The sequence below is a fragment of the Ovis canadensis genome, chromosome 2, assembly GCF_042477335.2.
Source record: "Ovis canadensis isolate MfBH-ARS-UI-01 breed Bighorn chromosome 2, ARS-UI_OviCan_v2, whole genome shotgun sequence".
Classification (NCBI taxonomy): Eukaryota; Metazoa; Chordata; class Mammalia; order Artiodactyla; family Bovidae; genus Ovis; species Ovis canadensis.
Genome location: NC_091246.1, coordinates 96089385 through 96233563, shown reverse-complemented (window position 1 = coordinate 96233563; position 144179 = coordinate 96089385). Strand labels below are relative to the sequence as shown.

At 37.5% G+C, this 144179-nt stretch overlaps 2 protein-coding genes across 5 annotated transcripts in view; both read left to right on the top strand.

The window, feature by feature from the left end:
* PLAA (phospholipase A2 activating protein) overlaps positions 1–31633 on the top strand; it is a 37989-nt gene extending 6356 nt beyond the window's left edge. Inside the window, exons 2-14 of one of the 4 annotated variants that reach the window (XM_069574148.1) lie at positions 1196–1389; positions 8812–8912; positions 9000–9120; positions 11051–11218; positions 11691–11826; positions 13933–14102; positions 17775–17932; positions 18621–18840; positions 20655–20726; positions 23861–23929; positions 26708–26809; positions 29126–29290; positions 30892–31633. In XM_069574148.1, the coding sequence (XP_069430249.1) occupies positions 1196–1389; positions 8812–8912; positions 9000–9120; positions 11051–11218; positions 11691–11826; positions 13933–14102; positions 17775–17932; positions 18621–18840; positions 20655–20726; positions 23861–23929; positions 26708–26809; positions 29126–29290; positions 30892–31457 (2242 nt within the window). In that variant the 3' untranslated portion in view covers positions 31458–31633. Of the gene's footprint in view, positions 1–1195; positions 1390–8811; positions 8913–8999; positions 9121–11050; positions 11219–11690; positions 11827–13932; positions 14103–17774; positions 17933–18620; positions 18841–20654; positions 20727–23860; positions 23930–26704; positions 26810–29125; positions 29291–30891 lie in introns of all 4 variants that reach the window. The other 3 variants (XM_069574147.1, XM_069574150.1, XM_069574149.1) reach the window with 3 other exon arrangements.
* Positions 31634–42933: 11300 nt separating this feature from the next.
* Positions 42934–119983, top strand: CAAP1 (caspase activity and apoptosis inhibitor 1). The gene is made up of 6 exons (XM_069574154.1): positions 42934–43348; positions 46856–47056; positions 48461–48545; positions 49712–49787; positions 70141–70214; positions 118557–119983. Exons 1-6 carry the CDS (start codon positions 43043–43045, stop codon positions 118901–118903), a joined length of 1089 nt encoding a protein of 362 aa, XP_069430255.1. The 5' UTR covers positions 42934–43042; the 3' UTR covers positions 118904–119983.
* The last annotated feature ends 24196 nt before the right edge of the window (positions 119984–144179 follow it).

The following is a 144179-nucleotide window of genomic DNA, read 5'->3' as shown; positions in this document are numbered from 1 at the left end:
CATAATATAGACTTTTAAAGATGGCTTATCTTTTACATTTCTTTGGACTTATTGATAAAATGGTTTCTGAAACCACATTTTAAAAAAACCGTACCAAAATAGACAAGTTAAAAATAGCTCCTACTACATGTATGGCCAATTCATGTTGATGTATGGCAGAAAAATCACAATATCATCATAAGGTAATTATCCTCTAATTTAAAATAAAATTTTTTTAAAAGAAAAGATTTGGAGGAAAAAAAAAGCTACTACCAAATACCTTCCTTTGAAGATTTTTTGAAATGATTCCACTTTTGACTCTGAAGACTTTCAACCAGCTTTCCTATTTCTAGTTCCTACCTTTTTTTGTTCCCATTTCCTAGAGATACGTAGTGGTGCTCATTCTTGAGCCTTTTGGGGGTTCATTGGTAAATTGGGCCTCTTACTTTCCCTGTTTCTGCTTAGAACTCATTTTATTCACGTATCCTAAGGCTGTTACTACGTTTCTGTCAGTTTTCAGTATTCAGTGTTATAATTGTTCTTTTTTTTTCCTTATTCTCTCTGACCTTGTGGGTTTAATGCCTTTCTTAAAATAAACATAGGTAGAAACAAAATACGCATTATACAAAACAATATGTATTGTTATAATGGTGTTTGGAAGAGGAGTGAATATAGATGAGGGTGTGTGCAATATTTATCTGGGACTCTTCCCTCTTTATGTATACTCGTGTCATCTCCTTTAGCTGGACCACAAACTCCTTTATTTAGCTTGAGTCAAAAATATAATTCTTTAGTTCCCCTCAGCAGCTAATTTATTGCCTTCCACGTGGTTTGTCTTGTTATGTAAGGCAGTGATGCCAAGTGAATGATATGTATAACAATTTGGTAATTATTCTAATCCCCAGGCAGTTATTAATATCCTGTGTCCCTAGAGCAGTCATTTATATGTCCCTGTATTGGTCCCTTTAGTTCACATATTGAGTGTGATTGATAGTCTAGCTACTTACATACACACACTATACTAATGGATACTAAGTAAATGTTTCATAGTATGTAAAGGTCCTCAGGGGTTTTAGGCTTATAGATAGTAAATTCCATTATCCCAATTGCATGAATGTTTCACTTCACTAGAGGTTTCTTAGGGTAACAACGGCTGATAAGTAGAAATAAAGTAAGGGGACCAATGTATATCTTATTAACTGTCATGTCTTTCCAGTCCTAACAGGGGCTTTACAGAAATGCACTGTATGAGTGGCCACTCCAATTTTGTCTCTTGTGTATGCATCATACCTTCAAGTGATGTGTACCCTCATGGACTAATCGCCACTGGAGGAAATGACCACAATATTTGCATTTTTTCACTTGAGAGTCCAGCACCACTTTATGTACTAAAAGGTCACAAAAACACTGGTGAGTGTAACACTTTGGCATGTTTCTGTTTGAATAAGTGTCATCTTTTTGAAGATAAAATTCTTATATCTGCTTTCCCTGGTTTTATTATTATCATTATTATTTTTACCTGTCACTGGCTTGATACAGAAAACCTTTTGAATCATCATTGTTCTATAAATTCTCTGTTATAGACTTACTGTCATCAGTAAGGGCTGACATACCTATATATGTAAAAAGCAAATATTTCATTTATAAAGGGAAGAGATTATAGTTTTATAAGCTTTGTAATTTTGGTTTTTCAACCAAAATTTTGCAAGGAATTCATTTACTCAGGAAAACTGAGAGCACTTCCTTTATCTTTGGACTGTTATTTCTGTATTTATGTAGCAAATCAAGTCCCAGAAGGAATGTATGTAGGGGGTCTGGTATCATTATTTGAGAGTATTTAATACTTTTGAATGATGTTTTCTGTGATTTGCGTATATTTCTGATTCTGTTATATTCCTGGACTTGTGTTTGCTTAACAGCTCTTTGTTATAAAATGATGCAGTTAATCAATGCAGTATGTGTACTTTTTGTTGTTGCTCTTGTTGTTTCTGGAATAGTTTGGGAAATCTGTAAGCAAATAGTATGGCCCATAAGCATTCTACACTTAATACTTTTAAGGAGTTTGCAAAATGCTTTGTGTGTAGGTATGGGAAATCTTCAATACAGAGTGATATAGATTTTTTTAAAACTTTTTAAAGGATATCTTCAAATGTATATAAAAGTAGAGACAACGTATTTTAAGAGAAATACTATAATGCTCTCTTCCACCCATGTATTTGCATAGCTTTAAGGATGATCAGCACATGGCCTATTTGGTTTCATCTTCTGCCCCTTCCACAACATTATTTTAAAGGAAATTTACAATATACTGTTTCATTTGTAAACAGTTCAATGTTTAGCGCTATAATAGGGTTTGGCAAACTTTGTCTGTACAGGGCAAGATAGTAAATATTTTAGGATTTACAGGCTATGCAGTCACTTCCGTAACTGCTCACCTGTGCTGGTGCGTGGAGAAGCAGCCATTGACAGTGAACACGTCTGTGTTTCACTAAACTTTTATTTATGGACACTGAAATATGAATGTCATATAATTTTCATATGTCAAGAAGTGCCTTTTTTCCCTCTCACCAACTTAAAAATATAAAAACTATTCTTAGTTTGTGCACCGTACAAAAACAGGTAGCCCACAGGCCGTAGCTTGATGACCCCTCAGAAAAAATAATTTACTCTAATTTTGCTATTATTTCTGGATTTAATACCTAGCATGTTTTGTTAAGAACCTACCACATCAACTATTTGGTTACCCTGTGGCACACTTACCCAGAAAAGACAGGGTAAATGCTTGCCTTCTGCCCTCTCCCACCTCTTCTGATGGTTTCAGAATGAGTTGATTCCCTAACATCTTGTTTTCTTTTTTGATTCTCAAACTGTCCCAATTGAAAGCTTCTTTAAACAATTGGTTCCTATGGCTTCTTCTTTTTTTTTTTAATTTATTTTTTAATTGAAGGATAATTGTTTAAAAGAATTTGTTGTTTTCTGTCAAACCTCAGCATGAATCAACTATAGGTAAACATATATCCCCTCCCTTTTGAACCTTCCTCCCATCTCTCTCCCCATCCCACCCCTCTAGGTTGATACAGAGCCCCTGTTTGAGTTACCTGAGCCATACAGCAAATTCCCATTGGCTATCTATTTTACATATGGTGCTGTAAGTTTCCATGTTACTCTTTCCATACGTCTCACCCTCTCCTCCCCTCTCCCCATGTCGATAAGTCTGTTCTCTATGTCTGTTTCTCCATTGTTGCCCTGTAAGCAAATTCTTCAGTACCATTTTTCTAGATTCCATATATGTGTGTCAGAATACAATATTTATCTTTCTGACTCACTTGACTCTGTATAATAGGTTCTAGGTTCATCCACTGCATCAGAACTGACTCAAATGCATTCCTTTTTATGGCTGAGTAACATTCCATTGTGTATATGTACCACAACTTCTTTATCCATTCATCTGTCGGTGGACATCTAGGTTCCTTCCATGTTCTAGCTATTATAAATAGTGCTGCAATGAACAATGGGATACATGTGTCTTTTTCAGGGTATCTGCCTAGGAGTGGGATTACTGGGTCATATGGTGGTTTTATTCCTAGTTTTTTAAGGAATCTCCATACTATTTTCCATAGTGGCTGTATCAATTTACATTTCCACCAACAGTGTAAGAACGTTCCCTTTTCTCCACACCTCTGTGGCTTCTTGATAAGGCCTTACTTTTGGTACTATAGAATGTTCTAGACCTGAAGTCAACGATTTTGCCAAGAACCTTATGTTTTTCTTTTAGTGGGAAATAGTATTTAGAAACCTCAATTTGAGTTGTGTTCCAGGATTTTTTTTTAATTAATTTTGTTTTGTAATTATGTAAAACATAGTTTACAAAGAAAAATCTGTTTAACACGATGAGTACAGAGAAGTCTGTGTTGCTTTCTCACACCATCCTTTTCTTATAAGTAATTTTTTGTATTACTCTATTTTCATGTGATATTTTAATTTATTTTTTAATTGGAGGAAAATTGCTTTACAGTGTTGTATCAGTTTCTACCATACAGCAATGTGAATCAGTCATAATTTTATATATATATGTATCCCCTCCCTGTAAGTGACTAGTTTTTTTTAATAGCTCTGTTCTTTCTGAAAAAAAAAAAAAAAAATAGCATATCGATGTTACCCCTTTCTTAGATAGAAGGTAACATACTGTATTTAGTTTTCTACCCTGGCTATTTTTACTTGATAGTACTGTCCTGGAATACTTCATTGCTGTATATAGAAATCTTTGTTCATTTTTACAGTGGCATTATGTTTCATTGTGTAGCTATACTAAAGCTATTTTGCTTATTTAGCTGGTCTCCTATTGATGGATATCTAAGTTTCCAATCTTTTGCGCATACAGTTGTCTTTTGATTGGGTTTTTGTGTGTGTGTGAGTGTAATTTAGGTATGATATCCAGTTCTGGATCAAAGGGTAAATGCATATGTAATTTTATTAGTTATTGCCAAACCCCCTCATTTGGTGTCATAACCTTTATTGCATTTCCAGCAGCAATATTTGAGTCCCTTCTTCCCTTACCAGTCAAATATGTTGTCAGATTTTTAGATTGTTGCCAAAATGATGTGAAAAATGACATTTTAGTATGGGGTAATTTGCATCTCTCATTATGGAGGGAGGCATTTTTTAAAATATGGAAGGCTCATTGGCATTTTATCCCCCTGAGAGCTATATTCTTGCCCATATAATATAGGGTTATTGACTATTTAAAAGTCCTTTATAAATTAGTTATTAACCCTTTGATACAAATTGCAAATATTTTTTCATATCATTATCTTCCTTTGCTTTATATATGTTCTTGTTTTCCTGTTTTTTAATGCAAAGGTTTATTTTATGTAATCATATGAGTCTTGATTTTGTAAAGGTGTTTCTCATAGAAATCTGTACAGTAAAAATATTGCTTCATATTTTAAGGGTATTTTTTCTGCTTGGTTTATTTCTACTTTATCATAGGTTATCTTTTATTATTTTGTTAAGTTGCTTGATGATTTGGGGCCAGTGTCATTTCTTTCTTTTTAACTTTCTCTTTTTTAATTTGAAAAATACCACATCAGTGAGTTGAAGATGAAGAAATTAATGATTGACATCCTTATGTCATGTTGTTTTTTTGTCAGCTTTCTAGCCCAAATTTTATGTTCTAAATGGTAGAGTGGTACTGTTTTTTAGTCAACATATGTGTAACACTTTCCAGTTACATTCAGTTCAGTTCAGTTCAGTTCAGTCGCCTAGTCGTGTCCGACTCTTTGTGACCCCATGAATCGCAGCACGCCAGGCCTCCCTGTCCATCACCAACTCCTGAAGTCCACCCAATCGAGTCGGTGATGCCATCCAGCCATCTCATCCTCTGTTGTCCCCTTCTCCTCCTGCCCCAATCCCTCCCAGCATCAGGGTCTTTTCCAATAAGTCAGTTCTTTGCATGAGGTGGCCAAAGTACTGGAGTTTCAGCTTTAGCATCATTCCTTCCAAAGAACACCCAGGACTGATCTCCTTTAGAATCGACTGATTAGATCTCCTTGCAATCCAAGGGACTCTCAAGAGTCCTCTAACACCACAATTCAAAAGCATCAATTCTTCGGCGCTCAGCCTTCTTCACAGTCCAACTCTCACGTCCATACATGACCACTGGAAAAACTATAGCCTTGACTAGATGGACCTTTGTTGGCAAAGTAATATCTCTGCTTTTTAATATGCTTTGTAGGTTGGTCATCACTTTCCTTCCAAGGACATGAGTTAACTGGAAAAGCTGAGCCTTTAGGTTCTTTTCCCTGAGCTATTTTCCCAGTTGAAAGCGTTTATTTTCATGGCAACAACCTTAATTTTCTTTGTTTTGAACATACTTTAAATCCATTTGGAAGTTTTGGCACTGTGCAGGACAGATGGCCATGTTTCTGAGTTGTACCTGTTATGTAGCTGGATGTCACTTGTCCTTTGGTACAGAAAGGACTTCTAGGGTTATTTTTCACCTGGGCTTGAGAAGCAATTGGCTCTTCCAGCTCTGCAAATCCCCAGGTTTGGACTCTTCATTCCTGCTTGGAGCCAACCAGTTCTTGATCTCATTCCTTTCTTTTACTACCTAGCCAGATGTGTCCAACAGTAAATGACACCTAACGCAGGAGTCCCATTTTCCAGCCTTTCTTTAGATAACAAGTTTATTGTGTCCTGAGTTAATGTCAGTGGTACCTTTACCAAATGTTCCTTACTACGTAATAAGGACCATTGGTCTTCTCTTCTGTGTTAGCAATCTCCTCATCACCTGTCTGTTATACTAGTCCCATATATTTCAGGTACTTACTTTAGTGGTGCCTCACTTTTGCTGCTAATTCTGACTCAGTGAAGTAGGCTAGGTGACGTTGTAGTAACAGACAGCTCTAGTGTCACAGTGGCTTAATGCAGTCAGCTTGCTTTGCTTCTTGTAGCTCCAGTGCAGCAGGTATCCAGATGACAGGCTCCAGTGCGGCATGTGCTTTCACAGATGCTGGAGCAGTGGGGAGGAGCGTGGCCTAATTGAGCTCCTGTTCTTAAAGCTTCCACCTGGAAGTAACATGATTTCTGCTCAATTTCTCAGTGCCAGAACAAGTCATGTAACATGCCTAAAGCCAAAGGAACTGAAGTTCAGTCTTATAATTTGCTTAGAAGGTAAAGAGCAGAAAATATTTTATGAATATCACTAATGGCTACCATGCACATTAAAATCTTTACATGTTCCATGTGCTTCCTGGAAACCTCCCTCTTGGTTCCTTTTAGCCACCTGTTGCATTCATACTCCCTGGGTTAATGTCATCTCCAGATTTCCGTATTTCCTAGATCCCTTGTTTTCATCATTCTTAGCTTACTCTTTAGTATAATACAGCTGTTGCAGCTTCCTAAGAAAACTGTAACATGGGGGTTAAATATATTTTGTATTTGCATATCGGAAAATAGCTTTATTCTAGACTTATATTTGACTGTTAATTTGGCTAGATGTAGAATCCTATGTTAAATCCATTTAACTTCAGAATTTTGAAGGCATTGCTCTATTGTCTTTTAGTGTATGGTGTTATTTAGAAGTTTGATGCCATTTCTCCTGTCTTTTCTATGGGACACTTCTGGTCCCTTCCCAAACTTTTGGGATCGTCTCTATTTCTAATGTTACGAAATATCACAGTGCATCTCTGTCTCTGTTTCTTAAAGTGCCTTTCACTGGACACTTTTGTAGGTTCATTCAGTCTGGATATCTTGACCTTCATTTTGAGGGAATCTTTCTTATACTGTTTCTTTGTTTTCTGCCCCAATTTCTCCTCCTTCCCCAGTTACTTCTTTTCGGAATCTCTGTTACTTAGATGTTTGACATTCTAAAATTATTTTCTGACTTTCTTAACTATCCTTTCCTGTTTTCTATATCTTTGCCTTTTGGGTCCAATTCTCAGACTCCCCCCCCCCACCCCCCCCGGATTTTTAGTTTGGTTCTTCTATTTTTAGCATTTATTTTTCTTGGTCTCTCATTAGTTCTTTTTTTATATAGTACCTGTTTGCAAATAATACCAGATTGAAGATTTTTCTTCCACTTTCAGAAATTGGATTTGTTTCTTATGGATCGCTCAAGCCCTTTACCCCTTATTTTTCTGTTTCTTTGTTTTGGTTTTTCTTTTTCATGTGGCTGGAGCTTGGTGATTGGTGGTCTTTGTTAGAGAGGTTGAGCTGATGGCCTAACATTTTAGATGGAAATCCTCTCAAATGTCTGCTGCATCTGGAGTTCTTTAACATTATTCAGTCCTCTAAGAATGCTCCTGCCTCTTGCCTAGGTGAATGGAGATCGCTATATGCCTGACTCCTGGTTTTGTGGGAGCAGGTATAGATACCACATTTTAGGATGGAGACTTTCTGCTCATTCCCCTGTGTTTTTTGGGGCTCCTTATTCCAGCCATTTATTACTCCTGGTGACCTGAGTCTAGAAACTCAGCTGCATTTCCTCCAGAGGATAACCTCCAATCTCCTTCCTGCAGTGGGTGAGGATGTACTTTCCTGACACTGTAGGCTGAGAGGAGAGTTCTAGTGTTTCACTGCATTGTGTGCAGGCTTTGAATCACTGTTCTCATTTCTTAGATTCTCTGCTTAGCCCCATCCTCTGTGGAACCTAGTGGATACTAAGTCTCATAGTTTTGTGGGGCCAGTTACTCTGCTTCTAATCTCTTTCTGTGTAACCTCTTCCTTTTTGCTAAGTCAGTTATATTATTTTGTCTTCTTTGTTCTTGTAAATTAAGACCATTTATAGCATTACTGTGGACAATCTGCCATTTAAAATCAGAACTCTTGACTTTTTTGTTTCCATGTTTTTAGATAATTTTTCATATTTATAATTTTTAGCTTATACAGTTTTACATCAAGATAAAGCATTTAATTAGCCATCTCATTACTGTTGAATACTTGGCTTGACTCTTTTTTGTCGTGTTGACTAGCGTGACCCTAAATAACTGTATAGTGTTCCAAAATCTTTTGCATTATTTTTCTGTATAGTTTCTTAGAACTGGAAGGGATTGTGCAACCCACTTAATCCTGCTCCCTCCTTTTACAGATGAGGAATCTGATGTTAAGTAATATCCCTGTGGTCAGATAGCTCCTAAATGGCATGGTTAGGACTTGGATCCAGGGAGCCCGGCCCCAGAGTCTGTGCTTTTCTGTAGTTCCATTGAGTTAAGCCTTAATTAGCTAAATACCCTTACTTCATAAAGTGTATTTAAAGTTGTAGTGTTTTAGTAACTGGCAAGATTGAGCATTTTTCTCTGTGAAAATATGTTAATTAACCTTTTTCTCCTTTAGTTTGTAGTCTTTCTTCTGGCAAGTTTGGGACATTACTTAGTGGCTCGTGGGACACAACAGCTAAAGTCTGGCTGAATGACAAATGCATGATGACCTTACAGGTACAGTAGTTCTGTGCGAGTATTTGATAAGATAATTAAATATGATGATTCTGTGGCAACTTACCTTAATACCCATTTTCCTCACAGGGTCATACAGCTGCAGTTTGGGCAGTAAAGATATTACCTGAACAGGGCTTAATGTTAACTGGATCAGCAGACAAGACTATTAAACTGTGGAAAGCTGGAAGATGCGAGAGGACTTTTTCTGGTAAGATCACAGTAGACAGCTTTTGTAATCTGATTGCTTCATATTTGCACAGATGATTTTTTTTTAAATTTAGACGTTTTAAAGTGATACTTTGAAAAACATCAGTGTATTTCAGCCATTTAATTTGGGTGAGTATAAATTTTCTGACAGTTAATATGTCATATCTTTTTAAAAGCTGTGCTGAGATCTGTCATAAGACAACCAGATATGGGCTAATACATAGCTACTTCATAAGCTATAATATGGCTCTGTGCTTCTATGTATGTTATTTACATAATTTTTGGTACTCAGTTATATTTTGGTTGTCATTTGAACAATTTAGCCTGAAACTTCCAAGCATAAGTCTTACTAAGTGTGGGTCAATTGAGTTACCTTCATATGTGAGGACAACCTCACTCATGCTTTTATTAATATTGAAATACAGTGTTTAATAATAATAATTTTCAGGCTTTGTTTATGTTGTACTTTCAGGTGGGTAGTCTTATAAAACCTCAGCTATTAAATAACTCCTAAAATGAGGAATTGGCTGTCTAATATTAGTACTGATGATTTATTTGTGTGGCACTTAAATTTTTGATGTGATTTTTGTTTGTTTTTCCTTGCTTCTATTTATTCCTTAAAGTTGATCAACATCCTGAATAATACTGCAAGATGTCCCTTGTGCAGATAAAACTATCTGTAGGTGGAAAATGGACAATGAGTTATAACAGAACATCCCTCTGTTTCTGCTTCCATACATACACTATATGTGTCAAGTTTTATTAATCTGTTATAGGTCATCTAAATCAGCAAATACTGAGCATGGGAAAGGTTTAGATGCCTGATCTCCTTTATAGATTACAAACGTCTGAAAATGTTTTGTCCTTTTAAAAAACATTGTAACGACATCTACAGTGCCTCAATTAATATTGAAAAAATTGAATCTTTTTACGTTTTTAAAAACATTTAATGTCCTTTGAAAGAAAGAAATACACGTATATATAGTTATACAATAACACAAGTTTTAATTCAATAAATTCTTGCCCTTTAAAAAAAATCAACTCCTTAATTTTTATTTTATCATTTTAATGCCTTCATTTATATAAATTAAGAAATATTTCCCTTGGTAAAGCAGCAGTGTTTGGCTTTATATGTTTTGGTTGAATCAAAAGAGTAAGAGAAGTTGTTATTTGAATCGAAAGTGGTAGGAAATAAGAGGCAGGAAACTTGAATTCTTACTTTAGCTCTGCCTTTGTGTGGTTTTAGATAAATTAATCTCTCTCAACCTATTTCACATTTGAATAAAGTTTATCCTATGATAGATTTTATTTCAAACTCTTAAATAATTGAAATCTTTTTTGTAATCCTGGTTTTTCTTTTCTTGGTACTTTATAAATACTAATCTTAGTATTATGTAGTGAGAAATTGTGGGGCTGTTTACTTTGTTATTCATCTGTTATATTTGAGTATTGTGTATGTTATGAATAATAACTTGTTACTGGGAAAGAAAAGTTGAATTCTCAAATAAAAATCATGGGGGAACTTCCCTGTCAGTCCAGCGGTTAAGACTTCATGCTTACACCGCAGGTGATCAAGTCTGATCCCTGGTTGGGAACTAAGGCCCTGCATGCCGCACAGCCAACAAATAAATAAAGGACTTTCTTTAAAAAAAAAAAAAATTCTGTGGATCAAAATCCCATTCTGGAGGGTTTTAAGAAATAATGAGAGAAGATATGATAAGACTGGTGATTAAAAAATACTGCCAAAACTACACTACCAGTTTTGGCTACCAGGCTTTTCTAAGGGGAAAAAAATGTATTTCTCTAACTTGAAAGTCAGTTTTTAATATTCACTGGTATGTTTAATAGTGTTAGTAAATTAAAAGACATAGAGCCATCAACCAAATGATCCATTTTTATTGATTTATATTTATATATATATTTTAATACAGGGCATGAAGACTGTGTAAGAGGCTTGGCAATTTTGAGTGAAACAGAATTTCTCTCCTGTGCAAATGATGCTAGTATTAGAAGGTGGCAAATCACTGGCGAATGTCTTGAAGTATTTTATGGTCATACAAATTATATTTATAGCATATCTGTCTTTCCAAATTGTAAAGGTAAGATTGTCTTATACTACATATTTAAAATTCTGTGTTGAGTGTGGTTCTGTCCTGTCTTCAGGTTGGGGAGGTGGTGCAGAGTGCTAATTGTTTAAATCAGTTTTCAGTTTACTAACTGTAACTTGAATAATTTAGTAACTTTATTTTGTAAATATATTTTTCCTAAGGAGAAAACTGTATGATCATCTTTATATTCATTCAGACTTGATGGTTGTGTTGTGTTTCTTGGGCATCTGAAGAAAGATTTCATATAATTTACTGGTGTAAAGTATAGTAAGATGCAAATATACAAAAATGTAATTTTTTGAAGTTGTATATGGTACAAGTGACATATACATAAAATTTAGAACTATAATTTATAAGTACTTCGGGGTTTAAAAATCAGTATGCCTATTTAGAAAGATAGTATATATAAATGTACTGAATTTTATTTATTCAGGCTAATTTTTCCCGTATTCATTAATTTTAGATTTTGTGACAACAGCAGAAGACAGATCTCTGAGAATCTGGAAACATGGGGAATGTGCTCAAACAATCCGACTTCCAGCTCAGTCTATATGGTGCTGCTGTGTGCTGGACAATGGTGACATTGTGGTTGGTGCGAGGTATTCACGTTCTAGTCAATCAATCAATAATATGTGTCTAGACCTTAGGTAAGGTGCACAGAGATAAGCCATAGAATTTCAGGTGAACTGGGGAGATCACAGGCACATTTGTGTTACTAAACAAAACAGTAGTAGGTATAACAGCTTTTGTATTAGTGATACATGATATATTACATTAATATTGTATTACAGGTTGTACAGTTGAAACTTGAAATGAGAGAAATTACAAATTGGTGTGGGCAAACCATTTGGAGAAGAAATTTGAATTGGGTTTTGAAAGATAATGAATAAAAACAGCAAAGAAAGTTTCTATCAAAAATAGAAGTACAAGTAAAGTGTGGCATGGGACCTGGAGTGATGTGTGTGGGAGATGAAGGAAAATGGTGGAGGACCAGTTCTAGGGAGCAGTGGATGATAGTGGTAAGATGGTAGGGTGGGGCTTAATCATGAAGAACCTGGAATGCCCAGCATTTGTTAGATTCAGTGCTTGGGGTTAAAGGGTTATAGCTCTTGAGTAAGAAGTGGTGAACAAAACTTAGGAATTATTAAATATGTAGGTTAGATTTAACTAGTAGTGACAATGGACAGGAAACCAAATTAAAAAGCAACGGTAGGAGTGGGATGTAAAGTTATGAAATATTGTTACCCCCACAGTATTAATAGATAAAAGACAAAAAAGTGGGAAAATGATCAGAAAGGGGATGAAAGAAAAGGATAAAGTTTCAAAGTTTGAATGAGTAGAAGTCCACGTTAATAAAAATGGAGAAGTGCCAGAACGTCTAGTGAGAAAGGTGATAACCTCCTGGGATCTGTGCTGTGTAGTCACACTCAGGCAGTTGGACTGGATCCCAGTGTAACAGCTGGGACTGCAGATCAAGATTGGCATCAGACTTCCAGAGACCAGGGATAGGGCATCTGAGAGAAGAAACAGAAGGGAAGGAGCAGTACTAAAGGCTGAATTTGTGATACACTGTGGATAGAGAAAGAAAAGCCAGTAGCCGAAAACAGAAAAAACAATCCAGATGTTGAAATTCAGACTTGGAGAAAAGAGATTTTGGAGGCCAAGTGTGATCAGTGTCAGTGAGTACATGAGGGGTTAAGGAATGAAAAGTTAGAAAAGCTTTTGGATTTGCTTTGAAAGATGTTAGTAGTGACTTCTTTGACGTCACATTTTGATAGAAAAAGGTAGTAAGAGGAGACAGACTTTTTTGAAGAAATGGATAAAGGAAAGGATCACAGGCTACGCTGGCATTGAAGGCAAGAAGAAAAAGAGAGTGACAGCCGTTAAGAGGATGGGGTCTACTAAAGCACATGTGTTTCACTCCTTGGCTGGGTCAGGGTCGATATGTTGGTTTAGTTATTTTCACCCTAAACTTATTTAAAATTGAAGAAAAATAAATAAAGTGATAACATTTGCTGTTAGTAGAAGGTTAAGTAAGAAAGTTCACTATAGAGCTGAGTGAGATTAATACAGTTGAAAGTGGGTAACTTGCCTCCCTCACCACAAAATTTTGAAAAGAGAAATTATGGAAACTAAGTCATTTTCCCAAGAACAGAAATTGGGCCTGCCATCTAGTTCAGAGGTAAAGCTGTTTTTGTTTTTGTTTTTTTTTCTTTTTTGGGGATAACATTGCTAATTAATGGAAAAGCAAGGATAGGCCCCATGTGTTTCTAATGAATGGATGTCGAGCATCTAGTATTTTCTAAGCCTTATGTTGGGCATTTGAGCCCTTTGTAAGTGAAACAGTTCACCACTCTTCTGTATACCGTAATACCTGTGTAATACTGACTTTGAAAGTGTATGCTATATCTGTAGATTTTTGTGATGGTAAATATTTAATTTGGAATTGAAAATTGTCTTAAATATATATCTCTTTGTTCCTTGTGAGTAACTTTTTTCTTAAAAAGTCTTTTTCCATCCTTTCTGTTGCTTTAGAAAGTAGAGAGTAGTGTGCTGAAATCAGCATAGTTCTATATTCAGCAATAAATATGTAGTAACATTTTTCATATTCATATATTCAGATTATTTTTGCTTTGGATCTTTTAAGTGTGATAATGTTAATACATTGTGGTAATGACTTAAAATCAGTTTCTGTTTCATTACAGTGATGGTATTATTAGAGTGTTTACAGAATCAGAGGATCGGACAGCAAGTGCTGAGGAAATCAAGGCTTTTGAAAGAGAACTCTCTCAAGCAACCATTGATTCCAAAACTGGTGACTTAGGGGACATTAATGCTGAGCAACTTCCTGGGAGGGAACATCTGAATGAACCTGGTAAATATTTCAGTGTATCTAAAGGAGAAGGCAATGGCACCCCACTCCAGTACTCTTGCCTAGAAAATCCCATGGACGGAGGAGCCTGATGAGCTGCAGTCCATGGGGTCGTGAAAAGTCGGACACGACTGAGCGACTTCACTTTCACTTTTTACTTTCATGCATTGGAGAAGGAAATGACAACCCACTCCAGTGTTCTTGCCTGGAGAATCCCAGGGACAGCGGAGCTTGGTGGGCTGCCGTCTATGGGGTCGCACAGAGTCAGACATGACTGAAGCGACTTAGCAGCAGCAGTAGTAAAAAACGTTACCATGTTTGACTTTTGGAATAATGAGTGACAGGAAAAAGAGATTGTTTTAAGTCATTCAGTATTATTTTCATTGCCAGGCACCAATTTCTGAGAATTTTTATTATGCATAATCACAATGAGAAACCATATTCTTTTTGCCTCTGCCTCATCGTTTTAAAGACTTTGAGCTAAGTTCCCCATAAACAGGAATCTTTTCTTTTTTTCAATACTTAGTTCATATATATGGTAGGTGTTCAGAAGTCACTCATTTAATAACTTTTGGTTGACTTGATTCTCTGAGAGGCTCTATAGACTAAAAATGAGTTTAAATAATGGAATATCTGCTTAATGAGTTGGGCATCATTTGAGCTTAAAATTAGGACAGTGATTGTCTCAAATGAAACTTTGTGTTGGATGGATCCATGATCCCTTGATCCATGGATCCCTGGGGGTTCTGAGATCCTTTCAGGATATCCATATGGTCATAACTAGTTTTGTAATACAAAAATGTTATTTGACTTTTAACACTGTGTTAACATCTGCATTTATGGGGTAGAACTGCTGGCTCCTTAGTACACAGATCAAGGCAGTGGCACCAAACTGTTCAGGTAGTCATGGTGTTCTTCACTGGCATGCAGTTGTTGTTTTTAAGAAAAATGCATCTGCTCTTAAGAATGTTCCTGAAAAAGCATTAAAAAATGCATTTTGGCCCTTTAGTACACATCTTTAACGTTCTGGATGACAAGATGTAAAGTACACCTACAGTATACCAGAGCACCACATGCCTCTGGGATAAGTACTTCTGCAGTCATTGGAGTCGCAGGCTGAACTTTCCCTTTTTTCATGGAATGCCACTTTCATTTCAAAGAACAGCTGTAGTTATTCAGACTTAGGTATTTGGCAGGCCTTTTTTGGAAAATGAATGGAATGAGCATGTCACTTTAAGGAAAACAATTGATAGTATTTGTTGCCAAAGATAAAATTCAAACTTCCAACTGAAAATTGGAATTTTGAAAGACTTGTAGCATCAGTAGTAATATTAACAAATGCGACTTTTCAATATTGAATAATAAAATGTGTAGTCATGTGGAAGATCTGCATAGATCAGTGATCTAATCAGTGTTTTCCAGATGGCCAGTTTGTGGTCTAGCAGAATCATAAGTGAGTAAAAGAACTGTTCAGAGTTTGCTGGACCAATGGGTTTTAGTATAATAAAGCATGACAAGTTCACTGATATGATTTTAGATTCCAAAGTTGTAACCTTTTAGGATCTGCCCGTGTAGAATATCCACATTATTCTAAAACGGCTATTAGACGAGTCCTCTCTTTTCAACTGCATTATCCTTGTGAGGTGGGATTTTCTTGATATACTTCAACCAAACAACAAATTACAAAGGTTAAATGCAGGGGCAGATATGATAACTTATTCAATATGTAATGGATCTATTGGGCTTCCCTGGTGGCTCAGTGGTATAGAATCTGCCTGCCAATGCAGGAGACGCAGGTTCAATCTCTAGGTCCAGAAGATCCCCTAGGGAAGGAAATGGCAATCTACTCCAGTACGTTTGCCTGGGAAATCCTATGGACAGAGGAGCCTGGTGGGCTATTGTCCATGGGGTCGCAAAAGACTCAGACACGGCTTAATGACTAAACAACAATAACAAAGAGATCACTTACTGTTTTCCATGAAGTAAATATATTTTTTATTCTTCTCATTTTTAATTTCAAATTCAGTAAATCAACTGATACAACCCACATAAAAAAATTTCTTTGGGTTTCTGAAACCAGAGTTTGAATACGTTCATATCATTTCATGTTTTTAATATTCTTATAGTTCTTTGCAAAAATGTAATCTTTTTGTCCATACATATACACACATTCAGTAAATATTTACTAGGTACTTACTGTGTGCCTGGCATTGTTCTAAACTCTGCAGAATACAGATTCTTTTCTCACAAATTTATACTCTACAAGAGGAGGCAGATAATTAAAAAGTAAGTAGATATACAAGTATGTCAGATAATGATAACTTCTATGGGAAAAGTAAAGCAGGAGTTGAGTTTTAATAAATAACAAAACAGGAGTTATAAATTCAGTGGTCAGGAAATGTACTTAGGATAGCACTAGTTGCTATAACAGATAAATCCTAAAATCTCAGTGGCTTAACACAAGAGAAGGTTTATTTGTTGTACATTTAGAGTTCAGTTGATGACAGGTTGTCCTGGAGTGTATACTCCTCTGAGTTATTCAGGTGCCCGAGCTGAAATCACCATCTTCAGCAGTTGCTTGCAGGGTCTCCTTGGTTACAGACATTCAGTCACTAGATAGTATAAGAGGGGAGGGTAGAAAATGATGGACTAGGTTTGGAACCAGCATATATCATACCCTGAAGCTAAAGCTGAAACTCCAATACTTTGGCCACCTGATGCGAAGAACTGACCCATTGGGAAAGACCCTGATGCTAGGAAAGATTGAAGGCAGGAAGAGAAGGGGAGGACAGAGGATGAGATGGCTGGATGGCATCACCAACTCGATGGACATGAGTTTGAGTAGGCTTGAAGAGTTGGTGATGGAAAAGGGAAGCCTGGCTTGCTGTAGTCCATGGGGTCGCAAAGAGTCCAACACAACTAAGCGACTGAACTGAACTGATACCACACCCACCTGGATTCCACTGACCATTACTCAGTATGTAATCTTGGGACTCCATTGGAATAGGAGCAGGAATTTCTAGAGGACAGCTAGGTGCCTCTGCCACTGAAGGCCTTGTGAGAATGTGACTTTCAGGTAAAGTTCCTAAGGAGGCTCGGAAGCAAATCTTGCCAACATCTGTGTGGAGGATATATTAAGCACAATAAACAGCCAGTGTAATAAGACTCTAGAGGGCTCCAGGGCCTATAGTAGGAGGCCATTGAATCAGTCCAACTAAGAAATACTGGTGGCTTGTAGCAATAGGTAGCATTGGAGATGGTGAGAAGAGTTAGTTGTTCTAGCTATATTTTAATGATAGAGCTGATGGAATTTGCTGTAGGATTAGAGTTGAGATAAAGGAATCACTCTTCTACTCTTTTTGGCCTGATCAGCTAGAAGAATGGAGAATCATTTATTGAAATGAAGTATAGTCAGAAGACATTTATTAATAAAACTCATTTTATTTTTGATTAGCCAGCCACTTTTTTAGTAGACTCACATCTTTTTAACCATCCTTTATTTAATAGAGTTTCCTTTGAAGCATTATTTTCTTTTTGACCATTTTCTGCTAGAATTATGCTTTAAAATATTTTGTTTAATATTTTAGATATAAACTGTAACATTAAAAATTTTCGGTCTGAATGTTTGTAAATTTTACTCTGCCATTCTCTGACTTACACAATTTTTATTTTAAGGTACTAGAGAAGGACAGACTCGTCTAATCAGAGATGGAGAGAAAGTCGAAGCCTACCAGTGGAGTGTTAATGAAAGGAGGTGGATAAAAATTGGTGATGTTGTTGGCTCCTCTGGTGCTAGTCAGCAAACGTCTGGAAAAGTTTTATATGAAGGGAAAGTATGTCAAGTTCTGCTTTCTAATTACCATTGTCTTAAAGCATTTGACAAATTAATGGTTTTGTTTCCCTTTCCCCATGCTAATAAAATTGTCTTTTGACAATTTTGACATTTAAAAATACATTTCAATGGGGAGATTCTCTGTCAGTCTTTCAGCAGTTTTTTTTGTTTGTTTTTTTAAGTATCTTTGCATGCAGAGAGAACTCCTTTTGTGATAGATGCCTTGGCCATGATTTGCCTTTTGGTAGTTAGATGCATAAGCTATTCCCGACCATTGGGTTTGGCACTTCTGTGCCACCTTTCATCTCATGCTCCATGCCTAGCTATATTTAACTTGACAGGCCATGAGGGACCCTGCAGGGCTGTGCTTATAATGCTGGCATGTGTTTTATGAACATGTTTTCAACAGCTAATACTTTTGGCCTTGAGATCAGCTAATTGCCAACCAGTCTTTGGTTTTACAGTTCATGTGTTGTCATAACCCATGTCCTAAGTCTACTCCAGAGAACTACCATTCTTACAGCACATGCAAATGGTTGCTATTATCATTATCTGTCCAGTAGAAGCTTTAGCATTGTGCTTTGGAGAAAGTTTAACACTATCATTATTAAAATAACTGTGTTATATATGTCTTTAATATATATGAACAGACAGTAATCATTTATCTCCTTATTATATTCCCGTTTAAGGAATTTGATTATGTTTTCTCAATTGATGTCAATGAAGGTGGACCATCATATAAATTGCCATATAATATCACTGATGATCCCTGGTTAGCTGCATACAACTTCTTACAGAAGAATGATTTGAATCCTATGTTTTTGGATCAGGTGGCTAAGTTTATTATTGATAACACAAAAGGTCAAATGTTGGGACTCGGGAACACCAGTTTTTCAGATCCTTTTACAGGTAAGTTAGGGTTTGTATTAAGTCTTATATATTAATACTCCCAGCAGTGTTGATTATCTTTTGTGTATGTGTGTGTGTATTTAAACACCTATTATGATTAACTATTTAAATAAAAAAATAAAAAATAAGATCTACAGCAGATTTATATTTTTGAGCTTCAAATTATATAGTAATTTTGTATTTATAGAAATAATTATTAATTGTTCTCTTTCAACCATACAGCCACACTGTAAACTAAATAAAATTAAGAAACTAATTGAGCCATTTGAAATGAAAAGAAACTTGTAAGTTCCTTGTTACTGCTTCATGTTATTTTGGTGAAATTTATTGAATAGAAATTCTGTTTTTACATGGGGCTAAACTGGTTAGTTGTGCATCAAGTCTAGAACTGAACTGTGGGTAATTTTAGTTTATGTGTTATTTGTATTTATCATGTTCATTTTAAGTCACTTGTTTATTACATAGTATACAGTGCATTTAAAGGGTTATAAATGGGATTAGGTTTTCACGCCAGGAGTATCATAACTCCAGTAGTATTAGTCTTGAGTCCTCGAGCAGAGTTTAATTCTAGAAGTGTTATCCTGAGTTCTAGGCCCCAGAAACCGAGGCTGTGGTATGGGAGGGAATACAATTCTCCCTCCTGTCTTAAATATAGGGCCAGCCCTAAATAATTTTGAAATTGACGCTTTATTATTAAATGGGTTCCTGTCATTTCTGACCCCATCTTTCATGTGCTGATGCTCTTCCTTTTTGCAAGGGTTGCACGTTCTGTTCTTGTCTCAGATCTTTTTTTTTCCTTCTTCCCTCACAGACGCTTCATGCTCCTAAATCATCTTCTCTCCTTCTAGTTCAAAATTCTATTGTTTATTCACATCATAGAGCTAATCTCAGCTGCATGTTGATTTAAACAGAGGTATCGGACTGAATCACTACAGAACTATAAATAATGGAACCCTCCCAGATGGACTTGACAGAAAAAGGGAAAACAAAGCTTATATCTGTATATTTCTGGTTGGAATATCAGCCTACAGTACAAAAGAGTACTGTATTATATAAGCTGTCTTGTGGGATAGATAGAGGACAGATGTTAAAGCAGCTGTCTATATCTGGAAATCTAACAGTCTCCCCTTTTTTGCTCTTCTGAAACTCTTACCAGCATCTTCAGATATATCTTTGGTAGATGCCTCCAATTATTTCCTTAGAGATACTAACAAAACCTACTCACACACACCACACATTTGTAAAGAAATAAATGGGAAATCTGTTTCCTTTGTAACACTCATCCCCTTTGTAATTTTCTTCTCCAGTAGGTTGTAAGCTTCAGTGGATACAAGCAATCTTGTTCCCTGCTGGATCTCCACACTGAATGTACTATTTGACGCATGAATTAATGAACCTGGAGGGTCTCTAAAAGATTAACATTTGCTGCCTGTGGTTTTGATAGCAACAACAGCAGGAATTCTAGTGAATTTGTATAGGAATAGAAACCGATTGTATGGTATATTATTTAGGTCAGAGACCAACTGCAATTTTTCTTTTTATATTTGAATTCCTAGTCATTTTACTATTTAAGTGCAGAAACTAAGATATAATAAAAATTATTAAAGTTAACAAAAACAAAACTTAGAGAATTGCTGAAATTTCAGTTTTTTACTAACCAATTGTAAGACTTCTGATGATAACTCCTCTTATTCTGTCTTTTGTTGCCTTGCTCTTTTTTCTCCACACTTAGAGTCTTCTGATGTAAGCAGTGTGCTATTTATGAAAGTCAGAATTTTGACATGCTTCAGATTTTCCTTTGTTTACATGCACAGGTGGAGGTCGGTACGTTCCAGGCTCTTCGTCAGGATCTTCTAACACCCTTCCTGCAGCGGATCCTTTTACAGGTGGGAAGCGGTTTTGAGCAATATGTCTTTCTTCCTAAAATGTGTAATATTTTGCATTCTGTAGCTTAACATTTTGAAGATATTATCCAATAACTGGTAATTCCCTTATCGATATTTCCAATTTTTATGAATCTCCTTTTTAACTTCCTTTTTTTCTTTTTCCTTGAGTACTTTTCTAGCTTTCCCTCCTGACTTTTAAAAACATATTATTAAAACTCATCGTTTACTCCAGTGGTCCTTCCTAAAAGGAGAGCAGTGTCATTAAAAGCCTAGATTTTAGAGTCAGACAGACCTTGGTTCAAAATCTGGCTCTACCACTTATGAGAAGTTGGCAAGTTACTTAACCTATCTGAGCCTATTTTTTTTATCTGTGAAATTAGATAATAGGGGAATCCACCACCCAAGACACAGCATGAGTGCTGTCACTGGCGAGATGCTACTGATCATGAGCAGAGAAGGAGCCATGTGAGTCCTGGATGTTGGATGGAGCAGTGCAGTCAAGAAGTTTGGCCAGGCACATTTTGCCTTTAGCATGGAAGGAGACAGTCCACCCTGCTACCCAGGATTAGTCTTCCTAATCTAAGTTATTAATGGCCTTCATGAAGCCCTGGAAGTGTTGGTGTAGCTCTTCAAAGTGACTTTATTTACCAAAGGTATGCATGCCTCAGCATCAACACTACTGGAAAAAAATTGGACTTTAATGCAACTGAAGAAATCTCTGTTTTCAGAATAGCATTTGATGTATTTTATGATGCTATTGTTGGATCTTCAGCCAGAGTTCCTGGACAATGTACCAAATTTGGGAAGAGATTCATAGCATTTATGGTATCTATTGGTCCTGCAGACTTAGTACTGTGAGCTCTAAAAGTGATACAGTATGGTCCTATCTAAACCATAGAAGGGACCAACATGCAACCTTGGGTCATATCCTGAAGCTGTGAACTGCTCTCAGTAGGCTTCCCCTCTCCAGAGAATGCATTGGTGGCCCAGATGCAAATAGCTCTACCCTGTACAGTGTACCAGTGTACTGCAGAAACCAACTATCAAGCTAAATGTTGTGATAGCATGATGGCTATTAAGGAAGTCTTTGGTGACCCTGAAAAGGTAGTAAAGATCTGAAGAGTAGATCAGATGATTACTTTCTCTGTCGGCATACTCGGGCACAGTGATGCCCTGAAACTTAGAACAACAGAGTTCCTGAATCTCATTAGCACCTCTTTTTGGAACAGAAAGAATATTATACCAAGCTTCAAACAGTACCAACAAAGTCAAGAGACCAACTGGGGCCATCGTAACCGGAGCATGTCTCACTGTTGCACAATATCAATAACTCAGAAGATTCACTGATTATGGAGATATGCAAGATAGCATACTAAAAGTCCAGGAAAATTCTGAAGTAATAGGTTAACTGAACCACAGTTATCAAAAGATAGATAACAACATTTCCATATTGAGATGTTATAAAAAATCCTGTAGTTCATACAAAGTGTTTAGCAAAATGCCTGGAATATATTAATATTTAAGCCCTCAATATATGTTAGCTCTTATTATTGTTGATGTTGTCCCTCCAGTTTTACCAATAGCCCTGGGGCCAGGAGATTTCTGCATCTTACTTACAACTTAAGGTCAATCTTAATTCTTTTTTTTTCCCCTTATTTATAGGATGCTTGTTTAAGTTAGTTATTGCAAGGTTCCACCCACAAAAATTCTGATACACTACATGAGTGAGGAGGTTAAAAATACTTACAGTCTGACCCCTTAGCCAGGAATTCTGATTAAGGGGTCTTTTGTTTTCGACTGTGCTGGGTCTTCATTACGGTCCATCAGCTTTTTCTGATGGCAGGGCTCTGGGGGCTCCTCTCCAGCTGCTGTGCGTAGGCCTCTCCTCGCAGTGGCTTCTGTGGCAGATCACGCTGGGCTCTGGGGTGTGCGGCCCAGTGAGTGTGGCACATGGGCTCGTGGTTGCAGCAGCTCCCAGGCTCTCGAAGACAGACCCCATAGTTGTGGCACATGGGCTTAGTTGCTCCAAGGCATCTTCCTGGACCAGGGATCAAATCGATACCCCTCCGTTGCAGGACCACCAGGGAAGACCCTGATTAAGTGGTCTTGGATGTGGTTTGCTCTTTAGGTAGTTTTAAAAGCTCCCTCCCTATTGGTTTCTAAAATGAAGCTAATTTGGAGTCCCGCTAAGCATTTATGGGCAGGCCCTGGGAATCTGCATACTGATCCAGTGACTCTCATTCAAATTGGTCTGAAAACCACATTTGGCACACTGTAGGACTACATTCTGCCTTGTAATGGCTTGGGCAAATTATTCAGCCTTCCTTTTCTAAATTTTTATGAATGACAGTGATACCTAATTAATATTTAAATGAATTCCTGCATATGAGATACTTAGCTTGCTAGCCAGCATATCGTGAAAACTCAGCAAATCCACTTACTCTGTTTCTTCATTATTTTAATGAATCCCATTCACCTTTGTAGTTTTGTTTGCTTTTTCTGTATCTGTTGCACTGGTTATACCAACTCCTGAATGTTAAAATCAGAGGGGCTAGAATAATAAATAGCTCATCTTTCTTCTTCCCACAAAAGCTAATCCAGGACTCTGAACATCTCCAAATTCCGCTGATTCTCTATTCTTGTTTTTCCTGTTTCTTTCCATTGTCAGTAAAAGCAGCTACAAGTATTCTCCTCTGTGAGACTGGGCTGTTATCATAGTATCTCTGACTCTTACCTAGTTTCTTTTCCATTTGTCTTATATGCCAGCTAATCCTGTGTCTGTATTTCAATAGAATAGTGTCCACATTTCATAATGGAAACTTGTCACTTTCTCTCCAGTCTAATAGCCTTTCTAACTCATTAAACTTCTATAATTACAGTACCTAAGGCATGTAATTACTTGAGGACAACTTCCCTGGCTAGTTTTATTGGAATCTAGCTACATGCCTGACACTATTCTAAGCATTTTGCTGTATTAAATTTACTACCCATTTATTAAGCCCGTTTATTAAGATGTCATTCTGAAAGTGTAACTAATAATGAGAATAAGTCATTCTGTGTAAAGAAGGAGCAGTTTGAACTTTAGTGTAATTTGCCATTACCCTGTGCTTACTATGAGTATTATTGCACTTTAGGTGGTGGTCGGTATGTACCAGGCTCTGCAAGTATGGGAACTACCATGGCTGGAGTTGATCCATTTACAGGTACACACTTTTCACTTCCTTTTCTTGTTTTTAGATTTTTAAAATTCATTAGAACTTTTATGTAATAAAAGTTCAAGAAAATTGGCATCTTTTTCTTGCTGGAAAACATTTTATACAGTGAATCAAGACCAAACTTTTGACCTGACTTTTTTAGTGTTCTTAGAATTGTGTCATTACTGCATGCTGGAATCATCTGGGTAGCTTAGAAAAAGTCCTTCAGCCTCATCCTCAGTGATGCTCACTTGATCTAACATTGCCCTGGGTTGAGGTCTTAGCAAGGGTAGTTTTATAATTTTCTCATATGCAACCAGGATGGAAAAGTGCTGTTCTGTGTTAAGGCTAGTTTCCTCACTATCCTTATCAAAGTCTTAGTTTGTTCCCATCTCTTCCCCTTCATTCTTACATAATGTGTTTAGAATGTTATTTACTGTATTACACATTGAGAGGACTCAGAAAAGAATTTGCATTTACCATTTAGGCCTGGAATATTTGGCTTTCCCCGGAGCAATTTTTTTTTTATTCTTAGTATCTAGCATAGACCCCAACACATCTTACTTGTTCATCATTGTTGAATATATGCAGGCATGCTTTTTCCCTCTGTATTGGCTGCCAGTAAAATCCAGAACTGAGTTTGTGGTTCACCTCTTGAAAGTTTGAGAGATCTCTTGGCATATATGTTTCCCTATTTATTATTTTTTAAAATTTATTTTATTGAAGTATAGTTGATATACAGTGTTGTATGACTTCTGCTGTATAGCAAAGTGATCCAGTTATATATCAATTTATGTTCTTTTTCATATTCTTTTCCATTATGGTTTATCACCCTAGTGGAATTATTGAATATAATTCTTTTGTATTGAATATGGTTCCCTGTGCTCTTCATTCAGTAGGACCTTGTTATTTATCCATTCTGTATAATTCTCTACCTGTTTATTATTTTATATGAGAAATATAGAGAATATATGTGATATGTTATTAAGCATAATAAAAAAATTCATAAACCCACCACTCTACTCGAGAACTAAGTTGGAATATGATTTTGTAAGCTGTTTTTTCATTGCAAAAGTAACATTGGCTGGCAGTATTGAAGTTTGACTTAGTGATTAATTAAGATTAAGGACTCTGGAGTAAGAATGCTTTGACTGAAGTCTCAGTTCCACTACTTTTTATGCGTTTTATCTTGAGCACATCATTTTGTTTCTGTGCCTGTCTTTTCTCATTTGTAAAATTATATCTACTTTCTAGACTGAAGAGTTTAAAATTATAAAATATATATATAAATAATTTTCTATGGAATAAATGCTTAGTAATGTTAGTTGTACCTGTTACACTATAAAAGAGTCTTAAAGTTTACAATATTTCCTCCCATTTTTCAGAAAATAAAGTCTTTTAACAGTTTTTATATGCTGAACCTTTATCTAAGCCATTGTCATCTCTTACCTAGACTACTGAAACCCTGGCCTCTGAATTGGTCTCACGGTGGTCCTCTGTTTATGCCCCTCCCATGATTCAAGCGCTGTAGTAGCTCCCCACTGACTGTTTTCTCTTGCCTTGAGTCGTATTCCTTTGCCTCTTTTCTGCCATGCTGACCTGCTTCACTGTCTTGAGCATGGCATGCTGTTTCTACCTCAAGAGTTTGGTACATGTTGTTCTCCTTTGGAATATTTGCACCTTTTGCATTGCTATTTAGACCACTAATTGTTGTTTGGCATTTCCCCTCCTTTTTCTTTTTTATTTAATTTTGCTATATAGTATTTCCTAAATAGTATTTCCTGCATGACCTTAGTGAAACTTCCTGGGCACACATATATGCCTCTTGCTAGATTCTCTGCTCTGTCATAAGTTCTCAATGCATGCTGTACTTTTCCTCCAGAGACTTTTCATTGTACTTAATTGTTTGGATGATATTTGATTTCCAATTTCCTTACCACATCTAGACTCTTAACAATCAGGAGTACAGGCAGTGTCTTTGATCATGTCAGTAAATATTTTATCTTTGGAAGCAATTAGAATTAATTTTGTGCACTTAACTCATTCTTCATTTATCTACCTTCCCCCTTTCTACTTAATTCTAATATACTCAGAAGATCAAAATGTTTTATTCACATTTTTGCACAATACCTTAATTTTACATCAGAACAAAAACATTGTATAAATTATGATTTGAAATGAAAGTAAGACATAAATTAGATTTAAATTGTATTTTAGTTGAATTAGCTTCATTTAACTTTACTTACTGAGTTTTCATCTGATGGCTATGTTTTGTTCATCATCAGTTACAGAGTTAGTGTTACTATAATGGAGATTTAGGAAGTAAATACATATTCCCTTCAGGAACTTACAACTTGGGGGGGATTCATGAAAATGATTAGAGAAAATGACAGTGCCTACTACATCATTTGGAATGAGAAGAGAGAGATCAGTATGCCTAGAGAAGGAGGAACTGGACAGTTTCATAATTATTCTGTATTCTTTGATCTTTAAAAAATTTTTAATTTAGATTGAATCTTAAAAATATGAGAGAAATAGAAAATATGAAATGGAAAGGCTTTGTTTTGCATTTAAGCTCCCTTTCCCAAAACTAAAGTTTATTATATGAACAAATATATGTAATGTATAAAATCTTATAGATTTGTTTTCTTTCTGTTTTTTTTTCCTGAAGTTGTTATTTTATTGCATGCACTAAATAGTTATATATCTCTAATTTTGATGACAAAAGTCAGAAAAATCTTGCTTTTGGCCACTCTGAATGATTTTCACCTTCTATTCTGTAAGCAGGAAACAGTGCCTACCAATCAGCTGCATCTAAGACAGTGAATATTTATTTTCCTAAAAAAGAAGCTGTCACTTTTGACCAAGCAAACCCTACACAAATATTAGGTAAGTTTATTTTTTAAATTTATTTATTTTTTAGGTGGAAGATAACTGCTTTACAATGTTGTGTTGGTTTCTGCCATACATCCACATGAATCAGCCATAGGCATACATATGACCTCTCCCTCTTGAACCTCCTTCCCACCTCCCTCCCCACCTCACCCCTCTAGGTTGTCACAGAGCACCAGGTTTGAGCTCACTGCATCATACAGCAAATTCCCACCAGCCATCTATTTTCCGTATCATAATGCATATGATTCAGTGCTACTCTCTCTGTTCATCCTACCCTCTTCTTCTCCCACTGTGTCTCCATTGCTGCCCCACAAGTAGGTTCATTAGTACCATCTTTTTAGATTCCATATATATGCGTTAATATACCCTGATAGCTCAGTTGGCAAAGAATCTGCCTGCAATGCGGGAAACCCCGGTTCAATTCCTGGGTTGGAAAGATCCTTTGGGGAAGGGATAGGCTACCCACTCCAGTAATCTTGGGCTTCCCTGGTGGTTCAGCTGGTAAAGAATTCTCCCACAATGCGGGAGACCTGGATTCGATCCCTGGGTTGGGAAAATCCCCTGGAGAAGGGAAAGGCTACCCATTCCAGTATTCTGACCTGGAGAATTCCATGGACTGTATAGTTCATGGGGTTGCAAAGAGTCGGACACGACTGAGTGACTTTCACTTTCATACAACATTTAGGAAAGTGTATTTTAATTAAATACTTTTCTCACATATCCACAGATTCTGAGATGCTCTCTCAAGGCTGTTTCTCTCCTAAGTATATGCTGGGAACCAGGTGCTTACATGATAGAGATTTGTATTTTGGTATTATACAACTGAGTCAACTGAAAATATACAACCTGATAATGGACATTAATACTTTATAAGAAACCTTACACAAATCTAAGTAAATACTTTTTGATGACTTTACTGAGAAAAAATATTAAAGGGGAAAAATATCAGTCCTATCCCCTAAATTCTGTTTTCAGAAAAAAAATAATGAAAATGAATCAGCAAAGCATTTAAAAAGCAAAGATCTTGTCTATAAATCTGAAACTGCTCAGTTGGCTTTGATTAGTTTTTCTGTTAATTTATTTTCCTCCAAACAAAATTACTAGGTTTTTCTTTTTCTTTGCTTTTGACTAAGAGTATCACTAACTCTGTTTGCCGCAAAGATTATGGTGAACGTCTGTTGAGATAACATACATATCTGAATATATGACAGTGGTGTTACTGTTTGGGGGGGGGGGTGTTTGTTTTGCTTTGTTTTATTTTTTGTCATTATTTTTCATAACATCTTTATAAAAATCATAGGTCTTAATTGCTTTCTTTTTAACAATAAGGAAGTATATACACACTTTTAGGCAACTTGTCATTTTTAAACTCTTGCAGAGATCTAAAAGATCTCTTACTTTTTGCATTCCCTAAATAAGATTTGTTTTAATACTCTGTTAAACAGCTTTTAATGCCAAAGAATAATGAAACAGATCCAAGTTTCCAGTTACAAATGGTAAAAATTTTGAAATTTTAACTTCTTTATTCTTCGAGATAAAGATTTTTGACGAAATAATGTTACATGACTCAAAGTAACATTAATGATGACAAGGATGCTGATATTGAAGTTGCATGTGAAGAGTTTGAAAGAGATTGTTTCATGAAATGTGAATATGGTGGGAAAGGCAATATTTCCATTAAACATGCTTAAATAATTTGATGTCAAATGTACAGATGGAACTAAGTCAGTGACTTAAATATAAATACACATTTAGCTTTTTGACAGGGCTTCCCAGGTGGTGCCAGTGGTAAAGAACTCGCCTGCCAATGCAGGAGATGCAGGAGACACAGGTTCAGTTCCTGGGTTGGGAACATCTCCTGGAGGAGGGCATGGCAACCCACTCCAGTATTCTTGCCTGGAGAATCCCATGGACAGAGGAGTCTAGCAGGCTACTATCTATAGTGTCGCAAAGAGTCAGACACAACTGAAGCGACTGACATGCATGCACGCAGCTTTTTGACTATATCATTGGCAGTCATAGAAGTTGATGTGAGTTGGCTTAAAGTTATAAATTTTCTCAGTGAGAAAGTAGGGGATTGACTTATATGTGCTATCTAATACTGCTTTGAAAAGCATTTAAAATTATAGTATAATTAAAATACAGTATACTTAAAAACTTACTCAAAACAAAAAGCTTAGATAATTGCTGTGAAAAATCTTATCTCCTCATGGTGTGTAGTAGCATATTCTTATTGAAAACGTTGGCATTTATGTATTATGTGTGGCTAATTACAGTTAGAGAATACTGATGGTTTGGATTTGGTTCTAGGTAAACTAAAGGAACTTAATGGAACTGCATCTGAAGAGAAGAAGTTAACTGAGGATGACTTGGTACTTCTTGAAAAGATACTGTCTCTAATATGTAATAATTCTTCAGAAAAACCCACAGCCCAGCAACTTCAGATTTTATGGAAAGCTGTTAACTGGCCTGAAGGTACAGAAATTACTTTTAAAAATGTAACCAGGAAGCAGAGAATGTATCTTTTTATTCCTATCCATACTACTGGTGTTTTTAGATTAAATAAAAGTTAAGGTGGTAGTTGAAATTTGCATTGAGAAACACTTCACAGGATTCACTGTACCACTCTAGTCCATAATCTTCTCTGGTCATATACCATATGAGAATCTGAAGGTAGTGTGATGATCCCCATACATGGACCATTTTGTACACTCTTCCAGAGCATTTGTGAATCCCCTGCAGGTCATCCATGAAACTCTTTGTGACCTATTTAACCATAGGCTAGAAACATTTGCTACAAGTATGTTTTCTCTTATTTGATTTCTTAATTCTTTTTTATTCCAAAAGCACCCTCTTTCCTGTTGTTTTTTCATATGATTGATTTATTGGAGGAAGAAAGTCATTTTTCTTGCAGAATGGCCCATGTTTTGAATTGGACTGATCACTAGTGTGTCCGTCTGCCTCTTGTTTTTCATGTTAGACACAGTTAGATTCTGGTTCAGTAGTTTTTTTCAGGTGAATGTCCTTTATAAATGACGTTGCATACTACCTTTATATCACAGGGCCCATAATTTCTGCTGTCCTCACTTTCAGTGATAGTAAGATTATTTGGAGCATCGGTTGCTCAGTTGTGTCTGATTCTGCAACCCCATCGACTGCAGCATGCTAGGTTTCCCTCTCCTTCACCATCTCCCAGAGTTCACTCAAACTCATGTCCTTTGAGTCAGTGGTGCCGTTCGGCCATCTCATCCTCTGTCGTCCCTTTCTCCTCCTGCCTTCAATATTTCCCAGCATCAGGGTCTTCTCCAATGAGTCAGCTCTTCACATCAGGTGGCCAAAGTTTTGGAGCTTCAACTTCAGCATCAACACCTTCCAATGGTGGCTCAGCTGTTAAAAGAATCTGCCTGCAATGTGGGAGACCTGGGTTCGATCCATGAGTTGGGAAGATCCCCTGGAGAAGGGAATGAAGAGAATACTCCAGTATTCTGGCCTGGAGAATTCCATGGACTGTATAGTCCATGAGGTCGCAAAGAGTCAGACACAACTGAGTGACTTTCACTTTCCTTTAGAATTGACTGATTTGATCTCCTTACGGTCCAAAGGACTCTCAAAAATCTTCTCCAACACCATAGTTTTAAAGCATCAATTCTTCAACGCTCAGTATGCTCTCAACAGTATGAAAAGAGCATTCATTCACTTGGTGTCTATCCAGTTCCGTAACTGTATCTCTTCACCAACATATATAAGCATCCTATTAGCATTTGTCAACTAGAATTCTTTTATAAAGAACTTTACCTCCTCAACTCTTTGGTCTTGTTTTAGGATTTTTTTTTAAAGTGAGTTCCCAATCCTATTTTTTTCCACAAGGATTTATTGAATAGTCACTGTATGCCAAGCTATCTTAATAATCCAGGAGAGTTACCAGATTTTAAAACACATGTGATCTTACAGCTGTAATTACATCCTCTTATAAAAAATCAGTTAACACAAAATTTAGAAATATATGCAATTTGTAAAGCAGGCATATGATTTTTAACATGTTTAATTTTTTAACAATAAGTTTTTCTTTTTCACAGATATTGTTTTTCCTGCCCTTGACATTCTTCGGTTGTCAATTAAACATCCCAGTGTGAATGAGAACTTCTGCAATGAAAAAGAAGGGGCTCGATTCAGCAGCCATCTCGTCAGTCTTCTGAACCCCAGAGGAAAGCCAGCAAACCAGCTGCTTGCTCTGAGGACTTTTTGCAATTGTTTTGTTGGCCAGGCAGGACAAAAGCTCATGATGTCCCAGAGGGAATCACTATTGTCCCATGCAATAGAACTGAAATCAGGGAGCAATAAGAACATTCACATTGCTCTGGCTACATTGACCCTGAACTATTCTGTGTGTTTTCATAAAGACCATAACATTGAAGGGAAAGCTCAGTGCTTGTCAGTAATTAGCACAGTCTTAGAAGTTGTACAAGACCTTGAAGCCACTTTTAGACTTCTTGTGGCTCTTGGGACACTTATCAGTGATGATTCCAACGCTGTACAATTAGCCAAGTCTTTAGGTGTTGATTCTCAAATAAAAAAGTATGCCTCAGTATCAGAGCCAGCTAAAGTAAGTGAATGCTGTAGACTTATCCTAAATTTACTGTAACAATGGGTTAGGGGACTGAGATTTTAAATTGACGACTGTTTTTTCTTTCACATTTCACATGGCTGATTACAGATGATGAAAGAAATGCTGTGGATTAAGTAAAATTTCAGATCCTGTAAAGTGGGTTAGTGGGGAGAGGGGAAACAAAGGAGAAATAAAATTTTTGCACTGATGAACTGTGAAATTTTCCTGTGTAATGTGGGCAGGTTTTTAAGAGCTTTAGAGATAAATTAAGAATGGGCTGTGACCACCACCAATACAACTACAGTGGCAGAATTCCCTTACATTAGCCACCTAGAAGAAAAGGGCTTTTATTTATGTAATCTGCTTTTGCTGATACACTTGTATACCCCAGATTGTTATTTGTTGGTGGTTGTCTTTTATTTAATTTCCACTCTACTCATTTTCATGGCTTGATTCAACAGCACTGAATGATTTCAAAGTCTTGTTTTAGAACAAATGCTTTAGAATTAAAATTAAATTTGTTACAAATTATTCCATATATTGAGAAGATGTAAAATAATTTCTTCATTTAAGTCCTTTGTAAATAGAAAGTTTGTTTAATGGCTTATTTTTAGATGAAGTGAGAGCAAGTTACTAATTTGTTAGGTATTTGAAAGCAAATTTGTTAGGTATCAGTTCAGTCAGATGAAGCCCCAAATTGACTACAAGTTCATGATCCAGTTTCTTTTCCCCTTCACTATTTGGGATAACTTCAGTATTCCAGTTTCAAAAGTAATCTGATTGTTTATTTTTGGTTATTTCTATATGTCAGAGGGAGTTTGGAATGTGTTAAATATCATCAGGCAGTTGTGCAAGCAAGAGTACATCAAACTGTTATTTGCAAGTCCAGAGACTGTCATGGGAAATTAGTATTTTTGAGCCTTTAAACATGGTCCCAGTACTGTGTTGAACACTTCGATATTTAATCCCCAAATCTCCTTAAGTGTAGGATGATGTTACCTTTGTTTTCAGAAGTAAAGATGGTGGGATGAATCATAATGGAAAAAAGGAAAAGTACATACCATTCTATACTTCCTAGAGAATGAGTAGGGGAGGGGAGCATATCACAAGTTTGTCTATGAACATCCTTGCAACTAACACCAAGGAGGAACCAATCCATTAATTACTAATTTATTGTTTAAGAGGACCTCAATTTCTTGAGACAAGTTTGACTATTCCTAATCTAAAATAATGAGCATTATTGTCAACATTTATGGTAAATAGAACCATGAATTTCCTGGCTTAATGCCAAATTATAGTCTAAAGAAAACAATTTTTCCTCAAGGAAGGAAACCATTTTGATTATCTAGATTAATTCAAGGAAAAACTTCTGGAATATCAAAGCAGAATGGGTAAAATGTAAATTGAGGGGCATATATTTTGCTAAGTATTAAATTGCCATTTTCTGGTGTGTACCCAGAGTTTAAATATTGTTTGCTGGTTCCGTTAGTAACCCATGCTTTGCTTTTTGCTTAATTGTGATTTAAGGGGTTAAGTCCAGGTTAAATGACTACATTAAGAGTATAACCTGGGTCAGCCTGGTTCATTTACAATACAGTGCTTTAACATACCTTGTTTAGCATGCAGTTTTAAGTACTGCTGCTGCTGCTGCTAAGTTGTGTCCGACTGTGCGACCCCATAGACAGCAGCCCACCAGGCTCCCCCGTCCCTGGGATTCTCCAGGCAAGAACACTGGAGTGGGTTGCCATTTCCTTCTCCAATGCATGAAAGTGAAAAGTGAAAGTGAAGTCGCTCAGTCGTGTCTGACTCTAGCGACCCCATGGACTGCAGCCCACCAGGCTCCTCCGTCCATGGGATTTTCCAGGCAAAAGTACTGGAGTGAGGTGCCATTGCCAGTTTATCTGCAATATTTTGAAATACTAGGCACCTTTGTATAATTGTAGGATGTAGAGTCTTGGTTAAGAATAGATTACTAAATTACTTTTTCCCATGATTCCCTTATTTTTTTCTAAACAGAAAAATCCAGATTCATTGAATAAGACCAACACACATTAAATAAAAATTGCCTATAATTCCACTACCCAGAGAAAACCATTCTTACTTAACATCTTGTGCCATATCAGTTGGTATGTAAATGTTTTATTTTTTTAGAAAGGATTGTATGATACACATTGTTCAATAACTGATTTTTTAACTTGACATTTAGTACACATATTTCCATCTTAATAAATATTATTTTATATCCATGTGCCCATTTCCTATTATCTGACATTGTTTCCAATTTCCAACTATTAAGCAATGCTATGACAATACAAAGTTCATACTAATTCCTTAGGATACATTGCATACTTGGATACAGTGGTGGGTGGGTCAAGTCAGTGCACATTTTTTAAACTCAGTAAATGTTGTCATATCACTTCCAGTGATAAAAGTCTTGTGGTTAATGTCCTTCATATTGCATTAGAAATAGTTGCCTGCAAAAGATCTGTTTTCTTTGCCTCTAGTTCATAACTATTACAGTCCCTCTAGCATTAGATTTTTTTTTTAATTTCATTTATTTATTTAGCTGCCCTAGATCTTAGTTGTAGCATGTAGGATATTCTCGCATTACCTTTTTTAAAAGAACATGTTAGGAAATTCCCTAACATTTGGTCTAGTGGTTAGGACTCCATGCTTCCACTGCAGGGGGACTGGGTTTGATCTAGGGGATTCCGCATGCTGCATGGTGCAGCCAAAAATATAAAAATAAATAGGTATGTTATTATGACTTTGTGATTAGCTGAATTTATAAACAATACAAAAAAATTGTATGTATCTTATAGTCTTAAATGATTAAAGAGGCATAGCTAAAAACATTCTTCACAAAGATAATTCTGAAGAAAAGACAATTGTAGCTTCCTTAACAGTTATCACTGTATTATGGTTATCTTGTGAAAAAATGATAAACTGTATAGAGGATTGTGACATAATCTTTCTTCTTAGAGGTTTTAAGATAGAAATTATCCACCTGCACCTGAGAGTAGGAAATACTGTTCAATCATTTTTAAAATAATTTAATTCTAATTTCTAGTGCATTCTTCTATAGAAAACTATACACAGTATCTGTCTGGACTGCTACAACAAAGATACCATAGACTTGGTGACTTCTCTCAGTTCTGGAGACTGGATGGCCCAAGATAAAGGTGCTGGCATACTTGGAGTTTGGCAAGCCATCTTCCTGGCTCTTAGATGCTGTCTTCTTCCTTTTTCCTTGCGTGGCTGGAGGAGGAGGGAGCTCTCTGAGACCCTGCATTCATGCAGCCTCCACTTTCCAGATCAAACGGTCTCCCGAGAAAGTGCCACCTCCAAATACCATCACATAGGGGATTGTTTCACATATCTTGAGGGGGCACATTCAGTCTATAACACAGAGTAGTTGTCTTTATAAGTACAATTTGAACACTTTCACATTTTTTCCATATGTTTCAATATTTTAATGAAAAGTTGAAGTAGAGTGAACACTCACGGACTTGCCGGCTGATTTCTGCAGTTAACGGTTTCCATATTTGCTTTTTCTCTTGATAATACTTTCTTCTGAAATTATTTAAAAAAATAAGTTACAAAGAACACTTATCAACTGAATACTTCATTATGCATCTTCTAAGAATAAAAACATTGCAAAGAATATTCTTATTAATACTACATATTTAAAGTTAATAATCTCATAATATCTAATATCTGGTCCATATTCAAATTTCCTCATTGTCCTAAGGATGTTTTTAAAATTTTTGTTCTAAAGGCTCTAATCTATTAATAAATAATCAAGGTTTATGTATTGTATTTAGTTATTTGGTTATATAGCTCTTTGGTCTCAGTCTACAACAGCATATCTCTCATTTTTTTAAAGATTTATTTACTGTCTGTGGTAGGTCTTTGTTGCTGACACAGGCGAGCCGGGCTCCTTTCCAGTTGCAGTGTGAGGCCTTCTCGTTGCAGAGCACGGGCTCCTTCATGTGTGGACTTCAGTAGTTGCAGCACATGGGCTCATTAATTGCGGCTCATGGGCTTAGTTACCTCACAGCACGGCACGTGGGATCTTCCAGGACCAGGGATCTAGCCAGTGTCCCTTGTTTTGCAAGGCAAATTCTTAACCGCTGGACCACCTGGGAAGCTCTCCTTTTTTTTCCCCTTCCTCTTCTTTTTTATATAATTGACTTTAAAGTGTGTTGGCCAATCCAGAATGTGACGTACTCCTGTTTTATATTTGTAAAAAATGTTATTTAAAAAGAATATATTTATTTGACTGCACTGAGTCTTAGTTGTGGCTTGTGAGATCCTACCCGCAGCCCCTGCACTGGGAACTCAGAAGCTTAGCCACTGGACCACCAGGGAGGTCCCAGTTTGTTTAAAAAAAAAAAAAAAATCTTATAACCCTCTATTGCTTATTAATAAATTACTCCAGTACTGAGTGGCTTAAAGTAACACACATTTGTTATCTCAAATTTTCTGTGAGTGAAGAATCCTGCCACAACTTAGCTAGTTCCTCTGCTGCTTTATTTCACATGAGGCTTCGGTCAAGGAGCCCACCATGGCTGGGGTCTCATCTGAAGGCTGGACCCAGGAAAAATGTATGTTTTAAGCTCGCTTGCACAGTGTTCAGTTCTTTTTAATTAAGGATCTCAATTCCTAGCTGGCTGTTGGCCAGAGGCTGCCATCAATTTTTTGCCTTGTGGACCTCCCTGACATGCCCAGTCATTCATGTTTGTTCTTTGCAATGCTGCTCAACTGGTTGTTGAGAGAGAGAGTGCTGGCAGGACCAACAAGAATCTTTATAATTTAAGCACAGACATAACATCCCCTCAACATCAAAATACTCTATTAGTTGGAAGTTACTCAAAGAAGAGTGGATTACACAAAGCTATGAATACCAGGGAAAGCGATCTCTGGTGGCCCTCTTCGAATTTGCTTGCTACACCTGTTTCCTGTAGATGGAAAGCTAAATCTAAAGGCTTGGTTAGATTGAAATTACACTTTTGTGGCAAGAATATTGAGAGGTGATGAGTACTTGCTTTTTGTGTGAGTTTTCTTTTTTTAACTTGATAGCATCATAACTGAGTTTCCTTAATGATGTTTGCTTCCCTTAACTAAGGCAGGTTAGGAGAATAAAAATGGTACAATTACCATTCTAGTTACCATCTCAACAAAAATGGGGGAATATTATTTTTTTTTAAGTTTTCCTGTTCTTAAATATTTTATTTTTCCCCTTGGAAAAACAAAATAGTTTTCAGATTTTATTTTTTTAATGTTTAAGTTTAGGATGCTTGCTTTCCACAGATACTAAGAAAGATATGATCTTGACTTTGAGGGCAATAAGTAAAGCACTCTGGTGCCTGTCACTGAGGAAACTAGCCTTCAGAATAAAACAGGTAATGGAAGTTTTAGAGGAGAAAGTTTACAGCATCCTTCTGTAAAGTTGGCAGGCTGATATTGATCCTAGGCCTAAGATGAAGTCCTGGGACTTAAAACTTGCCCTTGGGTTTCCTGGACACATTATAATCAGTAATAGTTGGATGGCAATGATATTTTCATTAGATATGCTCTGATAGAGATAATATCATTCTACATTTAAGGCATGTGATATAGCAATGTTTACTCATTGGTTTGCAACTGAATTTAAAACCAACCAGTTGAGCAGTGTTGGAAAGAACAGACAAATTTAAGTAAACTGAACAGCATTCATTAAGCAATTACCTTATGCTAGTTCCTAAGATTATCATTATTCCCATTACTGCTAGTAATCTTTTACAGGTGAAGATACTGAAAAAGATCAAGTAAACCTTTATTTGACAAGTCAGTAGTAACAAAACAACAAAACATATTTAATAAATTGACAAAATTGGATATTAATATGGAGAAAAATCTCAATTTGTAGTCGCCACTTTGCTTGATCATAATAGCTACCGTGATGGTTGGTAGTGGTATGTAACGTTGATACATAGATACAGGTTGATACACAGATACAGGTTGATACTGAAAAAGGTGGCCTGAAACAATCCCTCAAGCCACATTTCTTTCATTCTTGTGTCTTCAAAGGGACTAATAAATTCAAGAAATATTTGCTCACATCTACATCATTTAAATCTTCAGTAGTAAAAGCAAACAAGATGCAGTGTAATATAGCAAGAGTGCTGGCTTTGGAGTTAAAAATCCATATAGTTCGATGACTTTTCCACCACTTACTAATAAGTTAGGGCAAGTTGCTTAAATAAGTCCCAGTTTACACATCTCTACACAGATTTCATAGAATAGAATAATAAGGTATTTGTGTAAAAGCCTAGTAAAATATCTGCTATATATAATGTGTTTACCAAGCATTCCTTTCAAAGATAACCAAGCAAGCCTACTATCTTCCTAACAATGAAAATGACTGCTATATACAAAGAATATTCAAAAGGTAAAGAAAAAGATTAGATTTTATTGCTATAGGGAGAGAATGTGCCCACGTAGGTGGTAGGGGTAGGGTGGGGGGTGTTGTCCTGATGATATTTTAATAAAAGCAATTGGTTGGAACTCTAAACACAAATATCCTTACACTTCTTTATAACACCACAGAACCTCACCATGAAATACAAAGGTGTATCTGTTAGAATATAAAAATAAGTGGCAGTGCAGCGGTTGAGACTCTGTGCTTCCCCTGCAGGGGACACGGGTTGAGTGGTTAGAGAACTAAGATTCTGCATTCCACATAGCATGGCCAAAAAAATTTTTTAAACCCCACAACTATCCATTCTACAGCTGTGGCACTGAATAGTGACTCATTTGATATCAAATCAGCTTTGAAGTCTCTTCTAATAACTATCAGAGAAATATTGTGATTGATCCAACGTTTCGTTTGGCTTTTTCTGCAATATCTTATGGAAAAACACAAACTGACTTTTTTGTCAACCTCACACAAGGAAAGGGGATGTCTAGAAAGAAGATGAGGTGGTTGGATGCCATCACTGACTCAATGGACTTGAGTTTGAGCAAACTCCGGGAGACAGTGAAGGACAGGGAAGCCTGGCATGCTGCAGTCCCTGAGGTCGTAAACAGTTGGACATAACTGAGTGACTGAATAAGAAGAAAGTATGCATATAGCTTAACTATACCCACAGTAATATTGCACAGAAAACAATTACAAAAATTATCAGCATTAATTTAGCCAGGAGTTTGGGGTTTGGCTGATCCTGGGTAGGCTCATTCATGACTCTGCCCTAGTCTGGACTTGACAGCTTAGCTGGGACAGCTGAGCTCTGTTTGTCTCATCTTTCTCCTGGGACCAATGGGCCAGTCTGAGTATATAACTTTCAGGTGATGGTGGAAGTACATGCATGGACCATCCTAATGGCCCAAGCTTTTGTTGAGATTCTGGTGCCCATCTGCTTAACATCCCCTTAGCTTAAGTAAGTCATATAGCTGATTCTACTCTGCAGGAATTATGTCGCTAGTTGTGGAAGAAGGACACTATCAAATTACATGGAAAAAGGCATAACTACAGAGAGAGGTGAAGACCTGGAGCCATGAATGCAATTTACTACAGCGGTGATACAGAAAGAAGCTGTGTGTGGATCCACCACTTCTCAATACAGAGTTTAACAAGCATGGAGTCTCTAGCGTGTGTCAGATACTGTATTATATGTTGAGACTACAAAGATATGTAATACTTGGCTTATGTTTATGAGAACTAACAACATTTTGAAGAAGATACTGAGCAAGAGCCTGCAGTAGTGAGTTTTGGTTGCTCGTAGGGAAAACAGTAGAATACAAAGGAAGAAGCTGATAATCTTAGCAGGATTCAGAATGGAAACACGGATTCTTTATTGTCTGAGCTACCTGGCAGATGAAAGACAGGCTTCCCAGGTGATGCTAGTGGTAAGGAACCCGCCTGCCAATTCAGGAGATGCAAAAGAAGTGGGTTTGATCCCTGGATAGGGACGATTATCCTGGAGGAGGAAATGGAAACCTGCTCTCCAGTATTCTTGCCTGGAAAATTTCACGGACAGAGGAGCTTGCTGGGCTACAGTCTGTGGGGCCGCAGGGAGTCAGACACGACTGAGCAACTAAGCACGCATAAGATAGAGCAAATTTCTCACCTAGTGAATCTTTATAAAATTCCAGAGAAGTACTGATTGCCTCTAGCACTAATACATCCTGTCCCTAGACAACCACAGTGATTCATGCTTACTGAGTTGCTGAAGAGTAGTTACAAAAACACATATAAATCCCACTCTGTCCAGCCTACCATGTATTTGTCTTCGGGCAGAAAAACAGTCCTTTGTTTGCTCACAGAGCTTTAAGTTCATAACATTATTCAGTGCTGGGCCTCTTAACTTCTTTAATATTGGGTTGAACCATATGAAACTGCCAACATACAATCAGTTTTGACCTACAACATAGGCAATTCCATCGTGAGGCAGGAGATAGATGGGCTCCAGGCTAGACATTCACAACTAGCTTCTTGTTTACATTTCCTGAGGAAGAGGGCAGGTGAGCTCCAGGTTAGATATTTACAATGAGCCTCCTGCTTGCACTTCGAAGTAGAAATAACAACAGAAACAGGGTAAATAGCCAGATTTTGCCTCTTGGAGACATTTTAAGATAACAGTCAAGGCAGGAACAGAGAAGGGCTAAATCCTGTTTGAGTAAAAGATCAAGAGATCATAACATTTCCTACCTTTGTGGCAAGGGAGACTTCACACATGCACAGAAAGTCTCCCTGGGGGTCAGAAAGGAGGGACAACACCCAAGAACAGGTGATAGCAAGTCCACCACCATAGCCGATTAACAATGTTGTGATAGTTTCAGGTGAACACCAAAGAGACTCAGCCATACATACACATGTATCCATGTGGGTGTGTGTGCTCAGCTGCTTCAGTTGTGTCTGACTTTTTGTGACTTCATGGACTGTAGCCTGGCAGGCTCCTCAGTTCATGGGATTCTCCAGGTAAGAACACTGGAATGGATTGCCACGCCTTCCTCTAGGGGATCTTCCTGACCCAGGGATTGAACCCACATTTGCTATATTTCCTGCATTGCAGGCAGATTCTTTAACCGGAGAAGCCTGTACAGATATCCATTTTCCCCCAAACTCCCAGGATGTCACATAACATTGAGCAGAGTTTCATGGGTTGTAGGTCTTTGTCAGTTATCCATTTTAAATACAGCAGTGTGCAGTGTCCATCCCAAACTCCCTAACTATTCTGTCCCCCTATCCTTCCTTCTGGCGACCATAAGCTTGTTCTCTGTGAGTCTGTTTCTGTTTTGTAAGTAAGTTCATTTGTATCATTTCTTTTTAGATTCCACATATAAAGGATGCCCTATGATATTTCTCCTTCTCTGAGTTACTTCACTCAGTAGGACAATTTCTAGGTCCATTTTGTTGCAAATGGCATTATTTCATTCTTTTTAATGGTCGAGTAATATTCCATTGTATATGTGTATCATATCTTTATCCATTCCTCTGTTGATGGATATTTAGGTTGCTTCCATGTCTTGGTTATTCTAAACAGTGCTGCAGTGAACACTAGGGTGCATGTATTCTTTTGGATCATGTTTTTCTCCAGATAAGGAGTGGGATTGTAGGGTCATGTGGTAGCTCTAATTTTAGTGTTGTAAGTAACCTCCATCCTGTTCTCTGCAGAAGCTGTAACAGTTTACATTCCCACCATTAATGTAGGAGGGGTCCTTTCTCTTCACCATTTATTGTTTGTGGATTTTCTGATGATGGTCATTCTGGCTGATGTGAGGTGATAGCTCATGGAGTAATATTTTATTTATTCATTTTTGGTTATGCTAGGTTTTCACTGCTTTGCTTGGACTTTCTCTGGTTGCCATGAGAGAGGGCTACTCTTCACTTAGGCACAGGATTCTCACTGTGGTGACTTCTCTTGTTGCGGAGCACAGGCTCCAGGGCACGCAGGCTCAGTACCTGTAGCAAGCAGACTCTAGGATGCTCAGGCTTCAGTAGTTATGTCTTAGTTGCTCTGTGGCACGTATCCAGAGCAGGGATCGAATCCGTTTCCCCTGCAGTGTCAGGCAGATTTTTATTCATTGTGCCACCACGGAAGCCCTTGATCTCTGATTTTAAAACCAGGTTTGTGTTTAGATCCAAAATACTACAGGGCAGCCTGCAAAGTTAACAGTGATAAAACTCTGATCCATAATCTATCTTCACAAACTCACTTGTCCCTCACGCACTCTATGCAAGAAATACATAATCTCCAGAGGTACGCCCCAAATTCGCTCTTCCACTGCTGCCCTCATACACTTCTCTTTTTCTTTTGCACTTCTTGCCTCAAATCCCTTTTAAAAATGGCCTTGGATTCTTTTACTGGTCACCTTCACTCCTAAACTCTTCTTGCTTTCCTCCCTTTCAAAAAACCAAGAACTAGTATGAAACAGCAGTTTATGAGGAAAGAAGGGAGAGAGAAAAGGTAGGAACATTGATATGCCAATAGTATTTTATTCCTGCTCCCCGTTCCTCAACAGAAAGAACTAATTTACATTTAAAAGATCGATATACTTATTTTCGTAGATAAATGGTACATCAGAGTATCTATCATGAGGAAATAGCGTTCTAATCAGTGGAACAGTATTCAACATTGTAAGCCAAGAATCCAAGTTAAAACTAATCTTATCATATGTTAGAACTTACATTTAAAAAGATTTCAGGTGACATTTTAAATTGCCTCAGCCTTTCTTTTTCAAACAAACTCGATTACATAAAACAAGAAAAATAACGTGCCAATAACTTTTGATCAATTTCTTTTTTGGGGTACAAAATAATGTAATTTTTTTCTTGTTATTTACGGCGGTATTTTTCTGACATGTGCCAGAAGGTCAATAACCAAGACGCCAGTATTTGACTATTAAATAAATTGAGAAAGGATAAATAAAAGCGCCAAGTGCCTTCAGAAGTGAAAAGGAATCATGCCTAGAAAGTAGTGTTAATGGGTAAAAACAAAGAAGCAAGAAACTGCTCTTGTACAACTTCTTGCTGCTGCTGCTAAGTCGCTTCAGTCGTGTCCGACTCTGTGCGACCCCATAGACGGCAGCCCACCAGGCTCTGCCGTCCCTGGGATTCTCCAGCAAGAGTACTGGAGTGGGGTGCTAATGCCTTCTTCATGTACAAATTCTTAAAACACATTAAAAAAAATTGTCCATGTGATGATGATAATGAGTTTCTCCTAAATTTGCCTCATTGTTGTTGAGTCAAACAAAAATTGAAAGACAAAGGAAATCGGAAGATCAAACAATATACCTTCAGCTTACTGTGTATTGCATACTGACAAAGATTGAAAAACAGTATCAACAAGGCAAAAAGCTATTGTAACGCTCCATCTATGGTTCTTTGTATATGGAAACATACAACAAAAGTCCTCACACACCGCTCAACCGCGCTCAAACTCTACAGCCAACCTCCGCAGTAGGCGGAGGCAGCTTGATTGGCCCCCACCCCGCCTTCAGAAACGACTCTAGACGTTTGCGGCGCGACCGGAAGTGACGTCAAGCTGCGACGCCAGCTCCTGCAGCTCGCCGCTGCGGGAGGCTTTTGGTCCATCAGGAGACGGGTTCTCTCACCGGATGGTTGCTGGAGTGGGATCATGACGGGGAAGAAGTCTTCCAGGGAGAAGCGGCGCAAACGAAGCGGTCAGGAGGCGGCGGCGGCCCTCGCAGCGCCGGACCTGGTCCCTGCCGTAGGCAGCAGTGGCAGTGGAAGCACCAGCGGCTGCGGGAGCGCAAGCGGTTGCGGAAGCGTCACCTGCTGTGGGAACACTAGCGTGAGTGGAAGTGTCACCGGCGGTGGGAGCGGCGGCAGCTGCTGGGGTGGCAGCAGCGTGGAGCGCGGTGAGCGTCGGAAGCGGAGAAGCACTGACTCATCTTCCAGCGTCTCCGGCTCCCTGCAGCAGGTGCGTGCGCGTCTTTCTCGTCGCTTCTCGAAGCGGCCGCGGTTTCAGAAGGCGGGCGAAGAGCAGAATGTGACTGCGGGATGCGGAGCCTGCTGTCGCTCCTGTTAAGGCTGCGGTCTTACGGGATCCAGTGTCTGAAGTTCACGTTCCTAAGTTCCCTTGAACCCCACACTCCCACGACTTGAACTTAAAATTTCTGGGTTTGCTGATCGTCTGATGATTGCCTTTAGCTCCTTCCACTCCTGTGGTCACCTTAGTCTCCCTGAAAAGTCTGGGTCAGAAACTAGCCTTCAGTGCCCTTGCAAGCCCCGCTTTACTTCTCGTCATCTACTTTATACAAGTTGAGAAAATTGAGGAGCAAAGAGATTAAGGAAGTTTATTGGTAGTTACCAATTTGTTAATAACACCTACATTGGAATCCAATATCTGATTATAAAAGCCCTCTTTACTGTGGTACATGTACACACGGAATATTACTCAGCTATTAAAAGGAATACATTTGAATCAGTTTTAATGAAGTGGATGAAACTGGAGCCTATTGTACAGAGCGAAGTAAGTCAGAAAGAGAAACACCAATACAGTATATTAACACATATATATATATGGAATTTGGAAAGATGGTAACGATGACCCTATATGTGAGACAGCAAAAGAGACACAGATGTAAAGACTCCGTGGGAGAAGGCGAGGGTGGGATGATTTGAGAGAATAGCATTGAAACATGTATATTATCATGTGTGAAATAGATCGCCAGTCCAGGTTCCATGCATGAGGCAGGGTTCTCAGGGCTGCTGCACTGGGATGACCCTGAGGGATGGGATGGGGAGGGAGGTGGGAGAGAGGATCAGGATGGGGAACACATGTACACCCGCGGCTGATTCATGTGAATGTATGGCAAAAACCACCACAATATTGTGAAGTAATTAGCCTCCAATTAAAATAAGTTAAAAAACAAAACGAAATAAAACCCCTCTTTATGTGCCTTCAACCTGGCAAAATAATGCCATTAAAAAAAAAAAAGTTTGCTCACATTATAAAACAGATGCAGGAAAAAAATAAAAACACACAAAAAAACCAGTTGCAGGACTGCATGCTTTAAATATATACAACACACATGATGGGAAATGGAAGGCTTTCTTTATGCTTCCTCATTAATTGTTTGATACGCAGCCCCTTCATTGACTCGTCAGCCTTGATATTTCTTATTTTTTTGTTATTTTGCATTATCTAAGGCTTTTTTCTTTTCTTTTCTTTTTTTTCAATCATTTAGTGTAGTGTTGAACACAGGCATTCATAGCAGGCATTCTTTTCCCATTTTTGTAGTAGAAACAGTTTTTAACTTTTATATCAGTAAATCTATTTGTCATAGGTTCTGAAAGATATCTGATCAAATTAAGGAAATTTTTAATTCTGGTTTTTCCGAGATTTTGTGGAGTCTTATCAGTTACCTTTGGGGCATTCTGTTGAGGGGTCATACAGTTTTCTTTCTTTAATCTGATAATGTAATTTTATTGATAAATTGTCCTTGCTTTTTGAGATAAATCCTATTTGATTTGTTGATTTGGTGGTTCTACTCGACTGTAATTCAGTATTTTTATTAAATACGTTTGTGTTTATGTTAAGTTAAATCAGATTAAGGTTTTTATTTTTGTAGTTACCCTGTTTTGTTTTAGTATTGGGCTATGGATTGAGTTGGGAAAACTTAACATTTTTTTTTTTTTCACGTATTCCAGAGTACTTTATACCTTTCTTTCAAGGGTGTACTTGACTGTTGGACCATACAGCTCTTTGGGTCTGGTGGATTTTTCTAGGGGTAGTGTATTTTTCCTTAATGCCTCTCACCTTTTTTTCTCCCCCACTTTCTTTGATGGTTATAGATATATTGAGTTTTTCTATTCCTTCTAGATTTAGTTTTGGATCAGTTCAGTTCAGTCACTCAGTTGTGTCCGACTCTTTGTGACCCCATGGACTGCAGCATGCCAGGCTTCCCTTTCCATCACCAACTCCCAGAGCTTGCTCAAACTCATGTCCATCGAGTCGGTGATGCCATCCAACTGTCTCATCCTCTGTCATCCCCTTCTCCTCCTGCCTTCAATTTTTCCCAGTGTCAGCGTCTTTTCCAGTGAATCAGTTCTTCACTTCAAGTGGCCAAAGTATTGGAGTTTTAGCTTCAACATCAGTCCTTCCAATGAATATTTTGACTGATTTCCTTCAGGATTGACTGGTTGGATCTCCTTGCAATCCAAGGGACTCTCAAGAGTCTTCTCCAACACCACAGTTCAAAAGCATCAGCTCTTCGGTGCTCAGCTTTTTTTAGGGTCCAACTCTCACATGCATACATGACTACTGGAAAAACCATAGCTTTGACTAGACGGACCTTTGTGGGCAAAGTGATGTCTCTGCTTTTTAATATGCTGTCTAGGTTTGTCATAGCTTTTCTTCCAAGGAGCAAGCATTGTCTGATTTCATTTTTGGATATCACCATTCTTATCTTAAATAGTTTGCATATTTTTGGTACTCTGTTATTATGAGAAGACCAGTAATAAGGATTGTGTAAGCATTTGCATATAGAACTAAACTGTATTTTTATGAGAAGTACTTCACTGGGAAGTCTTACAAATAGGGAGGATGATTATGTGTGCGTTTTATAAAATCCATTTTGGTGACAGTATACAAAACAGATTGGCGAAACCTTTGATTAGATATAGGGAGTCCAGTGTGTGTGAACTCAGTCACTCAGTCCTGTCTGACTCTTTGTGGCCAGGGACTGTAGTCCACCAGGCTCCTCTGTGCATGGGTTTCTGCAGGCAAGAATACGGGAGTGGCTTGCCATTTCTGACTCCAGGGGAATCTTCTCCATCTGGGGATCGAACCTGCATCTCTTGGCAGGCAGGTTTTTTACCACTCATGCCACCTGGAGGTAATCTAGGCAAAGAGGATGTTGCCTTGAATCAGCATTCTGGCAGTAGACTTGAGAGACTGGATAGATTTGGAAAATAGGAGGCAAAGTTGATTGAATTGTCTTAAATTACTTGCCGGCTTTGAATATGATTGGATGTTTAACAGTTTTAAAAATGACAGTAGCTTCTGGTAAGCAGTGGTACTTTATTATATATGTGATTTGTAACATTTTGCTGCTATCCTATTTGTTTTAAGAATTAAGAATGACCATACATACATAAAATTCTTGGGTGAATGGTCTACTGGAGGAGTATCATATTCTTCAGAAGTCTGAAATTGTAGAAAATTATTCAATATTGAGTATATTTTCATTTGCGTGTTGTAAGATATTATTATTTCTTCACTTTTTATCAATTTGCTGATGATTACAGCCTGGAGAGTAATGTCAAAGAATACTGAGCAATTAAATAGTCTTTTTTGTGGTTTTAAATAACTGATTTATGCAACCAAAGCATTTGAAAATGTTTAGTAAAGATTTTATTAAATGATGTATGATGTTATAGACATATTTTTATTGTTTAATGGTTCTTTATATCTTAATTTTAGGAGGCCAAATATCTTTTGCCACCTCTGGAAAAAGAGTTATTCTTGGCAGAGCACAGTGACCTTGAAGAAGGTGGATTAGACCTGACTGTGGCATTAAAACCAGTTAGTTTCTATATATCAGACAAAAAAGAAATGCTTCGACAGTGTTTCTGTATCATAGGAGAGAAGAAGTTACAGAAGATGCTTCCTGATGTGTTAAAGGTACTTCATGACATACACTAGCAGGTTCCCCACTATATAGAGATATACAAAAACTTTCTTTGTAGCAGTCATTTTACTTAATGGAAATTATAATTGTATGTTTTCAACTAAGCTACTTCAAAAAGATATAGGGATTTTGCAGAACCATAATGGCTTTGTGTCTTGAAAAATTTGCCAGAAAGAAATGGGACACTTAACTGTATTTAGGTAAGGAATTTTTTGACCTTCTGGGAATAATTCTATTAAATATTGGCAATTTAAGTAACTAGATTAGATATATACTGATTCTTTTGCTTTAAGAAGTAGTATACTAATGTGTAACAGTATGTAATAAAAGAAAGAAAGTGAAAGTGTTAGTCACTCACATGTCAGACTCTTTGTGACCCCATGGACTGTAGCCCATCAGGCTGCTCTCTCCATGGAATTCTCCCAGCAAGAATACTGGAGTGGGTTGCCATTTCCTTCTCCAGGGGCTCTTACCGATCCAGGGATTGAACCCTGGGTCTTCCACATTGCAGGCAGACTCTTTACCAACTGAGTCACCAGGGAAGACCACAGTATGCAATGATAGTTGGTAATAGCCTGTATTTCATTAAAGTCTTAAATATTTTTGTATGTTTATTTCTGAAAATTACTCAGAAACGTATGTGGTGTTGTAATTTTACTGATATGGAAAAAAGACTTAGGCAAGTTAAACCCAACAGCATATATATCTAAGATGAACAGAGCCAGGGCTAGAATATTTAAGCCTTTAGTGGTATTCACCTAACATAAATAGGAGAAGACTCTTGAGAGTCCCTTGGACTGCAAGGAGATCCAGCCAGTCCATCCTAAAGGACATCAGTCCTGAATATTCATTGGAAGGACTGATGCTGAAGCTGAAACTCCAATACTTTGGCCACCTGATGTGAAGAGCTGACTCATTTAAAAAGACCCTGATGCTAGGAAAGATTGAGGAGAAGGGGACGACAGAGGATGAGATGGTTGGATGGCATCACCGAATCAACGGACATGGGTTTGGGTGAAGTCTGGGAGTTGGTGATGGACAGGGAGGCCTGGCGTGCTGTCGTTTATGGGGCCGCAAAGAGTCGGACACGACTGAGCGACTGAACTGAACTGAAATAGGCTACTATTAACAATATCTGGTCACCTGACTCACTCTTTAGTTTGTTCTTTCATAGTTAACATGACTTTATATGTTCCAATTAAAACTATAAATTATAATGTTTGCATGTTAACTGGCAGGTCTTCAGATTTTATCCTATAAAAAAGATATATGTGACTTTTCTTTGGTTTGACTGCACAACTTTGCTAAGCAAGAATTTTTTTTAATGCTTGCTGTTTTCTAGTTTACTTTCGTGCTGTATTATATAAATGCATTTTTAAAAATATCATTTTCTTTAGAACTGTTCAATAGAAGAAATTAAAAGACTTTGCCAGGAACAGCTAGAGCTCCTGTCTGAAAAAAAAATTTTGAAGATTCTTGAGGGTAAGAATGCATATTTCTACCTTCTGGTAACTTAGAATAGATAGTTAATACTATATTTAGCATAAATCATGAGGTATTTTTACTTGACTTCAGCTTTATTCTTAGTCATTAATTAATATTTTTACTTCTCTTTATAGAAAATTATAGTTTATATCGTAGAATAGCATCTCAGGAATGGACTTTTTGATGTATGTGTGGTTTTTCCAAATCAGTTATGTAGGTAAGAACATTGAGGTTTGTGTGAAAAAAGTTTATCCAAAATTCTATAAAAAATTATTAAGAAGGCAAAGACTTCTCTTAAGATATTTTTTAGTTTTTTGCTTTCTCACTGCTTCTAATTATCCACTGAGTACCATTTCTGCTCTGCTGCTAAGTCACTTCAGTTGTGTCTGACTCTGTGCGATCCCATAGATGGCAGCCCACCAGGCTGCCCCGTCCCTGGGATTCTCCAGGCAAGAACACTGGAGTGGGTTGCCATTTCCTTCTCCAATGTATGAAAGTGAAAAATGAAAGTGAAGTCGCTTAGTCATGTCCGACTCCTAGCGACCTCATGGACTGCAGCCTACCAGGCTCCTCTGTCCATGGGATTTTCCAGGCAAGAGTACTGGAGTGGGTTGCCATTGCCTGCTTTAATAAGAGCCAAATGCAGAGTTAGAATAATTTCTTGCAAATTCCTGACATTTGTCTAACTGCCTAAAGTAAGACTCTTCTTTGCCATACATTACCTGTAGAATTTTGGATTTTTAAGCTGCTTTTTTTTGACTCTACAAGGATTTTAGTATTAGTGTTACAAGAGAAGGAACAAAAAAATGGAGACTTTCAACTTCTAGAGATAACACCTCTTTAAAATGTAAAATGGTTTAATGGAATCTATAATTGGTAAAAGATGTGTACATGTGTGTATAGTCTGTAAGTATATATATACATATATATATATACACACACATTCTCATTTATATACATTTTATGCATTTATAGAATAGGTAATAGGACAGATACCCAAAAAGGCATTTTAAATAAAAGAATTAAAACTGTCATCTTTCAACAAGTGTCACGTTTCTTAATCTGTCACTTTATAGATGAAACTTTCTGTATAATGATATGTTGCTCTGACTTTTTGTCTTATAAGTGTGTTTTCAATTTTTTTTTTTAATGTCATTCACAAGGTGACAATGGTATGGACTCTGAAATGGAAGAAGAAGCAGATGATGGCTCTAAGACGGTATCTGATTTAGTTAATCAGTAAGTTAAAAGCATTCATTGTAATTTCAGAATTGCTTTGTTATCTCTGGTAATTTTTTACCTCAAGGATGTGATTGTTTTTCTATGTTATAGTTATATAAAGAGATTCAACAATGTTGGATTGATTTTTTTTTTTTACTTGTAGTGATTGGTCCTTTTCATTTGTGAGGATGGAATTAATTGCTTTCAGGATTAAGATGATTTTATTAAATTTCTACTCAGAAATAGGACTATAACAGTGCCAACACTGAAGCAGAATCACATCTCTCATTTGGAATTTGAATATATATACTACTACTGATACCCACTGTTTATTAAGTACTTACTGTAACAAACATGTTAGTAGTTTAGAAGACTTTATCTCACTGAATTCTTCTACATACGTCTTAATGTTTGGTGATAATAGCTTCTTTTCATGGATCAGATAATAAGCTGGTTCATTTGATGTCAGTTCAGTCAGTTCAGTCACTCAGTGGTGTTCAACTCTTTGTGACCCCATGGACTGCAGCACGCCAGGTTTCCCTGTCCATCACCAACTCCCGAAGCTTGCTCAAACTTATGTCCATCGAGTTGGTGATGCCATCCAACCATCTCATCGTCTGTTGTCCCCTTCTCTTGCCTTCAATCTTGCCCAGCATCAGGGTCTTTCCCAATGAGTCAGCTCTTTGTTTAATATAGGTACATTTAATTTGATTATTGTGATGATGGAGAATAGCTGAAGTTTTGGAATGCCAGCTAATGAAGAAGTGACATGCTAATTTTCTAGGCTATTCTGCTCTGCCATGGGCTCATTAAACTTTCACCCACTAATTTTATCACGTGTTCTGATTTTTGAGTAAAATGTTTTTTTTTTTGGTTATCACCAAAGACTGACTTGCATCTCTATTTGCAAAGTTTGGCTATAGGCAGTAGCCCAAATAAAAACATAACCAGAGAGAGTGACATAAATCAGTAGCACATATTTAACCTGAAACCCGATTATATTCTCATTTCTAATACAGTGCTATTGGGTAAATATCACTGGAAAATGACAATTTAATTTCACATTATAACTATAGAGAGCATCAGCTAATCTACTTATACTGAAGCACTGAAGAAACCATTGTATCTTGGCTGCCTCATAATTAGTAGATTTTTGGTCATCACATTCATCTTGCCTCGGAATGTCATAGGATGATTTATACTTACCCACAGACTATAAAACGTACACATTTCTACAGTCTTGTTATTGACTTTTCTTCAAAATGTTGGTGGGTGGGTTAGTCGCTTAGTCGTGTCCGACTCTTTGTGACCCCACGAACTGTAGCCCCTCAGGCTCCTCTATCCATGGGATTCTCCAGGCAAGAATACTGGAGTGGATTGCCAGTCCCTTCTCCAGATGATCTTCCTGATCCAGGGATCGAACTCAGGTCTCCTGCACTGCATGTAGATTCTTTACCATCTGAGCTACAGGGAAGATCTCAGCCAGGGTGAAAGTGAAGTCGCTCAGTTGTGTCCGCCTCTTTACGACCCCATGGACTTTAGCCTACCAGGCTCCTCCGTCCATGGGATTTTCCAGGCAAGAGTACTGGAGTTGGGTGCCATTGCCTCCTCCTTTCTTCAAAATATGTAGCTTTAAATTGCTTATATATATGCTAGTCTAGTTTAGATAGTTTAAGCCTGTCACGTTTTACTTTTACATTTTAGTTTCTTAAATAATCTAAATTAATCATCCTGTTTCTTGACGCTTTTTACAGAGCATCAACTTTTGCTTGATTACTTTTGTTTTGCCTTTGTTTACATGTGTTTATTTTTCCAATTTTTGAGGTGTTTTCAAGGTTAAGTCCTTTTTTGTTCACACCCGAACACTACTGCTACTTTTCTATGTTAGAAGCTGTTTGCTGCTAAGTCACTTCAGTCGTGTCTGACTCTGTGTGACCCCATAGACGGCAGCCCACCAGGCTCTCCTGTCCCTGGGATTCTCCAGGCAAGAACACTGGAATGGGTTGCCATTTCCTTCTCCAATGCATAAAAATGAAAGTGAAGTTGCTTAGTCGTGCCCGACTCTCAGCGACCCCATGGACTGCAGCCCACCAAGCTCCTCCGTCCATGGCATTTTCCAGGCAAGAGTCCTAGAGTGGGGTGCTATTGCCTTCTCCAAGAAGCTGTTTAATGGATAGCTAATTAGATTAGAAATTTGTTTCTTTTTTAAAAGTTATAACAAAGTACAGAATTTGACTTCTGAACTTTTCTAGTGAAAAAAAAAAAAGGTGATTAGATTCAAAGTGACTATTGTGGAGAACTGAGTTTTACAATGTTACCATGAGATGGGTCATGTTAGCTTTTAAATGCTACAGTGAGTAGGTTAAGCAATCAGAAATATGACCCCAAATTGTCATTATAGCCACTTGTGGACCTGATAAGTGTCAGATCATTGAGATTCTTTTGAATTATTTCAGTAAAAAATCATATTTGTAAGCTACAGGATGCCAAATAAATAATAATATTAGGAGCATTGTATGCCAGACACTGTTCTAATCACTTTACTTGCCTTCATTCACTCACTGGGTTTGTATACTAGCCTTGTGAGTTAGGTGGTATTAGTATCATCATTTTATAGATGGAGAGATAAGGCCTAGAAAGATTTATGTGCCTGTGATCACACAAATGAATGTGGAAGTAGAAGGAATGTTAGTTATGAAGAGACTATAAGTGTTTATGTAAATAGACCTGGCTTTAAAACACTTAACTTTCTCTAAAGTCACCTTGTACCTTTGTAAAATATGGGTAATACTTGGCCCCAATAGGATTATTGGGATAAACGGTAGTGGAGTGGTAAAGAATCCACCTACCAGTGCAGGAGATGCAGGTTTAATCCCTGGGTCAGGAAGATCCCCTAGAGTAGGAAAGCAATACTGAAGCAATCTGCTTCAGTATTCTTGCCTGGAGAATTCCATGAACAGAGGAGCCTGGCAGGCCATGATCCATATGGTCACAAAGAGTCAGACATGGCTGGCAACACTAATGTGACTTGTTTGTTATTTTTAAGAAATTTTTAGTGTTTTGTTACTAATCGTAGTTATGAATAGGGAGATACACTGCACTGTGAAGTAGTGAAGGTAGGACAGGGAAATAATGTGGGAAAATGTTGACCTTAGCCCACATTGCTGACTTGACAATTTGCTGCTTGCTTTGTGCTCAGAGGTCAGTGCAGTCCTGTTAATTTCTGTTGAGTTGAACTGAACCTGGTGGGCACGCTCATATAAACTTAATTCCAGTGCTCCAGCAGAGGGTTAAGTTAGTTAACATGTTTGGTACTTGGTGCTGAAAATTTTCATGTTTTTTATTACCTGCTGTTTTTTTCCTCTAATAGATAACAGTAGTCTGACCTATCTGGATGCTGAGGGAACAGTTATGAGTAGGGAAGAACCTTCAAGGAATTCAGCGATTTGGGAAAGGAAAATAAGGCTGAGTACATTGAACAGGTAGCTTCTGTGGAACACAGGATTAATAGGCAATAGGAAAGGAAACTTTTGCAAAGTAATGATAACTGTCGAAGAAGTAGAGTTAGAACACAAATGTAGTTTCAGGAACTAAAACAATTCTGAATTCTTAAATTTAGGAGACAAATTGATAAAGAGATTAGCCATGACTGGAGGCTACATCATTGTGCTAAAAAATTAAATTGAATAAATAAATACAGAATAGTAGAGAGAAACCACACACAGAAAGTGTAAATCCTTACGTATAACTCATGGTTACCTGGAAGACAGGTTTAGACCTATCTTGAAGGTACTAGAAATCCTGAAAGAGAAACAAATGGCTAGAAAAGAATTAAAGAAATCATAGACTTAACATTCTTTGTTTAAAGACATAAGACTGTAAGGACAAGGATAACGATCTGGTTATGAGCTGAATTGTGTCCCTCCAAAATTCATACATGGAAGTCCCTATCCCTTAGCACTTCAGAACATAATTTCATTTGGAGATATGGTCTTTAAAGAGATGATTTGTTTGTTGTTTAGTCACTGAGTCATCTCTCATTCTTTTCTGACCCCATGGACTATATAGCTCGCCAGGCTCCTCTGTCCATGAGATTCTCCAGACAAGAATAAGGGAATGGGTTTCCATTTCCTTCTCTGGGGGATCTTTCCCAGCCAAGGACTGAACCTGTGTGTCCTGCTTGGCAGGCAAATTCTTTACCACTGAGCCACCTGGGAAGCCCAAAGAGGTGATTAAGTCAGTCCAGTCTGATTCGTGTCCTTACAAGAAAAGGAAATTTGAGTGTACTGAGAGACACCAGGGCTGGGCACACACAGAGCAGAGCCATGTGAAAGCTGTCTGCAAGTCAAGGAGAGGCCTCAGAGAAAACCGAACCTGCAGACACCTTGATCTTCAGCTTCCACCTTGCAGAACTGTGAGAATACATTTTTATTGCTTAAGCCAGCCAGTCTTGGTATTTTGTTATGACAGCTCTAGCAGACAAATACAAACATATATATATGTGGGTACGTGTGTGAATTTCCTGGTGAAATTTTTCCCCTGAACTTTTCATTTTGGAAAACTTCAAACTTCTATTTTGGAGAAGTTTAAACTTATGTAAAATTGAAAGAATGATATGATGGACATCCGTATACTTTCTACCTAGATTGAGCAACAGTAAGGTCTTGCCAGTTTTACTTTCTCTCTCTCCTTATATTTATCCTTTTTCCCCAGGAACCATTTGTATTAGGTTGCTAGAGCTGCCAGAACAGAGTACCAGAGACTGGCTGGCTTAAACAGCAGAAACTTACTTTCTCACCGTTCTGGAGGATGAAAGTCCAAGATCAGGGAACTGACAGGGTTCTTTTCTCTGAAGCTTCTCCCCTTGACTTGCATATGGCCGCCCTCTTGCTGCCTTTTCACTTGGTTGACTTCCCTTGTGTGTTTCCCTGTTGTCTCTCCCTGTGTTCTGTACTCCCCTTAAAAGGTCACCAGTCACACTGGGTTAGGGCCCACCATTATGGCCTTCAGTCCATTCAGTTCAGTCCCTCAGTTGTGTCTGACTCTTTGCGACCCTGTGGACTGCAACACACCAGGCTTTCCTGTCCATCACCAACTCCTGGAGCTTGCTCAAACTCATGTCCATCGAGTTGGTAATGTCATCCAACCATCTCTTCCTCTGTCATCCCCTTCTCCTCCTGCCTTCAGTCTTTCCCAGCATCAGGGTCTTTTCCAAGCAGTCAGTTCTTTGCATCAGGTGGCTAAAGTATTGGAATGTCAGCTTTAGCTTCAGTCCTTCCAATGAATATTCAGGACTGTTTCCTTTAGGATTGACTGGTTTGATCTCGTTGCAGTCCCAGGGACTCTCAAGAGTCTTCTCTAATACCATAGTTCAAAAGCATCAATTCTTCAGTGCTCAGTTTTCTTTATGGTCCAACTCTCATATGCATGTATGACTACTGGAAAAACCATAGCTTTCACTAGACGGACCTTTGTTGGCAAAGTGATGTCTCTGCTTTTTAATATGCAATCTAGGTTTGTCATAACGTTTCTTCCAAGGAGCAAGTATCTTTTAATTTCATGGCTGCAGTCACCATCTGCAGTGATTTTGGAGCCCAAGAAAATAAAGTCTGTCACTGTTTCCATTGTTTCTCCATCTATTTGCAATGAAGTGATGAGACCAGATGCCATGATCTTCATTTTTTGAATGTTGAGTTTTAAGCCAGCTTTTTCACTCTCCTCTTTCACTTTCTTCAAGAGGCTCTTTAGTTTTTCTTTGCTTTCTGCCATAAGGGTGGTGGTATCTGCATATCTAAGGTTACTGGACTTACTTTAACTTAAATTAGCTTTTTAAAGGCCCTATTTCTAAAATGGTCACATTCTCAGGTACTAGAGTTAGGGTTTCACACACAAACTTTGTGAGGAAATAGTTCAGTTCATAACCTATTAAAAACTAAGTTGCAGATGTCATAACATTCCATGCCTAAACAATTCAGTGTGCACGTCTTAAAAATAAGGCCAATCATCACTCTTCAGAAATAATCAGTATTTCAAATAGTATCATTTATTACATGTTCATATAAAATTTGCCCAATTACTAAAATAAATTTATAGCATATTTATTTTAATTAATTACCTGGTTGATTCTGATCCAGAATCCAGTGGAATTCATGTGTGATGTTTGATTGTTAGTATTACAAAGTTGAGTTTTCTTTTTGTTTATCTTTGGGTTTGTTGTTGTTTTGTTTTAATTTTGGCTGTGCTGAGTCTTTGTTGCATCACGTGGGCTTTCTCTAATTGTGGCACACAGACTGCTCTTGTGGCACACGGGCTCTAGGACATGTGGGCTCAGCAGTTGCAGGTGCATGGGCTACTCTGGTTGTGGTGCACCTGCTTAGTTGCCCTGTGACATGTGGGATTTTAGTTCTCAGATCAGGGATTGAACGTACACCCCCTGCATTGCAAGGTGGATTCTTAAATCAGTGGACCAGCAGGGAAGTCTGAAAGCTGAGTTTAAAGAGAAGATATAGATAGATAAAAGCTTAATGAACAGGAACTTAGTTCACATCTTAAAGGAACTTAAAAAATAACAAACCAAAAGAAAGTAGAAAGAATTAACAGAGGTAAACATTAAAACTAAAGACATAGAAAATAAAAGGATAAATAAATTTATAAACTTGATTTTGTAAAGACAAGAAAATAAGATGAATTCTTCTTAGATCTGATTAAGGAAATAAGTTGAGAGCAATTAAATTGAGATTAGTGAGGAAGAAGAGAGTCATGCATTTTATGAGTTTGAAAGAATAGAAACTGCATGTAGCATTGTATAAACAAATTTGAAGCTAGCAAATGGATATTCTATCAAAATACACATTAACCAAATTAACTTCTCCCTAAAATGGAATACCTGAAGAGATTAACAAGCAAGAAATTAGAAAGATGAATAGAGATCTGTTGAAAAAGACAAGGTGAATCCACAGCATTATTTACAAGACTCAATACTTGTAACGTGTTTATAGCTAATAAAATGTTCAATAATGTTATCTGTTATTAATTTCAAATAGATTAGACCTGTGCTACTTAAATTAGTCCGAGCCCTAGAAAAAGATGAAAAGATCTTCACTTTACTTTATGACTTCTCCATAGTTTTAATATCACAAATTTCATACATAGTGTCAAAAAAAAGGTGGGCGGATTATAGGCCTTCTCACTTGTGAATATAGATGCAACAATTATAAGTACAACATTAGCATATAGAATCCAGCAGTACATTAGTGAATAATTATACTACTGACCAAGTATGATTTACTCTAGGAATTTATAGAAGACTTAATTAGAAAGTCTTTTAGTGTAATTCATTTCAATAAAGTAAAGGAGAAAAGTTCAGATAAGTAGATGCTAAAAATGCCTTTGATAATACCCAGCAGTCGTTTCTAATATAAGCAATAGGTAAAAAAGATATAGAAAACTATTCAGATACAGTAATGACCATTTGATCAGACTTAACCACTCACTTGGTGAACTAAAACGAGGAATCAGACAAGACCATTCGTTTTCAACATTTCTTGAAGGTTCAAGCAAATGCAGTTAGACTAGAAAAAAGCAAAAAGCCACACACACGCAACATGAGTGGTAGAAAGTAATTAACTGGTCAACGGCAGCTAAAAAGATGAGATGATGGAGGCCCAGAGATTGGAGTGATATACGTTGAAGATGGAGAAAGGAGCCAAAAGCTAAGGAATGCAGATAATCTTAAGCTGGAAAAGACAAGGAGATGAATTCTCCCCTGGAACCTGGAACTGCCCTGGAGCTACCTTGATTCTAGTGTCCCAAGACTCACTTGGGATTTCTGACCTCCAGAACTATAAGGAAATGTAAGGTATGTTGTGTTAAGCCACTCTTGCCTCTGTAATTTGTAACAGAGGCAATAGAAAACTAATGCAGAGTACTTGACATAAAGCCAGAGTTACAGATTGTTGCCTATAGCCATAGAGATATTTTGCTCAAAATTTAAATATGTAAAGTTTCAGGTGGTTTCCAGCGTTTAAAATTCAGGTGATAGTTCACCAAAATTTGGATTTTTGAATTGCTTAAAAATCAGATCAGCTTTTCCTGAGGGGAGCCAAAAAAAAAAAAAAAGAAAAATTAGAGCTGAATGTAGGTACTCTCTTTTTGTCTGGCATGTGTATGTTTCACTGCGCCACATAGTACTACATTTGCCTGTATGTTTAAAGTACAGAATGTCTAGAAAAGGAAGCTCTGGTTCAAGGGAAAATGCATAAAGACCAGAGGTTTGCCTTGGAACCAGTTCTATCAGTTTTTCAGGGTCTTATCAACTGGGACACATACCTTTACCTCTTTATCCCTGTTTTGATGAACACAAAGAACTTTAAATAGATCTGGATAAAGCAGTCTTTATTATTAAAAGCACACGGAAATTTTGATATTTTCTTTTAATGAGCAACTTATGTGCTTTTGTTATAGTGCTTATGGCAAAGGAGATAGTATTAAGGATTCTTAGGATTGCCTAAGAAGCTATAAAATGACAACTTTCAATGGAGGTATTTATGTATATGGTATTTAATATGCTTTATGTGAATTTTCTCATAAACCATTAAAGTTTGAAAATACAGTACACACAGATGTTTATGCACAATTTAAAAAAATTTAAAATGAGATTTTCAGTTTTATATGATTCATATGTTTATAAAACAAACAGCTTTATATGTTTTAGTCTAAGGTCAGCTTTCAAATACATTTTTCCCCTCCAAACTCTTGATTTCTGCTGCTTTTTGAAATTTTGATTGCTTACTCGTACTTAATTTACAATAGTTCTCTTTCTTTCTTTCTTTTTTTTTTTACGATAGTTCTTTTTTACTTTCAAAAGTAACAAAAAATAGTTATAAGAAAATTCTGACAGTGCACTACTTTAAAACTTGAAATTAGTGAGTGTTATAACAATTTTAATAGAAATGAGATGTATTAACTATGAAGATAGGACATTCATAGTTTCTAAATACCTTCAGTTTTAGAAAGGTGAGGGTTGAGATTGTCACTTTTGTTCACCTTAGGTGAATAAGTGAGCAATTTTATGTTATATTGAGATGGTGTAAAACCTTAGCATGTATCATTTTGCAGTGTTTTAAAACTTATTGTCACAAGAGTTGCAGTGCTACCAATTGCAAGTTGCTTACCAAGAACATCTGTTTTAAGTAAATAAGATAATATGCCTGCATGCAGAGTGCTATCTTCATTTGGAAAAGAAGCTTTATTGTAGCTCAAGTAGCACTAAAAATGAGAACAGGTATTAACTTGGCATATACTGTGAGATGATTGCACTAAAGAATATGTTTGTAATGAAATTTAAGTCTTGAATAGTGCAATAAAATAATCAGGATTGTGGTTTCACATAAAAATAAAAATACAAGCACTTTAGGGAAATCTTAGCAATGTTTTAGTATTGTTCTCATAAATACTTTTATGAATTTTAAATTAATACGCTTTCAGTGAATGATATTGAGGGAAATGAAGCTGTATTTCTCTATGGATAGTAAGCAATGTTGAGATACTATCCCAGTTCTGGAAGGTAGAGAAGTTTAAAAACCCAGCTTCTCAAACTTAAGGTATACTGCAGAGTAGATTTGCTAGGAGTGTTCTGGAACTCTAGTCACTGCTCCTTAGCAGAGGATGGGCATGTTCTAAACTTCAGTTACTGAATTCTAGTTCTGGATACTTAACTTTTTGAAAAAGTAAGATACTCCTAAACAGGTCTTAGGATAGGAGATTTTCCATTATACATATAATTTAACAACAACTAGAATTGTGTTTATGACCACTCTTGTATTGTGGACCTGTAGTGATATGTGATAGAACTCTGATGCTGTTTGTTGGTTGAATAAAAGAAAACATTAATTTTTCTTCTGTTTTTGGTAAGGGGAAAGCATCCATGCCCTTTTTGATGAAGTATAGCTATTTTGTGGGTTCAGCTCACTGTCAGAGTACTCAGAGTTCGATTTGTTCCAATTCAGGTCACTTACATTCCTTGAATATGTATGTATAAGTAACTTTCCAAGGGGCAGGAGTACTCAGCCAAATGCTGAACTCTCAATAAGTGTCAGTAAAACTGAACTGATTGGGAATAAAAGACTATTGCTTTATAAACTGCTGTTATTAAGCTTCAATGGGATAAAGTATTTGAATAAAGTTTATAGTGCTCTGAAAGTGAAAGTGAAAGTTGCTCAGTCGTGTCTGACTCTTTGCGACCCCATGGACTATACAGTCCATGGAATTCTCCAGGCCAGAATACTGGAGTGGGTAGCCTTTCCTTTCTGCAGGGGATCTTCCCAACCCAGATCTCCCACATTGCAGGCAGATTCTTTACTGTCTGAGTCACCAAGGAAGCCCACAGTGCTTTGGAGCATTGAATTAATGGGCAGCATGAATCTACAGTACATGATTAAGTGAGCATTTTTATCAGTGGATACAAAAACAGCATCAAGTAAACCCAAGACCAAGCCTTATTAGGAATAATACCTTCAGAAATTGACCTGTGATTTGTCAAACTCACATAAACCGCTCTGGAATGTATGAAGTTGTTTTGTAACAGTTATTTAACAATTTATTTGTTTATTTAACTCTACCTTGAATACCTATTATTCAGTATGTTCCCTCCCATATTGTTGGAAACCTCCTCCTTCAACTTCTGCCAACTTGATAACTTTGAAGCAAATCTTAACCCAGTTCTTTTTAAATATTTAGCAGATGGCCACCTCTCTGAAATCTTTGTATATATTCCTTGAAATGGGAAGGCCTGAGCTTCTCAGAGGTCCTGGATAGGCTTGAATTGTAACTGTTTTCCGTTGGGGAATTTTGAGGGTCTTCAGAAGCATTTCTGATTTTGTAAGTGTCTACACACAAAAAAATTGTATTCTTTGTGTTACAGAAACCTAAGTTTTAAACTATATCTGTTGTTTTTTCATCAGTCGTTTTAGTGCCTTGTCTTGCTGCTCAAGCACTGGATTAGATGTAAGCAAGTAGTTTTCCTATTCTCTGCTCTTTCATTATCAACTTTTTAAAAAAATTTAAGATTTTCTTAATCACTTACCTAATTCTTTGTATTAATTGTCTTTTCTATTTCACTTGAAAAATCTACTGATGTTCAGTGCACTAAACTTGTTTGTTAATGCCTGTTCTTTATGCCAGTGCACTTTTCCCACCATTTGAAGGTTTTACTTTACCAAGAGTCACTCATATTTATTTCCAATAAAATTACTGTAATTTTATAATATAGTTAAATATAAAAACTGATGAAATAGCAGTATGAAAAGATCAGTTGATCACATTGAATGCTTTGGAAAAACTCAAAGTACAGTTAGCTGTGGGATAACAGCAGTAAAAGTTTGGGTGGCATTGTGTGTGTGTGTGTGTGTGTGTGTGTGTATGTGTGTGTATATATATATATATATATATATATATATATATAAAGGGTTATCTTTTTCTGCACTCAGAGTTTTCTGTTTTAAATAAGCCAAAAGCAGAGATGTAGACAATGGCTTATGTGAGTAGGATGAGCCTGAACTCTTTTCTGTGGATTCTTATCCAAAGATTGGTAAATGAAGATGCATCCCTGTTTTATGTTAACCTAAGATGCTTAAATTATATATGTAACTTTTAAGCATTTCCCTGTGTAAATTTTTTCTTTTCCAGTAAAGTGATACCACCTGTCTGAGTTAGAAAAAAGTGATTTCACTGTATTAGATTGTTTTTACTCTTATTATGAAAAGTGTCATCTATCTAGAAAAGTAGAGAGACTAGTGTAATGAAACCCCCAAATAACTATTTCCTAGATGTAACAGTTATTACCACTTTTCATATTTGTTTCATCTGTTTTCTTGAAGTACTGTAAAGTAAGTTGATTCTAAATGTTTATGTTTGAAATTTCAGAGAATAAGGACATTTTCCCACATAGCCATGTGTCTTGTGTCTGTTATTTAACAGCTTGTTTATTTGAATGGTAAATACATGCACTTGTACATAGTATAATTTTTTAAAGTATACAGTGAGAATTAGTCTCACTCTTTTTTTTCTTTCCCATTCTGAATGCCTTCCTATAGGCAGCCACAATAAACCAGTTTCTTGTATATCCTCCCCGAGATATTCTATACATTTACAAATGTATAAGTGTATATATATTTTTTCTTCTCACATAAATTGTAGCATACTATGCAGATAGATTGTTCCGTACCTTTTTTTATTAAATCTTTTCCATTTAATAGTATGCCTTTTCTTTTCTTTTGTTTTACTTAGTGCATATAAGGCTTACTGTACGTGTGTGTGTGTGTGTGTGTATACATACATATATATACATATATACATACATGTATATATGTATATACACATGCATCTGTGTACTATTCCATTATTGGATATAGCAAAAGTTTGTCAATGGACATTTAAGTGTTTACTATCTTTTGTTACTGCATATGGTATGAATATATCTGTATGTAAGTAATCATGTTTTTCAGTGATTATATAAATACCTGTCAATTAATTGTTGAATTAGATGCTTGGGCATTTGAAACTTTAAAAGGTAACTGCCATAATTGACTTTCACAGAGTTTAAACTAATTTATACCTGTCCCCACAAATGTGGAGTATATGTTTTCATATACTTTAGCTAATATGATGTTATCTGACATTTTGATGGTTGTTCCTCTGTTAGGTAAAATTCTCACCAATACCAGCGCTGCACTGGGGATTTTAATCTACAATCTCGTGAAGTGAAGTGAAAGTCACTCGCTTGTGTCCAACTCTTAACGACCCCATGGACTATACAGTCCATGGAATTCTCCAGGCCAGAATACTGGAGTGGGTAGCCTTTCCCTTCTCCAGGGGATTTTCCCAACCCAGGGATCGAACCCCGGTGTCCCGCATTGCAGGCAGATTCTTTACCAGCTGAGCCACAAGGGAAACCCAAGAATACTGGAGTGGGTAGCCTGTCCCTTCTCCAGGGGATCTTCCTGACCCAGGAATTGAACCCAGGTCTCCTGCATTGCAGGCAGATTCTTTACCAACTAAGCTATCTCTTACTGTGAGTGGATTGACTGTCTTTCTGTATGTTACAGAGCTGTTTGAACTTCCTTTTCCTCTGAGCTCTTTGTCATTTTTTTTACCTTTTGTGTGTATGTGGGTAGAGGGTTTTGGTCTTTTTTAATAGTCCATTGTTTGTGATATGGGTTGCAAATTTTTTTTTTTTTTGCTGTTGCTTAACTTTACTTATAGCTTTATTTATTTATTTATTTTTGCACATGTATACATATTTCAGGTTTATATAGTCTGATTTTATCAAACTTTTATGGTTTTCGGGTTTTATATTTAGAAAAGGCCTTCTCCATTCTGAAATTATAAAAAGTATTTTTCATGCTTCCTTCTGGTACTTTATGGTTTTTTAAAATATTGAAATCTTTGATTCATTTGGGATTTATTCTTGGTTACCAGTTGTTATTGCTCTTGTGTGTCTTTTCATTGAAAATTTCCATCATAAAATAATAATTCCATCTTGGTTTAATAGCATATCTTAGTTTTGCCAGTAGAAATAAGTATTTTCCTGTGAGGCTTGGGGTCAATTTTGAATGAAAACTGACTTGATACTTTGAGATGTAGATACTGACTACTTACAATTTTTAGTAGTACCACTTGGAGAACTAATATCTTTACGCAGAAGAAAGTCCGCATAAATGTGAAAAACGAAGGTTCTCGAGTTAAACTAAACCTGCATTTTTAAAAGCAGACCTCCACAGCTTACTATATCTCTGACTTTTGACAAGTTACTTAACCTTTCTGGGCCTGAATTACTTTGTTTGGACAATAGACGTAACATCAGCACCTACTCATATGATTGTGATGATGATTAAATCAGAAAAAAATTGTAAAGTGCTTAGAATAGTACTTGTTGAGAAGCAGTGAAAAATGTTGCTGTATTTGCTGTAGAATTTTTAACTTTGAATTTGTAACAATCACCATTCTTAAAATTCCACTTTACATTGATGAATATTGGGGATTCCTCTCCCCAAATTCTTTTTATGAAACCCTAAAGAAAGCAAAATAACTCATCGTTATTTTTAATTATTATTTTTTACTGTTACTGCCTTTTTAAAAAACAATTTATTACTTAACAAGTTCCTAACTTTTTCATTTACTAAAAATATAGTTTAAGAGAAAACTATTGTATACATATTTTAAAGCATAGAAGGATTTTTTTTTCCCAACAAATGCGATCAATTTCTTAAATTGCCATTACTCTATGCTCAGTTATTTATTTATTTGTTTGTACAGTCCAGGTCTTTGTTTTCTTTACACCCATCATTATGCTCAGTTATTTTAAACTCAGTATGTATTCTAAAGAGCATTGATTACCTGTACCCTACTTATGTCCTTATGTCCTTTTAAGTTGCTATTAGGCTGTGATCCTTAGGCAGACTATCAAAATAATAGGATAAATTTTTCAGAAAACCTTCACAGAAAATGCTACTAATCATTGACAATATTGCAGCTTAAAACTTGGATAGGACTCCAGGTTTAACGTTAGTAGAATGTTTGCATATCCTACTTGTACCCCTTTAAATAAAGCACTTACAAAGTGATCTCATACAACTTAAAACTGGAAAGGCTTGAAAGCAGGAGTATCGGGATAGAAGAAAGAGGAGAACCTCTGTTTCCTTTAGTCATTTTTGTATAGAATAGAGCCCCCCCCATTTAGAGAATTGCCTTATTTACAAAAACTTATAATTGTAGAGAGGCAATTTATAGAACAAATTCTTAGAGAATCATGGATCAGAGAAATTGGAGTATGGTAACTCATTTTTAGAATTACATTATTTGGGGAATGGAAATGGAAACAAGGGTTGAATTTTGCTATCTTGAGTAATGAACTTGCTGAGGGAAACGTTAGAGGTATGGATTAATTTGCTGTTTGGAAAAAGCCCTTTGAGAAAAACAGTTTTGCTCCATTCCATGGTGTTCGAGGGTTACATTTGAGTACTATGTAATTTCATTTTTGTGAACTTGTTCTAAGACTTGGCAGTAACCTATTTGAAAAATATTAAAAGTGTAATTTAGAACAAAATTCACTAAAAAAAATTATATAGTTATGTGAGTTTGGATAAATTTATCTACCACAATAAGACCCCTTCCGTCACACTCAGAATTTCCCCCATGGCTCTTTGTAGTCCACTCATTCTCCTGTCTCCAGCCCTTGACAACCACTGATCTGATTTTTGTCCTTATACTATTTCTTTTTCCAGAATGTCATATAGATCAGTACAGTATATAGCCTTTTGAGCCTGGCTTCTTTTACTCAGCATAATGCAGTTGAGATTTGTTTATGTTGCTGTGTTATCAGTAGTTCCTTCCTTTTCCTGGATGGGTAGTTGGTGTTCCACTGTGTGGATGTACCATAGTTTGTTATCCTTTTTCCAGTTGAGGCCATTTAGTAGGCAGAAAAATGACTCTGGGGTCTCTAGAACCTGAGAATGTCCTACTTTTGTATACTGACAAAAGGGATTTTGCAGATTTGGTTAAGGTTAAGGACTTTGAGATGGGGAGATTATTCTGAATTATGCAGGTTATCCCAGTTCTCTTCACACTTAGTAATTTAAAGGGAAAGAAGAGTAGGTCAAAGAGATGTGCCATGAGAGGACCTTGACTGGGAGCTGGCAACCAGCAAGGCAGCAGGGACTTTGGTCCTAGCATATCAGGGAACTGACAGCCAAAGTGAGCAGGGAATGAATTCTCCCCTAGAGCCTCCAGAAACAAAGGGAGTGTGTAGGGACTTTGATTTTAGTGCAGTGAGACCCCGCCCAGACGTCTGACCCACAGAGCTGTGGTATACATTTATGTTATTTTCAACTATTGACCATATATATATGTGTTAGATCTGTTTCTGGACTCTTCTTCTGTTTTGCTAATCTGGGTGTTTATCCTTTCTCTAATACTGTCACTGTCCTAATTACTGTAGCCTTTAGTGCGCATCCTTAACCTTTGTTCCTCTTTTTCAGAATTGCTTTGGATACTCTAGTTTCTGCCTGTGTCTCATTTTTAATAGTACAGAACTCAGAAGTTGGTAGACTGGCTTCTTTCAGCCTGTTTTACTCCTAGGATAGTGCAAAGAACCAAGGGTTATACCTATTGCTAGGCTAGTTTGCCTGATTGATAGCTAATTTTTGCCAGAATGGGAAGAATCCTGATGCGGCTCTCTTTCTTTATCATTTTGTTGAGGTCTCTTCCCAGTATTTTTCTTTTGGACAGGAAATTGATTTTTTTTCTTTTAGAAATATAAACCTTAGTAATTCACACGTGTGGTTCTTTTTGGTTAAGTCGTGCAGATCTCCCCAGTGTATTACTCTGATTTAAAAGCAAACTCATTCGAGTTACAAGAAAGAATCCTGCCTAGAACTGTATTGGAGGTAAAAGAAAGAAAGGTGGACTGATGTTGGTTTGAGAACTTAAATCCCAAGGATAGACATAGGGCTCTTTTATAATTCAGAGCCAAGACTGTAAATTAAGCTGTTTTAAGGAGCACTGCAGATGGTAGAAGAGAATTGGGAAAATTAAAACTGCCTTTCTTTTTTCTTAATGGAAAAGAGTACAAGAAGCATTGTGAGATTCTTAAACACACGCTAACCATGTGTTCCTTCCCTCCCTCCTTTACCTCTTCTCTCTCCAGTTGTTATAAAATTCTGACAGTTTTAAAGTGTTTGATAGAAACATTTAAATATTATTTAAGTATAAATTGGAATTCCTCTAGTTTTCCTACCTCTGACACTTAGTATGTTTTATCATCTGGGGATGACATTTTTTATTTTCCTAAAGCTGGAAATAAGATGTATGTACACATAATTTTCTTATATTTTAAGACATTTCCTATTTTGTTTCTATCTTGCCTTCCTTTTATATTCTTTAGTGAAAATCTTTAAATTGTATTGCAGAACTCTGAATGTATATGGTAGCTTTAGTTGTAAATATGTGAATGGAATTTTTTTCAGCTTCAGATGATACTGATGTAAAAGCATCTAGCTTTTCACTTTTCAGCCACAAGGCGGTGTACTGCCTCTATTGTCTGCAGTTGTTTGTTTTTTTTTTTTTGGTGACTTTCTTCAACAACCAGGTCAAATCCAACTTAAGAAAAAAAGAACATTATAAAAGTTCACTTCAGGCAGTAAAAGAGATTGTTTATGACAGCAGATAGTCTTTATAGAGGGGTCTAGTTTTATCTGAAGGTGATTCAAGGAGCTTTCACAGAGAAAATGAAAAATGAAATTAAAATAATTCATAAAATATTTCATTGCTTTATTAATTTTTACTTGGAAAAATTTAAGAGTTATTAAAATGTTGTAGGAATAAGAATAATAATAGAAGTATATGTGAATGCTTTACCTAGATTTATCTGTTTTTAATATTTTATCCCATTGCACATACTCTGTTTATATACTTGTGTATTTCTTTCTGAAACATTTAAAGCTGAGTAACATACATCATGACATTTTACCTCTAAATACTACATTGCATTTTTTCCTAAGAATAGTGATATTCTTTTTCATATAACCACAATACATTGTTAACTTCAGTAAATTCAGCTTTAGTAAATTTAACATTGATAAAATAGTTTTGTTGAATCTGCCATCAGTATTTCCATTTGTCTCTTGACTCAATAATATGCTTTATAATGTTTTTCCACTTTAGTTGAGGAGCCTCACATCAGTTGTAACATTTAATTGTCACTACTCTTTAGCTTCCTTTAACCTGGAATGTTTCCACAGCCTCTTTGTATTTTACAACATTGAATTTAACTTTCCTCCCCACTTTTAATAGAATATTACTCATTCCCACTTTGGCTTTGTCTGATGATTCCTCATGATACAGATTATACATTCTCAACTGTAATTTTGACCGCTTCCAATTTGCCTCGATTCATGGACCTGACATTCCAGGTTCCTATGCAATATTGCTCTTTACAGCATCGGACTTGCTTCTATCACCAGTCACATCCACAGCTGGGTGTTGTTTTTGCTTTGGCTCCATCCCTTCATTCTTTCTGGAGTTATTTCTCCACTGATCTCCAGTAGCATATTGGGCACCTAGTGGCCTGGGGAGTTCCTCTTTCAGTATCCTATCATTTTGCCTTTTCATACTGTTCATGGGGTTCTGAAGGCAAGAATACTGAAGTGGTTTGCCATTCCCTTCTCCAGTGGACTACATTCTGTCAGACCTCTCCACCATGACCCGCCTGTCTTGGGTTGCCCCGCAGGCGTGGCTTAGTTTCATTGAGTTAGACAAGGCTGTGGTCAGTGTGATCAGATTGGCTAGTTTTCCGTGATTATAGTTTCAGTGTGTCTGCCCTCTGATGCCCTCTTGCAACACCTACCATCTTACTTGGGTTTCTCTTACCTTGGGCGTGGGGTATCTCTTCACGGCTCCTCCAGCAAAGCGCAGCCGCTGCTCCTGTCCTTGGACGAGGGGTATCTCCTCACCGGCTGCCCCTCCTAACCTTGAATGTGGCGTAGCTTCTCTTGACCCTCCTGCACCCACGCAACTGCCACTTCTTGGACTTGGGGTTGGTCCTCTAGGCCACTGCCCCTGACCTCGGGCGTGGGGTAGCTCCTCTCGCTACATGAGTCGTGTTCTGTCTATTAAGGTCTTGTGTATACCTAAGGTCCTTTTAATGGTGATGTTCCTTTATGTTTTTGTTCAAGTCATTTTTAAAAAATTTGGTGTATGTGTTTTGAAGAGAAATAAATTCCATTCAAGTTTAAGAGCAAACAAACATTTTCTCTAAAGGAATATACTTAGAAATAAGGTTCCCAGTTCAGTTCAGTTGCTCAGTCGTGTCCGACTCTTTGCGACTCCATAAATCGCAGCACTCCAAGCCTCCCTGTCCATCACCAACTCCTGGAGTTCACTCAAATTCATGTCCATCAAGTCAGTGATGCCATCCAGCCACCTCATCCTTTGTCGTCCCCTTCTCCTCCTGCCCCCAATCCCTCCCAGCATCAGGGTCTTTTCCAATGAGTCAACTCTTCACATGAGGTGGCCAAAGTATTGGAGTTTCAACTTTAGCATCAGTCCTTCCAGTGAACACCCAGGACTGATCTCCTTTAGAATGGACTGGTTTGCAGTCCAAGGGACTCTCAAGAGTCTTCTCCAACACCACAATTCAAAAGCATCAGTTCTTCGGCACTCAGCTTTCTTCACCAGTAGATAAAATCTAATTTGACGTAAGACTTAAGGTGACATATTTTAACTTTATTTTTGCAAAGCTTTTAATGTAGTGTATTGGCATTTAATCTGTCCCTAAACTACCAGGGAGTCTTGTTGATATGCTCTTTGGGATCTGCTTGTCATTCTGGTGAAAGAATAAAATCGACATTAGACCAAAAGAAATAAAAAAAATTGAGATATCTCAATATTAAATCTCTAACATGTCACAACACCAGATTAAAATATTTTTATAATCTCTATTTGAGTTTGTGCTTGTATTACTAAAATTTCAATACAAAACAAACTTAAAAGTTCCAAATGTGTTGGCTGGAAAGAAAATTGTAAACTTCTCAAAGAAATAATCACATCTTTATCCTTTAGTTATTTGAGGAATTTATTATTAAGGGAATATAAAGTTTTGTGAATAGGTAACTTTCCTAGATATTTTTAGTTTGTTAGTCTTAGAGTGTGCATAAAAATTCTCAGAAGGTGATAGACACATATTTCAAAGAAAATAGTCATTTTGAGTATTCATAATAGTTAATTTCTTGACTTTCTGAAAAGTGTTTGTAACATCAGTATGAAGATGGTACAGTGCTCTCTAAGAAAAAGAAATAGTTGAGCTCTTTTGCAGAACATAGTGAATCAAGAACTTTTTAGTGGCATCTTAAACATAATCCATTTCTTTGATTACATATGTGTATTACAAATAAAACATGTATTTCCCATGTACTGTAAACATTAAAGCATTTGAGGTATGAAATTAGATGACTGTAAAATGATTTGAATGCCAAAACGCCCATTAAATTTAACAGTTGAACTTGAAAAATTACTGGATTCTTCTGTGAGTTAAGATTTCTCCCATTAGCTACCCTGCAGAGTATAGGAAAGGAGAAAAAATTACCCTGGTATTCTTTCCAGGTTTGCTCTTTGATTTTACAAAGAAGTAAACTACTTAAATTGTAGTAGTTTGTAGCCGCTACTTCTGACACTTGTATACATGTTTCTGTCTCCAGAGTGTACTGAATGGTACCCTGGGGACTGAGAAGGATTCATTGTGTCTTTTCAAGTGTATAACTTAATTCTAGGACCTTGAATATTGTTTAAAAAGTTGTTTTTATTTACTTTCATTCCTCAGACAAGACAGCTGTGTAGATTCTACTTCATCCCTGAGAGAGAACAAGCAACCTGAAGGTTTGGAATTAAAACAAGGTATGGATCACATACTTGACTTTTTCTGAAACATTTGCCTGAAAATTCTAAGCATTTTACCAATAATAAATTTTCATAGTCTTCTAGTTTTCCCTCATTTTATAAATAGGGAAAGAAGATAATTTATTTGGTCTGAGGTCAAGAGTCAGGAATACATCCTTTATTTCATGACTCCTTCAGGTATTGGAGTGGTTCTGCCTTAGTAATATATGGTTACAAATGCCACCACCAAGGTATCATTTTCAAAAGTTTTAATTCAATAATCTATTATATACTCTTAGCTGCAGGATCGGAGAAGGCAATGGCACCCCACTCCAGTACTCTTGCCTGGAATATCCCATGGACAGAGGAGCCTGGTGGGCTGCAGACCATGGAGTTGCTAAGAGTCGGACACAACTGGGCGACCTCACTTTCACTCTTCACTTTCATGCATTGGAGAAGGAAATGGCAACCCACTCCAGTGTTCTTGCCTGGAGAATCCCAGGGACGGCGGAGCCTGGTGGCCTGCCGTCTGTGGGGTCGCACAGAGTCGGACACGACTGAAGCGACTTAGCAGCAGCAGCAGCAGCTGCAAGATACTGTAGATATATTGACTGGATAACTGTGGGTTTTATGTGGAGGAAAAAAGTTTTATAGGATTATTTTTCTCTTTTTTTTGTTTTTTGCTTGATCTTTTGTCCTCGTTTACTTTCTTCCTTATGTATTGTTTTCTACAAATCAGTAACTTTTGTAACACAAGTAAATTGGTATTCGTTATTTATTCCAGCCAGGTAGCTCAGTAGGACTACTCTATTAGATGTCTCTTTGTTTGCTTTTTCCTCATGCCTTGTAGGGAAAATTGAATGTAAAAATAAGTTTTTATTAGTTCCTCAAAGACTACCTCACATTTTTCCATTTTCCTGATAAAATTACTTCAGAGCCATGAGAGTCTGTTGCGGCCAAAAGGGTTATCTTGTTTATTTCATAGGCAGCTAATCTTTGATGGCTTAGAATAGTTTCTCTAAAACTTTGAGTCATAAGAACTTCCTTGGTAGAGAGATACAGGTCATCAGTTTATTCAGGCAGAATTTCTTCTTTCAAGCTGCGACCTGTATTACCAACACTTAATTAAGAAAGGGGGAAAAAAGTTGGTTAATTTGTGATTCTTTCAGTTTGTATGTAGAGAGAACAAAGTCTAAGTTTTCTATAATTCTAATTTATGTTCTCTGGCGTTTATATATATTTCTGATGATTTTGAGAATTCCAGTGCTTTTCAGAAGTCCTGCTGTGTTAACTTCTTCAATAGCCAGACAAAATTATATCTTTGTATTCTTACTTCTTCTCAGTATATTCTTGCTTCTTTTTAGCATCCCCAGAGGCATAAACTCAGATTCATAGATTTCTTTATTATTGTCATGTATAAATACATGCTAAGCATACATCATTTTCATATAATGTAGTCATAATCATTTATCTCTTGTACCCTGTGTGTATTTTGACAGCACTGCTGTTGTTTCTGCCTTTGTTTCTGTTTTTGCATTTAATCAGCAGGTGGTGTAGAGACTGTTACTAGATTATCTGTGGAGAGAAGAATGCCATATAAGGGATGGAAAAGTTCAGAATAGACAGGTTGATTCTCGTTCCCAGGGAGAAAGGAATGGAGACCCCATTGTACAAATTAGCTAGTGCTGCTCTCTAAGGGGAGAGGTTTTTCTGCTCCCTTGTTCCGGCACCTGGAGCTCTCTTCAGAATTTCCTTCCTGGTGCCAACAGCCTGTTTTGCTGTGACTTTTTTTTTTTTAATGGTAACTTCAGTCATTTGAAAATTAGTGATGGAGGCAAAGAAGGAGAGAAAAATAACTCAGTAGCCAGATACCGCAAAGCCCAGTTTTTAATGCTCAGGAGCCTTGATAGACACTCTTAGGTTCTCACTTCAGCATCAGAAACGTCAGGAACACAGTCATCAGTAAGTGACAGCCAGCAGGGGTGAGGAAACAGGAGATCCAAGCACAGCAGTACCACTGTGCAGTACTGTTCATGTGCATACTGTGACTGAATTTATAGAAAATGGTTACTTTTCAGCTCCTTTTGGAAAACAGGAAACTTTTCCTGTTTAGACAAATGCCTTTGAAATGGTTAAAATTTTAAATTTTGCTGCATAATGGGGTATATTATAAATTATTTAGAAGATTCAATTATGTGGAACACCTTACAGACGAATGTTAGTAACACTGAAATCCGAACCAGAGAGTAAGTAACTTTCTGGGAGTTACCCGAGAAGTTGAGGTACCCCAGGAAACAGAAATGCTGGTAGGCTCAGTAAAGATTGCCTTTTTTTCTAAATGGACTAATACTATTTTTAGTCTATTTTTAATATGCAGATTTTAAAATTGATTTATTGTTATCTCTAACTTTCTATTTTTGCTCACAGTTGGTTAATAAAAACAGAACGTAATTCTCCTTGTGAATGCATTGTCATTTTATTTAATGGCTTGACCATTTAAGAAAATTCACTGAAGCTTAGTTAGTATTAAAGTAACTGTTCAGTAGACCAAAATATAAAGCAGCATTGAATTTTCTCTTTGCTCTTTCAGGATAAAATAAATCTTATTATTATGCCCTATTAATAGTATATGATATTGGCAAGTTATTTAAATTATCTTTTTCAGTTTTTTCAGCTTCTGAAATACTCAATATTGAGAAATAGTAACTATGTATTAGGTAAATTGAAATTGGCATTTCTTTGTCGAATACTGGTATTATTTATCTTGTTGATAGGAGATTCATTTATGAAACTAGCTGTGCTGAAGATGAGTATCAGACTGTACACTAACTTCTGCCTTCACTGAGAAAACATTTAAATGTAAATATAATCCGGTTGATTGATACTGTGGTAAAACAGCATTAGGATCAGTGTTGTAAATCATTTTTAGCAAAAGGGTAGAAGAGTGGTTTATATAAATTTTCTAAATTGGTCATTTGTGCTACAGTTAAAAAAAGTGCAACTGCTATTTGTCAAAGATATTTATTTTTCAGTTTATGTGCTTTATAGTTTCTTTTTTTGCCTTTTTTAAAATTGGGGGATAATTGCTTTACAGTGTTGTGTTGGTTTCTGCCATATAACAGCATGAATCAGGCACGAGTATACATATATCCCCTCCCTCTTGACTCTTGAACCTCCCCCGGCCTGGGCTGTCACAGAGCACCAGGTGAGCTCTGGTGTTACGCAGCAACTTCCCACTAGCTCTGTGTTTTACATACGGCAGTGTGCGTGGTTCAGCGCTACTCTCTCACCATCCCGTCCTCACCTTTTCCTGCTGTGTCCACGAGTCTGTTCTCGGGTCAGAGTTATTTAATACATTGAAAATATTTTTAAAATATAAAACAAATCTTTGCTAATACTAATGAACTCTCATATATTTATCTATAAATAAATGCATTTAAGACATTCAGTAATATTAAAGCAATTTAAATTGTTGCTTTAAAGTTTATAACTGGAGTATGTGTAATTTTGCAAATTATTCTCCTTTGTAACTTTAAGAATTAAGCTCTTATGTTTGTGTTCCTTATTGGAAGTTGTTATGAGATTTTTTTTTTAACTCTACATGAGTAAATAGCTGAGTTAAAATTTTATACTTAGGATGAAGAGAAGAGTTGAGATTTATAGTAGTACCTTTAAAATATTTGAAGGGCTGCTATCTAGAAGACTGATTGATTAGGTTTGTTCTAATAGAGAATAAAAGTAGAGCTAGTAAATAAGGTTGTTCTTAGATATGGTTGGTTCAGTTTGTTTATTTCAGATAGTCAGATGTGTCAGAAAATGCATTCTGCTTGCTGATACATCCATATTGCTGAAGGTGTTTTCACCCAAGTTACACAAACGGCCACTTGGTGGTGCTGCTGTAGAGAAGATTCAAGTCGTGTTTAAATATTTGGATGTTTAACCTTAATCTTGAAGTTCCTTTCCATCAGATTTTCTAAAGACCAGTGCCTAGTGCAGTGTTGGCACTTGTGAAGAGTGTTAATAACTGTTTTATTAAATTGTTTGCTGTAAGAATAATGAGATATGCAATCTTTTCCGTCTCTCCATTTTTCTGTTAGAGAAAAAGATGCTTGATTTTTAGCCTTTTAAAAAAGCTCTATGATGGTTTGCAAATACATTCATTTGAATACAGTAATAAAAATAGGTAATGTAACCACATGGTATATAAAATGATCAAAATTAATAAGACATTGACTGCATTTTCCTCTGCATCTTTTACACCAACTTTCTCATGTGAAAATTATTCCTCTTATCTATTAAAGACATGCAAACACAAAAAAATGCACACAGACTTTTACTATGATTAGACACAAGTCTTGTCCCTTTTTTTAAAAAAAATTAATGTAGTTGCCTCACGCAATTATATTTTGGCCTTCTAATTCAGGAGTTAGTGATGGATAGATTTAAGAATTTACCTTGTTGAGAGCTTCAAGAATTTGAAAAGTAGAATTTAATAGGGAAAAATTATTCGCAGTGGTTAACCCATGTGATGAAATTTAGATACTTTCAGCCTTTCAGACTGCTGGTCAACAAAGTATAATTATTACACACTCCCTGAGAGTATAAAATGAAAATACTAGAAATTTTAAAGTGAATAAATACATTAAAACTATTATGTAGTTTTTATATATTTTTAATAATATATTTAAATTTCTTCCTTAAAAATTTTCAAATATGGTAATTATAATATATCATATTAATTATGTATTAATTTATAAGTAAAAGTAAATTTTTTTTGTGTGTAGTGGGACAGGTACTTAAAAATGTTTTCAATGATAGGTTTATGTAAACAATGAAGTTGAGAGATGACTCTTTCAGACTGTTATTAAGGACTGATGGTGACCATAAGTGTTCATTTATTACTTCTAAAAAATTAAATGTGATATAAAATTTTTCCATTGTTTAGCAAAGATAGTAAACAAAGAAACTGTATGAGACTGTTTGAATCCTTAAGGTGAGAGTAGATAGAAAAACTCAGCTAATTTTTGTTCTTACTGCTTTTGTTGTTATTGTTGTTCTGAGGTAATACTGCTCTAGGGTAAGCGAAGGTAGGTACGGAGGAGAACTAGAATAAAAAAGAATGAAGAAATGAATTTGCACTTACAAAGGGGTTGATTTTTGCTGAAAAGAACTTCACAACCGTGGAGGAATAAGTACAAGTTATAAAAAACTGAAAAGACAATGAGAAAAGTGTGATCAGACTTATTGCTCAGTAAAGGAAGAGAGAAGGGAGATCATCAGTTAATTAAGTAGCATTTATAGGCCAGAAGCTTTATGTGAAGAAATCCCTGGTTTGGCAAATGAACTCTGCACAGCCTCTTCATTTGAAGACCACAGTTGCAGGCAGGGGTGTTAGAGAGCTGAGGGGAGACTGAAAGGAAAGTGTTACAAGCCTATTGTGGAGCTGAAAGCAGAAAGCATGTGTACACTTGGACTGCTGGTTTGTTTTCAAAGTTGGAGTCTAATTTCTTTCCTCCTAGCCCTTGATTATCCCCTTGACTGGCTCTAACAAATAAGTATTCACAGAATGTGGCTTCTCAATATGAGTTAACTTCTTTAAAGATTAAAAAAAAATTTTTGTTCTGGGGAAATGATATCCAATTCAGTGATTGGTGAAGTAAGAAGAGATTGTGGTGTAACCATCAGTGTGGCTTAAGAATTTACATCTCTTCTCATTCCTTTGAGCTTTTTCACAAGTTATTACCAAGAGTGACACCAAACATGATCCTCCCTGCTTTTTAATTTGTCTCTTTCTGTGAGTAGTAGTTAAATGAAAGGGTGAAAATTACATTTTATATGGCAAATTAGCCCATACTCTTCTGGTACCTTTTGAAGGCCCCCTGTTGAATTTAAATGTGAGACTTTTCTGTATTTCTTTTCTTTTTCTTTTTTTTTTTAAGTAAACTGACAAGGTTTTGGGATGTGTAATGCTCTGTGTGTGTTTTATTGAGAATGAAATTATGAAGACTTGGATTCAGTATTTTGATAGAAATGTTTGTTTCCATGTTTCTTTAAATTGTAAAGCATTGTATCTCATTTTAAGCATTATATCTTGTGATACATTTGATAGTATCCTAGACACACTGTGAAAAAGTGTATCTCTCCAGCTGCTTTGGAGTTCACATATGCCAAACCTCCTCAGATGTTTGAATCCCCTTTGGATCCTCTGTGCTTTTCAATCATTATGTTCTCATCCAGCTTATTGGAAAAAGTAACTCCTTATGTAAAAGCTCTCCTCCCGAAGGGAAGATAGTAAATACTAGGCTTGAAATCAGATTTTGTCAGCAGGTTCTGAACTTTTTATGTACCTAGCATCCATAGCCTATGATATAATTAGCAGTTTTGGTTGCTATATCATATAGTTGATACATAATAAGCTTGTAGTTAACAAACTTTACTTTTGAAAAGTAATACTTAAAAAAATTTTTGAATGTATTTAGATACACAAAAAAATTGAGTGGAAACTACAGAGTTCCTGTATACCCACTGACCAGTTCTTCCAGTTTCCCATATTATCTTGCATTAGTGTGGTAAATTTGTTACAATTGATGCAGCAATATTAATACATTATCACTAACTAAAGTCCATAGTTTACATTAGGTTCATTCTTTGTGCTGTACCTGCTGTGAGTTTTGGTAACTTACAATAAGGTATCCCCCATGGTAGTATCATGAAAGTATCATACAGTATAGTTTCACCTATTCGTTCCTTTTTTCTCTCTCCCCCCTAGACTCCTGGCAGCCACCCACCTTTTCACTGTCTCTGTAGTTTTGTCTTTTCTGTACTGTCATTCAGTTGAGCTCATATAATAAGTAGCTTTTGCAGATTGGCTTTTTTCACTTAGCAGTACACATTTGAGATTCATCTATGTCTTTTTATGATTTGATAACTCATTTCTTTTACTGCTGAATAATCTTCCATTGTATGAATGTACTGCAGTTTGCTTATCCTTTCACCTACTGAAGGACATCTTGCTTCCAAATTTGGCAGTTGTGACTAACGCTGTTATAATCATTTGTATGCAGGTTTTTGTGTGGACATAAGTATTCAACTCCGGGTAAATGCCAAATTTAGTTTTGTAAGAAACGGCCAAACTGTCTTTCAAAGCTCTGTACCATTTCACATTCCCATGAATGAGAGCTCCTGATGTTTCACATCGTTGCTAGCATTTGGTGCCTGCCTCTTGGCCTGTCTAATGGGTGTCTAGTTTTACTTTGCAGTGCTCCCTGTAATGGTCTGTGATGTTGAGCATCTTTTCACGTGCTGCTTTGCCATCTGTATCTCTTCTTTGGTAACTTGTCTCTTCAGATCTTTTGCCCATTCAAAAATTTGGTCCTTTGTTCTTTGATAGTTGACTTTTAAGAGTTCTTTATATATTTTGAATACCAGTCTTTTATCAAATGTGTTTTGCAAATATTTTCTCACAGTCTATGGCTTGTTTTTTATTCTCTGAATTTCTATCCACATTTAATAAATACTTTTTGGGTCTTTGTCTCCCTCATATTATATTTATTTAGGTGGGTTTTAGGGACCTAGAAGATACGTTTGCCTGAACCAGCATTCTAATCTGTGAAGGTTTTGTGGTCATTGTGACTTTGTTAAGATCTGAGAGGCAATACGAAAGATTTAAAGGCATAGATTTTCAAAATATATGTGGGTTTGAATGTTGGTTCTGCCACTTAAGTTGCATAAACTGGGGAAGGTTACTTAACTTCTCTTTTCCTTAGTTTCCTCATTGGTGAAATGGAGATAATAAATGAATGCCTGTTCCACTACGTTGGCATAAGGATGAAATGACTAATACTTATGAAGTTCTTTAGAGAAATAAAACGCTTTGTACAAAGTAACTGCTCCATAAATATCAGCCCATTATAAAATTTTTACCATTATTATCGTCATTAATGTTTTCTGTTGCATCCCCTCGGTATCATCCTGGCTGTCTCTAACGGGTAAAAGTGTCACTGTGTTGGATCACAGTCTGCCTTTATGTAGCTTCTGTCCTCTTGGTCCTTCTGTGTCCTTTGGGTTATAGTCATTGAATTCAATATCTCCCTGAATGGCATCTCTTCAAATTTTAAGGCTGATCCCTTCTTCCCACAAACAGATTTTTGTTTTGTGCTGGGAACCAGGGATAGAAAGATAAATACAGTGTGGCCTGGCTTCACAAGAACTTATCTAGTCAAGGAAAACAGATGTGTAAATTAAATTTTCATATCTATTTGTACCTGAACTTATATATTCCCCTTTCTTCCCATTAAAGTGCTTGAACTCTTTATGTTGCTGGAACTAGCTCCTCTTTTTGTATAGTGGCCACATTCCCTTCTGGGACTTGTAGTTGTTAACTCTCTTTTATCAGGGTCTTACCCTCTAGTGAATCCTTGCCAGCAGCTATTCCTCTGGTCACTGCAGAGTCCTCATCTTGACCTACTAGCCGTGTGTGATACCTTTGATTATTTCTCATTCCCTGACACTGTCTTTGTTCTTAGTCCCTTGGCACTATACTCCTCTCTACTTGACTTCTAAAGGCTGAGTGTCTTGGTACTTTTTTCTACAGTCCCAGCTAGTTTTAGTTTTAGTACTGGCATCTACAAATTTATTTCTTCAATCAGAACTCTTTCCAACATTTGTATATCCAGCTTACTTACTCGATGTTGAATATGCATCTTAAACATTAATATGTCCCATAATAAATTCTAGATCCTTTCCTAACCCTCCACCTCTTGTTTGCTTGCAGAGCAGCAAACAAATAAAACACAAACGTTGAACTCATATTTTTTTGTGGCTGCATCACGTGGCCTGAAGCTCAACCAGGAATAGAACCCATGTCCCCTGCAGTGGAAGCTCAGAGTTCTTTTTTTAATATAGCTCAGAGTTCTAAACCCTGGACCGCTAGGAAAATCCTGAACTCATTCTTGATGAGTCCTTCTTTCTCCATCAGCAAAACTTGTCAACTTTGCTTTCAGAATATTCAGAATCCAGCCAATCCAAACCCCTCTTCTTAGCCATTATTCTGGTACTGATTCTTAGAGTATCCTGATCCCTCTCTTGCTGTCTATGCATTCTTTTCCACACAGCAGTCTGCATGATTGTTTTAAACTGTAAGAATGGTCATGTCACTCTTCTCAAAGTCTTCCAAAATCTTTCCATCTCAAAACAAAATCTGGAGTCCTTCCTTCTCTCTGGTGGCTGGCGCCATATGGTATGGTGTGGTAGGGACAGGGCCACGTGATGTGACCTGTCACCTTCCCCCTAACTCCCTCTTCTTCCTTCATCTTGGTTTTCCTGTCCACTCTAAGCACTCTTAAGTCAAGGACTTGCTTTTGCTATTCCTTACAGCTGTGTGCTCCTCCCCAAGAGAACCATGTCGGTCTCCACAGAGCATTTAGATCCCTGATCAGATGCTACCTGGTCTGTCTAAACTAATTAGCACTACCTTTTTCATAGTTCATAAATCTCTTAATCTAGAGATTTACTGGGAATTGAAGTCAGACTTACTGTACTGTAGTCTTGGAGAAGTCACCTTTTGAAAGCCAGAACTCCGTTGCTGTGTCATGTGTCCAGTTCACAGCATATCTCACAGTATGAATGGAAATCTATCACTGTGACTAGAAGTTTTAATATCTTTCTTGCAGTTTGTTGAAACCTGAGATTTATGCTTGTTCACACCAGTGGTGTGCTCTTATTTAGGTCAAACTACTTGTTCTTTAAGATTGTTGTTTAGTTGCTAACTTGTGTCTGACTCTTGCAACCTCGTTGACTAGGCTACCAGGCTCCTCTGTACATAAGATTTCCCAGATAAGAATACTGCAGTGGGTTGCCATTTTCTTCTCCAGGGAATCTTGCTGACCCTGGGATCAAACCTACATCTCCTTCATTGCAGGCAGATTATTTACCACTGAGCCACCAGGCTCTCTTTAAGCTCAGACATCTCCAGATTGGTGAGGCCTTTCTTAACCTATTTATGCTTACCTCACTTTTTTTCCTCATTCCCCTTACTATTATCACCTCATTGATACCACTACTGCCTATTTTATTTGCTTCTGTTATAGCACTGCCCAATAATTAGTAATTGTTTTTAATTCAATACGCATTTATGGATACCTAAATTTAGATACTATAAGGTAAAGGATTCGGAGAAGGGAGTGGCAACCCACGCCAGTACTCTTGTCTGGAGAGTCCTAGGGACAGGGGAGCCTGGTGGGCTGCCGTCTATGGGGTTGCGCAGAGTCGGACACGACTGAAGTGACTTAGCAGCAGCAGCAAGGTAAAGGATTATATCTTAGAATTCTTTCACTGATTGTGTATAGTGGATACTCATATTCTTTTGAATAAGTGGATGGATAGCTGACTAAAAGAATTCCTTCTTTCTCTTCTACCCTGTCCAGTGTGTACAAGTTCTTAAAAATAAGATAGAAGTAAAATAGAATATTAGTTATATTTGTCCTTTAATATTCTACCACCTACCACAAAGAGTTAGTTGCTTATAAGCGTGTTTTTCTTTCTGGTCTTAACAAAACTGGGTTAAATTTTGGTTCATATCCCTTAGCCTTTAGATTTGTTTATATTACTTGTATAGATTCATATCAGTCTTTTATATTAAGCATTGATCACGTACCCTTTTTAAAATATGTGTTCCTCATAGAGGTTCTTTTTTTTCTTTTTTGTCCATTTTTTTAAATTGGCTTACCTGTGTTTTTAAAAATTAATTAATTTAGTTTATTGAAGGATAATTGCTTTACAGAATTTTGTTCTTTTCTGTCAAACCTCAACATGAATCAGCCATAGGTATACATATATCCCCTCCCCTTTGAACCTCCCTCCCATCTCTCTTCCCATCCCACCCCTCTAGGTTGATGCAGAGTCCCTACTTGAGTTTCCTGAGCCATACAGCAAATTCCCATTGGTTGTCTATTTTACATATGGTAATGTAAGTTTCCATGTTGCTGTCTCCATACGTCTCACCCTCTCCTCCCCTCGCCCCACGTGCGCAAATCTGTTCTCTATGTCTGTTTCCCCATTGCTGCCCTGGAAATAAATTCTTCAGCACCATTTTTCCAGATTCTGTATATATGCATTCAGTTCAGTTCAATTGCTCAGTCGTGTCCAACTCTTTGTGACCCCAGGAATCACAGCATGCCAGGCCTCCATGTCCATCACTATCTCTCGGAGTTCACTCAAACTCAAATGTCCATCGAGTCGGTGATGCCATCCAGCCATCTCATCCTCTGTTGTCCCCTTTTCCTCCTGCCCCCAATCCCTCCCAGCATCAGAGTCTTTTTCCAATGAGGCAACTCTTCATTTGAGGTGTCTAAAGTACTGGAGTTTCAGCTTTAGCATCATTTCTTCGAAAGAACACCCAGGGCTGATCTCCTTTAGAATGGACTGGTTGGATCTCCTTGTAGTCCAAGGGACTCTCAAGAGTCTTCTCCAACACCACAGTTCAAAAGCATCAATTTTTCAGCACTCAGCTTTCTTCACAGTCCAACTCTCGCATCCATACATAAACACTGGACAAATATAGACTTGACTAGATGGACCTTTGTTGGCAAAGTAAAATGTCTCTGCTTTTGAATATGCTATCTAGGTTGGTCATAACTTTTCTTCCAAGGAGTAAGCGTCTTTTAATTTCATGGCTGAAGTCACCATTTGCAGTGATTTTTGGAACCCCCCCAAAATAAAGTCTGACACTGTTTCCACTGTTTCCCCATCTATTTCCCATGAAGTGATGGGACCAGATGCCATGATCTTCGTTTTCTGAATGTTGAGCTTTAAGCCAACTTTTTCACTCTCCTCTTTCACTTTCATCAAGAGGCTTTTGAGCTCCTCTTCTCTTTCTGCCATAAGGGTGGTATCATCTGCATATCTGAGGTTATTGATATTTCTCCTGGCAATCTTGATTCCAGCTTGTGCTTCTTCCAGCCCAGCGTTTCTTATGATGTACTCTGCATATAAGTTAAAGAAGCAGGGTGACAGTATACAGCCTTGACATACTCCTTTTCCTATTTGGAACCAGTCTGTTGTTCCATGTCCAGTTCTAACTGTTGGTTCCTGACCTGCATATAGGTTTCTCAAGAGGCAGGTCAGGTGGTCCGGTATTCCCATCTCTTTCAGAATTTTCCACAGTATATGGTATTTATCTTTCTCTTTCTGACTTACTTCACTCTGTAATAGGTTCTAGGTTCATCCACCTCATTAGAACTGACTCAAATGCCTTCCTTTTAATGGCTGAGTAATATTCCATTGTGTATATTGTACCACAACTTCTTTATCCATCCGTCAGTGGACATCTAGGTTGCTTCCACGTTCTAGCTATTGTAAATAGTGCTTCAGTGAACATTGGGATACATGTGTCTTTTTCAGTTTTTGGTTTCCTCAGGGTTTATGCCTAGGAGTGGGATTGCTGGGTCATATGGTCATTTTATTTCTAGGTTTTTGAGGAATATCCATACCTTCTTCCATTTGGCTGTATCAATTTACAGTCCCACCAACAGTGCAAGAGTGTTTCCTTTTCTCCACACCTTCTCCAGCATTTATTGTTTGTAGACTTTTTGATGATGGCCATTCTTACCGGCGTGCGGTGATATCTCATTGTAGTTTTGATTTGCATTTCTTTTAATAATGAGCAATGCTGAGCATCTTTTCATGTGTTTGTTAGCCACCTGTATGTCTTCTTTGCAGAAATGTGTGTTTAGGTCTTTTTCCCAGTATTTGATAGGGTTGTTTGTTTTTCTAGTATTGAGTTGTATGAGCTGCTGTATATTTTGGAAATTAATCCTTTGTCAGTTGCTTCATTTGCTATTATTGTCTCCCATTCTGAGGGTTGTCTTTTCATCTTGCTTATAGTTTCCTTTGCTGTACAGAAGCTTTCAAGTTTAATCAGGTCCCAGTTGCTTACTTTTGTTTTTATTTCCATTGGATGGGTCATAGAGGATCTTGCTTTGACTTATGTCACTGAGTATTCTACCTGTGTTTTCCTCTAAGAGTTTTATAGTTTCTGGTCTTACATTTAGGTCTTTAATCCATTTCGAGTTTATCTTTGTATATGCTGTTAGGAAGTGTTCTAACTTCATTCTTTTACATGTAGCTGTCCAGTTTTCCCAGCACCACTTTTGAAGAGGCTGTCTTTGCCCCAATGTATATTCTTGCCTTCTTTGTCAAAAATAAGGTACCCATAGGTGCATGGGTTTATTTCTGGGCTTTCTATCTTGTTCCATTGGTCTCTATTTCTGTTTTAGTGCCAGTATCATACTCTCTTGATGACTATATCTTTGTAGTATGATCTGAAATCAGCAAGGTTGATTCCTCCAGCTCCATTCTTTCTCAAGACTGATTTGTCTATTCAGGGTCTTTTGTGTTTTCCATATGAATTGTAAAATTTTTTATTCTAGTTCTGTGAAAAATGCTGTCAGTAATTTGATAGGGATTGCATTGAATCTGTAGATTGTGTTTGGTAATATAGTCATTTTCACAATATTGATTCTTCCTACCCAGAAACACATAATATCTCTCCATCCGTTTATATCGTCTTTGATTTCTTTCATTAGTGTCTTATAGTAATCTGTATATAGTTCTTTGTCTCCTTAGGTAAGTATATTCCTAGATATTTAATTCTTTTTGTTGCAGTGGTGAATGGGATTGATTTCTTAATTTCTTTCTGCTTTTTTCATTGTTAGTATATAGAAATGCAAGCGGTTTCTGTGTATTGATTTTGTGTCCTGTGACTTTGCTAAATTCACTGATTAGCTCTAATAATTTTGTGGTACTATCTTCAGGGTTTTCTATGTACAGTATCTTGTCACCTGCAAACAATGAGAGCTTTGCTACTTCTTTTCTGATCTGGATTCCTTTTATTTCTTTTTCTTCTCTGATTGCTGTAGCTAGGACTTCCAAAACTATGTTGAATAATAGTGGTGAAAGTGGACACCGTTGTCTTGTTCCTGATCTTAGGGGGGATGCTTTCAGTTTTTCACCATTGAGAATAATGTTTGCTGTAGGCTTATCATCTATGGTCTTTGCTGTGTTGAGGTAGGTTCCTTCTATGCCCATTTTTTGAAGAGTTTTAATCATGAATGGGTGCTGAATTTTGTCAAAGGCTTTTTTGCATCTATTGAGATGGTCATGTGGTTTTTACCTTTCAATTTGTTAATATGATGTACACATTGATTGATTTGTATATATTGACGAATCTGGGCATCCCTGGAATAAACCCAACTTGGTCATGGTGTATGAGCTTTTTGATGTGTTGCTGGATTCTGTTCGCTAAAATTTTGTTGAGGATTTTCTCATCTATGTTCGTCAGTGATACTGGCCTTTAGTTTTCTTTTTTTGTATTGTCTCTGTCTGGTTTTGGTATCAGGGTGATGGTGGCCTTGTAGAATGAGTTTGGAAGTGTTCTTTCCTCTGTAGTTTTTGGAAAGAGTTTTAGGATGATAGGCATTAGCTCTTCTCTAAATGTTTGATAGAATTCACCTGTGAAGCCATCTGGTCCTGGGCTTTTGTGTTTTAGGAGATTTTTGATCACAGCTTCCATTTCAGTGCTTGTGATTGGGTTGCTCATAATTTTTATTTCTTCTTGTTTCGGTCTTGGAAGATTAAACTTTTCTAAGAATCTGTCCATTTCTTCCAGGTTATCCATTTTATTGCCATATAGTTGTTCATAATAGTCTCTTATAATCCTTTGTATTTCTGTACTGTCTGTTGTAACCTCTCCTTTTTCATTTCTTAATTTGCTGATTTGATTCTTCTCTCTTTTTTCCTTGATGAATCTGGCTAAAGGTTTATCAATTTTGTTTTTTTCTCAAAGAACCAGCTTTTTGTTTTATTAATCTTTACTATTGTTTCTTTCATTTCTTTTTCATTTATTTCTGCTCAGATCTTTATGATTTCTTTCCTTCTATTAATTTTGGATTTTTGTTTGTTTTGTTTTTCTTTTCCCAGTTGTTTTAGGTGTAAAGTTAGGTTGTTTATTTGATGGTTTTTTTTTTAAAATTTCTTGAGGTAGGATTGTATTGCTATAAACTTCCCTCTTAGGACTGCTTTTGCTGCATCCCACAGGTTTTGAGTTGTCATGTTTTCATTGTTGTTTGTTTCTAGATAATTTTTGATTTCCCTTTTGATTTCTTCAGTAACCTGTTGGTTATTTAGAAAGGTATTGTTTATTCTCCATGTGTTTGTGTTTCTTACAGCTTTTTTCTTGTAATTGATATCTAGTCTCATAGTGTGGTTGGAGAGGATGCTTGATATGATTTTAATATTCTTAAATTTACTGAGGTTTGATTTCTGATCCAAGATGTGGTCTATCCTGGAGAATGTTCCATGTGCACTTGAGAAGAAGGTGTATTCTTCTGCATTTGGATGGAATATCCTGAAGTTATGAATGAGATCCATCTCATCTAATGTATTATTTAAGACTTGTGTTTCCTTATTTTCTGTTTTGATGATCTGTCCATTGGTGTGAGTAGGGTATTAAAGTCTCCTAATATTGTGTTACTGTCAATTTCTCCTTTTATGTCTATTAGTAATTGTTTTAAATATTGAGGTGCTCCAATGTTGGGTGTATAGATATTTACAATTGTTATGTCTTCCTCTTGGATTGATCCCTTGATCATTATGTAGTGTCCTTCCTTATCTCTTGTAATCTTTATTTTAAGGTCTATTTTGCCTGATATGAGGACAAAAGCTGTCTATTTTGTCAGCTTTCTTTTGCTTCCCATTTGCGTGGAGTATATTTTTCCATCCTCTCACTTTAATTCTGTATGTGTCTTTAGGTCTGAAGTTTGTTTCTTGTAGACAGCATGTATATGGGTCTTGTTTTTGTATCCATTCAGCCAGTCTGTGTCTTTTGGTTGGAGCATTTAATCCATTCACATTTAAAGTAATTATTGATATATATGTTCCTATTGCCATTTTCTTAATTTTGGGGGGTTGATTTTGTAGATGTTTTTTTTCTCTTGTATTTCTTGAGTATATAAGTCCTTTTAACATTTGTTGTAAAGCTGGTTTGGTAGTACTGAATTTTCTTAACTTTTGCTTGTCTGAAAAGCTTTTTATTTCTCCATCAATTTTGAATGAGATTCTTGCTGGGTATAGTAATCTTGGTTGTAGATTTTTCACTTTCAGTTAATTATATGCTGCCATTCCTTTCTGGCAGGTAGAGTTTCTGCTGAAAGATCAGCTGTTTAAACATATGGGATTTCCCTTGTATGTTACTTGTTGCTTTTCCCTTGCTACTTTTAATATTCTTTCTTTGTGTTTAGTCTTTGCTAGTTTGATTAGTATGTGTCTTAGTGTGTTTCTCCTTGGGTTTATCCTGTATGGGGCTCTTTGTGCCTCTTGGACCTGATTGACTATTTCCATTTCCATGTTGGGGAAATTTTCAACTGTAACCTCTTCAAAAATTTTCTCATACCCTTTCTTTTTCTCTTCTTCTGGGACCCCCTAGAATTAGAATGTTGGTGCGTTTGATATTGTCCGTAGGTCTCTGAGACTATCCTCAATTCTTTTCATTCCTGTACTTTATTCTGCTCTTCAGAAGTTATTTCCACCATTTTATCTGGCAGCTCACTGATTCATTCTTCTTCTTCAGATATTCTGCTATTGATTCCTTTTAGAGTATTTTTAATTTCAGTAATTGTATTGTTTGTATGTTTATTCTTTAATTATTCTAGGTCTTTGTTAATTGATTCTTGCATTTTCTCTATTTTGTTTTCAAGGTGTTTGATCATCTTTACCAGCATTATTCTGAATTCTTTTTCAGTTAGTTTGCCTGTTTTCTCTTCATTTGTTTGAATTTCTGTGTTTCTAGTTTGTTCCTTCGTTTGGGTAGTATTTCTCTGCCTTTTCATTATTTTTTTTTTAACTTAATTGTGTTTGAGGTCTCCTTTTCCCAGGCTTGAAGGTTGAATTCTTTCTTCCTTTTGGCTTCTGCCCTACTGTGGTTGGTCCAGTGGTTTGTGTAAGCTTTGTATAGCCTGAGATTTTTGCTGAGTTTTTTGTTTGTTTTTCCTCTGATGGGCTAGGCTGAGTCAAGTAGTAATCCTGTCTGCTGATGATTGGGTTTTTTATTTTTGTTTTATTTATTGTTTAAATGAGGTGTCCTGCACAGGGTGCTATTGGTGGTTGGGTGGTTGGATCTTGTATTCAGGTGGTTTCCGTTGTGTGAATTTTCACTATTTGATACTCCCTAGGTTTAGTTCTCTGGTAGTATAGGGTCTTGGAGTCAGTGCTGTCACACCAAAGGCTCAGAGCTTGATCTCTGGTCAGGAACGAAGATTACGCAAGTGATTTGTTATGGCGTTAAGTGAGATTGAAACAAATACCCCAAAACAAGAAACCAAAGATGACCCCCCAGACAAATGGCAGTTACAAAATCAGGCAAACAATAATTAAAATAATGGAATATACACGTATACATATATACCCATAAGCAAAGTCAAAACAGTCCAACAAAATAAAGTACAATAGATTGACCCAGTGAACAAAGGAAATAAAAAATTATATTTACCAGTAAAGAACAAAACTAACTAAAGCACAAACTGGAAAATGAAACTGAAGCAAGGTGCCAAGGGGAGAGTAAAGCAATGAAAGCAAAACTAACAAATATGTTGAGAGGAAAGAAAAGAAAGAAAGAATAGATAAGCAAAGTTAAATAAAGGTAGATATGGAAGATTTATGTACATTAAAGAGTAACTGCAAGGGGAAAAGAACAATAGGAAAGGCAAACAAAGGAAAAAGTGTAGAAGAAATATAATAGCATTAAAAAAATGAAAAGTTAAAATTATAAAAAAGAGAAGAGGAAAAAAAAAAGGGAAAACTCCACAGAACTATAAAAGCCCAACCTAGAGGCAGAGGTTTATAACAACAATAAAAAGTGTAACTGAATATATATATATACATACTCATAAGCAAAATCAAAATAATCCAACAAAAATAAAGTACAGTAGATTCACCTAGCAAACAAAGGAAACCAAAAATTATATCTACCAGTTAAGAATAAAACTAACGGGTGGTCCTAAGATGGCTGAGGAATAGGATGGGGAGACCACTTTCTCCCCTACAAATTCATCAAAAAATCATTTGAATGCCGAGCAACTTCCACAAAACAACTTCTGATTGCTGGCAGAGGACACCAGGCACCCAGCAAGGCAGCCCATTCTCTTCAAAATGAGGTACAACAAAATATAAAAGACAAAAAGCGAGAAAAGAATTAAGGATGGATACCTGTCCATGGGAGGGAGTCGTGAAGGAGGAGAAGTTTCCAAAAACACTAGGAAACCCTCTCACTAGCGGGTACGTGGGGAGTTTTAGAATCTCAGAGGGCAACATAACCTGGAGGAAAAAAAAACCCCACAGAATACATGCCTAATCGCAACTCCCAGAGAAGTAGCCCAGACACTTGTGTCCACCACCAGCAAGCGGGGGCCGGACAGGGAGGCATGGATTGCATGCTTAGGGTAAGGACTGGGCCTGAATCCCCCTGAGGACAATCTGAGGGAGCTAACGTGGGATGGCAACCCAGACTGTGGGATAGCCACCCAGACTGTGGGATAGCCAGAGAGAGGAAAAAACAAATGAACAAACCGAACTTTCCCTTGAAAAGCTCTAAGGCCCAGCCTGGCCTGCTCACAGAACAAAGGATTGAGTGAATACCAAAGGAGAGCTAGCCTGCTGAGGACAAGCCCTTCCCCCTGCCAGAGGCAGAGAGGCAGGTGTGCAACAGCCAGAGCCGGAAGGCAAGGGGTAATCTCAGCCCCAGAGATGGGCTTCCTCCACCAAACTGTGAGCAGGCTCCCAGTTGCTAGCCAAGTCTTCCTGGGATCCTGGATGGTTGACATCTGCCAGGAGGGTCACAGCCAGAGATCAGCTCCCAAGAGGAGGACACACATGGCATATCTGAGATGGCGCTCTTGCAGTCCACCCGGGAAACTGAGTGGCTGGGATCAGGGAGGTAATTAAGATGCACAGCCCACCTGGGACAGTGTGCTCACCAAGCACCTGGCCGCCTGAGCTGCTCGGACCTGGGAAGGGCACAAAATGAATGCCCAACTGAGTCTGTGCCCTTGCAGAGTACCCAAGAACCTGAACCTGAGCATCTTAGACCTGGGAAGTACTCAAAACACAGGGCCCGCTTTGGACAGTATCACTGTAGAGCAACCTGGAACCTGAGCAGTGTAGACCAGGAAAGCATACACTGCTGTGAGCTAGAGCAAACCATGTGGTCCATACACTGTGAGCACTCCCCATACACGCCAGTGATATTTGTTTGCAGTGTTCCTCCCTCCCCACAACACAACTGAACAAGTTAGCCTAAATAAGTTACCACCTTTGCCCCCTTGTGTCAGGGCAGAAATTAGACACTGAAGAGACTAGCAAACAGGAAGCCAAAATAAACAAGGGGGAACCGCTCTGGAAGTGACAGGTGCAACAGATTAAAATCCTGTAGTTAGCGTTGAGTAAGCATTAGAAGGGCCTATAGACCTTGAGAAGAAGTATAAGCTGGAACAAGGAACTATCTGAAAGTGAACTGAACCCACACTGCCCTCAACAGCTCCAGAGAAATTACTAGATATATTTTTAGTATTATCACTATTTAATTTAAAAGATTTTTAAGTTCTTTATTACTCCTTTAACTTTCATTTTTATAACCTATTATTTACCTTGGAAAAAAAAGACCCTGTTTTTAAAGGAAATTTCATATATATATATATATAGTTTATAATTTTTGTTATTTATTTTGTTTTATATTTTTAATATTGTATTTTTGAGAGTCTAACCTTTACTCTAGATTTTCAGTCTTTGCTTTTTGGTATTATCAATTTTGTACCTTTAAGAATCTAGTCTTCAGTTCCCATTTTTACTTAGGGGTGTGATGACTGGCTTGATTGCTCTCTCCCCTTTTGACTCTCCCTTTTCTCCCTCAGGTTACCTCTATCTCCTCCTTCCCCCTTCTCTCTTAACTCTGTGAATCTCTGTGGGTGTTCTGGGCTGTGGAGGACACTTAGGGAGCTGATAACTGGCTAGATTGCTCTCTCCCCTCTTGACTCCCTCTCTTGTCCTCCTGATCACCTCTATCTCCCTCTTCCCTCTTCTTTTCTCCATGTAACTCTGTGAACCTCTCTAGGTGTCCCTCACTGTGGAGAATCTTTTCACCATTGACCTAGATGTTTTATCATCTCTGCTGTATAGATGGAGACCTCTTGAGGCTACTGTAAGAATAAGACTGAAAGCCAGAGGCAGGAGGCTTAAATTCAAAACTTGAGAACACCAGAAAACTCCTGATACCAGGGAACATTAATCGACAAGAGCTCATCCAAAAGCCTCCATACCTACACTGAAACCAAGCTCCACCCAAGAGCCAATAAGTTCCACAGCAAGACATACCATGCTAATTCTCCAGCAACGCAGGAACACAGCCCTGAGCATTAAAATACAGGCTTCCCAAAGCCATGCCAAACCCATAGACACCCCAAAACTCACTACTGGACACTTCATTGCACCGCAGAGAGAAGAGATCCAGCTCCACCCACCAGAACACAGACACAAGCTTCCCGAACCAAGAAACTTTGACAAGCCACTTGTCCAACCCCACCCAGAAGGAACAACCTACACAATAAAGAGGAACCACAAATTTCCAGCCTACAGAAAGGTCACCCCCAAACACAGCAATCTAAACAAAATGAAAAGGCAGAGAAATATTCAGCAGGTAAAGGAACATGATAAATGCCCACCAAACCAAACAAGAGGAGGAGATAGGGAGTCTACCTGGAAAAGAATTCAGAATAATGATAGTAAGGATGACCCAAAATCTTGAAAACAAAATTGAGTTACAGATAAATAGACTAGAGACAAGGATTGAGAAGATGCAAGAAAGGGCCTAGAAGAACTAAAAAAGAGTCAGTCAATAATGAGTAATGCAATAACTGAGATCAAAAGCACTCTGAAGGGAACCAACAGTAAAATAACTGAGGCAGAAGACAGGATAAGTGAGGTGGAAGATAGAACGCTGGAAAGAAATGAAGCAGAGGGAAAAAGAAAAAGGAATTAAATGAGGACAACCTCAGAGGCCTCTGGGACAATGTTAAACACCTCAACATTTGAATCATAGGAGTCCCACAAGAAGAAGACAGAAAGGGCATGAGAAAATACTTGATGGCATAACAGTTGAAAACTTCCCTAAAATGGGGAAGGAAATAGCCACCCAAGTCCAAGAAACCCAGAGAGTCGCAAACAGCATAAACCCAAGGTGAAACACTCCAAAACACATATTAATCAAATTAATGAAGGTCAAACAGAGCAAATATTAAAAGCAGCAAGGGAAAATGAACAAATAACACACAAGGGGATCCCCATAAGGATAACAGCTGATCTTTCAATAGAAACTCTTCAGGCCAGAAGGAAATGGCAGGAGGAAAGAGAAAAACCTACAACCCAGACTACTGTACCCAGCATCTCATTCAAATATGAAGGAGAAATCAAAAGCTTTACAGACAAATAAAACCTGAGAGAATTCAGCACCACCAATCCAACTCTTCAATAAATGCTAAAGGATCTTCTCTAGACAGGAAACGCATAAAAGGTTTATAAACTTGAGCCCAAAACAACAAAGTAAATGGCAATGGGATCATACTTATCAATAGTTATCTTAAATGTAAATGAGTTGAATGCCCCAACCAAAAGAAAAGACTGGCCGAGTGGATACAAAAACAAGAAAGACCCCTATTATACTATCTAGAAGAGACCCCTCTCAAAACAAGGGACACATACAGACTGAAAGTGAAGGGCTGGAAAAGATATTTCATGCAAATGGAGACCAAAAGAAGTAGCAATACTCATATCAGATAAGACAGACTTTGAAATAAAGACCGTGAAAAGAGACAAAGAAGGACACTACATAATGATCAAAGGATCAATCCAAGAAGAAGATATAGCAATTATAAATATATATGCACCCAGCATAGGACCACAATTTGTAAGGCAAATCCTAACAAGTATGAAAAGGGAAATTAACAGTAACACAGTAATATTGAGAGACTTTAATACTCCACTCACACCTGTGGATAGATTGACTAAATGGAAAACTAGCAAGGAAATACAAACTTTAATTGATACAATGGACAAGTTAGACCTAATAGATATCTATAGGACATTTCACCCCAAAACAATGAATTTCACCATTTTCTCAAGTGTACACAGACATTCTCCAGGATAGATCCCATCCGTGGCCATAAATCTAGCTTTGGTAAATTCAAAAAAATTGAAATCATTTTAAGCATCTTTTCTGATCAAAATCTGGTAAGACTAGATGCCAACTACAGGAAGAAAAGTATTAAAAATACAAACAAGAGGCTAAACAGCACACTTCTGAATAACCAGCAAATCACAGAAGAAATAAAAAAAGAAATCAAAATATGCATAGAAAATAAAAACACTACAACCCTAAACCCCCCCTATGCTAGGGGGACAGTTCATAGCAATACAAGCTTACCTCAAGAAACAAGAGAAAAATCAAATAAACAACCTAACTTTAAACCTAAAGTAACCAGAGAAAGAATAAATGAAGAACCTCAGGGTTAGTAGAAAGAAATAAATCATAAAAATTAGGGCAGAAATAAAAACAAAGGAGACTATAGCAAAAATCAACAAAACTAAAAGCTGTTTCTTTGAGAAGATAAATAAAATTGACAAACCTTTAGCCAGACTCATCAAGGAAAAAAGGGAGAAGAATCAAGTCAACGAAATTAGAAATGAAAATGGAGAAATCACAACAGACAACACAGAAATACAAAGGATCATAAGAGACTACTATCAGCAACTGTATGACAGTTAAATGGACAACTTGGAAGAAATGGACAAATTCTTAGAAAAGTATAATCTTCCAAAACTGAAGAAGAAATAGAAAATGTAAACAGACCCATCACAAGCACAGAAATCAAAACTTTTATCAAAAATCTTCCAACAAACAAAAGCCCAGGACCAGATGGCTTCACAGGTGAATTCTACCAAAAATTCAGAGAAGAGCTAACACATATCCTACTCAAACTCTTCCAGAAAATTGTAGAGGAAAGTAAACTGCCAAACATTCTATGAGGCCAACATCACCCTAATACCAGAACCAGACAAAGATGCCACAGAAAAAAAACCATAGGCCAGTATCACTGATGAACATAGATGCGAAAATCCTCAACAAAATTCTAGCAAACAGAATGTAGCAACATATTAAAAAGATCATACATCATGACCAAATGGGCTTTATCCCAGGGATACAAGGATTCTTCAGTATTTGCAAGTCAATCAATGTGTTCACCACATGAACAAATTGAAAGATAAAAACCATATGGTTATCTCAATAGATGCAGAGAAAGCCTTTGACAAATTCAACATCCAATTATGTTAAACGCCCCCCCCCCAGAAAGCAGGCATAGAAGGGATGTACCTCAACACAATAAAAGCCATATATAATAAACTCCCAGCAAACATTATCCTTAATGGTGAAAAATTGAAAGCCTTTCCCCTAAAGTCAGGAAGAAGACAAGGGTGCCCACTCTCACCACTACTATTCAGCATAGTTTTGGAAGTTTTAGCCACAGCAATCAGAGAAGAAAAATAAAAGATATCCAGATTGAAAAGAAGTAAAACTCTCCCTGTTTGCGGTTGACATGATCCTATATATAGAAAACCCTAAGGACACCACCAGAAAATTACTAGAGCTAATCAATGAATATAGTAAAGGTGCAGGATATAAAATTAACACACAGAAGTTCTTTGCATTCCTATACACTAAAAATGAGAAAACAGAAAGAGAAATTAAGGAAACAGTTCCATTCACAATTGCAATGAAAAGAATAAAATACTTGGAAATAAATCTACCAAAGAAACAAAAGACCTATATATAGAAAACTATAAAACACTGATGAAAGAAATCAAAGATGACACAAATAGATGGAGTAATATACAATGTTCATGGAGCGGTAGAATCAATATAGTGAAAATGAGTATACTACCCAAAGCGATCTATAGATTCACTGCAATCCCTATCAGGCTACCAACGTGATTTTTTCAGAGAACTAGAAGAAATAATTTCACAATTTGTATGGAAATACAAAACCTGGAATAACCAAAGCGGCCTTGAGAAAGAAGAATGGAACTGGAGGAATCAACCTGCCTGACTTCAGGCTATACTACAAAGCTAAAGTCATCAAGACAGTATGGTACTGGCACAAAGACAGAAATATAGAACAGTGGAACAAAATAAAAAGCCCAGAGGTAAATCTACGCACCTATGGCCACCTTATCTTCGAAAAGGAGGTAAGAATATACAATGGAGAAAAAACAATCTCTTTAACAAGTGGTGCTGGGAAAACGGGTCAGTTCAGTCACTCAGTTGTGTCCGACTCCTTGCGACCCCATGAATCGCAGCATGCCAGGCCTCCCTGTTCATCACCATCTCCCAGAGTTCACTCAGACTCACGTCCATTGAGTCTGTGATGCCATCCAGCCATCTCATCCACAGTCGTCCCCTTCTCCTCCTGCCCCCAATCCCTCCCAGCATCAGAGTCTTTTCCAGTGAGTCAACTCTTCGCATGAGGTGGCCGAAGTACTGGAGTTTCAGCTTTAGCATCATTCCTTCCAAAGAAATCCCAGGGCTGATCTCCCTCAGAATGGACTGGTTGGATCTCCTTGCAGTCCAAGGGACTCTCAAGAGTCTTCTCCAACACCACAGTTCAAAGGCATCAATTCTTCGGCGCTCAGCCTTCTTCACAGTCCAACTCTCACATCCATACATGACCACTGGAAAAACCATAGCCTTGACTAGACGGACCTTTGTCGGCAAAGTAATGTCTCTGCTTTTGAATATGCTATCTAGGTTGGTCATAACTTTTCTTCCAAGGAGTAAGCGTCTTTTAATTTCATGGCTGCAGTCACCATTTGCAGTGATTTTGGAGCCCAAACAAATAAAGTCTGACACTGTTTCCACTGTTTCCACTCTTTCCCCATCTATTTCCCATGAAATGGTGGGACCAGATGCCATGATCTTCGTTTTCTGAATGTTGAGCTTTAAGCCAACTTTTTCACTCTCCTCTTTCACTTTCATCAAGAGGTTTTTTAGCTCCTCTTCACTTTCTGCCATAAGGGTAGTGTCATCTGCATATCTGAGGTTATTGATATTTCTCCCAGCAGTCTTGATTCCAGCTTGTGTTCTTCCAGTCCAGCATTTCTCATGATGTACTCTGCATATAAGTTAAATAAGCAGGGTGACAATATAGAGCCTTAGCGTACTCCTTTTCCTATTTGGAACCAGTCTGTTGTTCCATGTCCAGTTCTAACTGTTGCTTCCTGGCGTGCATACAGATTTCTCAAGAGGCAGGTCAGGTGGTCTGATATTCCCATCTCTTGAAGAATTTTCCACAGTTTATTGTGATCCACACAGTCAAAGGCTTTGGCATAGTCAATAAAGCAGAAATAGATGTTTTTCTGGAACTCTCTTGCTTTTTCCATGATCCAGCGGATGTTGGCAATTTGATCTCTGGTTCCTCTGCCTTTTCTAAAACCAGCTTGAACATCAGGGAGTTCACGGTTCACATATTGCTGAAGCATGGCTTGGAGAATTTTGAGTATTACTTTACTAGCATGTGAGATGAGTGCAATTGTGCAGTAGTTTGAGCATTCTTTGGGATTGGAATGAAAACTGATCTTTTCCAGTCTTGTGGCCACTGCTGAGTTTTCCAAATTTGCTGGCATAATGAGTGCAGCACTTTCACAGCATCATCTTTTAGGATTTGAAGCAGCGTAACTGGAATTCCATCACCTCCACTGGCTTTGTTCATAGTGATGCTTTCTAAGGCCCACTTGACTTCACATTCCAAGATGTCTGGCTCTAGATGAGTGATCACATCATCATGATTATCTGGGTTGTGAAGATCTTTTTTGTACAGTTCTTCCGTGTATTCTTGTCACCTCTTCTTAATATCTTCTGCTTCTGTTAGGTCCATACCATTTCTGTCCTTTATCAAGCCCATCTTTGCATGAAATGTTCCCTTGGTATCTCTAATTTTCTTGAAGAGATCTCTAGTCTTTGCCATTCTGTTCTCTTCCTCTATTTCTTTGCATTGATCGCTGAAGAAGACTTTCTTATTTCTTCTTGCTATTCTCTGGAACTCTGCATTCAGATGCTTATATCTTTTCTTTTCTCCTTTGCTTTTTGCCTCTCTTCTTTTCACAGCTAGAAAGGCCTCCCCAGACAGCCATTTTGCTTTTTTGCATTTCTTTTCCATGGAGATGTTCTTGATCCCTGTCTCCTGTACGCTGTCACGAACCTCATTCCATAGTTCATCAGGCACTCTATCTATCAGATCTAGGCCCCTAAATCTATTTGTCACTTCCACTGTATAATTGTAAGGGATTTGATTTAGGTCATACCTGAATGGTCTAGCGGTTTTCCCTACTTTCTTCAATTTGAGTCTGAATTTGGTAATAAGGAGTTCATGATCTGAGCCACAGTCATCTCCCGGTCTTGTTTTTGTTGACTGTATAGAGCTTCTCCATCTTTAGCTGCAAAGAATATAATCAATCTGATTTCGGTGTTGACCATCTGGTAATGTCCATGTGTAGAGTGTTCTCTTGTGTTGTTGGAAGAGGGTGTTTGCTATGACCAGTGCATTTTCTTGGCAAAACTCGATTAGTCTTTGCCCTGCTTCATTCTGCATTCCAAGGCCAAATTTGCCTGTTACTCCAGGTGTTTCTTGACTTCCTAGTTTTGCATTCCAGTCCCCTATAATGAAAAGGACATCTTTTTTGGGTGTTAGTTCTACAAGGTCTTGTAGGTCTTCATAAAACCATTCAACTTCAGTTTCTTCAGCATTACTGGTTGGAGCATAGATTTCGATAACTGTGATATTGAATGGTTTGCCTTGGAGATGAACAGAGATCATTCTGTCGTTTTTGAGATTGCATCCAAGTACTGCATTTTGGACTCTTTTGTTGACCATGATGGCTACTCCATTTCTTCTGAGGGATTCCTGCCTGCAGTAGTAGATATAATGGTCCTCTGGTCAACCGCTTGTAAAAGAATGAAACTAGAACACTTTCTAACCATACACAAAGGTAAACTCGAAATGGGTTAAAGATCTAAACGTAAGACCAGAAACTAAAACTCCTAAAGGAGTTTTAGGAGTTTTATGTTTTATAGGCAAGACACTCTCTGACATAAATCACAGGAGGATCCTCTTTGACCCACCTCCCAGAGTAATGGAAATAAAAGCAAAAATAAACAAATGGGACCTAATTAAACTTAAAAGCTTCTGCACAACAAAGGAAACTAAAAGCAAGGTGAAAAGACAGCCTTCAGAATGGGAGAAAATAATAGCAAAAGAAGCAACTGACAAAGAATTGATCTCGGCTCACACAGTTCAATGCAAGAAAAAGAAATGGCCCAATCAAAAAATGGGCCAAAGAACTAAACAGACATTTCTCCAAAGACATACAGATGGCTAACAAACACATGAAAAGATGCTCAGCATCACTCATTATCAGAGAAATGCAAATCAGAACCACAATGAGTTACCATCTCACGTCGGTCAGAATGGCTGCTATCAAAAAGTCTATAAACAGTATATGCTGGAGAGGGTGTGGAGAAAAGGGAACCCTCTTACACTGTTGATGGGAATGCAAACTAGTACAACCACTATGGAGTACAGCATAGAGATTCCTTATAAAACTGGAGATAGAACTGCCATATGACCCAGCAATCCCACTGCTGGGCATACACACCGAGGAAACCAGAATTGAAAGAGACGGGTACCCCAGTGTTGACTGTGGCACTGTTTACAATAGCTAGGTCATGGAAGCAAATTAGATGTCCATTGGCAGACAAATGGATAACAAAGCTGTGGTACATATGCACAGTGGATTATTACTCAGCTATTAAAAAGAATGCATTTGAGTCAGTTCTGATGAGGTAGATGAAACTGGAGTCTATTAAATGGAGTGAGGTAAGTCAGAAAGAAAACCACCAATACAGTATATTAACGCATATATATGGAATTTACAAAGATGGTAATGATGACCCTATATGCGAGACAGCAAAAGAGACACAGATATAAGGAACAGACTTTTGGACTCTGTGGGAGAAGGCGAGGGTGGGGTGATTTGAGAGAATAGCATTGAAACATGTATATTACCATATGTGAAATAGATCACCAGTCCAGGTTCGATGCATGAGACAGGGCACTCAGGATGGGGGCACATGTATACCCATGGCTGATTCATGTCAGTGTATGGCAAAAACCGCTGCTGCTGCTGCTGCTAAGTTGCTTCAGTCGTGTCCGACTCTGTGTGACCCCAGAGACAGCAGCCCATCAGGCTCCCCCCTCCCTGGGATTCTCCAGGCAAGAGTACTGGAGTGGGTTGCCATTTCCTTCTCCAGCAAAAACCACTATTGTAAAGTAATTAGCCTCCAATTAAAATAAATAAATAAAAAGAACAAAAACTACAACACAAATTGGAAAACAAAGCAAGGTGCTAATTGGAGAGTAGAGCAATGAAAATAAAACTAACAAATACGTTGTGAGGAAAGGAAGGAAAGAAGGAATAGATATGCAGAATTAAATAGAGGTAGATAAAGAAGATTTATATCCATTAAAGATTAACTGCAAGGGAAAAAGAACAGTAGGAAAAGCAAACAAAGGAATAAATGTAGAAAAAATAGGTTTAAAAAATTAAAATTAAAAAACAGAGAAAAGAAAAAGAAAACAAAAAACCTCTACAGAACTGCAAAAGCCCAACATAGAGGAAGAGGTTTATTAGAACTATAAAAAGTGTGAGAGGAAAAAAAGATCAAAAAGCTTAATTAGATTTCATAGTGCCAATAAAATCAACAGCTGCAACAGAGGGGAAAAAATAAAAGAAAAAAATCCAGAAGAATCTACAGAACAAGTCAAAACATAATAATAGTAAATGTTTTTCTTGGGTCACTGCTGTCAGAGTCCTTTCCCTCGCTGGGAGTCACAGTCCACCTCACCCCCCTAGGATGCCCTCCAATACTGTGCTATCTCTGGACCTGCTGTGGGGGCAGCTCAGATTCTAATCTGGTCCTATTCCTGTGTGTTCTTGTCTCCAGTGTCCACAGCTATCAGAACTAGTGCATTTTCTTTTGTGGGAGTTCTCAATGTCCTTTTATATGTTTCAAAGAGAGTCTGCCTAGTTGATCATGTGGATTTAATCTGCAGCTTATACAGCTGGTGGGAAGGTTTTGGGTCTTCTTCTTTAGACACACTGCCCCTGGGTTTCAATTGTGGTTTTATTTCCATCTCTGCATGTGGGTTGTCCACTGGGGTTTGCTCCTGAGGCTGCCCTGGAGGACTTGGGTTTGCTCCTTTGAGGGCCAGGTGTGGAGGTGGTGCAGCTGCTTGGCTCACAGGGGTCCTGGCAGCAGCAGGTACTCAGGGGAGTTGTCAACTAGGGCAGCAGGAAATACAGTGCTCTTGAAGGGTATGGCAGCCAGCATTGGCCAATACACTCCAGTATTCTTGCCTGGAGAACCTCCCGACAGAGAAGCCTGGCAGGACACAGTCGACAGGGTCACAAAGTGTTGGACATGACCGAAGCGACATTGTGCACCTAGATGCAAGACTTTCTTTTGCCTGTGGCAGCTCTGTCCCAGTGAGAGTTGAGCGTGAAGGTGGCGCAGCTGCTTGGCTTGTGGGGACCCTGGTCGCGCCAAGTTTGCAGGGACATGGACTGCATCCACCGCAGGAGTTATGGCCCTATCAGAGTCTTTTTTCAAGGCTTTTGTAGCTGGTGATCAGAAGGCCTGTTTGGCCAGTCTTTTCCCATTGCTCCACCCATTCAGGCACTTAGAGGGCTCCCTTGCCTGGAGTCCTTCTCTGTTGTTTGGTGTGTCAGGCACATAGAGGGACCCCCCTGGCTGAGGTCCTGCTCTGTAGAACGGCGTGTCAGACAGGGTGCCCCTTGAAGGGGCACCCTAGGTGGGGTCCTACTCTACAGTTCAGTGCCTCAGGTGTTCGATGGGCCAGCCTTTCTCTCCTTCAGCTGCCGATGCTGGAGTGTGGGGAGGGAGAGCCTTTGGTGATGGCTCCACCCCCTACGTGTGACTCTGCAGTATCACCTTGCTTCCATGGCTGCCTGACTTTACTCCACAGTCATTTCCCACCACAGCCTCCTCCCTCACATCCCCTCTATCCGTCTCTAAACAGTCAGCAGCAGCCCTTGCACTGGGATTGCTCCACAGTCTCTAAACTCCAGCTGCCAGCTGCTGCGCCTTCCAGAGGACCTGTGTCCCTGTCCGGGGTATGTATGTCTACGGCATAGACTGTCTGATTCTCATTCCATTTAGGCTGCTACAGATCAGCTGTTTCAGTCTCAGCCTTAAATTTTCTCCTTTAACTCAGACAGTTGCCCCAATGTGGGATTGGACCCCTGCTTCAGTTCCCCCACCTGCCAAGGGCAGGTCCAGTCCTACTAACACTCCTATTTTTCCCTCTGGTTCCTTTGTCCTACTGAGTTTTTGTGTGGTTCTGTATATTCTTTTCCACTGGTCAGGTACTCCTGTCTGTTCTCAGCTGGTGTTCTGCATGCACTTCTGAGTCTGAAGGTGTATTCCTGATGTATCCATAGGGAGAGATGTACTCCATGTCCACCTACTCCTCCTCCATCTTGTTTCCCTTAAAAATTTTTAAATGTGGGCTGGAATCCCATATTTTAGAGAGTTCCTTCTCTGCAGAAACCTCAGCTCTACTTTCCCCTGCTTTTCTGAGCCTCCTCCAGGAAACTTTTTCAGGCAATGAGAACAGTGGGAATTCTTCTGTAGCTTGTATTGCTTTTGATATTTCCTCATTTGGATAATTAATGTTTGGATAAGGTTTATTTTTTAGCATCTTTTAAACTCTTTAACTATCCTTCCCCATGAGATTATACCTTTTCTCCAACCATTCTGAAAACATACAGGGCACTTTTTACTACATTTTCCACCTTCGGTACCAGAGTTACTTTCCCAAAGACTCTCACTACTTACTTTATGGAAAGAATAAGAAAAATAACAAAACTGACAGGTTTGTTATTTTTTGTATTTCTTTAATGAAAGTGTTTTCAGTTTTAGGGTAGGATTTCTTTCTTTCTTTCTTTTTTTTTTATGTAATACACTACCACTTTTTTTGCCATACTGCTAGTGATTGGCTGCTTTCTACATGACTATATATATAATAGATGCCTTTACATTATATAAAATTAGAATCAATAATTTGCTTAGTTGTGTCTAACTCTTTGAGGCCCCATGGACTATACAGTCCATGGAATTCTCCAGGCCGGAACACTAGCTGTTCCCTTCTCCAGGGGATCTTCCGAACCCAGGGATTGAATCCAGGTCTCCCAGCATTGCAGGCAGATTCTTTACCAGATGAGCCACCAGGGAAGCACGTATAAAAGATAACTTTATGTTATCTAAAATTAGAATCAAGTTTTTAGTGTCTCTTTCTAAACTTTAACAAACTAAACAATTTAAACATACTGAAGCAGTGCTGCGGAAACAGCAGATGAATAGATGATGCGTTTGAGCATACCTTCCTTGGATAGGCAGCTTGTAAAGCATTGAGATGTTTGTTACTAGCAGAGAATATTGGAGTGTGATGCCCTTTTAAATTAGTAAGTTCCAACGAATTTTGGGGGTGAACAGTTGCCTGATTTTAAGCATCAGTGCTTGGAAATATGCTATTCTGTCTTCATTTTTAACCCTTTTGTATGTTTTCATAATTTCCTAGATTTTGAGATCAAACTTTTTATTCAGTAGACTTTTAGTTCAAGTCTATTTAATCAAATGGTAGGAGAGATGATGAATCATATTTAAAAATATGTTCTTCCTACCTCCTTTAGATAACTAGAGGAAAGATAGGCATCTCTTCCATTAGCCTGTTATTGTACTCCAGTGCAACCCCGAAATAACCACTACCTGATCCGTTGTAAAAGGCTGGCAGGAGGTCCTATTGTGTATTTTGTCCTGGATTGGTGATGTCTTCAGAGGCAATAATTTTGAATACTACCCTTTTGTGTATTCTCATATGTGCATTTTATTCTGTTAGACTCAGCATGTACTGAGTTTAGATCTAATACTTTATATCTTTGTCCACCCTGTCCCTCACACTTGGAGTTCCTCTCCTGTCCATATCACTTGTTAGGTTTTAAGACCTACTTCATAATACATGTCTGTAAGATCTCCTTGACTTTTCCCCATTGCCTTATATACTCTGAAATTCTGTTATACTTCATTTTGCACAGTTTATCACTTTAAAGTGTGATATTCATATTTTAAGCATATACAAGCACCATGAAGGCAAAACTTGTGTCTTAAATCCTGCCACACACACACTACCTGTGGCATTTTGTAAAGCCTGCTTCTGTGGCCTTTACAGCTCATATGTGATAGATACTGAATGGATGTTTATTGATTCTTGGAGTAATCTCTGGATTTGTGGTTCTATTATCTTTTTAATTTATTTTTAATTGGAGGATAATTGTTTACAATGTTGGTATTTGCTGTACAACTGGGTAAATCAACTGTAAGTATACGTATATCCTTTCTTTTTTGAAGACTGGATTTGTGGTTCTTAGAAGTTAGGTTTCCAGGCTATTAGACAGTCACTTATCCAGAAGTTCAATGGACGGTTCAAGGGGTTCGGTAGAATACTAGACAGTTTTTCTGTACTAAATTGTTTGCATTTTATTTTTTATGAAAATAATTGATTAATTTTGAATATCATGGTTAACATGATACAGTTAAACTTAATTCAGTAGTTTAAAACACTGCATGAAAGTTTGTTGGTTTTGCTAAGAGAAGGATTGAAAGCTTCTCTGAAAAGATTATTCTTACATATTAAAAGAACAGTTTGGTTTCTTTTTCGGAAAGAAACATTTTGGCTTCTTGAAAAGGCTGAATGAAGCTCACTAAAAATGTTAAAAGTTATCAAACTGACTTTCTACATTTAGAATATATTAAAAATGTGTTCTTTATAACTTAAAATGTTTTAAAACCAAAGTTATCTGTAGTCTAAGAAAAGAAGGAAATCCATGGAGGCACAGCACTGCTGTCCAATATATCATTGGCTTTGTTACTAATGAGATTCCAGCAGATTGATAATGCCAGAGGCCTTGGAGAGTTAAGATTCTAGAGGGAAGGCTTATAAAATGCGTTGTTCTAAATGGCATAACCACTAAACATGAATAACTTAAACTTAGATGAGAAAAACTTATTAAAAGACAAAACAAAGTAAAATAGTTTAACCCTTCTAATAACCAACTCTGTTTGCTTGGTAGGAATATTGGATTTCAATACTCTCATTTTCTTCTCTGATATATATATATATATATATACACACACACAAAGGACTTTGTGACTGAAAAAAAAATAAACATATTTTAAACCTGATGTTTGGTTCCTAAATAAGAATTAACTTAAAAACCTTTTTTAGAAATTTTCAAGCATAAATAGAAAATAAAGTAGGAATTTTAACTTCCATATACTCAGCTGCATCTTCAGGAATTATCTGCAGTGTCTTATCTTTTTTCATCCATAGTCCTACCTGCTTCTTACCTGCTATATTATTTTAAAGCAAATCCTATATTTTTTCAGTTCATTTGTAAATATTTTAGTAACAGTGTATCTCTTAAAGATAAGAGCTCAGTTTTTAAACATAATCAGAATACCTTAAAAAGTAGCATTTCTTAAATATCAGATGATATTCAGATAGTGTTCAAATTGAACCTAGTTGTTCGTTGGTGGATATTGTGATATTAAGATCAACCTGTTGGGTCAGGTGTTATCAGCCTTGCATTAATGGTTTTGTGCTGTACTTACTCACTCAGTCGTGTCTGACTCTTTGCAGCTCCTTGGACTGTAGCCTGCCAGGCTCCTCTGTCCATGGGGATTCTCCAGGCAAGAATACTGGAGTGAATTGCCATGCCCTCCTCCAGGGGTCTTCCCAACCCGGGAATTGAACCGAGGTCTCCTGCAATGCAGGTTCTTAACCAGCTGAGCTACGAGGAAAGCGCCATTAATGGTTTTAGTAGCTATTTAGTATTGTCTTTTTCCATTATTTCATTAGGGGTTACAGAACAGTAATAATGTAATTTTAATCTTGAGATAGCCAATGTTCAAATTTCTCTAATTGTCTTATAGTATTTTTAATTTTAAATTTATTTTTTAAATAATTTGAAGTTGTCTTTATTTTATCCTTGTTCTTTTTAAAATTTATTAATTTTTTAATTGAAGGTTAATTGCTTTACAGAATTTTGTTGGTTTCTGCCAAACATCAACATGAATCAGCCATAGGTACATAAACTATGTAAGAATCAGTATCCAAATAAGGTCTCTACATTGCAGTTGGATAATATTCAGCCTCTTTTTAATCTGTATGCTCCCCCTTTTCTCCCTCTCTCTGCAGTTTATTTCTTGAAGAATCGGGATTGTTAGAGTTTCTCCATTTGAATTTGCTGATTGCATCTCAGTGTTTCTTTTAACATTGTTTTTCTGTAAATAGGTAATTAGAGTCTTGAATCAGATTCATGTTCAGTTTTTTTAACAGCAATATTTAGAAGCAATGTTGTATCCTTAAGGGAGACAGTATATAGTTCTTCCATTTTTTGTGAGCATATTGTAGCCTTGGGAATCTGTTGTCCACAATGGCTGTTAAGAATGTGCTTGATTTCTTGAACCTATCTTTTCTTGGAAATCTATTTCTTTCCTGCCTCTGGGAATTTTTAAGATTTTTTTTTAACCCTTGACTTCTGATATTTTACAGGATGTGTCTCAGGTGTTATGCTCCTGGGAGACCCTTTCAGTGGGAAAGCCTTTTTCATTTCATAGCAATTTTCTTCTCTTATTTCTTCATTTTCCTTCTTCATTCCCTCTCTTCTTGCTTTCTGACTTGCTGTTGCTCTAAGTCTCTGCTCAGCTGTTACTGTACCAAATCAAAATACTGACTGTATGAAAGCATTCTGCTACTGTCTTTATTTTTTAGTTGGAGTATAATTGCTTTACAGTGTTGTGTTAGTTTCTGCTGTACAATGAAATGAATCAGTTATAAGTATACATATATCCCCTCCCTCCTGACCTGCCTTTCACTCCTACTCCCACCCTTGTCCCACTCCTCTAGGTCAGCAGAGAGCACTGAACTGAGACCCCGGTGCTATGTGAGTTCTGATCTGATTTGCCTACCCTCCCCTTATCTGCTCTGTGCACACGTCCATTCTCTATGTCTGTGTCTCTGTTCCTGCCCTGCAAGTAGATTCATCTGAACTGTTTTTTTAGATTCCGCATATGTGTTAATAACGATATTTATGTCTCTCTTTATGCCTTAGTTCCCTTTGTATGACAGGCTCTAGGTCCTTCCATATCCCTACAAATGACTCAGTTTCGTTCCTTTTCGTGGCTGAGTAATATTCCATTGTATATATGTACCATGTCTTCTTTATCCAGTCATCTGTCGATGGACATTTAGGTTGCTTCCATGTCCTAGCTGTTGTAGAGTGTGCTGCAGTGAATTTTGGGGTGTGTGTGTCTTTTTGAATTACGGTTTTCTCAGGGTATATGCCCAATAATAAGATTGCTGGATTGTATGTAGTTCTATATTCAGTTTTAAAAGGAGCCGCCATGCTGTTCTTTATAGTGGCTGTTTTGATTTGCATTTCTTTAATAATTAGTGATGTTGAGCATCTGTTCACGTGCCTCTTGGCCATCCTTGTCTTCTTCGGAGAAATGTCCGTTTAGCTCCTCTGCCTGTTTTCTGATTGAGTGTGTGTGTGAGATATCGAGCTGCGTATGCTGCTTTATTCTTTTCATAGCACCTGATGTTGATTTATAATGTCTTTCCAATGACTTGATGGTAAGGCAGGGACTTTTTAAAATTCACTGCTGTTTTCTCAGTGTTTAAAACAATGTCTTATACATAGTAGGTGCTCAGTAGTTGTTGAAAAGATGAGGTTGTTGGACTTGTGAGTCATCCCCATTTCTTGACTTCTATTGCATTTTTTAATAAATTTTTTATTTCTTTTCTACATCTTGAAAGGTTTTTTAAGTCTATATTGATTTTGTTACAATGTTGTTTCTGTTTTATGTGGTTTTTTTGCGGGGAAGGGGGCAGGAAGCATGTGGGATCTTAGTTCCCTGACCCAGGATTGAAGCCACACCCTCTGCGTTGGAAGGTGAAGTCCCAATTACTGGACCACCAGGGAAGTCCCTGAAAGTTTTTTTTTTTTTTTTAAACATTATCTTCCAATACTCATTGAATGTTTGCTCTTGATAATTGTAATTTTAAATTTTAGTATTTCTTTTCTCTGGCCCTTTTTCATTGCATCCTGTACTTGTTTTATAGTTGCAGATCTACGTCAGGCTCCATAAGGATACTGACTAGACTTCCCAACCCCTCATTCTCCTCCAGTAGAGTATCTTCTGATCTCCACATTTTCTTTGTCTTCCTTTGTTCATCTTGGTCCTTCATTTATTTTAGTTTTTCTGGTAGCTGGTTTGGGCTTCAGTAACTGTTTAGTTATATTTCACTACCAGATCTCTCTAATGTAAGTGCATGGGGTAGGCCTCCCAATGTAGAGTGCTTGGGCCTGTGGCAAGGAAGGGGAGGATAAGAAAGAAAGGTTCATTTGGCTCAGCTATTCAGAGTGAGTTTAGTTTTCTCACTCTTTGTTCCAAAGCCATCTCTTCCTTGCTTCCAAGACTAAGAAAGAATTACACCTCCCTGTATGTCTTTGGCTGTGGTTTTGCTTTGCTTTTATTTTTGTGTCATTTTCATACCACTTACTTACGTTTTATAAAAATCCAGCAAAATTTCTTTGTAGATGATACCCTTTCTTGTTATCTAATATTATAATTTCTTGGTTGAAGAAATACATTATGTTCATAGAGGGGAATTGGAAAACTCATTTTCTTCTCATCCTCTTCTACTTGTATTCCCCTCTCTGGAAGGAAGCCATTATTAACAACTCTTTAAGTTACTTTCTTGACTTAACAGTATGTCTTGATCATTTTTGCACCTTGCCAATTTATTATTTTTTTCTGCAGATGGGTGAAAGTCCTTTTTTAAAATCTAATGAGTCAAAAGAAGTATCTTAATGTTTTAATTTGTATTTCCCTGATTAGAAATTATGTTGAGTATTTTTCATATATTTACTGCATTTTTGTATTTCATATTGTGTGAAATGCTAGACCCATTTCTATCCTTTACTTGTGTTTTAACTTGTTTCTAACAATACCCATACATTGTATACATTCTTACATTTGTTTTCTTAAAAAATGCATTTTGCTAATATTTTCCTATAAGTTTGCCCGGTCTTATAATTTTATCTGTAGTCTATATTTTCTTTCTCAGAGGTCTCACATTTTCTCACATTTTTTTCCCTTTGTGGAGTCTCTGTCTTGTGCTTTACTTAGGAAGGACTGATGTTTGTTAGTTTCACCCTCAGTTAATTTACAATTTTTAGCTATTATTTTTAAATATCCTCTCTTCTGTCACTTAAGTGGATTCTTGATAGGGAAGGGGATTAGATATGTGTGCTCAATTTGCCATCTTTAGCAGAAATTCAGACAGATATTTAATTATTCCATGTACTAGGGTTTGTCTCTTGGCTTAATTTAATAACTCATTATCAAAAAGTTACACAGGCATGTAGTCACTCATAACATTAGATACAGTTTCATTTTATGCATTAAAAGTATTCTGGTAAGTTGAATTATTTGTACATGGAATATTATGGGCCCTATCAAGATGTAAAGCAAAGGAAAAAAGGAGAGATAAAAGCATCTGAATGAAGAGATGCAGAAAAGGAAAAGAAGAAATAAGAGATAAGAAAGCCTTCCTCAGCGATCAATGAAAAGAAATAGAGGAAAACAACAGAATGGGAAAGACTAGAGATCTCTTCAAGAAAATTAGAGATACCAAGGGAACATTTCACACAAAGATGGGATCGATAAAGGTCAGAAATGGTATGGACCTAACAGAAGCAGAAGCTATTAAGAAGAGGTGGCAAGAATACACGGAAAAAAGATCTTGAAGACCAAGATAATCACGATGGTGTGATCACTCACCTAGAGCCAGACATCCTAGAACATGAAGTCAAGTGGGCCTTAGAAAGTATCACTATGAACAAAGCTAGTGGAGGCGATGGGATTCCAGTTGAGCTATTTCAAATCCTACAAGATGATGCTGTGAAAGTGCTGCACTCATTATGCCAGCAAATTTGGAAAACTCAGCAGTGGCCACAAGACTGGAAAAGATCAGTTTTCATTCCAATCCCAAAGAATGCTCAAACTACCGCACAATTGCACTCATCTCACATGCTAGTAAAGTAATGCTTAAAATTCTCCAAGCCAGGCTTCAGCAATATGTGAACCGTGAACTTCCAGATGTTCAAGCTGGTTTTGGAAAAGGCAGAGGAACCAGAGATCAAATTGCCGACATCCGCTGGATCATGGAAAAAGCAAGAGAGATCCAGAAAAACATCTATTTCTGCTTTCTTGACTATGCCAAAGCCTTTGACTGTGTGGATCACAATAAACTGTGGAAAATTCTTCAAGAGGTGGGAATACCAGACCACCTGACCTGCCTCTTGAGGAACCTGTATACAAGTCAGGAAGCAACAGTTAGAACTGGACATGGAACAACAGACTGGTTCCAAATAGGAAAAGGAGTACATCAAGGCTGTATATTGTCGCCCTGCTTATTTAACTTACATGCAGAGTACATCATGAGAAAGGCAGGGCTGGAAGAAGCACAAGCTGGAATCAAGATTGCCAGGAGAAATATCAATAACCTCAGATATGCAGATGACACTACCCTTATGGCAGGAAGTGAAGAGGAGCTAAAGAGCCTCTTGATGAAAGTGAAAGAGGAGAGTGAAAAAGTTGGCTTAAAGCTCAACATTCAGAAAACGAAGATCATGGCATCTGGTCCCATCACTTCATGGCAAATAGATGGGGAAATAGTAGAAACAGTGACAGGCTTTATTTTTTGGGGCTCCAGAATCACTGCAGATGGTGACTGCACCCATGAAATTAAAAGATGCTTATTCCTTGGAAGGAAACTTATGACCAACCTAGATAGCATATTGAAAAGCAGAGACATTACTTTGTCAACAAAGATCTGTCTAGTCAAGGCTATGGTTTTTCCAGTGGTCATGTGTGGATGTGAGAGTTGGACTGTGAAGAAAGCTGAGTGCTGAAGAATTGATGCCTTTGAACTGTGGAGTTGGAGAAGACTCTTGAGAGTCCCTTGGACTGCAAGGAGATCCAACCAGTCCATTCTATAGGAGGTCAGCCCTGGGATTTCTTTGACAGGAATGATGCTAAAGCTGAAACTCCAGTACTTTGGCCATCTCATGCGAAGAGTTGACTCATTGGAAAAGACTCTGATGCTGGGAGGGATTAGGGACAGGAGGAGAAGGGGACGACAGAGGATGAGATGGCTGGATGGCGTCACTGACTCGATGGATGCCAGTCTGAGTGAACTCTGGGAATTGGTGATGGACAGGGAGGCCTGGCGTGCTGCAATTCATGGGGTCGCAAATAGACACGACTGAGCGACTGAACTGAACTGATCAAGGTGTAAACATGCTAGCATAGCTTAACAGAGAAGGCAATGGCACCCCACTACAGTACTCTTGCCTGGAAAATCCCATGGACGGAGGAGCCTGGTAGGCTGCAGTCCATGGGGTCGCTAAGAGTCTGACACGACTGAGTAACTTCACTTTCACGCATTGGAGAAGGAAATGGCAACCCACTCCAGTGTTCTTGTCAGGAGAATCCCAGGGATCGGGGAGCCTGGTGGGCTGCCGTCTGTGGGGTTGCACAGAGTCGGACATGACTGAAGTGACTTAGCAGCAGCATAACTTTAAAGTGTTTTTTAATTTTTATTACTCAAAATGTTTAAAAACTCTTCTATGTTTGTTTACTTTCATTGGGTAATTAAAACTTTTTTTACAATAGAAAGCAAATCTAAAACATAAAATATTTTCCTTTATCTAGCTTAGGGGATCTCTGTAGCGCTCAAGTATTGAGAATTGTCACAGATGATAATAAAAATACAAGTATTGTATTTTAGCTTTTTTTATTATGTAGTATGTTCCCTTTTTAAAATACTGACATTTTAAATGGATGGGTCTTTCATAGTTGTAATTTTTCTCCTTGTCAGTAAAATATTTAGAGTGGTAGGTGTTTTATTTAGTTGCCACATATTTTTCCCTTTATGGTTTTATCCCATGTTTGTGTTGTTGTTGTTGTTCAATTGCAAAGTCCTGCCTGACTCTTTGTGACCCTGTGGACTGTGGCACGCCGGGCTTCCCCATCCTTCACTATCTCCCAGAGTTTGCTTAAACTCATGTCCATTGAGGGCGTCCCTGATAGCTCAGTTGGTAAAGAATCCACCTGCAATGTGGGAGACCTGGGTGCAATCCCTGGGTTGGGAAGATCCCCTGGAGAAGGGAAAGGCTACCCACTCCAGTTTCCTGGCCTGGAGAATTCCATGGACTGTATAGTTCATGGGGTCAAAAAGAGTTGGTCCAGAGTTTGATTAGAGTATGAATCAAGTTGGTAGCAAAGAAGATAGCAGGAAAACAAAAGAAAAGTTGAACATACACAGATTGGAAGAAAATGGAACGCATGTAAGAATTAAAGATTTTAAAATTAAAAAAATAAAAAACTAAAAAAAAATCATTAAAAAATAATAAAGAAAAAAAAAAGAAAATGGAATAGAATTTATATTTGTGAGTAGTTGGCTAGGGGATTAACCATAAGAGATGAATGCTCAATAAGTCCTTGAACTCTTTATTGCTTTTTCCTTGAAAAATATCAATATTTTAACTCTTTGTCTTCCTATAACTTTTGCTTAGCCAAGTTCTTAAACTCGTTTGTCTTTTCCCTTAGGTTATTTGGTTCATTTCTTCAATTATATTGCTTTTCTCTAAAATTCTCTAAATAATATTATTTTAGGGGCCACCTATGTTACTAGATTATATAAAGGAGCAGAATTAATGTAGGTAATTCTGTAATGTCTCTTGTTTCTTTATATATACTTATTTAAAGTATTTTAATTTTTATATATTTAAAAGTATTTTTATTTTATATATATATATTTTTTAAAGTATTTTTATTTATTTGGCTGCACCAAATCTTAGTGTTTATTTATTTGACCATGCTGTGTCTTAAGATGCAGAAAGCAGGATCTAGTTCCCTGAGCAGGGATCGAACCTAGTTCTCTGCATTGAGAATGAGGGGTTTTAGCCACTGGACCACCAGGGAAGTCCCTCTTTGTGTATATTTTAAAGTTACTTTGTTTTACTTAAAAAATTTTTAATTTTATTGGAGTGTAGTGGATTTATAGTTGTTTTAGTTTCAGGTGTACAGCAAATGGACTCAGTTACGCATATATGTATTTACATATGTTCATTCCTTTTTAGATTCTTTTTAATTTAGGTTATCGCAGAATGTTGAGTAGAGTTTCCTCTGCTATACAGTAGGTCCTTGTTGGTTATCTGTCTTATATATGGTAGTGTATGTATGTTCATTCCAAGCTCCTCATTTATTTCTCCCCTCCAAGTTTTCCCTTTGGTAACCATCTGCTTGTTTTGATGTATGTAAGTCTTTTTCTGTGTTGTAAGTCAGTTCATTTGTATCTTTTTCTAAGAATTAGAGTCCACACATGAGTGATACTGTATGATATTTATCTTTCTCTCTCTGACTTACTTCACTTAGTATGATAATCTCTAGTTTCATCCAGTCAGTTCAGTTCATTTGTTCAGTCGTGTCTGACTCTGCTACCCCACGGACTACAGCACATCAGGCCTCCCTGTCTATCCCCAACTCCTGGAGTTTACTCAAATTCATGTCCATTAGTCTGTGATGCCATCCAACCATCTCATCCTCTTTCATCCCCTTCTCCTTCTGCCCTCAGTCTTTCCCAGCATCGGGGTCTTTTCAAATGATTCAGTTCTTCGCATCAGGTGGCCAAAGTATTGGACCTTCAGCATCAGTGAATATTCAGGACTGATTTCCTTTAGGATGGACTGGTTGGATCTCCTTGCAGTCCAAGGGACTCTCAAGAGTCTTCTGCAGCACCACAGTTCAAAAGCATCAATTCTTTGGCATGCAGCTTTCTTTATAGTCCAGCTATAGTTCAACTTTCTTTATAGTCCATCCATATATGACTACTGGAAAACCATACTTTGACTAGATGGACCTTTGTTGACAAAGTAATGTCTCTGCTTTTTAATATGCTATCTAGGTTGGTCATAACTTTTCTTCCAAGGAGCATCTTTTAATTTCATGGCTGCAGTCACCATGTGCAATGACTTTGGAGCCCCGCAAAATAAAATCTGTCACTGTTTCCACTGTTTCCCCATCTATTTGCCATGAAGTGATGGGACCAGATGCCATGATCTTAGTTTTCTGAATGTTGAGTTTTAAGCCAACTTTTTAACTCTCTTCTTTCACTTTCATCAAGAGGCTCTTTAGTTCTTTCTCACTTCCTGCCATAAGGGTGGTATCATCTGCATATCTGAGGTTATTGATATTTCTCCTGGCAATCTTGATTCCAGCTTGTGCTTCCTCCAGCCCAGCTTTTCTCATGATGTACTCTGCATATAAGTTAAATAAGCAGGGTGACAATATACAGCCTTGATGTACTCCTTTGTGATTTGGAACCAGTCTGTTGTTCCATGTCCAGTTCTAACTGTTGCTTCCTGACCGGCATACAGATTTCTCAAGAGGCAGGTCAGGTGGTCTGGTATTCCCATCTCTTGAAGAATTTTCCAGAGGTTGTTGTGGTTCGCACAGTCAAAGGCTTTGGTGTAGTCAGTAAAGCAGAAGTAGATGTTTTTCTGAAACTCTTGCTTTTTTGATGATCCAACAGATGCTGGCAATTTGATCTCTGGTTCTTCTGCCTTTTCTAAATCCAGCATGAACATCTGGAAGTTCATGGTTCATGTACTGTTGAAACCTGGCTTGGAGAATTTTGAGCATTACTCTACTAGCGTGTGAGATGAGTGCAATTGTGCACTAGTTTGAGCATTCTTTGGCATTGCCTTTCTTTGGAATTGGAATGAAAACTGACCTTTTCCAGTCCTGTGGCCAGTGCTGAGTTTTCCAAATTTGCTGTCATAATGAGTGCAGCACTTTCACAGCATCATCTTTTAGGACTTGAAATAGCTCCACTGGAATCCATCGCCTCCACTAGCTTTGTTCATAGTGATGCTTTCTAAGGCCCACTTGACTTCACATTCCAGGATGTCTGGCTCTAGGTTGATGATCACACCTTCATGATTATCTAGGTCGTGAAATTCTTTTTTGTATAGTTCTTCTGTGTATTCTTACCACCTCTTCTTAATATCTTCTGCTTCTGTTAGGTCTATACTATTTCTGTCCTTTATTGTGCCCATCTTTGTATGAAATGTTCCCTTGGTATCTTTAATTTTGTTGGAGAGATCTCTAGACTTTTCCATTCTGTTGTTTTCCTCTATTTCTTTGCACTGATCACTGAGGAAGGCTTTCTTGTCTCTCCTTGCTATTCTTTGGAAATCTGCATTCAGATGCTTATATCTTTTCTTTTCTCCTTTGCCTTTTACTTCTGTTCTATTCACAGCTATTTGTCAGGCCTTCTCAGACAGCCATTTTGCCTTTTTGCAGTTCTTTTCCTTGGGGATGGTCTTGATCCCTGCCTCCTGTACACTGTCATGAACCTTCATCCATAGTTCTTCAGGCACTGTGTCTATCAGATATAATCCGTTGAATCTATTTGTCACTTCCACTGTGTAATTTAAGGGATTTGATTTAGGTCGTACCTGAATGGTCTAATGGTTTTCCCTATTTTCTTCAATTTAAGTCTGAATTTGGCAATAAGGAGTTCAGGATCTGAGCCACAGTCAGCTCCTGCTCTTGTTTTTGCTGACTGTATAGAGCTTCTCCATCTTTGGCTGCAAAGAATGTAATCAGTCTGATTTTGGTATTGACCATCTGGTGATGTCCATGTATAGAGTCTTCTCTTGTGTTGTTGGAAGAGGGTGTTTGCTATGACCAATGCATTCTCTTGGCAAAACTCATATAAGCCTTTTCCCTTCTTTGTATTGTACTCCAAGGCCAGATTTGCTTGTTACTCCAGGTATTTCTTGAGTTCCTACTTTTGCATTCCAGCCCCCTGTAATGAAAAGGACATCTTTTTTTGGTGTTATCCATGTTGCTGCAAATAATGTTGTTTCACTCTTTGTTATGGCTGAGCAGTATTATGTTGTGTATATGTACCATGTCTAAGTTAGTTATTTTGCTGCTTTATGACTTCAGTAATTGGTCTAATTTTATGCTTGCTCTCTTCCCCCAGCCATTTTTTGTAGTAATGTTTTTAACAGCAATAGTATGAATTCTTAATATTTTAAATTAGATTTGTATTATTTTACCTCAAACCCCTATGTCTTTTATTTTTCTTGGTGGATTTCAATGACCTTACTTTAGCATCATGAATACATTGAAACTATTTTTATTTCTCTTAGAGGAGTACAAATAATTTCCCTGAGATTGTTTTGTTACTCTCAGACTCCTAAGTGTGTATAAAAGCTTGAAAATGCTCCTTTGTAGTATTCTCTTAAAATTTAAATGGGTACTCACTCCCCTGAACACACTTGTGCACAGATGTGCATGTATGTGCATGCACACTCACACACTCACTTTCACAGATGCAGAGTGGGGGTGCAGAAGGACAGAACCATGACTGCACTGATATTTTGAGGACTTGGAATAAGGCATATTAGGTTAAGGTTCGGAGAAGGCAATGGCAGCCCACTCCAGTACTGTTGACTGGAAAATCCCATGGACGGAGGAGCCTGGTGGGCTGCAGTCCTTGGGGTCGCTAAGAGTCGGACACGACTGAGCGACTTCACTTTCACGTTTCACTTTCATGCATTGGAGAAGGAAATGGCAACCCACAGTGTTCTTGCCTGGAGGATCCCAGGGACGGGGGACCCTGGTGGGCTGCTGTCTGTGGGGTCGCACAGAGTCGGACATGACTGAAGCGACTTAGCAGCAGTAGCAGCAGGTTAAGGTTACTGTTTTAGAAAGAGTGTACAAGTTTTCCCCTTCTGATTGGAGGATCATGATTGGTAACAAAAGACCATACAGTTTTCTGACACTGACGATGAGAGTAATTTATCTTTGAAAATGTATTCTTATGTTTGCAGATTATATCTTAAAAATGAGTCAGTAGAATGAAGGAAATTAAGACCTAGTGAAACAGCAACAGTGTGATCTTAGACCTTTAAATAGTTTGTCAGGTTACATTGCACAAGTCAATTATCTTGTTGTCACAGTTGTGAAGTGAAGTACTTTGGCTGAATTATTTCAAGTACAGATTCTACAACGCTTTGGCCTCTACAGTGCAGGTGTAATGGGCAGATAGGACGTAATGAATGCTTTTACCTATACTGTGCTACAGAGAACTCAAGTCACTTGGATTTTGATAATTTTAAATGTAAAAGAGAACAGCAAATTCCTAGAGAACTGTTTCTTCTTCAAGTACTATGTATACTACTGTTTCTGATTTAAAAAAAAAAAAAAAAGTAAAGCAAGCTCCGACTCTGCTCTCTAAAAACATTTGAAACAAACCCATAGAAAATATAAATGAAAAAAGTTTTTCATCAAGATTTTTCTCCTTTGAAACATTGGGAGCATGTGTATAAACATTTTGATCCTGAATCTCTAGTGCTGATAACTTTATGAACTTGTTTTTTAGTCCATTAAGTCATGTCTCTTTTGTGACCCCATGGACTATAGCCCACTAAGGCTCCTCTGTCCATGGGATTTCCCAGGCGAGAAGACTGGAGTGGGTTGCCATTTCCTCCTTTTGGGGATCTTAAGTTTATGGCAGAGGAGCTCCTTAGCTGTGGCTGCGTTTTGAGTAGTTTATATAAATAGGCTTAAAGAGTGATCTGAATTAAGTGAGAGTATATAGCTTAGTAGATCTTAGCCATTTCAGAAGTGTTTGAAACAGGGGGAGAAAAGGATGAACATAATGGACCTTCACTTAGAAATATTTTTACATACTCACATATATCTCTGTAATCTCTTTTGAGAGCAAATATAGGCTGATGATTTGCCATGTAAACATCTATAGGATCTACTAAAATAGATTCTCCACTTATTTAATGAAAATATCTAAGTTTCACTCATTCATTTATTTAGATTGAAAGCAAACTGATTTCATAAAAATGCAGCTGCTTCAACATTTGTGATTTAACGTATGAGATTCCATAGTTGTTGATTAATTATACGTTGATCCCTAAGGTAATATGTGAACTTCAGTTATAATGCCTGAACTTTGTAAATGTACTTCTTTTCACTAGAAAGCTGTTGCCAATAAAGAGTTTTTGGTCAAAAATTTTTAGTAGAGCAGGATTTACTGACTTGTTACTTATTTTTCATTTGCTACTTTCATTGGCTTGTAGGAAATTCTTTTGGATTATTATCCAGCTGACAAATATATTAAGTGAAATATAAGTGATACCTGAATCTTATGGGGAGTAAAAAGGAAAACAGTTTAAAATATTGTCATTTTATATATTTTTGTATATACAGCTTACTGTGTAAAATTAGGCTTTTGGGACATCCTAAGACAATCTACCTTAATTTTTACAGGAGAGAACCTCTGAGAAGGTAAGGGATTTTCCCTTAATTATATGATTAAAAGCAGAGTAAGGGTTAGAATTCAGGTATTCCAACTTTGAGACTCTCCCTTTCTCCCCAGTCATCCATTACATTCTGCTCCTCATTCATTATCAGGCAACAACTTCTAGCCTGAAAAAACAATCACATTTTTCTAAAAGCTTGTATTTTAAAATCTTTTAAACAGGCGCATATTTTCACTCAGAATCAGTGACTACAGGTTTAGAATTCTGGAGTAAAGCCTGTTAGGCATGAAAATTAACTTTGAGACTATGAACAACTTAGCAGCACTTTTTTTCTTAAATTTGTTTTGTCTCACATTAGAATACTTAGATGTAAAGCATTATTTATTTATACAAAAGGCTATATTCATTTTTTTCTGTCACTATTTGGAAATTTTTTTGCTCTGGATAGATATATAAAATATTCTTTGGCATTAAATGATTAAAATTGGAACTTTATTTTTACAAGTTCTATTTGTGGACACATAATTTGTTAGCTCATTTTCTACTTTAATTTTGGAATGGGAGTAGTTTTTGAATAATTAGGATGTAGGAGAATCAGTTAAGGTCAGTAAATAATTTACTTTAAAGTCCGTGGAGTAGAATTTTTATACGTTATATTATCAGAATTGTCCATCTGTCAGTCTGTGTTTTGTAAATGTTTTCCCTACCACAGGGAAAGCTAACAATTGGGGGATCATTACTTTCTTTTTAAAAGACATATCAGGAATTTAAAATATAAATAGATTGGAGGTATAGAGGGGCACTCAAAGTTGTAACTAACTTGTGGACTTGAGTAATGGTCCAAGACCATAGTGGTTGAGGGCTACAATCTGTGTTTATATGCACGTTCCTAGCATCAGTTACAGAAGCCTTATAACAAATGCATTTTTTAAAAATTATGGCTTACTAACTTCATTAATTAAAGTCCTATTGATGAAAGTTATTTTATCTTATAAAGTAGCCTTAGGCATTCTCCTTTAATTTATTGATTTAGAACAAAGTGTTTGAAAAAGCATATGAAAAGCTTTGGAATACCTGCAGTGCACATGGTGTCCAGCTTACTGGTGATATTTTTCTGTTTATACAGTTTATAAGGCAGAGTACTTTAAACTTCTTTTTGAGTGGAATTTTACTTCGGTAATAAGCAGTATTCTGTCCAGAGGGTGTCAGCATTTTGTAATGTCAAGGCTTCATTGTGGTCTAAAGTGGTACATTTTAATTTGGAAAGTTGGTCAGGGACATCCATATGATGGTATACATTTCCCAATGCTTCCATGTTCTACTAAATTGGGATGAAAAATACATTAAGATTTACATTAAATTAGGTGTTTTCAAAGTTGATGGGGGAATTCCCTGGCAGTCCAGAGGTTAGGACTCGGTGGTTTCACTGCCAGGGCCTGAATTTGATCCCCGGTCAGAAAATTAAGATTCTTCAGGTAAAAAAAAAAAAAAAGGTTGAGGAGTCAGGGGAAAAGGGTTTGGGATGAGGCTTATGAAATGTGGGAGGTGGGGGAGGTCAAAGCAGCCCTTACTTTATAAATAGAAGGAAAATTTTGATCAGAACCTTTAGGTCACATGATTCTTTCCCTTTTTGTGTGTGTGTTACAGGCAAAGGGGAAGATAGCGATGTACTCAGTATAAATGCAGACGCATATGACAGCGACATAGAAGGCCCCTGTAATGAAGAAGCAGCTGCTCCTGAAGTCCCAGAAAATACAGTCCAGAGTGAAGCTGGTCAGATAGATGACCTGGAGAAAGACATTGAGAAAAGCGTGAACGAGATTCTGGGACTTGCAGAGTCCAGTCCAAAGGAGCCCAAAGCTGCCACCCTGACTGTTCCTCCGCCGGAAGATGTTCAGCCTTCCGCACAGCAGCTGGAGCTGCTCGAACTTGAAATGAGGGCCAGAGCTATTAAAGCCCTGATGAAAGCTGGTGATATAAAAAAGCCAGCCTAGTTTATTTAAGTTGTGTCTGAATATTGGATGTGTTTGAACAATGCCACACTGTATCATTTTGTATCTAATGTTTATTTGGGGGTCTTACCTGATATTTCTCATATAACTCTTACTAGATAAACTCATCTTAGGTCTAAAATACATGTTATTGTTGTTGTTACTTTTGTATTATGTAGTTGTTTTTTGAACTCATGACACATATCATTGGGGACTCTAGATAACTTTGTTAGATGAGTATTTAGTATTTCTGCAAATTAATATCTGAAAACCCATTAGCTAAAAAGTCATGATATTTGTTCCTTTATTTTGAAATATTTTGGCATCAAACCAAAAAGTTTATGAAAGATTGACCAAGCATGTTGCCTTCAGGCTATCTATATTTTGCAATAGAATATTAAATTATTGCTCCTAGGTATATTAACAATTTAAGTTGAGTTATATTTATATGCACTTTTAAAATATGTACCATTTTGAAGATGGCTTTTATGGGTATGGACTTAGTAAAAACTGAACAACATTTTTGTTACAAGGCAGAGATTCAAAATGGCTGAGCAAAGCTTTTTTATAAAAAAGGGGAAAAAAAGGACTTAGTTTAAAGCGTTTTTTAACAATGTCGAATTAATTGTCCAACTTTAATTCCAGCAGACAAACCATTCTAACAGGTATTTGACACTGTCGAACTCTTAGTTCAGTTTTTTTCCTTCAATAAAAAGGGCACACATTCCCATTTACATTCCAGGCAGTTAGGAGAAGGAGACTATTTCATTGTACAGGCTTTCATCTGATGTTTTTGCTTGAAAATCTTACGTGCTATAATTCCATGAATTAAAAATCATTAAGACTATCATTCTGGATCTGAGGACTTTTGATAGATTTCCAAAAATGAATTTAATTTCAGGAAGTTTTGATAAGTGGATGTAATAATTAATCTAATTTTGTATAGTTTTTGTAAATAGATTAACATGCTGCCACAATTATGAATGCTTTTTGTCCCATCACTAATTGTAGTTGTTTGATACCGAAATAAATTTAGGTAGAGACTCTTAACTTAAAATAAAATTTTTTTTTGTAAAATATAAATCTGAAACTGTTGTTTTTATATTTGCTAACAAATATATTTATAAGGCATGTTCTGTTAGTGTTGGAGGATTTTCCTTACACACAAAAGAACTTAGAGGGATTGTGTCTTTTTAGCTGGCTTAATTATATATAAATTGTAGAGAATCTCTTATGGAAATAGTACTTGGGCTTCCCTGATAGCTCAGTTGGTAATCTGCCTACAATGGAGGAGACCCCAGTTCGATTCCTGGGTTGGGAAGATCCGCTGGAGAAGGGGTAGGCTACCCACTCCAGTATTCTTGGACTTCCGTTGTGATTCAGCTGCTAAAGAATCTGCCTGCAATGTGAAAAACCTGGGTTCAGTCCCTGGGTTGGGAAGATCCGCTAGAGTAGGGAAAGGCTACCCATTCCAGTATTCTGGCCCAGAGGATTCCATGGATTGTATAGTCCATGGGGTCACAGGCAGACATGACTGAATGACTTTCACTTTCTTTTTCACTTATGGAAATAATATATATATATATATGAAACACTGGAGTAGCAGTTACAAATTCATTTTTGTTGTTCCTGAACATGCCTTTAAATAATCCTGTCATTTCTTTTTTCTTGCTGAATTTTTATAATAAGGCACAGAGGCCTGTATCATTTGAAATGCTTCTCTTAGGCTGATAAACACGGGTATGATTTAAATAGTTCTCATAGTTACTGCTTCAAGATGAAAAAAATCAGTTTCTATTTCTACTTACACTAAAAGTTAAAATGATAACAAAGTAGTGCAGAATAAACTTTATTGCTACTTACTAATTATGAGATGCAGGAGATGACTTTTGTGTGATCGAACACAGAGGAGGAGAAAGAGGTCTGAGTGCCTTGTAGCTGATTCAAGTCACCACCTTCATGAAGCATTGTGTGCCTGCTATATTCACTGTGCAGAATGCTTTAAAGTACATTTGACTAGAGTTGGGTGTATGTGAGGAAGAATGAGTTGAACACATTAGGCTACTTAGATTACTACCTTGGAAAATCAACTCTTTTTTTTTTGTAATGTTAAAAGACATGAGAGGTTTTTGCAAATGAGTGGCTTTAGAGAATAGGAATAAGGTTATTTTAGAAATGCCTAAGTAATGAGAAAATACCATATATTGATCTGATGCTGTCATTTAATCATCAGCTCACAGGTATTTATTGACTACATTTAAGGTGTTTAGTCTTGTTCAGAATCTTAAACTGTTATGGTGTAGGAATGTTATGGTGTAGATTTTAGCACAGAATAGACTGATTAATAAACATATGAGTGCTATTTCATTTTATGCCTAATCTTCCATTTTGCCAATGTAAAAAAAAAAAATTTAGTTCATGTTTAATTAGTGACTAAGAGGAAAAAAAATGGCAGTCGAATTTTTCATCCCAAGTCAGGTAATACTGATATTTGACTAGGAACTTTACCTAAATCTTGAGTGATTGATGGTATCTGGTATAATGGGTCCTTTGCAGTAAGCCTTGGCCCACTTTTTGATGTTCCTACTAATCCTCATGCTCAAGATATATCCTGATAACCTATCACTGGATGACCAGTGTAATATACTAATTGTGAAAAATCACCTAAGCCTCCCAAATCCTTTTGTTGAACACCATAAATTCCTTGAAACTATAGGGCAGTATATGTTTTCCTTATAAATCTTGTTGCCAAAACCTACTTTCAGCAAATCATTAGATCCTAGGGCATGATTAGCTATCTGAATAAAAGAATCATTTGGACAGTAATACAAATTGCAATAAAATACATTTTTCAATGCCATTTCAAGATAGATAAAACAGGAGTTAACCCACAATTTAGGCAAAATATAGATGGCAGCTTGAAGGTTTTAAAAACTATCAGTTTTATGTCATAAAAAGTAGGAAAAGAGTTTGGTTATAGATACTTTCCTTTTGTTGTATCTGTTTAATTGTTTAAAAGGCCAACATGCTTTACCTTAAAACAATAGATATTTTTATATATTTTTATCTTCAAGTAGACTCCCTTGAAAAAAAAATCCAAAAAAGTGCTGAGACTCAGTTTCCTTGATATTAAATTATTTTAAAATTATATTTAGTCATTATTTTATCATTTTTTTGTGATAAAATGAGAAGGGTATGAGAGTTAAAAACAGGGTTCTGAATCTGCCCCAACCAGCTGTGTAACTTGGGATAAGTATCTATTAACAGGAGAGATGAATCATTCACTGATATGTAAGATTCTTTCTGCTATAATTGGGCTCAGATGATAAAGCGTCTGCCTGCAATGTGGGAGACCCGGGTTTGATCCCTGGGTCGGGAAGATTCCCCTGGAGAAGGAAATGGCAACCCACTACAGTACCCTTGCCTGGAAAATCCCATGGATGGAGGAGCCTGGTTAGGCTGCAGTCTATGGGGTCACAAAGAGTCGGACATGACAGCAATTTCACTTTCCTTTCTGCTATAACATCCTGATTACAATAGAAAATGCCATAAAATTTGTAAAAGTTACCAAGTATTTTTGCTTTCCAGGTGGCTCTAGTGGTAAAGCGCTTGCCTGCCAATGCAGGAGACTTTGGAGACATAGGTTCAATCCCTGGATCAGGAAGATCCCGAGGAGGAGGGCACGGCAACCCACTCCAGTCTGGAGAATTCTGTGGACAGAGAAGCCTGGCAGGCTATGGTCCATAGGGTCGCAAAGAGTTGGACACGACTGAAGCGACTTAGCACATCACAGCACCAAGTATTTTGAGTTCAAGTATTTCTTAGGGCTTCCCTTCCCCTTTCCCCTTTTCAAAATGAAGCAATCTAAACTGTCCCATATAGTTGCTAGATATGAACAATAATCAAGTGTTTTTTCCTTTTACCTAGGCTTTATTGTCAGGGTCACTTGGTAAGTATACTGTCTAGAATTTTTCACTTTGGCCTATAAACTTAGGTTGCTATCTTTAACTTACTGCTTTATTTTATTTCAAAATAATATGTAGATAGTTTTAAATTAAAAAAAAATTTTTCCCAAGGCTTATAACAAAAAATAGTCCTCCCCTATTTTTTTGTTCCAACTCTTGCTACTGAGAGGTAACCACTCAACTCTTTTAGCCTTCTTACAGATTATCTTTGTATTTCTAAGTAAAATAATTTTTTGCCATTCCTTAATATTGCAGTCTTAGGTTTTATTTATTGATCTATTTTGGAATGTGAAAATTAAGCTATATTCCTTCTCTCTCTTCCCTGAAAATGTAGCTTCCTCTCTCATCCTCACAATACAGTGCAGTTATTGGGTTAGCCAGAAAGTTCTTTTGAGTTTTTTCTGTAACATGGAAAATCCCCAACGAACTTTTTGGCCAACCCAATACATGATGGTTTTGGTTGAATTAGCATTCAATATTTATACTATTTAGACTCTGTAAATATTATTCACAGCTGGGTTGTAGGGTACCTGTCATTAGATTTCCTTTTTTTGTTCCAGTTTTTGGTTTTGGCTTTTTGGAATTCTTTTATAATGACCTTATTCTTTCGTTTGCTCAGTGTTCTCTATAGTAGCTTTTCAATTATACCCTGACTACCCTCCAGGAGCTTAACTTTGTTGGTAGATTCAAACATATCATATGATCTTTTTTTTTTTCCTTTAAAGACATTCCTCCTGGGACTCCCTGTCCTACGCTACTCTGGATCAGTTGGTCTTCACCTCTCTCATGCTAAGTATCCCATTTCCTGAATCTTGTCTTTCTTCTTTAGTTTAGTCCCCCATTTTGGTGATGTACCTCTTCCAACTGCTTCCTGTGAAAACCTTCTTAAATGATCAATTGTTCTGATTCGTTGCTGTGACTCAGCATGTCTCAATTCTATCCATATCTCAAATGAAACAGTGAGTGTTGGCATTAGGCTGGAAATCATTGTCCCTTTCAGTTTTACAGCATTGCGTGGTGCCTTTTAACTTCAACCCATGGACTGTAGCCTGCCAGGCTCCTCAGTTCACAGAATTTTCCAGGCAAAAATATTGGAGTGGGTTGTCATTTTCTTCTCCAAGAGATCTTTCTGACCCAGGGATAGAACCTGCATCTCTTACATTGCAGGCAGATTCTTCACTGCTGAGCCATCAGAGAAGTCCTCTTTTAGCTTCCACTGAAAACTGTCGAGAAAGTGAAGTGTCAGTCGTGTCCGACTCTGCAACCCCATGGCCTGTAGCACACCAGGTTCCTCTGTCCATGGGATTTCCCAGGCAAGAATACTGGAGTGGTTAGCCTTCTCCAGGGAATCTTCCCCACCCAGGGATTGAACCCAGCGTCTCCTGCATCACAGGCAGATTCTTTACCATCTGAGCTGTTGATAAGTCATTTGTAATTTTGATTCTTGATACTTAATGTGTGTCCTGCTTGATTTGAAAGCTCTTAGGGTCTTCTCTTTATTCCCAATATTCTGAAATTTCTTGATAATGTATTATGGGATGGATCATTTTTCATTCTCAAGTTGATCATTGATAGACTCTTTAGAGGGGAAGTTCGTATCATTCAGTTCTGGGAAGATTTTTAATACTACTTGGAGAAGCGCCTTCCCTCTAACTTTTTAAATCTCTATTTCTAGAACTCCTTTTGTTAAGACGTGCCTATGTCACGTCCAGCTCTTGGTAACCCCGTGAGCCTTAGCCCGCCAGGCTCCTCTATCCATGGGATTTTCCCGGCAAGAACACTGGAGTGAGTTGCCATTCCCTCCTCCAGGGGATCTTCTCAGCCCAGGGATGGAACCCATGTCTCCTGCAAGTCTTCTGTATTGCTGGCAGATTCTGTACTGCTGAGCCCCTGAGGAAGCTTCCCAAGATGTGGCTATCTAGGCCTAATTTTTAAATTCTTATTTCTCATTGTCTGTTTTCCATCTTCTGCTTTCTCATATATTTTCTCAATATTCTCTTCCAGTTCTTCCATTGATTAATTTTTTTCTCCTATCATTTTTAACATCTGAAAGATTTTTGGGGGATTCTCTGAATATTCCTTTTTAAGAGTAGTGGTATGTTGTGTCTGTGGAGCCACGGTTCCACCCTGGTGTGCTGGTGAACTTGCCTGTACCCTGGTGGGCTGTGCAGTCAGAGCTTGAACCTCGTGGCCTAAGTCTTGGTGCAGTGGTGTGTGTGTGATCCTTCTGGAGTGTGGTCAGACCGTCTTGTGGGGAGCCATCACAAGAACATTTCCTTATCTGCCTTTTCTTGAGGGAAGCCCTCTATCTTGTGGACGGATATCTTAAGGCAGTTTCCCCATCTGCCTCCCTGGTTTCTTAGAGACCTGAGGCCATCCTGCCTCGCTTAGGGCACAACTGTAGGCTATAAAATTGCGTAGGGACAGCCTGACGTTAGTGGCTCAGCTACAGAGTGTCCTGCCAGTTTTGTTTCTTTTACTTCGGTGTTAGCCTACCTGGAAAAGCGAGTGGCAACCCACTCCAGTATTCTTGCCTGGAGAATTCCTTGGACAGAGGAGCCTGGTAGGGTACAGCCACGGGGTCACAGAGTTGGACACGACTAAGTGACTATCACTTTTAGCCTACCCAAGGGCCATGGCGGCTTGGCACCTTTGGCTACAGGTTTTCACTGGGTAAGTAATACACTGCCTGAGTCTAAAGAGACTTTGCTGTTTTTCTTTAACGGCTAAATCTGTCTAGTCTTGCTTGGCCCATGTCTTGGCCTTGTGCTTGATGGCTTCATGGATGTAACATTTTACCTCTCAGGATGTTAATTTTAACTTGTTTTCAAGTTTTCTTCTACTTTTTGCCTTCTAGTTCCTTCAATTTAAACATTTTTCTTGTTTGTTTTGCTCTCTATCTGATGTTTTTTCAGATTCTCTTAAACCTGTGCTGATGTTTAACTGCTTTCATAAGTTAGACACTAAAAAACTGATTGGAAGCCCTTTTTATGAAGGAGGCTCGTTAATTGGTGGGATTCGGCTTTTCCATGAACCCTCCTGTTTCAGTAGGCTCAGCCTGCCCTTCGCTCTGCTTGGTGTGCCTGGGTGTGGAGTCTCATGCTTGAGCTTTGCCAGTCCTCTGTGGCATTGGTGAGTGAATGGTTGCATATTTGTGAGAGCAGCTCTCATGTTTTCCCCTCTGCACTCTATTCGGAGGAAACTGGGATCGTCATTACCAAGCACTAGTTGGGTTTCTGCTTAGAATCAAGTTGCTTCTTAGTTTTCTACAGGCTTTTAGGTTGCAACCTTCTTCATCCACAAAGTCAATTCCACTCACTTATTTGTGCTTCAGCTTTCAAAATTTCCTTGTCACTTTGGGGGACTTTCATGAGAGAGCAATGGCAAATGTGGTGTTTAGTGTCCTTTTAAGCAGATATTACTTGCATTTTTAACTTGTCTTTGCTTTTTTTCAGCTCTTAAGTCTTTTTTTTTTGTTTTTGCTAAGTGCGAATTTAGGTTAGTTGATGACAAGTGGAAGAGTGTGAAGGAAAGTAGACAAAGGTGAGGGCAGTTTATAATCAGTGATACCTGCTGCTGCTGCTGCTAAGTCGCTTCAGTCATGCTCGACTCTGTGTGACTCCATAGGTAGCAGCCCACCAGGCTTCCCTGTCCCTGGGAGTCTCCAGGCAAGAACACTGGAGTGGGTTGCCATTTCCTTCTCCAATGCATGAAAGTGAAAAGGGAAAGTGAAGTCGCTCAGTCGTGTCCGACTCTTCGCGACCCCATGGACTGCAGCCCACCAGGCTCCTCTGTCCATGGGATTCTCCAGGCAAGAGTACTGGAGTGGGGTGCTGTTGCCTTCTCCAAGTGATATCTGAGGCTGGCTTATATCAATCATCATGTGTTTTTCTTCCTTCTTTCACTCCAGTAATTTTTGGTAGAATATGTGTTGGTGTTAGTTATTATGCTGATAGTTTCAAATATGCTCTGTATTCTTTTGTCATGTAATTTCACATTCTTTTTAATTTTACAAATATTTGCTTGAATTATTGTATTTGTTCTCTTGCCCTTGCTTTTGGTTTTCTTCTGGATTTCCTGTTATTTGTCATGTGTCTTTATCTTCAATATATGTCACTACCTAACTTTTTTTAATCCTCATTTTGAATTGAAAAATTTTCCCTTTTCACCTATTTCTCTTAGGCATTATCTGTTTATTCACGCCTATATTTATTCTATTTTCATTTTCATTTCTGGAGTGATATTTTGCCTTTTAATTCTTCCCCGAATTCTATCCCCTCATACCTAATTCTGATTCATATTTTCTTTTATGGCTTGTATTAATGTACTTTTCTTAATGACTATAATCTCATTTTACAATACAAGGTAATAGTTTTGATATGTTTCGTGGGTCTTTCTGGTATACTTTTATTGTCTGGAGGGGTTATTCTCTTCCTTATTCTTTATCTCTCTGTTTTATTAATAACATTATAGCATAGATTTGACCTTGATATATTTGTCATAGTGAGACTTATTTTTCTGAACTTAAGAAACCTAGTTCAGATTAGCTTTGCTATCTTCATATTCTGCTCTTTTTTGTTCTCTAATGATGTTCAAAATTATGGTGCCTTGCTTTCAGAGATTTCCTAGATCTGTTCCCCTCTCTCTCACATTTTCTTGAATTTCTCTTTCCATCTCTGTGCAGATCATTTTTGATTCTACAACCAAGTGATTCTTTTGAGTGGACCTCTCTCCTAGAAGGGGGGCTTCCCAGGTGGCTCAGTGGTTAAAAAAAAAAAAAAATCTGCCTGCCAGTGCAGGAGACGCAGGAGACACGGGTTTGATCCCTGGGTGGGAAAGATCCCCTGAAAGAGGAAATGGTAATCCACTCCAATATTTGCGCCTGGTCACCCCCATGGACAGAGGAGCCTGGTGGGCTACAGTCCATAGGGTCATAGTCCATAGGGTCACAGAATCTGATACAAATAAGCGACTGAACACGCAGGCTCCTAGAAGGGAGCCCTGGCTGGTTCCTTTTTGGAGTGCTTAGGATCTGACTGCTCCTTTGAGACATTATTGTCCTCGAACTCACCTGCTGTTATTAGAGGCAAAACCCCTCCCACCTTCATTTGCTGCCTCAAGTTGTCTCACCTGACGTCACCTTATTTGGGGCGTCTCCTGGCTTCCCTTTATTTTCTCCTTCTGAAGTGCTGATATTATGAAGGTCTTAAGACTTGTTAGTGGTTTGTTCCACTTGCTTATATTTTGAGGTTGCGTCATACCTCTGCTTAGTCTTGTTTCAAATGTCCATGGGTTTTGGTTTTTTCTGTTCATTGTTCTACCTGGTTTTATGTAGAGATGCAAAAATTTCTGCTTTTGTCACCATTATCTTCCCAGGATGCTCCTGTGTTTTTGTTTTAAGATATGTAGGCAGTCTTCATTATATACAAATACAAATGACAAAGTACTGTATATCAAGGAGAGCTGATATATATGTAAAATATCTTACTGATTTATTTCAAAGTATTCTTAAAATTATCTTGTTAATTTTGACAAAGTTATTTTTAATTTTAAAACCACAGCTTGTTATCTTGTTTGGTAGAAGCAGTTGTTAGCTAAAATGTAAAACGTATTTGCACTGCCCCTTAATAGCAAGGGAATTAGCTTTACTAGGTACATTCTTATAGTAGTAATTGTCAGTTGAAAGATTTTTTTACTCTCTTAAGATTGAAAATCATTTGTATAAAAATAAGGCTATGATAGTATAGATTAAGAGAACCAATATTCGAATGTGAAATTTGGGGGGAAGAGAATTGAAGTCACTGTGTCACTTCTAAAAGATAATTTTTTTCATTCTTTGAATAATTAATATTTATTCATTACTCTTCTGTATAGCATCTCTGCCTGGCACGTATTTTCTCAGAGTCCAAGAGACCTACAAGTTTTGGCAACTGATTTTTTTCCCTCTCTAAGTACATTTGGTATAGGTTTTTAAATAAGATTCTATTTTTAGTATGATATTTAAAATCACAATATAAATGGAAAATTGGTGGTATTGTATATGTGTATCAACCAACCTATTATAACATCACAAAAAGCAAAATAACTCTGCCTGAAAAGAGATTCAGAAAGTATCCATTACCATTACTATATAAAATTTTTCTCTCTTTTAGTTTAAAAGATAGCTTGATGTGGTTGATCGCTATAACACAACTGTTTTGGTATGAAATATCTGTGTAATAGCTTACTTGTGGAATTTTCCCATTAGTAAGCATGGAAGAAGAGACTATATCAAGAACACTTAAAATATCAAATTAAAATCTAATTGTCTTCACTATTCACAATTATATAACTCTTCAGATATATGCCTGCATCAAATATGCAATATAAAAAAGAGAAAAAATGTTTATTATGTTCATCTTATTTACAAACAGATTAAAAGTTTAAAATACTGCACTTTTTATCAAGTTTCATGTTTTATAGTTCTTTTTTATTAACATTTAAATGCATGAATGGAATTCTTATTCATTCTGAAGCCTGCAGAAGGGTTTTTGCTGCACGCTGGCTAATCGAACGGCTGCTGTTGTTACATGAGAAAGAACCAAAGATGATAACTGTTAATGCCATACATTTATGAATCTGTGTAGGACAAACAGTATTCCTTTTTTTAAAAAAAATTATGTTCATACAATTCACAATTCTCTTTTAAATATACCTTCACATATCTTTTTTTCTACCTAATCTTTAGACTCTTTTGTCAGAACTTGGTGTGAATTTTAACCTCTGATAAAAGTCAGTCTTATATAAATACTTGTTGTTTTCTGTGTTGAGTAAATAAAATCAGTCCCTCCCAGTATGGGACATGTTTACACCAACATGTGACAACTGTAAGAACTTTGTTTTCATATTTCTACTTATATATTAAGTTAATTGATTTTTTAAAAATAAAAAACCTGCTAGTCTTTAGTGAAGGATAAATAATTCACTGGTAGTTTTTCTTTTTTAATCTCCAAAATGAAATATTATTAGATGCATTGATTTGGAATTTAGAAACTTTTAAATTGTACCTTTTCCTCAAAGTACATAAATGTCGTGAGTTGTCGATCTTAAGCACATTTTATTGTGAATTACTTTGAAATTATTTGTCCTTATTTGCTATTATCAGGAAATAGTTTTGGTAAGAGAAGGGACTTTATCTTTAGAATTTATGGATCTAAAAGATGGTTAGGAGACCATGGGCTGCAGCTACCCACAGTAGCTTGGTTGGTGGGTTTGTTTTCTACCAGCTCCTCCTGATCAACGTTTTAGTATATCTTTCTGTCCTCTCTCCTTTTTCTTCCACCTTCCTATTAATATTAACTCTTTCCTTTGCTTTTTTATCATTTTCCTCTTCCACATTTTCTTCCTTTACTGATGATCATTTCAGACAGCTTTAAAAATCCTTTGTTGTATTCTCAACCTATATGTTAAAAGAAAATTCATGTCAAAACTTTGTTTAGGGACTTCTCTGGCAGTCCAGCAGTTAAGACTCTGAGCTTCCATTGTAGCAGGGTGGGTTTGATCACTAGTAGGGGGAAAAAGATCCTATGCACCATATTAACAAAAATTTTAAAAAGAAAAGGAAAAAAACTATGTTTAGAAACCTGATTTCCTTTAGGTAATTGAGAATTTTATCATCACAGAGAATCAGATGGGATATTGAAGATCTAATTCAAAATAGCAACAAATTCAATGTCTTTTTTTAAAAATATGATTTTCAAAAAGTTACACTTTTGGATTAACGTTTTTCCATTATAAGAAAAGATTAAAAGTATTTGAGCCCATTCCCCACAATCATTTCAGTACGTATGTCACTTAAATATTAATTATCTTCCTCCTGTCCTTTCCCACTTTTTCAGTTTAAATTATCAAAAGGATATGAACACTGGATGCTTTTAAGTTCAAAGGTTTATTTTTTTTTAAGCTCTGTTTCCTAATTTCTCATCTGCAGCATTAGAACTTTATTGCAGATAAATTGAACAGAAGAGAAAAGTACAGAGAGGAATCTCTCAGACTAGATGTAGTCTAGTGGGTGTTTTGCCTTGTTCTCCATCATTCAAAATCATTGTTTGTTGATCAAATTAATAATACACACACACACGCACAAGATACTCAGTGTTGTGAAGAGTACAGAGTTTCCTTGACTTACGATGAGGTTACATCCTAATAAACCCATTATAATCTGAATATACTAGAAGCTGAAAGTTCACTTATTAATAATATACCTAACCTACTGAACATCAGAGTTTAACCTCACCTACTTAAACATGCTTGGAACAATTAGACTGGCTTACAGTTGGGCAACATCAATTTCACATAAAGCCTATTTTACAACCAAGTGTTGAATATCTTCTGGAATCCTGAGTACTGTACTGAGGGTGGAAAACAGAATGGCTGGCTGGGTACGAAATGGTTGTAAAGGTATTGGTAGTTTACCCTTATGATCGTGTTACTGACTGGGGGCTGTAGCTCTCCACCGCTGCCCAGCATCATGCAAGAGTGTCATTCCACACACCACTATCCTGGAAGATCAAAATTCAAAGTATAGTTCCTACTGAATGCATAGATTGCTTTTACATCATCATAAAAGTTGAAAAATCCAGAGTCAAACTGTCATAATTTGGAAACAATTTGCATCAGGAGTAAAAGGATAAAAGGCAAGCAGTCTGGAGGAAAAAGAGCACTTGTATGAATGGAAGCCACAGAGTTGATATCGTTAAGAAAGAGAAACTTCTTGTACTGTGGGTGGGAATGTAAATTGATGCCAAGAACAGTAAGGAAGTTCCTTAAAAAACTAAATGACCTAGCAGTCCCTCTAAGGGGTATATAGCCTGAGAAAACCATAATTTGAGAAAACGTGCACCTCAGTGTTCATTGCAGCGCTATTTACAATAGCCAGGACTGGAAGCAACCTAAATGTCCATTAACAGAGGAATGGATAAAGAAGATGTGGTATCAATACGTATATTCAATGGAATATTACTCAGTCATTAAAAGGAACGAAATTGGGTCACTTGTGGAGATGTGGATGGACCTATAGATTATCATACAAAATGAAGTCAGAGAAAAGCAAATATATATTAGAACATATATGTGGAATCTAGAAAAATGATACAGATGAACCTATTTGCAGGGCAGGAATAGAGACGCAGATGGAGAGAACAGACCTATGGACATGTGTGGGAATGGGATACATTGGGAGATAGGGACTGATGTATACACACTACCATGTGTTAAACAGCTAGTGGGAAGCTCCTGTATGTCTCCGGGAGCTCAGCTTGGTGCTCTGTGATGACCTACAGGAGTGGGGTGCGGGGTGGGGTGAAAGGGAGGTCCAAGATGGGGGGGATATATGTACCCGTAGAGCTGATTCACTTCGTTGTACAGCAGAGACTAGCACAACATTGTAAAGCAACTATACTTCAAGAAATAAATCAATCCTGAATATTCACTGGAAGGACTGATGCGGAAGCTGAAGCTCCAATATTTTGGCCACCTAGTACAAAGAGCTGACTCATTGGGAAAGACCCTGATGCTGAAGAAAGATTGAAGGCAAAAGGAGAAGTGGGCAGCAGAGGATGAGATGGTTAGATGGCATCACCGACTCAATGGACATGAATTTGCGCAAACTCCAGAAGATAGTCAAGGACAGGGGTGCCTGGCATGCTGCAGCCCATGGGGTCAATGAGTTGGACACAACTTAGCAACAATTCTTCAGTAAAAAAAGAAAAAAGATGTGGTACATATAATCGAGAAATTATAAAGTGTCAGCATCGTAGAATTGTATGTAAAGTGTGGTTGGTGATTCCTAAAGCTCAGAGAATATTGGAGGGGAGGGAGGGAGCACTGGGGAATGTACGGAGAAAGCACGTCCAGGAGGAGAAATGACAGCTCACAATGAAAGGAGTGGTTATGCTCTGGTTATGTGGTCCTTGGAGACCATTTAGTGCAGGGCAAATAGTCTCACTCAGGAGGTTTCGTTTGCCCTTAGTATCACACTATGGTGTGAAAACGGATGAATCTGCGTCTGTAAGAAGTGAACTTCATGTGGTGGTGTTTGCAAATTTTTTTGTAAAAAGCAGATGTTTGTGTGTAAAAAGAATATATGTTTATGTATTGGACAGCTTCATATATATTGGGCAGCCAGGCTCCCCTGTCCTTCACTATCTTCCGGAGTTTGCTCAAATTATTGTCCATTGAATAGGTGATGCTATCTTTTCTTGATTTACTGGATAAATGAGGCATTGTCTTTAGGCAACTATTTGAAAACACCCTGTTATGTCATCTCAGATCTGCTTTGAGCCCTAGTTTCTGTCAAACTCTCTAAGTTTGTCAGAATATATATAATTTCTGTTCACTGAAACAACAGAATAAAGAAAATGGACTTGTGTATTCCTTGGTGGATGGCCCCATAATGTCATTTGGAGCTTGAGACATGGTTTCACTGAACACTGAAATTAGCCCCAGAACTATGGCCTGTGTTTTTTTCTTTAAGGGTATAAACTCAGTGAGGAGCGTAATTAGGGATAACAGGCTTTTATGCATGGCCGGGGTCGGCGGCGCATACATTTAATATACAGTGCTTGATATTACTCTCTTGACAGAGTCCCCAAACATTGTGCTTTTCCATGGCAATGGGTGTCCCCCATGTATTTGATATAGTAAGATTTTTAAAAAGAGTTTGATTGTAGTTAAATGATGAGAACTCTGTGGTATGGTCAAAGTGAAATATCGTATACTTTGTATGTAACAAGTATGAATATTGTAATCTATCTGAAATATATCAAGTCAAGAAATCCAGCTTTTTAATAGCTGTGAGTTTGCTATATCTAGCTTCCTGGAAATTCAGTGCATGTTGCAATGTACACTTTCTCTGAGAGCCTTGTTTTAAATGTTTGTTTTTGTATTATCCTCAAAGGAGAGCTTCCAAATTATGTTTCCATACCCAGACCCTGTAAACGTTTAAATTTAACTAGTCAAAGCAATGAATAAGTCTTTCCTTTGTTGCAGAATAAGTCTGCTCCTTTCCAACAAAGGAAAATAATAGAAACACAATACATTTAAAGTGTTCTTTTAATGTTTTAATTTTGTGTCTTTTTTAAAAAAAGAGATGGGAATGGGGAAAAAAGAGAATTTAAGATTTTTGTATTTAATTGAACTAACAGCATGTGCTGACAAGTCATAAATAACAGCAGTCCAAAGTGACTAAATAAATTGGTTTGCACAAGCAATGATTTATCTTCTGTCTTTCATTGCCATCAGGCTAAGAGACAGCTTCTTTTTGTCAGCCTATAGGAAAAATACTTGCTAGTATAACAATCCTGTTTCTACACCTGTGGTAGCTCATTATCTTCTATAGAAGATGCATGTTAAAATATTTAAATACGATAATTAAGTCTACATTTGGTTGTCCATTTACCTAAAACTGTAATGCTCTAATTGCTCAGTCTTTATGGAAATTTGTAATATTTCTATAGGATCATTTCCTCTTATTTTTTTCCTTTGACTCATGGATTACTAATTAATAGATATATGTTTCTTGCATGTGTGTGTGCTAAGTTGCTTCAGCCGTGTCTGACTCTGTGTGACCCCATGGACTGTAGCCCACCAGGCTCCTCTGTCCAAGGGATTCTCCAGGCAAGAATACTGGAGTAGGTTGCCATGCCCTTCTCCAGGGGATCTTGCCTATTCAGAGACAGAACCCGAATCTCTGGCATCTCCTGCGTATCAGGTGGATTCTTTACCGCTGAGGCATCAGGGAAGCTCGAATGTTACTTAGGATCCTAATATTAGAAGATTTTTGAAATCTTTCTGTTACTGATTTTTAACTTAATTCTACTTGGTCATAGGACATATTTTGTATGACTTGTCTCCTTTTAAATTTATTGAGATTTGTAATATGGCCTAAAATAGGGTCTATGTTGGCAAGTATTCCTTGATCACGGAAAAAGAATGCATATTTTGCTGTTGTCTGGTGGGGTGTTATATAAGTGTCAACTAGATCAGGTTGGTTAATAGTGTTGTTCAAATCTTCCATGTTCTTACTGATTTTTTGTGTGTATTTTTTACTTATCAGGAGAGGACATATTAGTTTTATATTTCCACATAACAAATTACCACAAATTGGGCTTAATGTTAATGTATAGTAATACAGTGTCAAGAATACTGGAGTGGGTTTCCATTTCCCACTCTAGAGATTTTTCCCAACCCAGGAATCAAACCCATGTCCCTTGTATCTCCTCATTGCAGGTAGATTCTTTACCAGCTGAGCTCCCAGGGAAGCCCATGGAGTATCTTATCCTACCTTTTAGTCTCCTTCTGTCTTTAAATTGTGCTTCTTGTAGGCTGCATATGGTTGGGTCTTAATTTTTTATCCAATGTTTCAATCTCTGCCTTTTATTTATTTTTTGAAATTTCTTCATAGTTTATTTTTTATAAATAGTATTTGTACATAGCATACCATATGTAACCCTCTCTCTCAGCTTTTATAGATCTTCTATAATATATTTCTATCATTTCTTTTATTTTGATGGTTTTGTTGATATATAATTCACATACCATAAAGTTTACTATTTTTTTTAATGTACAGTTTAGAGGTTTTTACAGAGCTATGCGTTCATGTTATTGTTTTAATTTAGTTGTTAAGCTGTGTTCAAATCTTTTGTAACCCCATGGACTGTAGCCCACCAGGCTCCTCTGTCCATGATATTTCTCAGGCAAGAATATTGGAGTGGGTTGTCACTTCCTTCTCCAGGGGATCCTCCCAACCCAGGGATTGAACCTGTATCTCTTGGTTTGGCAGGTGGATTCTTTACTGTTGAGCCCCCAAGGAAGCCCATTTATCAACACTATGTAATTCTAGAATATTTTCATCACCCCTTCTGAAGAAACTTTTTACCTATTAGCAGTCTCTCCGTGCCCACCTTCTCCAAGCCCCTGGCAAACACTAATAAACTCTTCTGTGTAGAATTTGCCTATTCTGGACATTTCCTCTCAATAGAATCTTATAATAGGTGACTTTTTCTATCTGACTTGTTTTCAAGATCCATCCATATTGTAGCAGATGCCATACTTGTTTGGTTTTTATGGCTAAATAGTTTCCCATTGTGTTAGTATATCACGTTTTGTTTATTTGTTCATTAGTTGGTTCATTATTGGGTTATTTCCAATTTTTTGGCTATTGTGAATAATGTGAATAATGCCTCTACGAATATTCATGTACAAGTTTTTGTGTGGACAAATGTTATCATTTCATTTTTCTCATACCTAAGAGTAGAATTACTATATCATATAGTAACTCTATGTTTAACTTTTCAAGGAATTCACAAATTTTTTCCAAATGGCTAGACCATTTGACTTTCCTACCAGCAATATATCAGGGTTTCATTTTTCTTCAATACTTGTTATTGTCTGTCCTTTTTAGTATGTGAAAGATGTTGCTACATTGTGGTCTCATTTGCTTGTTTCCAGTGAGATATCTCTGTCCTTATTATCCCTCTGTGTAACATGTCTTTTTCTGAGTGCATTATACTGTTTTCTTTATTGCTAATTTTGAGAAATTTGATTACAATGTGGTTTTGTGTAGTTTTCTTCTTGTTTCTTGTGCTTAGAGTCATTGTTGTTCTTGGATGTGTGAGTTTTATTATTTTATTTTCATCACATCTGGAAAAGTTTCAACCATTATTACTTCAAACAATTATTATTTATTTTTCAAAATAATAATAATTCTTATTACCATTATTACATCAAATAATTTTTTTATCTCCCTCTTTTTCTTTTGGGGGCTTCCTTTACACATATGTGGTATACTTTAAATTTTTTATCATAGCTCACTGCTGCTCCATTCATTTTTAAAAATTCTCTTTTCTGTCTTTCAAATTCTTTTTGACCAATCTTTTTTCTGTAGTTTCTAACCTGCTGTTAATCCCATCTAACATATTTCTCATATTTTACATTGTAATTTTAAATTTAAATTTAATTTCCATCTTTTAAATATTTTTCATATCTTTGCTTATTATTTTGAACATACAGAAAATAGTCACAATGACTTTTTAAAAGCACTTGTCTCCTTTTTCGGTGTCAGTTCTTGGTTAGTTTCAATTGATAAAATTTTCTCCTAATGATGGGCCACATTTTCTAGTTTCTGTACAGGCTTGACAATTTTTAATTGAATACCAGACAATATGACTTTTGCTTTGCTGGGTGCTGGATATTTTCATTCATGTAAAATGGTCTTGAGCCTTTTTCCTGGGACATAGTTAAGTTATTGTAAACAGTTTGATCCTTTCCATTTTTGCTTTTAAGATTTGTTAAGCCCAACTGGAACATGCTTATTGTAGGTGTAATCAGTCCCCCTTGCTGAAGAAAAGCCCTCTGTGTGTACTTAGTCAAGTGCCCTGTGGGTCATGTGGTTTTCCAGTCTGGCTTTTGTGCACAAGTACTGCTCTTAGCTTCATGTCAGTGCTGAGCACCATTGCCTCATGTGCTGATGGTGGTTTTTCTCTTGGCCTGGGCAGTTTCTTTACCTGCATTCTCTGTTCAGTCTCAGCGCGGTGATTGGGGAGGCCTCGAGACTTACCTGGTGGCTCAGACGGTAAAGCGTCTGTCTACGATGAGGGAGATCTGGGTTCGATCCCTGTGTCGGGATGATTCCCTGGAGAAGGAAATGGCACTCCACTCCAGTACTCTTGCCTGGAAAATCCCATGGACGGAGGAGCCTGGTGCAGGCTACTGTCCACGGGGTCGCAAAGAGTCGGGCACGACTGAGCGACTTCACTTTTGCGCTTCTACAGAGCTTCGGTGTCGCTCTCTCGTCTCTCGTTCAGAGTTTGCCTTCAGTGTAATTTGTCTTTGGCTAGTTTATTCTGACTTCCTTTCCTTAGGGTGTTTCCTCTTTTTGTTAAAAAAGTGATATTTAAATAAATATATATACATATATATAGAAATACTTTTTTTTTTTGGATGTTCTGGGTCTTAGCTGAAGCACATGGGTTCTTTTTTTTTTTAAGTTGTGGCACGTGGTATCTTCTAGTTGTGGCAGGTGGGATATAGTTCCCTGGCCAGGTTTCCACAGCATGTAGTCTTAGCCGCTGGACCACCAGGGAAGCCCCAGAGTGTTTCTGTAATCTTAATAAATCTGGATTTATCATATTCCCTTCAGGAGATCTTAAGCCTTATCTCTCGACCTCTGTTTACCCCTATTTTCCTCTATTTCCTTGCCTTATATAGCAAAGAACTGTTTTTTTTTAAACATCTGGAATAAATTTTAATAAAACTATTAAAATGAGTATTAATGCTATTTTAGTACATGCCACATGGATCACGAAGATATTAGTAGCTTTTCTGTAATAGTTTGCTATACGGCAGCCATAAGAAAATACCACAGATTGGGTAGCTTAAACAACAGAAATGCATTTTCTCAGAATTCTGAAACTAAAAGTCTGAGCTCAAAGAATTGTCTTTCCATAGGACGTATTGTCTGATTCTGCAGGCGGACTCATTTCTGTGTTTCGCAGAAGCGGAGAAGTAAAATGTTAATTTGTTTGGCCATATTTTGTTAGTATGCAGTAGGATACTTGCCTGTGTAAGACTGTTAATGCACCTGTCAGCTGGACACCCTCGTTTCCTTTAACAGTGTGAGTTATAATTTAGATTGTCATTTCCCCCTCTTAACTGTTTTCTCAAGAGCAGATAATTGGTACTGCTAGTGAGTTTTTTCTTGTGTGTGTGTGTGCTGCACAACTTATGGGGTCTTAGTTCCCTGACCAAGCATTGAACCCGGGACCTTGGTAGTAAAAGCACAGAGTCCTAATCACTGGACTGCCAGGGAATTCCCTGTACTGCTAATAAATTTTTTAAAACAATCTCTTTTAAGCCTTCTTTATTTGCAATGAAATAATTGTATTATCATCTGTTTTTCTTAGTATTATAGGTAATGATTTTTAAAAAGAGTTGACATGATGGTAACTCTAAGCCCTTATTAAAGTGGCAAAGAAGAATTATTGGGGAATAAATGTACAATTCTATGAACAACTGTTTTCTGGTTGTAAAAAAAGGTTTACTTGTATAATGTTTAAATAATGCAAAGGCAGATGGTTAATAACTCCTATCTGCAGCCATAAAACTAAAATAAGTTTGGTTAAAAAAATTTTTTTATCAAATGGACATGTGGGCAATTAATCTGTTGCTATCTTTCCATTGAGAACAAATTTAAAATGGTATAAAAATATTCATAAACAATTTCTCAGTTTCATGGAACATACTTTGTTTTACTAGTCTTCGGTACTTCTCTGTTCTTGTTGGAAATGCTGAAGTTTTGAAATACTTCAGTAAAAAATGGTGTCAGGGCGGGGGGGAACCTCCCTTTCATCCAGGAATATGTTGTGTGGCAGATTACTGAGTCAGCAGTTATTTTGACTTTCCCTGAAAGATATAAAGTTGCCAAGAATTCATTATATATGTGTTTTGCCACTGAGTGAGCAAGAAAAATACATACCCATCAGTGCTGACTGGTTGGTAATTCCTGAAACATGATGCCACGTTCCTCATAAATAACAGAGTAACAGAATCAAGGAGAATTTGGCAGAGATCAATCTCTAGATGAATGAGTTAGGCTGTAAGCAAATAGCTACTCAACTTCTCTTGACTTTTAAGAATGCTATACGGGTTTTCTAATTCAGACCCTTGGATTTCAGTGAGTCCCAGAGACTTTTACAGACTAACAAAGACTAACAGGTTGGCAATTGAGCATTGGTGTGTGGAGGTATTTTGTAATTTCAGTGGGAGACACCCTGTGCTGCTTCTAAAAACTCTACTCGTTAACTTGCTATCATGGAAATCTGCCATGATTGTTGAATTTGTCTCTGGCGTCTTGAGCTGAGAAAGTATAGATGTCATCAGTGAAAACCTCATCACAGCTGTGAAAACCTGCTAATAAAATATTTGTGTGGCCTAGTGGTTTTATTTTTGGTGTATTTTATGAGGCTGGGTTATGCAGGCTCTTAGAGATTATCTATTTATCTATATGTCAATTACCTTGTATAAAAGTATAACCTTGATAGCTAAAGACATTTCCTGCCCTTGCTGTGTGTCTCTAGTAACTATGCTACAGGGACTATAAAGTTGTAGTTGTTTGATAGGTATGTTGCCTAATAGCTCCTGTTTCCCTGTTTGGAACCTGGAAACATTCCCTGGCTCTATAAATGAACAAACGGATGATCTAAAAGCAAGTGAATATGATTTGAACTTTCAAGTGAGATGTGGGCCCATGTAATCCTTTATACATCTCTGTAAATGAGGAACGAGAAGGCAGGGGAGGCCTGGAAGTGGTCCCCAAGTTGCCATCAGCTATTATCTCAGGCTTTTGGCAGGTATCAGCAGGCAGGGTGGTTAGAAGTTTGAAACAGAGTGTAAAAAATTATGTCACATTTTAAATAACCTTCATATACAGCGTTTGCCTCATTGCATTGCTTCTTAGTGCCTTTTTACATTTGGACAGACTTTTTTTTTTAAGATTTTTGTTTCAATATGGCACTTGGCAAGGACAAATTTGCTGTATGGGGAATGTTAACTCTTTGGGATGGATGGCCTTAGACACAGCTGTGAAACAGGCCAGGTGCCTTTCTGCCAACCCACTGCCTCTTTTGAAGTGTCCTTCCTGCGGAAGGGATTCATGCCATCATTGCTGCCTGGGCCCCAAAGAGGAAAGAAATCCCATCAAACAAAGACAGTGTGGACTTCAAATGTCAATGCTCTGAGTGTGGGTAATATATGAAGAGAGAACCCAGGGAAATGGCAATTCTAGCAATAAATGTAATGGTGATAATAATGAGTTACCTGTGTGTCAGGCACTGTGCAAAGTCCTTTGTATACATTGTCTTCCAGCATGAAAACAGTGGGGAGTGATAGTTCGCCCCACTTCTTAGATACCATGCCCACAACAACCCAGGAAGACAGAGCCAAGTTTCGTTTTTCTGATGCCAAAGTCAGACTCTTCTTTGTCCTATGGTTTTCCACTATGAATGGGTGATAACTGGACTTTTGCACATCCCAGTGGGACATCATTTTAGGATAGGGATCTTAACTACCTCCAGTTATGGAGAGACAAAGTTAATTCCGGAATCAGAGACTCTTTCACACACCATACACGTGTTTTTGTGGCTCCAAGGATCTGAATAGATTAAAACCTATGAGGGAGCTAGAAGCCAAGAAAATAAATAAAGTGCCTTGATGGGGACAGGAGGTTTTGTCTGATTATCGGATACCATCCTGGGAAATTGCGGCACCCACAGACCATCAACTACTTTGCCCCTGTTTGTTCCTAAATGCCGTTGGTGCCCTTCTCTGAATGTCAGGCGAAGCAGCATCTCCTCACTTGAGTAGTTGCACGCAATGGGTAAGAGCATCATTAATCATTGATAGAGGCATTTTACATTTTCAAGCTATGTTCCAACAGCATAGAAGTGACTGATTATAGATGGTGCATGAAGAGAGTGCCAAATGGGTGTTTTCATTTAATGGGAAAAGTAAGGGCAGACAATTGGTAGCTGTAGATACATCTCTATTTTTAGTCAGTGGTCTATTTTATGTGGGACTTACCAGGTGGCTTAGGGGTGAAGAATCCTCCTGTCAATGCAGGAGATGTAGGCTCGATCCCTGGGTTGGGAAGATCCCCTGGAGGAGAAAATGGCAACCCATTCCAGTATTCTTCCCTGGGAAATCCCATGGACAGAGGAGCCTGGTGAGCTGCAGTCCATGGTGTCGCAAAGTGTCGGATATGACTGAGCAACTGAGCATGCACGCACAACTGTTTTATGTTTGAGGGGTAGTATGTTTCTCACATATCAACACATATCACAGTGTGATCACATATCAATGACAGTAAGGTCTGCTCTGAGCTCTACAGTACAAAGGATTCTGAGAACCCACCTGGAGGCCACCATCTACCAATGAAGTCTGTCGAAGACTCGGGAATGGGTAGTGAGTCATGAGTTTACCACCTCTTCTTAGAGCAATAAAATATATTACAAAAAAGACCCTCAAGTGTTGGGTAGTTTTCTCAGAATAAAACTAAACATTCTGCTCTGGTGTCAGCCTTCTTGGTTCTAATCCTGGTTGTGGCACCTCTGGCCTCAAATTTCTCTGGGCTTCAGTTGTCCTCATCTATAAGAAGGGGGAAAAATAATAGTATTAACCTCAAAGAATTGTTAGTTAAATTAGTTAATATATATAAATTTTTTTAGAACCTAGAAACAGCATGAGAGAGAGAGAACTAAAGCCCAAACAGTTACTTCAGCAACCCAAGAGGGAGGTATTAATAGCAATTTACTTTAGACCTTGGCCAAGAATTTCTTATTCTAGCAGTAAGGTAGATGAGAGTTTGCCTAGGATATGTTCAAATGGTGAAGAGCTAAAGGCTATTGTTTTTGTGCATGAGACAGAGGAAGACGCAGTATTTAATTTGGGACATTACTTGGAGAACTCTGAGGATCTGACGTGGAGCAATCTAGGTTTAGAAAGAAGTGAAGAATACAAATCTAGAACTCACTCTCACTCCCTCCAAAGATCTTCTGGAAGCTGTATATAAGGGATCACATCGGCTGCTCTTTTCCATTGATACTGAAACGAGACAGAGGCCGGGATTATACCAATGGGCATTTAAGTAATAAATTAAGAATTTGCTGCACAGCATTGCAGCTACTAATGCCAGATGAGAAACTTTAACTTTTCTCATCTGTTATGAAAAGCTTGCTCTAGTGTGACAGCTTTGTAGACACATCCGGCTTCAAATCCTGTGTCCTCTATAGTTAGTTGTTGATTAGTCACTACGTTGTGTCTGACTCTTTTACAATCCCATGGACTCAACCCCGCCAGGCTCCTCTGTCCCTGGGATTTTCCAGGAGTGGGTTGTCATTTCCTTTTCCGGGAGATCTTCCTGACCCAGGGATCAAATGTTGCTTCCTGCATTGGTGGGAGATTGTTTGCTGCTGAGCCACCAAGGAAGTCTCCTCTATGGTTAGCTATAATGAACTAAGACAAAGTTACCTAACGTTGTTGTTATTGTTTTTCAGTTGCTAAGTCATGTCTGACTCTTTGCAACCCCAAGGGGTTCAGCGTGCCCGGCTTCCCTCTCCTTTACAATCTCCTGGAGTTTGCTCAGATTCATGTTCATTAAGTTGCTGATACCACCCAACCATCTCACCCTCTGCCACCCTTTTCTCCTTTTGTCATCAATCTTTCCCAGCATCAGCATCTTTTCCAATGACCCTGAGATGGATCTTGGCCTAGTCTCAATTTTCCAAACTGTAAAGTGGAATTAATCATACTCACCTGGAGGGGTTGCTGTGTGATCACAATGAGATAACAAAACACAGTGACTAGTATGTAAGAAAATGAAAGTGAAAATCATTCAGTCGTGTCCAGCTCTTTGTGCCCCCATGGACTATGCGGTCCATGGAATTCTCCAGGCCAGAATACTGCAGTGGGTAGCCGTTCCCTTCTCCAGGGGATCTTCCCAACCCAGAAATCAAACCAGGGTCTCCTGTGTTGAAAGCAGATTCTTTACTAGCTGATGAGGAAGCAGCCAAATAAAAGTCACTTCTCTTGCCATCATTTTGGAAGATATATTTGAAGCAGTTGAAATGAACAAGATAATTGATTGGCAAGCCTACATATGCTCTAAAATTACATGAGGACTTGAAAAAAATACTTAACATTGAATCTGAATCTCCAAATTGTAGCCTCAGTTCAGTTCAGTCGCTCAGTCGTGTCCGACTCTTTGTGACCCCATGAATCGCAGCATGCCAGGCCTCCCTGTCCATCACCAGCTCCTGGAGTTCACTCAGACTGGTGTCCATCGAGTCAGTGATGCCGTCCAGCCATCTCATCCTCTGTCGTCCCCTTCTCCTCCTGCCCCCAACCCCTCCCAGCATCAGAGTCTTTTCCAATGAGTCAACTCTTCACATGAGGTGGCCAAAGTACTGGAGCTTCAGCTTCAGCATCAGTCCCTCCAGAGAAATCCCAGGGCTGATCTGCTTCAGAATGGACTAGTTGGATCTCCCTGCAGTCCAAGGGACTCTCAAGAGTCTTCTCCAACACCTCAGTTCCAAAGCATCAATTCTTCGGCGCTCAGCCTTCTTCACAGTCCAACTCTCACATCCATACATGACCACTGGAAAAACCATAGCCTTGACTAGATGGACCTTTGTCGGCAAAGTAATGTCTCTGCTTTTGAATATGCTATCTAGGTTGGTCCTAACTTTTCTTCCAAGGAGTAAGCAACTTTTAATTTCATGGCT

Coding starts and splice junctions, on each gene's coding strand:
- CAAP1 (XM_069574154.1), top strand. CDS start 43,043: ATGACGGGGAAGAAGTCTTCCAGGGAGAAGCGGCGCAAACGAAGCGGT. Junction 47,057..48,460: donor TGCTTCCTGATGTGTTAAAG/GTACTTCATGAC, acceptor CATTTTCTTTAG/AACTGTTCAATAGAAGAAAT. Junction 49,788..70,140: donor GTATCTGATTTAGTTAATCA/GTAAGTTAAAAG, acceptor TTCATTCCTCAG/ACAAGACAGCTGTGTAGATT.